Source organism: Parambassis ranga, chromosome 9, assembly GCF_900634625.1.
Source record: "Parambassis ranga chromosome 9, fParRan2.1, whole genome shotgun sequence".
Classification (NCBI taxonomy): domain Eukaryota; kingdom Metazoa; phylum Chordata; class Actinopteri; family Ambassidae; genus Parambassis; species Parambassis ranga.
The window spans coordinates 10,543,180-10,672,785 of record NC_041030.1 but is presented as its reverse complement, the minus strand read 5'-3'; the positions used below and the strand labels follow the sequence as shown (position 1 = coordinate 10,672,785).

Below are 129,606 nucleotides of genomic sequence, written 5' to 3'. Positions count from 1 at the left end.
GCTTTGACGAGCATGACCAAATTCAGGATTTTCTTGAGTGTATCTAGAATGTTTTGGCAAACTTAGGACTGTGTCTAATTGTTGATTTAGACAGATTTTCTCAACTTTATCTTTTAATTATAACAGCATAAACACAGAAATTCCAGACAATGTGATCAAATTATGCTAAGTACTGCCTGCAACAAGCTTGAATTACATGATTTCTCTGAAACTGCTATGAGAAGTGTTAATTCCAGAACATAGTGTCTGACTTTATGTCAGCCACAAAATTTGAACAATTTATCAAGTATAAACAAGTGCTGGCATGTATTGTGTAAGAAAAGGATGTATTTCTATTGTGGGTTTGTTATGATATAATGAAAGAAAGAAAGGGCTGGATCAAAACAATCCCACACATGTTTCCCCTTTCCTGATTAGACTAAAGGAGGACACTTGTTGACACACTCACCTTTGATACTCTGGTCACTGATGAGTGTCCAGATCCAAACACCCACCCACACACACACTCTCCCTGACAGGAAGCATAGATCCCTTATTGGTGTGCATCCGTTTAGGCAGGTTTAGATAAGGCATCAAGCGAAGTCTGCCGGTAAACTTGTCATTATCAGGCAGTGACGCAGATACAGAAGACACAGAGGAGCAGGAAGCTCTCAGTCATCTGCTTCTATTATGGGGAGCAGAGATACTGGCGGGCTGGAGGAACATCTCAGAGTCTATGAACCAAGCTAATGTCTTAGGTGATGATGAAGGGAAAACGATATGGAAGACCTAATGTCTCTCTCTTGAACTGGTGATAGCAGCTACTATTATTGACTCAATTACATTTAGGAAAGACTGAAAGATTTTAAGAAAACATTTGACAAACTAAACTAGTGTTTGGCCACTGAGGACCGTAGAGTAATTCTGGGATGAAAGTCAAACCAAACAAGCATCAGTTTAAAATGATTGTTCTTAATGTCCCATAAACTGTGGATGCAGCTGCTATACAATGACCATGAAGAACATCTGGCAGAAACCAGATGTTTGAATGCCTAAAGCAACTTGAAGTAGTTATGTACATGTTCTGATTTCTTTGTTTGAATTGGCTCGTCAAAATTTACAATAGAGGAGGCCAAAATGCTAAAGACACAAGAAAAGAGGCCTGTTGAGCATCATTAGTTTCTTTCTCAACTCCACCTCCAACGCTAGCAGCTCTACTGCCTAAAGTGACTAAACGAAATGAGAAGTGAGCTAAAACCTCACATCTTCAAAAACATCTCTCAGCCATGCTGCACGGCCTGAAATTACCTCCAAAGATCTGATATATTTTGATTAAATATGTGTTCATGTCGACTTCACTGTAGTACAAAAAATGATATTCCTCTCAAATGTGTGTGCAGCTGTATAAAATAATAACTGTCTTTATGTATTATACATCACTAAAGATCCAGCAGAAAAGTATTCAAAGCTAATTTCCTCGTCTGGTTCAACCTTTGATCACGTTGGAGAACTTTTTGCAGTCATTTTGAGGAACTTCAAAGGCAATCGTCCTAGGAAAGCCTCTGCCACCTCCCGCTGAGTGAGCTGGAAGTGTCCAAACAGACCTTGACCCTTAAAATTGTCAGTGGAGCCTGTTTGAATCACTGCACCCGCTCTGCTGTTAAGGGGAATTAAAGATGAATGGAGAGCAAGACAACTGCCTCAAGAGTGAGAATAGCAATGAAGATAATGACAGGGAGAAAGCAGCAAGTGAAGGGAAGTGGATTAGTCTTTATTATAATGCCAGCTTATCTCTGTGATCAACCTCCGTTTGACCCCATATTTTCCTGCTTGATTATGATTTATTTAAAATCTTGAGGCTTCTTGGCTTGCTTATGGTTTCAGACTTGCAGGATCAGAAAGCACTATGAAAGATTAAAAATGCTTGACATCATATTCATACTGTAAAGCCTTTGTTCTGTCCTCACTTCCTTATTAGACATGTGAAAACTTTGTTTGCTGCCCTCACTGGAAGAAATGACAAGAATAATGTTGCTGGCTGAAAGACACCAATATCCTCCCTATAGGGCAAGTCTGGGTCAATGGCCAGCCTGATGAGAACGTGTGTGAATGATGCTGTAGTCAGTTTAATGTACCTTATACATTATGTTATGCGGTGTCATTGTGAGCCCCAGGCCTTCTCGGCCACTCTAACTCCTTCCACATGTAATCTTTCACTAGAAATTTTATGGTAACAAGAGAAAATTTTAAACTTACTCCCGTCAGACAGCTCCCTGTGGCCACAGTAACTGGGGCACTGCATGTCTCCTTTGAAGGTGGCATTCACAGTTTGTTCATAGGACATCTCAGTTCTGCTCATTAACCTGAGGCTAGAGAAGTGTCTGTATAACAAGGCAGTTCCACAAAGCTGCAAAGATAAAGGTGTGTGCAGTTACTGTCGCTACAAAATGACTAAAGTAAAAGTGTAGACATCGAAATCTGACAGTGTGAGGTTAATGATTTCTAGACCTGATCTGATAATGTGTGAAAGATGCCACATTAGGAGGTATGCAGGCTCATCTGTGTTGGTTTACCAACCTAGAGGAAAAAGTCAGGTTATTTGCAGCTTATCAGAAACCAATTTTGGAGAGTCAGTGAGCATCCCACACCACAGGCACTAGCTGGACTTCATATTACACCTTGAGGAGCAGTTCAATACAAAGCAGTGCAGAGAAGCAAAGCCGAATGAATTTAAGCAATTAATGATGAGGTCAAGAGGATACACACACCTCCATTGAACACCCCAATGCACAAATACTACAAGATACAGTTAAAAAATATTTACTGTTGTATCTGTGTGGTGGATGTGCTGATTCACAGTTTATTGTTAATTGTTTCATTCATTTGGCACATATGCATGTGTGTGTGGTAATCTTTACTCATTACTTTCCTATAAACTGATGATACATGTAATTTTCCAATGAAGTTGCATCACAAAAACAGGCTTGTTGTTTGTCTGTGCACGTCTCAATCGAACTTCTAGAGCCATCAATTAGAGATTGTGTTCACAGGCGTTCGGGCATCAGTTTTAACGTTGATTATCTTATTCAAAATCGCTGCAGCGATTTGGTTGTGGTAGCCAGTTGTTTTATTTTTACCAGGTATCTCAACTATAACAAATAGCAAGCAAATATATTAATATAACATTAACTTCCAGAGATGAACTGGAACTTGAGCTCTGTGACTTCATCTCTTACAGCTTCCACAGGAACCTCATATTTAATAGAACAAGCGAACAACTGCTTGGAATATCAGACATCAGTTCAGCTGATTCAGTGGCAAAAATATGAAAGAGATTTTACTTCTTGTTGTTTTGACATCGTCAAGTCGTCGTCATGATCACGATCTAGGGTCACAATCATATCTTTCATTCATAAAATACAGTTTAACAATAGAAGCTGGTCAGCTGATCTTAAGGCCCTCATCTGGGACTTGTATTATGATAATTTAATAATCATAATTTTCAAGACAATAAATCCTGGTCTAATTCCCTCAATCATCACTGAATCACATTCACTAAACACTGAAAAAAAGCTTGCACAGGCAGCTGAATATCAATACACAGTACAATTTTCCTTGTTCCACAAGAAGACTCTCTGTAAACATCTTTGATTTATCATGACTCTCCCACCATAACCATAACTCACTTTATTGGTCTATCATCCTCTCTGCAGGGACATTCCCCTCTCTCATCAGTTGCTCTCTCTTGAAATAACTGGTGGTGTTTTATCTGTTTTATTGGTTTTCTTTAAAAACACTCGGTGTTAGACTGTTGTCCGACATAATAATGTTGCAGCAATACTTAGCTTACTAACAGTCATTGAATGACAGCAGTGCGACTCACAGCTGTGGTGTCACACATCTGGCCAAAGTAAATATGCCTACTAGCTTGTATTTATTAGTTTTAAAATTATGTCAGATGCCCATCTTTGAGTCACACTGTTGGGTGTAACCTCAAATTGAGAAATAATGACTTGAATAACCTCCAGCTGTATCAGAGACAGCACCCAGTGCAGCACGTCTGCTGAGACCCCAACAAAACAGATGAAACTTTAACACAAAAAAGGTGCTTCTAATTAGTCTACAAGCATATCATTCATTTCGTTTATTGCCTTGCCATTATTTTTGATGCACAACTTGAATTTACAGTAAATGGGACTGGGAGATTGAGCAGGAAACACACCATTTTCACACTCAGCTGACCACAGGATTAGGGTGTTGTTCATTGTTGTTCAGGCTGACAAAGTTTGGTAAATTATAATGCATGGTAGAGTGTGTGACCTTTGTACATTAAAATGTTATATATCACAGCTTTAATTACTCTTTTAGCAGCACCGGGAGATGAGCATGATGTTTTTGTTGTGCGATTCAACCATTGTTGAACATTATAGTGTAGTGTATATTTCAGTGGGTGTGTAACACAATACATTACAATTCTAGTGTTGGGAATCCCTCATGTTTTATTTCCTCAAACTGTTTATTTATGAAGAAAAGAAAATCCACACACGTTTGTGTGTCGGGTCACACAAGCACGAGGCTAAGAAATCATCCAAAGTGTAAACCGAGTTTCCTTTCTGTCTATTTCTTTTCTTAACATGATCATCTCGCACATACAGTGCAGGGTGACCTCACCTCACTCCCCAAACAAACTCAGCGGCGACTAGAGAGCTTAGGCAAGTATCACATCAATCACACACTAAGGGGGTCATAGCATGGATTGTTAAATAGTTGAAGCCAAATGTGTCAACACAGCTCACTCCATCCTCTATTAAGGTTGTGAACATTGTTGTGAAGTCAGCTTAAAGCTTTAAGTAACACCAGGACAGAAATTTGTGAAATTAACACTTAAAACTGGTCTGAATTTATGAAGATGCTGCACTTTTTATTACTTAATTTGTTGTTTATTCCATAAAATTCCATTTTATTGAGTCTCCTGTAATCAGCATTCTTTGTTTTTTTGGCCACGGGTGTGACTGGTATGTGATGACAAAAAAAAAAGGTTCAGATGGCTGAGCGAGGGTGAAAATCCACAGTCGATCACAATAAGCAGTCTTTAAGATACATGTGGTCCATTTGCATATTCACAGGCTATTTTTCTTAAACAGGTTGTCACATGACATGAATCTTTCTACCCAGATAAGACAGGTTTTTCTTCTCTTCTTATGGGAACTGAAAAAGAGCTACAAAGGCTCCTCTGTGCCCTCCTGCTCTCTCAGACATGACTCAAGCTGAGAGAGGGTGATGATGTCTTGCAGTAACAGGCCTCCCTGTTCTTGGCTATGATGCCACAACAAGAACAGTAAGGAAACATATGTGTCTTTATTAAAAACATATATATTATTTCTTATTTCTTTGTCTAACAAATGTATATATCCTGTAAGTATTACTTGACAGCTGTGGTTTAAACCCTTGGCCTGAAGATAAGTGGTGAAAATAATCACCTACAATTTATAGAAAACTCTGGAAATAGTTTGTGTTCAACCCAAATACTCACAGAGGGGTGAAAGTTCCACTCACTTTGAAATATTTTTCTTTTCCTTTTTTTGTTTGCTGAAGTCTTGAGAATGTTTAGGTTCAGATTCCCAAGTCTGTTCATTAGTTATTTCCTTTTCCTTCCATCTTAAGGCCCTCATCTTCAAAGATCGACTATAAACTCTTTTCATTAAAGTTCGGTATCTTCACAGTCCAGTCCAGTCCAGTCACAGTCATCTTATCTTTCTTTTTATTTGAACATTATAGCATTTGTGGTCAAACTAGGGAGTGAGGCCATACCAATTACACTGGTAACTAAGAAATATGACTTCAGAGGATTGGTTGTAGTTGCACATCAGGATTACATGTGACTGTCCTACTCTCTCTCTCTCACACACACACACACACACACACACACACACTCCATGGCCGCCCTCATTCTGTGACCTGAGAGGTGCATCAAGGGATGGTAACAAGGTCCATATGTGATCACTTCCTCCCTCAACTGCCCTAATGTGAGGAGCTTGTATTAACAAGACCACAGAATCCATTGATGAACTCTCTGGAGGAAGAAGAAAGGCACAAAGTCAGCACAGAAAAAGACTTAAAAGCTTCCTTGTGCAGTCACTTTCTTTGACAGAAGGATGTGAATGAGGCTAAAGACCTGAAAGCTTTTTGCTTTTCATTGTAGATCATGTAAGTGACTGCAGGTGAGGCCAAAGTCTGTAAAAATAAGCAAACACAGTAGTAACTAAGATGTTTTAAGAGAACCACACAATAACAGTCTATGGAGGCTGACTCATGTTAGGGGCCAGCCTCAAACTGGCCACTTCAGGAATTGCAGTTTTGTGCAGACACTTCAGCTTCAGCCCACAGTCCTGAAGGTTGTTGGTTGGTTTTTACCTCTACCTGTCAGGTAAATCTGAACACCACAAATCTAATACAAATGGATGGTTTTGAGTCTTATCCTGCTATGGAATCATGGTAGCATAATCAGGTTTCTGACCCAAATAAGGTGTTTACAGTGAGAAAAACTCCCACTGACTAGAACAGCTCACAAAGGATGAATGCTGTCTTTTTAACTGCACAATGTGGCACATATGCCCAGTGAGAAATGTCTTCAGCCAAGTGTGTGAAGTATTAAGGGACTCAAGTGACAAGCAATCTGAATTTGTATCTGGATTTACAGTATTTTGTATAATGCTTGTGGATCACCATGTCCCTAACAGCACAGTGTTCCACATTTTCCTTGATACCAAAGGCTTAATATGAAATGAGATATGAGATATGAAAGTAAGGCTTATTGCACCACTTATATGAGTATGCTACAACTCAAGCTCATTGGAAATACTTTTTTCCCTCAGAGATTGTAATCACTAGATTTGATAGATTGCTCACCATCTGTACAAAATGTACCTACAGATAAATGATAATAGGATAAGTGAGTTGCTGAAATCCAGACGGATGAGGTTCTCAAATGTCTGACATGAATACATTGTTTGCTACTAACAGGATTGATAAATAAGTCTGCACCCACAATTGCATTTGTTTATATTTTCATCTAGGGCATTTGGATCTAATTAAAGGCGACATGAAAACAGTTTTTGTAACATCGGGAAGACTCCGACACAAACAGATGATTTACTGCTTATAATAAAATCACAGCAGAGTATAAAACTAGGGCGTGGATGGGGGTGGGATGTGGCCATAGAGAATAATTGCATTGCAGACCAATAGCAATGCAATTTCCCATGAATTCATAGAAAAGGTGGCATTAATTATTGACATAGGTTAGTGGATTAGTGGCAGATTTTTTCAAAACAATTGTTATGTTTGTTTATTGCCGTGTGAAAAATTTTCCGGTCATTCTCTGCATGTAGCAGACAAAAGACTTTTGCACAATCCCCAGATGTGCCATACTTTGTGGACTCTGGTGCGTCATTGTGGCTATGCGCTTCTTGGTGTTGTGTCACATGATAACAATATAAAAACACCCATATGCGGAGGGGAAATTGGGATTCCCTGAAAACCGCAAGTTTTTTTTTGTGTGTGACCCTTTTGCAGGCAGTGGCCTGCCTGCAAAAGGGTCACACACATTACATTACCTGGACCTGCTACAGGAGAAAATGTAAAAGTAATGCTCTTCCTCCCGGCCTTAATTGGCTGCCACCCAGGAACATGGATAGGAAGCTGTCTTATACACTCCAGTGGTCCACGTTATTACACTGTTGTGGATCACTTCCTGGACCTCAACAATGAAGGGGTCCACAGGAGTGCTGGACTGTGCTTGTAACCCTAGGAGGGGAGTATATTAAAGAATATATGACCAAAGACCAATAACTTCATATATAAATAATTAAGTATTTACACCAACCATATGCTATTATCATTATTATTATCATAAAGCAGTCTGATGATACTAAACAGTCAACATGCAAGGTCATCTAGTCAACAACGAGATGATGCTTCAAAGTGTGACCAACAGCAAGGCCTCAATGATCAGGCCTGTCAGTCCTGCTCTAGCTCAACAGGCATGATAAGGGAGACGTGGACTGACAACCCAGGATCTGAGCCAGATATCAGTCAGCGAGTGAGACACAGAGACACTTTTAGTCCACTTCTCTGCTAACATGTCCCTTTACAGGAGGCATGGCTGTGAGTATAATCAAGATTCTCCTGTGTTCTGTCTTCTTCCTCCATCTAGTGGTCAGAAGTAAATAAAGTTCCTCAGCACTTTCATTTGATGCAGGATTACCTGTAGACAAAGTATTTCTTTGTCTCTAACATAGAATGTAGTTATCATGTTTGCTTTTATAGCCATATTACACACACAAACACATACTAAAACATAATGCTATACATCAAATAAAAAGAATTTATATTTTTCATAATTTCATAATGTGCTATAACTATCAGAGTCATTCCATTTATTTGGATATGGATATTTTTCATGTGACACTGACAAAGAAGGAGACTCATAAGCATATTGCAGGCCTCTTATATTTACTCTAACTTTGCCAAAGTGCTGAGTAGATACTTCTCTACAACCACCACATGAGGGCAGTGTGTCCCTGCTGCCTAAAGGGAGGGGGCAATCAGGTGAGTGTTTCTCAAGGTCAACATTACACATCACATTGATTGTTTGGGCTGGTAATAGCTCTCTAATATACTACAGTGTAAGAGCATGAGGAGAAAGGGAAATACTGCTGATGTCCTAATAAAGGCATGTTTTAATATACCTACAAAAAAAATCAGAATTTCTAATGACTGTAAATAATACCTCAATAAAACATCCACCACACAGTAGTAATGTGATTTACTTAATTCTGATCACATCAGCTAAGAATGAGGGTGCTGCTGGCAGTGGAAGGAGACATCATTATTAATAAGGCCCTCGCTGACTACACTCATACTGTACGAACAGTAGACTCTGTGTCAGAGAACGACAGCAAGAAGAGTTGGACTGTCTTTAGCAGGGGTTGCAGTGGCTGCACCATTTGCTCACACACTGGCAGATGCGCTCTCACACACACACACGAACCATCTCTGAACTCACCCACGAGAAAAGGATCTGAGCTGTGGAGGAGCTGACTTAGCCGCACAGACACACAGCCGCACACAGAGATACACACACACACACACTGAACGTCTGAGCCCCCATTGGTCGGCGTCTCTCCACCCCACCGCGGGAGTCTCTGAGGGGTCTGCTGCAGTACTCTGCTCCAGGGGCCTGGAAACACTGGAGTGAGCCATTTTTTTTTCTCTCTCTCTCTCTCCTACTTCTATTTTTGGGGCTGATATCTAAGGTCCACAGCCTCCCTCGTTTTCCACTGTTTTTCAACATACTGGTTCCCAGTGTGCACCCACTGTGCTTGCACAGCCTCAATGCCTGCTCTGCAGATAGAAACAGCAGTAAGGCCCGTAGCTCACAGAGGCAATATGATACCACTGAGACAACAAGAATCTGTGCAATAAGCTAGTGAGGAAGGACGCATAAATCGTGCCTCCGCTGCAGGGCCCAGGGGCAGCAACCCAGTGCTCAGCCAGCCATGTAGACTCAGGCCACAGCTCAAAGAATTTGGAAAGGACCCTTCCTGCAGCCCTTCCCCCCATACAGAGAGACGTGATTTAAGTAGTCTCCTCTCAAATCCAAAACCAGAACTAGAGGTCTTATTTGACTTTTATCTCCCCTATATTGTAGTGAACCGGTGAATCAATCAACACCTACAGTCAATACAATGCAGTATTTAAATAACACACAGTGTAGTGGAATCATGCCAAAAGCACCCAGACTCAACTAAAACCTGCTTCATATTGCATGTCACTTAGACCAGACTTCAATCATTAGAGGGAGAAAACTTCAAAATAAAAGCACAAAATATTAGGTAGCTTGTTTACTCTGCCATCTGTTGGAAATAAACACAACCGACTGTTATAAAAGTGCTCAGACATGTCATGTTGCAAATACTGATAGATAAAAATCACACTTAAATAAGGCTGTAATCTGACAGAAAAAATAGCCTTCATAATGTGAAACAGTAGCCCCAACCTACAGGGGATCAACCATTCTCATCAAGGGAAACTCTTCAGCCTCTGTCCTGGAGTAAAACACAAGAGTATCTGCCCACATTCATAAAATAGAGGGAGGTCCCTAATTCCACAATAGCCTATAGGGCTTCAGATTCATGTAGGAACCTGTCAGAGGGAAGAAGCATGTTTATGAATGAACAAACTGCTTCTCTGCCCGGGTTCAGTGTGCACTCTGTTTAGTAAAGGGATGCTTAGGAGTCCTGCACGGCGTGGGACCATCCAACACTGCGTTATAATCATCCTGTGTGCGTTTTTACGCATTTACCCATCATGGATACACATATTAACGCTTTATTAAAAGTTTAAAAGATCAGAAATGTGTGTTTTTTTTACAGTTTGTGTACAGTTGCTGCAAGTTTTCACACCTCCAGCTGTTAGGTCTGACACTTGATTGACAGTTTATGATTTGGATGTTTGGTTTTTAAGCAGTGTTTTTTCTGTATCTCCGCGGCCTCAGAAATTGGTATCCGGCTTATTGATGGTGGTGAATGCCAGCGGGCATTAGAACAGCAAGCGGCCATCTGCCAGCCTAGCGAACTAGCAACCCCACCAGCTGCAGTCGCAAAACGCCCTACAAAGCAGGACATGCATGCAGCTTCTGACGTCTGCGGCCACACTGCGCTACAAAGACCAGAAAACCAGGAGCGGAAACAATGAGAATCAAGCTTATACACGCCGCATAGGTCCACGACCAGCAAGTTTTTGAGAAGAGGCTGCCGTTAAGTGCACATCAGTTCATTTCGGATGAGCGGTTTGTTCGATTATTTTTCCACGGTGAAAAAATATACATAAAAAGACTCATGCAGGGGCACTTTAATACCCCGACATGGCGACGGCAAGAAAAGCGAGAGAGCTTTTTACTATTTTGGAAACTAGCGCGGACACTGAAAGTACCACGGTGTGCGACAGTCAAGACTCCCCGCTTAATCTTTCAGCCGATGTGAAGTGGTTTGAAATTCCTTACAGAAAGCCAGACTCGGACGAGGAAGACGAAGTGCGGGAGGAGGAGGAGGACGGCGAGGGGGAGAATGGATTCACGAGCACAGCAGTCGCGGCGGAGACTGCAGACGCGGCCAGCTTCATCGCAGGAGGAGGCTGCAACATAATTTTGGTCACTGGCAGCAATGGGATCAATCACGACGAGGAGGAGTACGCAGAGGACTGTTATTATTCTACCTCCACTAACTGCTCTGACACCACCTCAAACGATTCGGATATTGATTTCTCCGATGTGGAGGAGGAGGAGCGCAGGAGTTTTTTCAGCTTTGAAGATGACTTGGACGAGGACTGCACTTCTCCAGACTTCTGGGGTGAACCTGACCAGGTAATTTCAATCGAACCGTTCTCCGCTGTCAGTGGCCCTCAGCACTCGCTGGGGGACGATGCTGACACCCGTGACTATTTCCGGATACTCTTCCCAGATTCTCTTTTTGAACACATGGTAGAACAAACAAACAATTACGCCCTCTATCGGCAAAGGAGGAGTGGAAAATCAGACCCCCACTGGCACCCCACTGATGTTAGAGAGATGAGAGCTTATGTAGGTCTGAATATTCTTATGGGCATCAATCAGCTTCCAGACACTGGTATGTACTGGGCCAGTGACATTTTCATAGGCAATGCAGGCTTTAAAAAAACAATGACAGCCAGGCGCTTTGAAAAGCTCACCCAGTACCTGCAGCTGTGTGACCGTGAGTCTGAGCCTGTGCGTGGAGAGCGTGGATACGACGGCCTCTTCAAAATCAGGCCTCTCCTTGATGTGGTGGAGAACACTATGTGGGATGCTTACACGCCAAATCGCTGTTTGACCATAGACAAGTGTGCCATTGTCACGAAGGGACGTTTCTCCCCCACCCAGTACATGTCATCCAAGCCCCTGAGGAAGGGGCTGACGGTGTGGATGCTGTGTGACTCCCGTTCAGGATACTGCCACCGGACCAAGATCTATGTAGGCAAACCCACAGAAGACGAGGCTGTGGCCTCCCTCAGCTACAGGGTGGTGACCTCTTTGGTGCGCGGCCTGGAGGGTCAGTACCACCATATCTTCATGGACAGCTTCTTCACCTCAGTGCCCCTCCTCCAGAGGCTGCTAAGGGATGGACTGTACGCCTGCGGGCCCACTCAGCCAGGGCGCAAAGGTTACCCAGAGGTCCTCCGCCCCCGTAATGTAGGCAAGCTGTCACAGGGTGAGTTCTACCAGTGCCAGCGTGGCAACCTGGTTGCTACAGTGGCACGGGATGTCAGGGTGGTTAGCTGCCTCTCCACCAACTCCGCTCCAGGAATTGTGGGTATCAGTCCTGGCCGGCAGCAGCGTGAGACAGACGGGGAGGGTGAGAGTGATAGCATGGACGGCTCAGGTTTATCATTTGGTGTACCTCGACCTCTGCCCTTGCTGCTGTACCAGGAGAACATGAGGGGCGTGGACCTGTGTGACCAGCTGAGGGAATGCTACCAGGTTGGCAGGCCCTGTAAGAAGTGGTGGCGCTACTTTCTGTGGTTCTACGTCAATCTGTGCATCGTCAACGCCTACATAATAATGAGGGAGAGCCGAGGGGGCACGCCACCCGCCGGCTTTAACGGGAAGCAGTTCACCCAGCGCCACTTCCGGGTCCGCCTGGCACAGCAGCTGATCGGGGACTACCAAGGGGCGAGGGGCATGGAGAGGGCAGCACGTAAGAGACACGCAGATTCACCCATAGAGTATGGACATCGTCTGGAGCGCATGTCCGAGCGCTCTCGACGCTGCAGGAACTGCACCAACAAGGGACTGAGACATGAAAGTGTGTTCGGCTGCAAGATATGCAATGTCCACCTATGCAGGGGAGGGTGCTTCTCTGAGTTTCATAAATAAAAGTCAAACTGCTTTTTGTTTTGTTTTTATATCCTTTATGTAATCACACAAGTTGTGTCAAGGGATTTTTTTAAAGACAGTCCAACAGTTTGTAATTCCAAAGGTTACCACTACAAGTGCACAATATAGTCACACACTTTATGTAGAATAGTTTTAGGATAGAAGTATTATTGCACGTACAATAGAAGAAGTAATCAGAGAAACTGTAGATTATTTGAATTAGTATAGAATGTTTTGGCATCTTGCCTTCTGTAACACTGACAGAATTGCCTTGTGTCACTTTTTTATACATTTAAAGTATGTTAAGGATTTTATATGAAAAGATAAAATCAAACTTTTCTGCACTTAAAATAGATCAGAAAATGTTTACTATGGGAAGTTTATCTCTCTCCTTTTTCCAAAATAAAAACTTCATTATAATGAACCTAACTTAACCGCCTCTGTCTTTTTAAAGCAACATGTTCAAATGGAAAAACAATGTTAATGACATCTTAGCTTTAAAAGATTGACTTTACACTGTGTTTGAATAGGTTTAGCTGCGGTGGCCTCCTGTTTCTTCGCAAATGAAAATCTGTGTGTCTCTGGGCCTTCAAGGGGACACAGCTTGGAGCAATTAGAGAGTAGAAAAAGCCCCTCAGTGCTCTCCAGCCAATGGACCTAGTGATGCCATTTCTTTCTCCAACCGCACTACAGACACAGAGCCATCTGTGGCCCTATTACACAGAGTCCAAACCCAGAAAGTGGTACTTGTCACAGACACGATTGGGAAATGGAATAAAAATGGCAGAAATGCACTTTTTGTACAGGAAGATTCTTTAACTGATGGGTCAGGATGAGCAGTCAGGAAGAGAACCTTCATTTTGATCATGTAAAACTGAACACAAATCAGGATGGAGCTGTTTGTGGCTTAAACATGATGTGTGCTTTTACCAGCTTTTCTCTGCACTCTGCAGGCTGTACGTAGGCACAGATAGGCTGCTTCAGCAGATCAGACTACGCGTCTCCTGTGTCTCCTTCTGAGGTCTCTCTCCTTCCCCTCTCTTCCTCTTTAGCACTCTCTCTCTCTCTCTCTCTCCTCAGGCGCTGCTGTGCCATCCTACACACTCACACACACCCTCCCTTTCCCTTCACTCCGCTCTCCTGCACTCCCTCAGCCGTTCCCCAGCTGGGAGAGGGTTAGTCAACTGGACGCCCATCCCGCTGATCTGCGGGAGCCCCGTGGGGAGTTGCTATGGCAACCGCGGCCGGTGAAGACAGGGAGTCGCCAGCAGGCCCACATGGTTGTCATGGTACTCGCTCTGGCTACGGAGGTGGGAGGTGCCAGAGGCCACACCTCCCTACCCCTTCTCCAAAACCAGGGAAGGCTGTGGTATATGTGTGTGTGTGCATGAGTGTGTGAAAGTGTATGTGTGTGCGTGCGTAGGGAGCTGGCTGGCTGACAGCCTGCGCACTGTACACAGAGCCAGGCTGGTTACCAGGCAGGCTCCACTACAACAGAGCCAAGACTAACGAATGCTGCCAAACTGAACCAAACTGCTGCTGAAGGGACGTCTTCATGCAGGTGTTCTAGGAATTAGAGGAATTTTTCACACTGTGTTCTGCATTACTCCCACCACAATCAAAGTTTTTATTTAATTTTACTGAAGAACACAGACATCTTAATGCAGACAGAGGAGGAAGAATTAGATATAAATGTGTGTGTTACCATGCTGCAAATTCTTCTTCTGTTCAAATGTAAAGCATTTAGACCCTCTTTATCCTGATAAATGTCAGTTGCTGCCAGTCTTCCTCTAATGTAGTCATTATACTGTCAAGTTATTGGAGTAACTCACAATAATTGATGCATTAAAAACCATTTTTACACATGGTTTGAATTCATGTGTTGGCAGTCAAACATTTTCCTAATATCTGACACAAGATGTTAAAATGTTTAAATAGTTCAAAAATAGCAATGCAGGGGACACGTACACCTGAGCCACTTGTATGTGTTTGTATTATTAACATTGAGTGTAGAACATCTTTCTTTTCTGTCTAAAGGTAAAATCTACAGCACTTGTGCTGAGTCAGACACCAGACACTGCTCTCTCCTCTCTGGGTAGGTGGGTGTGCTGTACGTGGTGTCACAATAACCAGATCTAATGTTTCCAGGATGGATCCTGAACATAAAACACTCAGCTTTCAACATGTTTCTTCCTCCTGGCCAGGGATCTCGGAGTCTCTGTTGAGAACATGGGCCTGGTTTCACTTAAGAACCACTGGTTGAGCAACACATGCACTGTTAGAATCATGAATGTGCCTTTGTTAAATACTTTACTCTGTTGCAAAATGAGTGCGTGGACGAGCGTGAGAAACCTCTAACATCAAATTCTCAGCTGTGTCTGATTCATTGTGTCTCTGTGTGAATGTTGTGGACTGGCAGGACTGAGAGACAATGAATGGGCGTTAAAATGTTCATAATTTATTTGACATGTTTGCTCTATTATTAGGACTACTTCACACATTGATTTTGATTTTTTTTTACTCTAAAAATGTGAATTTTCCGAGAGCTTTTGGGAATCAAAAGAAGCCGTTGTTGCCTAATCTAATCTTTCCAAGTCAAAGATCTAACAGCATTTCCTTTTATCTGCCTATAGGTATAGAATACTGCATCAGTATTATCAGTCTAATAATTACAGTGGTCATTTTTCAAAAATGATTTAAACGTGTGATCTTTTGCTTAACTCTGATTTAAGAAGCTTTTATTGTATTTTTTTATATTTAACACCACTGGTCCAATGACAAAGAAAATACTAATGAAGGTAAAATTGTTTTCATTTATTGGAAGCACTGTAAATGACACATTTAACTTGAACATACTGGAACAGAGGTTCTGTTACCGATGTGACCTACATCTCCACCTAGTGGACATCAGAAGAGGTGCAAAGACACCTGAGGTAGTTTGAACTCAAATAAATACAGCTACACTGAACAGATACCGTCACATGTGTTATTTTGAATCCTCTCCAAGCTTTCTGAACCAGATGGACCTCTTTGGCTTTTTTTGATGTGGTTTTGGTGAACCCAGCAGGATGACCAGAGGGAGTTTGATTTCTGGGTCTCTTACGAGAGGGACATCCAGAGTGACCTATAACCAATAAAATACATTGATGAGTTTTAGACCCTTTAATTTGCACTGTATGTCAATTTCAGTGTTTACTGAAAGCACAGGCATAGATCTTTCTGAGCTGATGGCAGGGTAGAACAGGTTGGACTGTAATATGAGACTCTTTTCTGCATGTACCCTCATCAGGGTGTGAGTGTATGTGTGTGAGTGTGTGTGTGTGTGTGTGTATGTCTGTGTGGACAGGCCATGAGGAATCTCCCCTTTAACCCCTCCTCCCTCTGTGTATTTCCAGCTCTCCCGACCAGACAGCCACTGTGGGGTGCTGTTGTCTTTAGTTTATGAATCAGGCTGTACATGTAGGTACCTTGAGCCTGTACTCGAGCTTCATCATGCAGCAGTTGAAGAAAGTAGGAGGCAGCTGAGGTGGGATACTCAGAATTTCGGTCATAGTACGGCTGGTCTCAGCTGGAACAGAGTCTCCTGCCCCGAACGACACCTCATTTGTATGAACTATCCTCTTTGATGGAGCCACAAACGTCTGCTTCTCACACAGATAGAATTTGGGTGTTACTCTGCGTGCTGACTCATTGAGGACTTCTACAGAGATTCCCATCGCCTCACCTGTTTCAGAGAAATATATCATTTAGTTTCAGATAAGAAAGGATACTAAATGATAGAATCTGTTTACCTTGCTTTAGTCCCATTTTTTCTGAAGTAACATTCATGGTGACTTTTCCGGAGCCTAAAAATGAAATCCTTGTGGCATGTTGTTGCTCCTACAATGTCACATAAAGACAGGGACCACTATCAGGAAATCTCAAAATTCATGCTACATATACTACATTGACACTTCATACCTTCAGCCCAATGATTATCATCTCAGCTTTGGAGGCAAAGGGAAACTCAGACTTGGTCAGAAAAGGGAACTCAGTCTTTGCTTTGTACACGAGCCATATTGACTGAGTGAGCTGTGTCCTTACACTATATGTGATGTTGCCCCATTTGCCCTTATAAGATGAAGGCATGTCTCTGTAAACAGAGAACACAAAGACAAGTTATTTCACCGAACCAGAAGTGTTTATGTTATATATAAATTCTTTACACTCACTTGTTAGGAATCACAAAGCTGAATGGATACACATTTCTTCCAGCACTGATGATTTCTGAACCTTATGAAAAGAAACATGAATCAGTTTGTTTACACAGTATGAAATATTTACCAATTTATAGGCTCATGAAGATGATGCAGTACTAACCATCTCCTTTTTTTCTATCCTGAAGAATAATGTGTTCAAAATGGAAGTATTTCTTCTTGTTGCTGTGGAGCACCTTGTTTTGTCCTTCTTGTTCATACCACGTTACTTTAGCTTTTCCTTTAGCTTTGACCCAGAAACACTGCACTTTGGTTTCCTTACTAGTCACCACTGTCACTTTACCAGAGAGGATGTCCCCAGGAGAGAAGATTCCTCGCTCATTCACCTTGTCGTACTCCACTGAGAGATGCTTCACGGTCATGATGAGATGACATCAAATGTGGTACAATCACATGCATTTACTTTACTCAGGTCTGAACTGATCCACAGTGCTGCTGAGATGGAGCCCTTCTCTGACAAACGTGGATGCTGGTGAGGCCTGCTTATGTAGCGTAGCAGCTAAGTCCTACAGAACCTGTATCTGTGTCACACATGGATCATGTGACCAAGCCTGCAGGTGTCACTTTCACATAGGTAACTCAAGCCAGCAGCCTTGTAGTCTAAAAAAGGCTGAATGAGTGAACACTATTGATGACAATGTCAAAGCTACAATAAAGGGCTACACAATTCACTACATCATATGAATATACTATTATGTATATGAGTTGTTTTGAAGTAAATATTACTTCTGACAGGATTTCATGTTTATGTAAATGAATGAAGAACCTTCATAATGTGTGCATATTGCATTTATTCCCCTCTAGTAGCCTGTAAATGCTTCAGGAGGTGTATAAATCAGATCAATCATCCTTATTGCTCTTTCAGTCAGTCACTCTCACTATTGTTTCTATTTCTCAACATTTATGGACTGATGACAAACAGTTATTAAAAAATATATTTGTGTAGAACCCTTTATCATAAATATAAATATAAATATTTATATTTTATCTGGACATAATTACTGTATGTTTCATTAAAGTTATATACAGTGCATACATTTTTGATTATTTTCAATCTTAACCACATACGATACAGTTAATTACTTTTGTTCATTAAATATGCATATGTGGGTAGTATTTTAGTTTTTTCTTTCAATTGTCCATCATGAGTCTGGTGGTGCTTTTTTCTAAACAAGTATTCACAGAAGAGGCTTATATTTTCCAAAATCAGAGGTAGGGTACAATGCATATGCTCTATAGGGAGGTGGGGGTTCTGCTTGGGATAGGGTGGTGCTCCCTGTTGGTTGGTTCGGGTTTCCAAATGCTTCAAATCCAAAAGCAGCAGCAGCAGGTTGCCCTTTCATATCTGGCTCCTCAGGCAGGATGACAATAGGAAGTTTGATCACTGGGTCTGAAGCAAATTTGATATCCAGGTAGACCTGTAAAAGAAAAAATATATTGATGATTAGTTTTGTACCTTTAAAAATAATTGGGAATGAAGTCAGTGCAAATGAGAGAGGCTTCTGTTTTCGTTTGGTCACTAGATGTCTCCAGTGGAAAGGTTTTCTGTGTTAAGTTTGACTAGGTGCCTTTTTGTAAGCTTGTGTATTTTTTAAGTAGCATTGTTCATTGCATTTGATACTGTAAACAGAATGAGGAAGCATAAATACCTCTGTTTAACAAAAAGAAGATTTTCCCTAGATTTTTTTGTTAATGTCTGCATTTCACACGTCATCAGTAACACAAACAGGATCTCACTTATAAATACAATTATGACCATTTAAATAACAAGAACAGAATTCTCATTTGCTTATCATCAGTATTGAAAAAAACAATGTCTTACTTTGAGCCTGTACTCTAGCTTGATGATGGAGCAGTTCAGGATGGAGGGAGGTAGTTCTCTGGGGATTGTGATCACCTTGGTCACAGTTTTTCTTCCAGAGGACGCATCAACACCTTCGGCCTTCTCCTTCAAAATTGTATGTGTGCAAACATTCCTGTGGCCCTGAGCAAAGAAGCTCTGCTTCTCATACAGGATAAATTTGGGCTTCACTGAACGGCTGGACTGATTGTTCAGGTCAATCGTGACTGTAAGAGGCTCACCTGATCAATGGAGAAAACCAGTTAGCCACTTTGACATGAATCAAAACTCTCCATGACTGAGTCACCTTGTTTGTATCCCATCTTCCTGGTATGGACATCCATAGAAACTTTTCCAGAGGCAAACACTTTGAGAGATTTATCCTTGCAGCCATATTGAGGTTCCTATGAAGCAGCCCACTATTTGAAATCATTGTTAACTACATGATTATAGTCCTTTTTCTTCAAAATTAAAGACTTCTTACCATGAGTCCAGGCATCTCCATGTTTACCTTCGACACAAATGCAAAGTGTGTTTTTGCTGTCTTTGTGAACTTCATGGATTGTTTAAGCTCTGCCTTCAACTTGTGCACAATTCTGCCAATTTGTGACTTAAAAGATGATGGGATTTTTCTGTGAAGTACAAAAACAAACAGTTTAAGTAATCTAAAAAGAAGTAAAAAAAAATAATAAATAAGAATAGTTACTTGTCAGGAATCTTGAAGGTAAAAGGGAACACATGTCTTCCTTTCCCAATCACTTCAGTGCCTAAAAAAACATACTTGTTGGTGAAAAACACTGAATAATGCACCATTTATCATGTATGAATAAAATTATATTTACCATCTTGTCTTGCTTCCCTTAAGATATGCTGTTTAATGCTATAATATTTCTCATCAGCCCAGTAAACGTGATGGTGGTCTTCCCCGTAATGTTCATCCCAGCGGACCCGAGCTTTTCCTTTGGCTATAAACACAAGAGCCTGGATTTTAGTTTCTTTAGAAACCTCCACGACTATTCTTCCATTAATAGAATCCCCATTTGTAAAAGTGTTCTTGCTGTTGATGGCATCATATTCAATTGAAAAGTGTTTGATGGTCATTTCTAACAGAGAAATGTAGTACAAAAACTAAATCTCCGGTAAAAACAAACCGAGCAACTCAAGCCAGGTAAACACTATGGCTGCGCAGTCACTGTCTATATCTGATCTCAAACATGCCAAACCTGCTGAACGTGTATCTGTCATCATTCATGCATTAAGAGGTGTGGCGCCCACAGACCTGAAATGCATGTTCAAAAGGCAACCCCCTCAGGCAGGGCATACCTTTTTTTTCCTAGACCAATGACATGTCACATGCTGTTTTCTCAGTGTGTCACATGACAATCAGTCGCTTTCCATTTGCTGATTATTCCACGTGACACATTTTAGTTCAGAGTGAACAGGTGAATTAGATGGAGCGAGCAGCTCTTCTGGGTGTGGAAGTTTATCTTGTCAGTGACAATGGAAGAACAATGTCACAGTCAATCCACTTAATCCAACTCTTCAATGTGTGTAGTATTCATTTAAAAAAGCTAATTAGGCATTAAAACGTCAATTAACAGATGTCCTAAGGAGCTTAGAACACAGAGGATTATTTTCATTTTACATTGTTTAATAAAATCCAGAGAACATAAAAAACAATATTTCATTTGTTTCTATGAGAGCAATATGCAGTGAAACATAGCCTCTGTTAATCAGTTCATTTATGTATTTGTATAATAATAAATATGATCTACTTTTGAGTTATGTAGTGTAAAATAAATGCATTTTCATTTTATATTTCATTTCTTTATCATATCCAAGTATGTTCGCAGTCCTGTCACTGGTATTTTTGACCAAAATCATTCAATGGAGGGTACATTCCATACACTGCATACGGAGGAGGAGGATCCAAATTCTGGGGTCCTAGTGGTGGTGGTGGTTGTGGTGCCTGTGGTGGTGCAAAGTCCCAGGCTGGAGGGTTTGGGTTCCCAAAAGATTCATAACTAAAGCCGGCGGCAGCAGCAGGTGGTGGCACCACAGCAGGGAACTGAGAGCCCGGCAGGATGACAATGTCAAATTTAATCTCTGGGTCCGAAGCATATTTGACGTCAAGGTAGATCTGTGAAAACATCATTGTTTATATGTTATGACATATATAATAAATATCTGCATATTTGAAACATCTTGCTTCTGCATCATGTTTAAAACCAAGTTAACATAATCCATGTTTTGGTCTCTTTGTGGTTCAAATTTTTCTTCTTTGTTATGCTAAGTATGAAGAAAGTTGCAGCTACTGGCTGAGAAATTATGCTTTTGTCCATATTATGTACAGCTTGGTATGAGGCTGTAGTACTATAGAGTCATGGTATTGTTAAAATGACAGGGACACAGCTGTAACTACACTGCTGCTACAACAGCCCAGTACACATGCTTAGCATTATTATTATTAGTAGTATTATATACTTTTTCTGATGTGTTTGGATGATCATTTATCACCAGAAACATTTCGACTGATCAGTTAAGAGATCTGCCCTTTTTTTGGTAGATGTTATTATTCTCTGTGTTAAAGGTAAATTGAAGATTTGGAGCCCTTAAGAGAATACATTTGATTTTGAACATTTATTAGAATTGTTCCACATATGTACATCTCTAGGTGCTTACCCTGAGTCTGTGCTCTGCTTTGATGATTTTGCAGTTGAGGATTGATGGCTCCACATCAGGAGGAATGGTGATGACCCTTGTCAGGTTTTCCTTAGAATTCGGAGGGATCGGGTCTCCAACCTCTTTAAAGAGGTCTTTAGTGTCTAATTTTCTCTTCCCTTTTGCAAAGAAGCTGTGCTTTCTGTACACACAGTACTTAGGCTTGATCTCACGAGATGAGTTGTTCTGAATGGAGGCAAAAACCTTTAAACCTTCTCCTGCAACACAGAGCATTTATATCAAAACAAACCCCTGTTTTGGACCAGTTAAATGTCACTTTGATGGCACTCACCTTGGTAAAACCCTGTTTTTTCAATCTTCACATCCATAGCTACAGTTCCTGTGGTAAGAACTTTCATTTTTTTATCCTTAGAGTCATGCTTTGGTGCCTGAAAAAAAGAGGTTCTTGAATGAAACACAGATACGATACGAAATTTAAAAAAAGAGGCCTATGGCTGAAAGCACAAACAAGGTTATAGCAAACAACACAATTCAGTGGGTATGTTGGCAAAATACACAGTCAGATCATGTCAAGCATATCACTTCCAACACATGGCCAAAGAGTTTTGTCAGCTTAGAGATTTTAAACCATTGATTTATACCTGTAGAGTTTGCTTGATGCAAATAAACACACTGTCATTTACATGTAATGTAACGGTTAAAGTCTGTGCATACCATTAGCCAGGAGACATTGCTCGGGTCTGTCTTTGACACAAAGTTGATCTTCGTCGAACCTTTCTTGTCAATCCTCATTGATCTGCTCAGCGTGGCTTCCAGCGAGTACACAATTTTACCGACAGAACCATTAAAGGAGGAAGGCATTTCCCTAACACACAGACACAGAGGACAGAGGAGCAGACAGGTTTATTATTGCAGCTTTTCACCTTCTTTTAAAAAATGATTTACCTGTTCTAAGAAAATCAACTGGGAGCAAAGACTTTTAAAGTTCTATGAGCCATGGAAGGAATTGCTTCTTACTGAAAAGGGATCTGAAAGGTGAATGGGTAGACATGGCATCCAGGGGCAACCACGCTGCTGTCTAAAAAAAAGATGGAAAAGAAAGAAAACATTTGAGCCATGTATTTCATTTAAAGTGCCGTCTGGCCCGCTGAGTGTCAGTGAGTGCCTCATAAACATTAGGTAACAAACAAGAGACACAGGCTGGAAATATACTCACTTCTCTCTCCTGCTCTAAGGAAATTTTCATCAAAGAACACCACAAGCTGAAAGGACATGCTTGCAGCACTCCGCTAATGTCTTCTGAGACTGTTTATGGGCTTTAACTGAACATCAGAGCGGTCAACAAGCACTCAGAGGCTCCTATTTCACCGAACCCTGCTATAATGTAATAACTATCATCCGTCCAATTAGACAAGTAATCTGACAAACCAGGCTATCACTGAAATTGTAGATAGAAAAAAAATCTCCCTCAGACACACACACTCAGCTGTCCACACCCAGATGGCAATCCTGCTCCTTCCCTCCACCCTGACACACTGATGTATTCATTTCATGAGGACAAAAGTCTGAACAGCAAGCAGTCACATCACCAGGCAGGAATGTAAAGTCCAGACTTTTCAGCACAGTGTTGGTGCACAAGCGAATGCCAACACTTTGACAGATGGATGCGGATAACAATGCCCTGTTTTATGCCTGAAAGGGCCGTTAGTAAACCCACACCACATGCTGTGAGCTCTGGAACACTTACATGTGTCTGCTGCAGTCTGGTTTATCAGTCTTTGCTGGTCCTCTGGAGAAAAAACAGCACAGTCAATTAACACCAAGCCAAATGTGATAATATACTTGCTGACATTTTAATTGAGATTTATTTATCCACATGTCTCTGTGTAGATGTGTTTAACCCACAGAGCAGCAGCAATAGGAGGAGGAAGAGAAAGAGGAAGAGGAGGGGAGGGCTCGCTGCAGCTGTTTGGCAGCGGTTGTTTTTCCCCACCTGTTACGCAACAACACAAACTTTCATGCACACTCCTGTGAACCGTCTTACCTTCGGAGGAGTCATTGTTCCCGACGAAGTAATGCCTGACGCTGAAGTACTTGTCTTTGGAGCGGTACACCACAGTGGTCTGACCGTGTCTCTCGGACCATGAAACTTCTGCTTTCCCTTTGAACTTGATAAACAGGGAGTTTATCTGGCAGTCTTTGGCCACTTCCACCGTGACCTGCCCGGTGACAAAGTCTCCGTTGGTAAATGTGTTCCTGTCGTTTATCGGATTATAGGTGACTTTCAGGCTTTTCACGGTGGACGACATGATGAAGCACCGACCCTACGTTACTGATGAATTACGCTGACCAGCTATGATTTCCGCGAGGGGCGTGTCTTCATTCTGATACGGAACCAGCTTTATTTCTGCTCCTCCCATCAGTTCTTTATTAATCTGATCATACATGTGTATTACATATCACAACGAAAATAATATACTTTTTTAAGATTATAGTTTTTATCCTACACTATTATCACATTGGGGTAGATCATTATTGTTATTTATTTATCATTATCGTAATTTATTTGTCATCCATTCATTATTCATGTTACAGTAAAGAATATAAAAAACATACTGGTCACGTGTCTCTTATCTGAAAGTACTGCAGCAGAGTACAAGATTGCTGGTGTGATAACATATGGAATGTGCATTGCTCACTTATGTCTGAACTAAAGCCAGCATTCAGTTTTCCATAGGAAAAATACACATTTTAAAAATTTAGATTTAATGACATGGGCTCCATCTTCTCTAGTTTTTACTTTTTACCCATCATCATTATGGTTATTCTAAATCAATATTTTTTATCAGAGTCATTCAACGAGGGGTACAAGCCATATGTTGCATAGGGTGGTGGTGGAGCAGTGGGACCATAGGCTGTTGGGTGTTGTTGTAACATGGTCCCGCCTGGCATGGCAGGGTTTGCAAATGCTTCAAATCCATAAGCAGGATATGCAGCTGGTTGCTCTTCATCTGTCGCCTCTACAGCAGGCAGGATGACTATGGGGAATTTCATCTCTGGGTCTGATGCATATTTGACATCCAGATAGACCTGCGAGACATAGTCCTCATCATGCAGTCTTGTTAATCTACAGAGACATAACAGTACTTTCCAGACAGAAGACAGATACCTACCTTGAGCCTGTACTCCACTTTGATAATGCTGCAGTTTAGGATGGACATACAGGTGGCGGGTGGGATGGTGATGATCCTGGTGACAGTCTGGCTTGCAGAAGGTGGGATGGCTTCACCCACCTCTTTCAAGATTTCCTTAGTTTCGAGCTTCCTCTTTCCTTTTGCAAAGAAACTGTGCTTCTGATACAGAGAGTACTTAGGCTTAATGTCACGTGATGATTTGTTATGAATGTAGGCCACGACCTTTATGCCTTCCCCTGAAAGACAGAGCATCACCTTATTAAGAAAATCTGAGATCACGTTACAAACACAGGATTTAACCTGCAACAGCTGCAGTGGTGGTGAACTGCTTTATTATTAGAATGTTTGATTTCTTTGAAATATAAATTACTCTGCAATTACAAGCCTTTCTCATGTTGACTTATACTGTACCAGGAGATAGACATATGTTAAGAGATAGATATATGTTTCGCATGCATTCTAAAGGGGAACTTAACCCTCGAATGTTCTCATTGTTTTACACTATGTGAATGAATTATGTCATATTGATGTAACTTTGTTCTTATTTCTTCTTCTTATTGCTCTTCTCCGCCAACTTTCTAGAATATGCTAACAGACAGCTTCTTCACAGCATTAAACACAGCCGAGATATTAAATCTTACAAAAATGATTTTCATTGATAAACCTCAGAACCCATCATCTGACCACAATGCCATGGCTTTCTGATTCTTATGTTAAGAACTACCTCTGCTCAAAGCCTAGGACAAATGATAAGGAAGACATAGAAGACAGAAGGGAAATGATTCATTAAATAATATTTCATTCATTTGAAATGTCAAGGTGCCCCTTATAAATGTGTGCAAACGTTTATACAAAAGTGTAATCGTACTACATAATTGAAGGAGGTGAACACATCATGGAGATTGACATCAAATATCTGTTATTGAAAAGAAATGTAAGGCAGCCTTGTTAAGATGACATAACTTTACATGTCTCATTTGTGGTTGTCTTATCTTCCAAGCATAAAAAAAAGATTACATAAGCAAAGGGACTTTGAGCAGCAAAAGATTTAACTGAAGTTTATTGTGGCCTATCGTTAGGATGTCCTGTAAAACGAATGGCAATAACGCTAATACAAAAGTTACCTTGGTGGAAGGCTGTCCGTGTGATATTTACATCCATGGACACTGATCCTGAGGAAAAGACATTCATCTTCTTATCAACAGTGCCATGCTGTGTAGTCTGAAAGGAGAAGCACAAACTGGTCACAGACTTTCTTTTTTTAAAGAAGTGTCAGCTTTTTTAAAAAAGTGTTGTGTATTTATACCATCAGTATTGAATCCTCGCCCAAGCTTTCTTTATGGATGACGGTAAACTTTTCTTTGGCTTTGCTGTCTACCCTCATGGACCTGCTCAGGACAGCCTCCAGTGTGTACAGAATCTTTCCATGAGTGCCCTTGAAAGATGATGGCAGCTCTCTATAAGATGTGACAACACAATGTGTAAAACACAACAGACGTGTGTTCATGCCTAAAGACATTTTTAAAGGGAAAACTTACTGTGCTGGGATCTGGAAGGTGAATGGATAGACATGACAGCCTGGAGCAATGGTGTTATTTCCTGAAAAGAAATAAAACTGTTAGTAAATGAAATGGTAAATGGTCTGTACTTATACAGCGCTTTTAAAAAGCACTGTAAGAAAAAACATTATAGTTTAAGATTAAAGAAACCTTTATGTGTCCCACAATGGGGAAATTGCATGCAGAAAATGCATTACATTGACATAAAATGATAACAGCAGGTAAGTTAACAAAATGGCATAAGCTGCTTACTTACCCAGGCTTTCCTGAATGATACACTGCTTGATACTGAAGTATTTGTTTTTGTTATGGTATGTTACAGCTGTTTTTCCATGATTTTCAGTCCATTGCACTTCAGCTTTTCCCTTCATCTTTATAAAGAGTGACTGTACTTTGCACTCTTGAGACAAGTCTAATGTAATTTGTCCAGTAAGACAATCACCTGCACGAAAAACATTGTTTTTGTTTATAGAATTATATCCCACTGAAAAGTTCCTAACACTTGACATGATATACGCCTATTGTCCAAAGCTGGAAGAAGTGATTAGTGGGATACTGAGCACTGGGATTTTATATGTTATGGGGAGTATCCACACATGCAGATATGAGCTTTGTTAATGATTAAACCACAGGTCACAATTAAGTGTAAGGTATAACAACGCAGAGTAACAACTCTCTTTTACTGCATGTGGGTGTAAAGGATGGACACACCAACAGCCGTTAGCCTGCCTGCTGTGGGTGTTTGAAAGATGACTGTCACAGATCATATCTGTGGAAACAATGAGCATGTTTCCAATACACCTTAATCATATTACTCTGGTGAGCATTTCTGAGTAATTTGATTATTAATAAAGAAAAATCTCTTTTTATTGCAGTATTTTGTGAATGCCCTGTGCTGTAAAAATTGTACACATTTTACATTAAATTGTGTATTTAGCTTATTATTATGCCTGTGCTTTGATGCCATTATTGTGTTTTCTTTTCTTCGAATCACATCAAAGGCTGACTATTATATTGTATTTTAATGACACTCTATATATAAAAAAACACCCCCAGCTTTGTTGGTGACTTCCTGTTTATCAGGAGCCCGTTTCATGAAAGAGGTTCAGAAGAATGACTTCATCGATGGAGCCCCGCTAACACAATTCACCATTGCAACAGTCTGAAACAGAGACCCACCCACTTTCCACTTAAAACACAGTCAGACTGAGTTTGAACCAAAGGTCTGAACATAATTCATAAAAAAAAAAACACACGGAACAATGAATTTATTTTCATGTAATTGCTGCTGAAAGACTGAAAGCAGCTAAAATGAAATATAAACTTATGATTAAATTAGTTAAGCATATTGTTATGGCTTTACCTATTTTATTAACATTTGGCACACTAATAAAGTAAATATCATAGATACAAAGAGGTTTATTTGTCATATGCACAGTATTGACAGAGGGGGCATCTCAGCATGCTTAAATCAGGCAGGCACCTGCAAGGAAATTTAAGTACTAATAAAAACAATTAAACAAAGGGCTTAAATAAATAAATTATCAAAATATTCCACCATAAGAATATTGTGTACAACAGAAGTGACAGAATCTATACACACATGTGCAAATGGTGCTGTTCAATTACTACTATCTCAGTGGTCTAATGGCTGTGGGGAAGAAACTGCTTTTGAGTCTGGTGGTCTGAGGGCGGATGCTCCGGTAGCGCCTACCAGATGGCAGCAGTGAGAGTCCGTGGCTGGGGTGAGTGGGGTCTGATGATTTTCTGAGCTCTCCGCGTGTTGACGCCCCCATAGGCGTATATAGTTAGTTGGGTGGATTACATCAACTATTGGGTCAATATGAACAGAAACACAATGTTGCTTTTGTGCTTGTAGGAAATAAAGACCATATGCAATGTGAACGATCTGTGTTTGACTGCTCCTGGTGGCTTAATATAATTAACTCAAACACAATTTACAGAACCGTTAGCTTCTGGTTTAAGTCTGGGGTAACGGCACAGTAATCTGAAGGCACAGTGGTTGGAAATCGCACCATGCTGCGCCCACATACAGTCAGGACTGAGGGCTGTTACATCAGATTAAAGATGAATGTTAAATATCCAGATTCATGCCATTTTAGGATTCTATGGACTATGCCTTTATAGGCTATTAGCATTAAAGCATCTACCCCACTTCAGTCCAAGACTTATACAGTTATCAGCTTTTTGTCAGTTTGAAGATGTGACTGAGCAAACAACTAACAATTAAAGCTGCAAGCAGCAACGATGGGCCCTTGCCCTCCTTGCGGTCCGTGGGACTTGCAGCCACCGCCTCCACTATCGTCCTCTCTTCCCCCCGGTACTGGCACGAGCTGTGGTCTGCAGGGCAGAAGGGTACACCAAAACACACATATACAAAAGACAGGTCCTCCAGCCAGTAGGTGGCACAGTGACTGTAGCATATCAGAATATCAATGCATGCAGAGTCAGATGTTCAGCATGACCGTAAAGTTTTATTCACAATGGATGAATTATGTGGGAGATACAGCCACAGAAACATCTATTTCCTGTGTGTTGGCGAAGGGTCAAATTCTCTCAGACCATAAAACCTCTGCTTTCCCTTTGAACTTGATAAACAGGGAGTTTATCTGGCAGTCTTTGGCCACTTCCACCGTGACCTGCCCGGTGACAAAGTCTCCGTTGGTAAACGTGTTCATGTTGTTTATCTGATTATAGGGGACTTCCAGGCTTTTCACAGTGGACGACATGATGAAGCACTGACCCTACATTAATGATGAATTTTGCTGACCAGCTATGATTTCTGCGAGGGGCGTGTCTTCATTCTGATACAGAACCAGCTTCATTTCTGCTGTTTTTACTTTTTACCCATCATCATTATGGTTATTCTAAATATCTTGTTCAATATTTTTTATCAGAGTCATTCAAGGGGGGGTACAAGCCATATGTTGCATAGGGTGGTGGTGGAGCAGTGGGACCATAGGCTGTTGGGTGTTGTTGTAACATGGTCCCGCCTGGCATGGCAGAGTTTGCAAATGCTTCAAATCCATAAGCAGGATATGCAGCTGGTTGCTCTTCATCTGTCACCTCTACAGCAGGCAGGATGACTATGGGGAACTTCATCCCTGGGTTTGATCCATATTTGACACCCAGATAGACCTGCGAGACATAGCCCTTGTCATGCAGTCCTGTTAATCTACAGAGACATACAGTCTTGTGCAAAAGTTTAGGCACCCCTTAGGAAAATCACTGCATCAATTTGTCATTTGCTAAACCTTTGAAGCAGTAACTTCATTTTTACACATGTTATCTTATGGAAACAGAAACCTTCAGTTACAGACAGGTGGAATCAAGGGGTTGGATTCTTCAGCAGGACAATGATCCTAAGCACTGTTCAAAATCCACCAAGGAATTCATGCTGAAGCACAAGTACCATGTTCTGGAATGGGCATTCCGGTCCTCAGCCCTTACCATCACTGAAAATGTATGGATTGATTTGAAGCAGGCTGTCAAAGCACAGAAGCCAAAAAAACCTGACTGACCTGGAGCTGTTTTGTATGGAGGAATGGGCCAAAATGCCACCTGCCATACTTCAGGGACTGTCTGTGGCTATAGTAGGCGTCTACAGGCTGTTATTGTAGCAAAAAGAAGCTCTACTAAAATTAATGGAATGATTTCTCTGGGGTGCCCAAATTTATGAACAACCCTGTTTTTGTTTAAATGCACATAAAAATGTTTCTGTTGGGCCAATAAAAATGATTTGCTGCTGAAATGTTTCTGTTTCCATAAGGTATAACATATGTAAAAATAAAGTTGCTGCTTCAAAAGCTCAGCAAGTGACAAACTGATGCACTGATTTTCCTTTCCCTAAACTTTTGCACAAGACTGTAACAGTACTTTCCAGACAGAAGACAGACCTACCTTGAGCCTGTACTCCACTTTGATAATGCTGCAGTTTAGGATGGACATACAGGTGGCGGGTGGGATGGTGATGATTCTGGTGACAGTCTGGCTTGCAGAAGGTGGGATGGCTTCACCCACATCTTTCAAGATTTCCTTAGTTTCAAGCTTCCTCTCTCCTTTTGCAAAGAAACTGTGCTTCTGATACAGAGAGTACTTAGGCTTAATGTCACGTGATGATTTGTTATGAATGTAGGCCACGACCTTAATGCCTTCCCCTGAAAGACAGAGCATCACCTTATTAAGAAAATCTAAGATTACATTACAAAAACAGGATTTAACCTGCAACAGCTGCAGTGGTGGTGAACTGCTTTATTATTAGAATGTTTGATTTCTTTGAAATATAAATTACTCTACAATTACAAGCCTTTCTCATGTTGACTGTACCAGGAGATAGACATATGTTAAGAGATAGATATGTTTCTCATGCATTCTATAGGGGAACTTAACCCTCTAATGTTCTCATTGTTTTACACTATGTGAATGAATTATGTCATATCGATGTAACTTTGTTCTTATTTCTTCTTCTTATTGCTCTTCTCCACCAACTTTCTAGAATATGCTAACAGACAGCTTCTTCACAGCATTTAACACAGCCGAGATATTAAATCTTACAAAAGTGATTTTCATTGGTAAACTTCAGAAGCCATCATCTGACCACAATGCCATGGCTTTCTGATTCTTATGTTAAGAACTACCTCTGCTCAAATCCTAGGACAAATGATGAGGAAGACATAGGAGACAGAAGGGAAATGCCACATATGTGACTTAAGTTAATGAAACTATTATACAAAGGTGTAATCACTCTACATAATTGTGTTATTGAAAAGATGTAATTCTAGAGAAATGTAAGGCAGCCTTGTTAGTATAACTTTACGTGTCTCATTTGTGGTTGTCTTATCTTCCAACCATAAAAAAAGATTACATAAGCAAAGGGACTTTGAGCGGCAAAAGATTTAACTCGAGTTTATATATATCGTTAGGATATCCTGTAAAACGAATGGCAATAACAAACAAACATACAACATATAAAAGTTACCTGGGTGGAAGGCTGTCCGTGTGATATTTACATCCATGGACACTGAACCTGAGGAAAAGATATTCCTCTTCTTATCAACAGTACCATGCTGTTTAGTCTGAAAGGAGAAGCACAAACTGGTCAGACTGTCTCATTACAGTAGCAGCGTTTTTAATATCTGTTGTACCATCAGTATTGAATCCTCGCCCAAGCTTTCTTTATGGAGGACGGTGAACATTTCCTTTGCTTTGCTGTCTACCCTCATGAACCTGCTCAGAACAGCCTCCAGTGTGTACATAATGTTTCCATGAGTGCCCCTGAAGGATGATGGCAGGTCTCTGTAAGATGTGACAACACAATGTGCAAAACACAACAGACACGTGTTCATGCCTAAAGACATTTTAAAAGGGAAAGCAGTGGCTCAGTGGTATAGCTCTTTGCTGGGCTACCTTAAGCAATTTCCCCATTGTGGGACTAATAAAGTTTCAAAACTTACTGTGCTGGGATCTGGAAGGTGAATGGATAGACATGACAGCCCAGAGCAATGATGTTATTTCCTGAAACGAAATGGTAAATGGTCAGTACTTATATAGCGCTATTCTACCTACTTGGGTACTCAAAGCGCTTCACATTCACCCCTTTTGCCTTGCCTAAGGACACATTGGCCTGCAGCCAGGGTGGGGGGTATCCTGGTTGTATAATCTACAAGTGCTATCAGTGAGAATGCTCCTGTTTCACATAAAGCTTTTGTCAGGTTCTCATCTTGTTATATTTAAAGTTTAAATTCCTCACTTTCACTTAAAGGTAGGGTAGGAGATTTTGAAAACTCAGTGAGTCAGCCAGATTTTGAAAGTAAACACACGCCCATTTCTCTCGGAGCTCACCCCGAAGCCACGCCTCCCAACCAGTCTGTGACTTTGGCCATCATGCACGTACCTCTCTGATGCGCGCAGAGAAGGAAGACAGTGACGACTAGCCAACTATACGCGCAGGGGCACCTCGCAGGATTGGCTGATGTTTTAGGCGTTTTATAGCTTCCACAGATGATTAATATTCTTCATTTTAAAGCAAAACTGCCGAACTAATCGGTTGCTATCAGATTGTAAAGAGAAGTTACACTAATTTGACAAAAAGTGCACCAGAATGAAATGTCCTACCCTACCTTTAACTTGAAAAAAACCACTGTAAGAAAAAACATTACAGCACCGTTAGATGAAGAGAATGCATTACATTGACAAAAAAAACAACAGCAGGCAAGTTAACAAAATGGCATAAGCTGCTTACTTACCCAGGCTTTCCTTAATGATACGCTGCTTGATACTGAAGTACTTTTTTTTTTGTGGTATTCTGCAGATTCTCCTTGCGGCCATTGCACTTCAGCTTTTCCCTTCATCTTTATAAAGAGTGATTGTACTTTGCTCTCTTGAGACAATTCTAATGTAATTTGTCCAGTAAGATAATCACCTGCATGAAAAACATTGTTTTTGTTTATAGAATTATATCCCACTGAAAAGTTCCTAACACTTGGCATGATATACGCCTATTGTCCAAAGCTGGAAGAAGTGATTAGTGGGATACTGAGCACTGGGATTTTATATGTTATGGGGAGTATCCACACATGCAGATATGAGCTTTGTTAATGATTAAACCACAGGTCACAATTGAGTGCAGAGTAACAACGCAGAGTAACAACTCTCTTTTACTGCGTGTGGGTATAAAGGATGATGATATAAAGGATAAAGGGTGTTTGAAAGATGACCGTCACAGATCATATCTGTGGAAACAATTTAATTAATTTGATTATTAATAAACAAAAATCTGTTTCTGTTGCAGTATTTTGTGAATGCCCTGTGCCGGAAAATTTGTATTCAGTACATTTTACACTAAATTATACATTTAGTGTGTTTTGCTTATTATGCCTGTGCTTTGATGCCATTATTGTGTCATGTTTCTTTTATCACATCAAAGGCTGTCTATTGTATTTTAATGACACTTTATATAGTACTGCCCTTTACTGGAAAACTGACTGAGTTACACAAATTTAACAACACAACTCAGACTGGTGTCTACCAACAAGATGCTGAACCATTCAAATATAAGCTACTCCTCACTCCTCGGTAAAACGTCTTGTTGAACTTAACATGATCAGTATTGTTGCACAAATTATCATTGTATTTAAGTATTAAGACCATTTAAACTAATTCTTTTACATAATTATTCACTAAAATGTAGAGTAGTTTTAAATTACAACAGACTTGTTTCTTTTTAATATGAACAATTCCTAAAGTCTATGCTGATGTTAAAGGTTTAATGACTGTTAAATGGTATGGACCAGAACAAGTTCCCAAATACTGCCCCCTCCTGGAGGAAAGGGGATGGGGATTTAAATCATAATTCATTAATTCCATCAGTAGATTTTAATCTGACAGCAGCAGCCTCAAGAGTAATACAATAGGAATATCCAAACAAAAAAAACTAAACTACAAAGATTCAGTCACCTCCTCCATGGAGCAGGACTTCCTTAAGCGCTTTCTTAAAATAAAGCAACAGGGTGGACGTAAACCTGAGACTCCTGATCAAAGGTGACTGAGCAAACTACTAACACTAACCACAGGAGAAAGAACGTTCATGTTTGCAAAGTTTAGTAGAACACATGAAGTCTTACAGAGACACTTTACAGACTCTGTTGCCACTGGATGAACAGGGCACCCTATTCATCCAGTGGCAACAGAGTCTGTTCCATGTGGTTCTAAATCTGGCTGTGCCATTATAAAAGGTTTCCTCAAACATCACAGACCAGTATTGATCATTAACATAAGACGCACATCCTTGTGTAGAGTTCAAAGATTATAAACTTCTAATCAGTCATCGTCAACTCTTCATGTTTCAAAAACAATAAAGACTAAACAAGGAACTGACTATTAACCATGAAGTTATACATTTACAAAATATGATTAAAATGATAAGTCAGTGTGAAAGTGTAAGCATAACTAATAAATTAAATCATATGTAAAAGAGGAATATATAAAATAAAGATAACACAGCAGATGAAAAAAGGTGGAAGGCAAAATAGACCAAATGAATTTAATCTAGGCTGTCAACTGCAGCAGCACAAACATGCAAGTGAGGGCAAAAAACCCAATGTAAGCTTGTTCTGGGAAAATTCCCCCCACGACCCCAGATGGGCAATCCAGGTGTTCTGCTTGCAGTTAACAAAAAGGAAAACTAAACAAAAACAAAACTTTATCAGCATGAATTTAAAGAGAAGTAAAATGTTGGGAAACCACTACATCTAACCTACACCTAGGCATCGCCTACTGGATCCCTGATGCTCCTTAAAAGTCAGACCCTCCTCTTTCCTCTTAGCTTCTTCTATGAACAGGGGTACCAATTCATTCAAGTACTCGAGTAGAGTTTTACCAGCTTGGTTTTCAGTGTTACACTCTGACATTCCTTGACTCTGAAGGTGATGCACACATCCAAATCTCAAGTTTCAAACACACACACACACACAGGTGATTAGGTCAACATGCTAAATCACCACCTAGTCCAAGACACATGTTAAGGAGGCAGACCTGATAAAATAAATAGATATAAATTGAATATTAGGAAAACTATCAACACAGAGCACACTTTAATGAAGCCTTCAACAGGACTCCGACTGCCCACAGCGACAGAGCAGGCAGGAGAAAAGACAGTTTAGCAGAACTAATACAACTTTTACAAAGGCATTAACAATTGCAGACATAAGAATGAGCCATCAGCAGGACAAGGGAAGCTCCACTGGCATCAAGAATCCCGGGCCTCCTATTGATTGGTCCAGCAATTGGCAGAGTCGAGCCAAGCACTGAACACCACGCACTGAGCCTGTGACATCAAGTCTGTGAGGGAGAAGAGAACAAAAGGGAGAGAGACAAAAGAGAAGACCAAAAGGGGATAAAAATGGACCCCAACGGCCACAGGCCGTAACATCCATCTTGAACTTGAATAAATCAGAAACCAGACCTAGTACCATGGCTTGTTAATCTTCTGGAAATACACCACAGCATAATTACATTTCCATTTTCCCCAATGCAAAGGCACCTCTTTCACAAAGAGCCCATAGATTCTTGTAACATCTGAATGGCCATATAAATTTCCTGACGCACATGATTAGCACAACTTCATCCACAAAGGCTGGTGGCTGGTTTAAAAAAGGACTCCTGGAAAAAAACAGTTGCATGCACTGCATCCTCCAGAAATCCAAGTTTGGTTCTTCAAACACTTAATCCTTTAGACATCCGAATCCAACATCAGCTGAATTATATGAAAAATGACAGATAAGGCCAAATCGGCAGAGCTAATGTTTGCAGTGACCACCATTTTCTTCTGTGCGAGAACCTCTGGGAGCAGAGAAAACAATTTCCATCCAAAACTGCCCACTTCCAACCCCAATATGAAGTATGAGTTTAAAATGAAATGTTTCGGGTAACCATCGCATGAGGCGTTCTGAGCAGAAAGCAGCCAAACTATCAGGATCCAAAAATATGAATCCGTTAAGCTTTTATAGCATAACGGATTCCGTAGTAAATTTAAAAAAATTCTGCTACACAAAAATTAATGCATAAGCACTAATGCATTAAGCAGCTGCTCTGAAAAAACAGATAAATGCATATGCCTTTTCATTGAAAGCCTAGATTATTTATGTCTAAAACTGCTCTCATAACCCAGCATGAAGCCGTTTAACTTAATGGCAACATGCTTTGTAAGTCTTCCCAGCATCATCCAACAACACATTAACAGAACATTGTAAAGCAGGATTAATTCAAATTCTGACATTTCAATATGTGCAATATATAAAATTAGTGTAAAATCAAAAGTCAGAAGTCCCTCATTTGTACAGTTTATACAACTTCTGCATTATTTACACACATTAAAGTAAACTGGTATGTTTTCACTTGCCCTTTAAGATCATGTTTCACACATTTGTCATTTTTTTCCAAAAGCAGGGACAGGGCATGTGCGACAGGTTAGTTTTGCCTTACTCTTTAACATTGATACCAAAAATAAACATAGCATTGAAACATTGTTATTGGAAATAGACTGGCATTGAAACAAGCATTAGAACTGAAAAGTCATTTAAAAATAAGACACTTGCATTAAAAAAAATAACTATTCTTATAATGCATTATGTCTTTTTCAGTGGCACTTGGGACAGGAGACACGACAAGGCAGGTCGTTAAATTAACTGTATGCAGATTATAAGTGAGGCTGCCTGAAGACCTGCCCCTCTGCGCTAAAACAGTGACTGAAAAGAAGTCACAGCCTAAAACACAAACTGTTTAATATGTGTTTTATTTTTCAATTAATTTTTAATATATATATATATATATATATATATATATAAAATATAATAAAAACACCTGACAACACATTAGCATTATTAGCATTAGTGGCTAACATAGCTTACAATTAGTGCATGACTAACCTTTAGGTGAGAGCTTCCCTTCAGGGTTTGGTCAGTGTCCCAACGTCTCAAACACTGTGGAGCTCCCGCGTCTGATGTCCTCACCTGTGGTAGAGAGAAAAGCCTGGTTAGATGTCTGAAGCTTATGGAAACTAAAACTTCTTCCTAGTAGTTAAATGTAAAGTATCAGGGTCTTAAACTTGGGACACACTACACAATTTTATCCACAATTCCCTGTCAGGCAAAGTCTGCACTAGGTGTGGACAGTCACCACAATCTGTTAGTATGAGGGGAAACCCGACCACAGTTGCACTCAAACTAGGGCTGTCCCGATCCGATATTGATATCGGATATCGGTCCGATATCAGCCAAAAAACAAATATCGAATTTTATCGGAAGGCATCTAAAATCTCCGGTATCAACGCTCTGATAAAAGTAGGTGACGCTTCACACTCCATCACAGTAGTTGGCGGTAGTGCACCCGTTGCTGCCGCCCACTGAAGAAGAAAAGCGCCTGGCTCCAGCATGTAGCGATCACATGATCACACAAGTGTGTGTACGTGTGCGACTGTAGCAAGGAGAAGACATGTCGGCTGTGTGGCAGTGTTTTTCCTTACAATCGGACAAAGACATTGCAGCTACATGCAAAACTTGTCATGCTCACATTTCCCGAGGAGGCATAGAGACAAGGAAGGTTAATACGACCAACCTCATCGCACATTTGAAGCAGCACCACAAACAACAATATGAAGAGTTTCAGAAGATCACCGAGGCGAAAAAACAAATATCCTCTCCCTCCCTCAAACAACCAATGCTGGGCGAAACATTTCAAAAGCGTGACAAACTCCCGCGGGACAGCAAAAGAGCGTTAGCTATAACAGAAAAGATTTTATTCTCGATGACCAGCTCCTGTCTGTGGTGAGTAATGTCAGGTTCAAACGCTTACTTGAGCACCTCGAGCCTCGCTATATTATCCCTAGCCGCCACTCCATTGTCGACAAAACTATGACCCAGATGCATGAAGAAGTTAAGACGTTCATCGCCAGACACGTAGAGAAAGCTAATGCCGTTAGCTTCACCACCGATATCTGGACCTCAAGCCATTCTCCGCTGTCCTTATTGAGTCTGACTGCGCACTGGACAGATGATGAGTTTACATTGCAGAGAGCAGTGTTACATGCACGCGAGTTCAGAGAACCAACAACCAAGCCCTGCAGCACCGCTTGACGCACCACGATGCAGACAGAGAGGGAGTGATAATGTTCTGCTCGGAGAATCATGCAAACGTTAAACAATAGGTTAAAAACAAAAACAAGAATTGCCTGTTGATTTTGTATGATTTACTCTGTTTGGCTGGCGGGCCAAAAATAACACATTTTAAGATAGAAGCCGCGGGCCATAGAAAATCCAACCGCGGGCCGCAGTTGGCCATAGTTTGGGCACCCCTGATTTAGTGTTTAGTGAATATCGGCTCAATGTCGGTATCGGTCGATATTCATGGCTGCAATATCGGTATAATATCGGCAGTGAAAAAGTTGTATCGGGACAGCGCTGTGTTTTGAATTTCTCGGGCCGAGTCTGGATGAAGTCGAGTAGTGTGAACTGATCACCGCCTAACTGCAAATGTGTAGTCAACAACCAATGAAAAGAGAGCACGAGAAGATGACAGGAAGTAGCAGGAATATCAAAACAATGATCTACTCCTCCACTGATCTTAACTTTTTTTCTACCTGATGTGTTCTTCTTCTGCAAGATTGTTGGCAGTTAGCAAACACATTACTGCCACCAGCTGGTGTATTTGTAAACTAAACTATCAGCAGTTTGGCAAATCCTGTAGTCTGTGCTCCCTCATCAAGAGCAGTTCTTAAATCTGTGACCCCCTCATCATAAAAAAAAACACTGCCAGCTCCACTTTGAAAAGCCACTGACAACAAACAGCACAATTAAATGGCTTGAATGAGACTTGTGCACCAACAGAGCAGCCAGCTCCTGTGAGAGGAGCACAGTTTCAACCCCGTAAATATTCAAGGTTTTATCCATTTTAAATTCTCAAAATGGAAAAGGACTTACATTACCCCGTAGCTCTCAATAGTCCCAGATCACGCCGGCGTGATTGTATTACGTGACATTTTCAACACGTCGTAAAAGAAAAACCCCTGCCATCTACAATGCTGTCGATCTTTTCAATCGATCTTTCCATCTTTGGAAAGTGCAGATTTCGAACGTTCACCCAGTTTTTATTTTATGTTGATACACCCAGTAAAACCAGAGATACGATACGTTTTAGTTCGAGTATTTGTCTGAGCATAAAATTGCGATCAGAGCGCAGGCGTTGGATTTCTCTCGCCGTACTCGTCAATTTTGGTCTTTTTACAAGTCGGTCAGATATAAATAGTAGATAAATAGTATTTTTTTCCATTCGGATTTAGTGATTTTTGTTTGTTTTGGGGCCCAATATGTTAATAGAGTAGGTTAAACCTAAAAATAATGATCAGATCTTATAGGTGAGGTTGTGCTGAAAAAAAGGATACCAAACATGGGTATGGTAATATTTTCAATGTGGGATATTAAGACAAAACCAAAAGCATTCATAAATGGCCAGAATAAGCCCAGACTTGTGGATCAGAGTTTAAGTGTTGTGACTTAAATTCCAACTTCTTTAGTTACAAGACATTTATATAAATACAAAAACTAGAATACGGGACTAATAATTGGGCCCTGTGGGCTTCATGAACCTGTACAGCTTCACCCTGTTAAATGCATGTTAAACTGGCCAACTTAAAGCATTGCATTATATCACCGTATAAAAGCCAGGAAAAAGGCCAACATTCATGGCCAAATGGTTAAAATTAGCCTAACAAGCTAACACACCTGACAACAATTAGGCAGGGCTGATTGGCGTTAGCGGCTAACGTAGCTAAGGCATCAACCCAGGTGTCGGTAAGGTTCAGCTCCTCTTCGGAGTTTCGACTGAATCATTGTGCCGTGCTGGTGAAAACCACAAAAACTGGAATATTAAGTGAATATAAACCAGGATGTGGTGAACCAGGATAATACAAAACACTGCAGTATATAAAGGTATAAACATCAGGCATGAACAGGCTTGAACAGGAACACTCATGGCACGCGGTTAAAACTAGCCTTACAAGCTAATACACCTGATAACAATTAAGCCGTGCTGAGCGGCTAACGTAACTCGCAGTGACACCACTAACCTTTAAGTGAGTTCCAGCTTCCAGAGTTTGGACCGAGTCATTAATGCCGTGTCCAAACGTGTCTCATATTCCCACCTGTGGTAGAGAAATTCCACAGAGATGTGTGAAGCTCCTGGAAACCAAACATCAAAGAAACTTAGTATGAACACCAGAGACACTGCCAGCTCCACTTTGAAAAGTTGCTAACGAACGATGAACACGTTTAAAGTCTTGAACTGAAACAGCATCTGGCCACAGCTCCTGTGAGGAAGGGAGCAGCTACTGCTAATAACAATAAGTTTGGTTGCTGGGCATCCAAACTAATTACTTATTAGCATCTGATCGGCACTAACGGGATGACGTCATGCGTTGATAGCGTCCCCTGCGCGCATTCATTAAGTTTGGTTGCCATAGCAAACAAACTTATTGTTATTCTACGTCTATATTATTATTATTATTATTATTATTAAGTTTGGTTGCCCAGTTTAACACCATTCTATTATTATTATTATTCTGTACGTTTTTTGGCTCAGCATATCTTCAGAATGCATGGGCCGATTCAAACCATTCAAACATTTTCCATGTCTTCTGCAAAATGCTACTCCTCCTACAAATTACAGGATAGAGAAACCATTCGAAGCTTAAAATACTTCCAACATCTTGGTCTTCAAAACTTGTATACAGAATTTAGAAATTCAGCTCAGTCTTTAAATGGCCGGGGACTTTTGAGGTCTCCTCTGCTGTTACCATGGTGACAGACTGATGCTACTTTCAGCTCCGTCTTCAAATGGCGGCTCACAGGTTTTTTTGGTAAAAACAAACTTGCTGTGGCAACCAAACTTGCATTTTCTTCAGGAAATAAAATGAAGCACTTTCTCCTTGGTAAAAGGAGTGTACCATTAAAACACTTCTATTTATGTGCGGATCAGTTATCTGATTGAACATCATGAAACAATTTTCAGAGTTTGACAGGCTAAGTTTATTTTTTACCTAATGGTCGCTCACATCAAGCAGCTGTGGTAGACATTTTATAAAATAACAGTGTACGACTTCACAGTTTTGATTTACTCTTGCTGATTTCACCATGTTATGTTGAACCACAGGAGGCGGCTGCTTTCAGAGACTTGGCTCTAAACACGGACATGGCACAGCTTTACTGCCGGATGCGGAGCGGTTTCCTGGGTTTTCACTTCCGCAGCGCAACGTAACTCTCTGTCTTAAAGCTGAGATGCGAGGGTCCGAGCATACATCACTGCAGCTCAGAGCACAACAAGAAAAACACAGGTGTGGCATGTGAAACAGAAAATTGTACATACACATTTCAAATTGTTATGCAGAATAACGTGTGAGTAACAAACTTCTGCATCTGTATTATGTAATTATTGCGAGCTACAGCGCTATATGCAGCGAGTAATCAAACTATATACAACGTTGTTCCTTAGCAACAATAAAGTTCAACTTAACTCACTGTTTTGCTCCTGTTACCTTTTTATTTATGTACTGGTATGTTTTAGCGTAGCATGCGTCTTATAATACGATGTGCCTTGTGTATGTGCTGAGGACAGAAATAGACCCTGTAACTGACACTGTGCCTTATAATGCTGATGGTCGCGAAAATACGGTACTCACGCTGGCTCCATCTGGTGGACCATTTGTATATTACTACAGGTTTCATAGTAGGCCCTTTTCATAGAAATAATATGTAGCTCCCTCTGGTGGACACTATATATATATATATATATATATATATATATATATATATATATATATATATATATATATATATATATATATATACTCACGCTGGCTCTCTCTGGTGGACCATTTGTATATTACTACAGGTTTCATAAGCTGTGTCGCAATTAAGGGTCTGTGCACATTTTAAGGCCGCTTATGTCACAACGCTGCGCGAAGGCTGTCCCAATTCGCCAAAATTCGACGGGTCCTTCAAATGTGTCCTCCTTTTGCCTGAATTTGGAGGATGCATCGCTACCATCCTTCATGGCCTTACATATCCCAACATGCTTTGCGGGCCTATTTTTTTCAACAGTACAATGACGGACCAAGTGAGCGGCACCGGCAGGAGTGCCGAATTCACATTTAAATGTAAGTAAAGGGCAGTAGTTCGAGGGATTTTTAAAATGCTAGTAGTGATAGCAGCATTAAAAAAATTGATTTTATATTTAGAAACATGACGTCCTGTTGATACGAGGCGCTGTAAACTAAACGTTTTGATTGGATGTTGTTTCTTGACTGTTTACTGTAGTATAGTTTAAAGTATAGTTCACTTGAGGAGCAATATTATGGTTATTATATCAAATGGTCATTCTGCCTGTTGTCATTTTGTTGTAGGAGGAGCAGAGAGAAACAGAAGAAACCTGACAATTGATAACGGAGGACATGAGGCTGGAGAGGGAGAGAGAGAGAGAGAGAGAGAGAGAGAGAGAGAAAGAACAGACAGACCTCAGCTCATTGAGTGGATGGTGGACAGCAGTGATTTTTTTGATGTTCTTATTTTAATGGTCATTTATTAAATTGTATATTAAATTGTTCTTGTCTCTGTGTTCTTAAACTCTTCTAACCTTGTTACGTTATGTGTTTCATTACCTATTTATAATTGAAATAAACTTTGGAACAACTTCTCAGTGACAACAGTAAATCATTTATTGTTCTTTTATGTACAATATTTACAAAGACAACATTGAACATTTCTAACTACACTCAACAAAAATATAAACGCAACACTTTTGTTTTTGCTCCCATGTTTCATGAGATGGACTTGAAGATCTAAACTTCATTCCAGATACACAATATTACCATTCCTCTCAAACATTGTTCACAAATCTGTCTAAATGTGTGATAGTGAGCACTTCTGCTTTGCTGAGATAATCCATCCCACCTCACAGGTGTGCCACATCAAGATGCTGATCTGACATCATGATTAGTGCACAGGTGTACCTTAAACTGCCCACAATAAAAGGCCACCCTGAAATGTGCATTTTGTTTCTGCTTTATTGGCGGTCTGGGGACTCAGAACCAGTCAGTATCTGGTGTGACCACCATTTGCCTCATGCAGTGCAACACATCTTCTTCGCATAGAGTTTATCAGATTGTCTATTGTGGCCTGTGGAATGTTGGTCCACTTCTCTTCAATGGCTGTGCGAAGTTGCTGGATATTAGTGGGAACTGGTGCACGCTGTCGTATACGCCGGTCAAGCACATCCCAAACATGTTCAATGGGTGACATGTCCGGTGAGTATGCTGGCCATGCAAGAACTGGGACATTTTCAGCTTCCAAGAATTGTGTACAGATCCTTGCAACATGGGGCCGTGCATTATCTTGCTGAAACATGAGGTGATGTTCATGGATGTATGGCACAACAATGGGCCTCAGGATCTCATCACGGTATCTCTGTGCATTCAAAATGCCATCAATAAAATGCACCTGTGTTCTTCGTCCATAACAGATGCCTGCCCATACCATGACACCACCACCACCATGGGCCACTCGATCCACAACATTGACATCAGCAAAGCGCTCACCCACACGACGCCACACACGCTGTCTGCCATCTGCCCTGAACAATGTAAACCGAGATTCATCCGTGAAGAGAACACCTCTCCAACGTGCTAGACGCCATCGAATGTGAGCATTTGCCCACTCAAGTCTGTTATGGCGACGATCTGGAGTCAGGTTAAGACCCCGATGAGGACGACGAGCATGCAGTTGAGCTTCCCTGAGACGGTTTCTGACAGTTTGTGCAGAAATTGTTTGGTTATGCAAACCAATTGTTTCAGCAGCTGTCAGAGTGGCTGGTCTCAGACGATCTCGGAGGTGAACCTGCTGGATGTGGAGGTCCTGGGCTGGTGTGGTTACTCGTGGTCTGCGGTTGTGAGGCCGGTTGGATGTACTGCCATATTCTCTGAAACGCCTTTGGAGACGGCTTATGGTGGAGAAATGAACATTCAATGCACGAGCAACAGCTCTGGTTGACATTCCTGCTGTCAGCATGCCAATTGCACGCTCCCTCAATGCTTGTGGCATCTGTGGCATTTTGCTGTGAGACAAAACTGCACATTTCAGGGTGGCCTTTTATTGTGGGCAGTTTGAGGTACACCTGTGCACTAATCATGATGTCAGATCAGCATCTTGATGTGGCACACCTGTGAGGTGGGATGGATTATCTCAGCAAAACAGAAGTGCTCACTATCACACATTTAGACAGATTTGTGAACAATGTTTGAGAGGAATGGTAATATTGTGTATCTGGAATGAAGTTTAGATCTTCAAGTCCATCTCATGAAACATGGGAGCAAAAACAAAAGTGTTGCGTTTATATTTTTGTTGAGTGTATTTACCAGTGGGCATTATGAAAATGTACAGTTTATTATTTATAAAAGATCAGCAGAAAATACTATTCACAAAGAACATATATATAAATGTTTGACTGAGCAGGAGTCCTTGGTGCTGCTGGACTGGATGATGCCACGGTGAAGACCTTGGAGTCCTCTGGCTGTGAGTGGGACATCATCTGGGGGAGGGGGGTGCCTGTCTCCTCTGTCCACCACATCGTCCATCAGGGTTTGCAGAGCTGACGATCGGCGGCTGCCATGTTACTAAAGATGTTTTTAAAAGGGGCAAAAATAAAAATACTTCAACAGATCGGCTTCCAACGCAGCTTAAAATATGAAAAGCTATAAAATATGTATCCTCACCCTCCAAAGGTGATGATGGTCAGTACACCTCCTCCAGGACAGACAGCTGGTCCTGCAGGGAGCCCCACTCTCCTCCACCCAGCAGTAATTCTCTGGTGTAGTGACAGACCTGATGCTTAATGACACGTTAAAGCAGTGATTTCAGGGTTATTTGCAGGGTTCTTACACATTTAGCTATTTAATTTAAAGTATTAAAATTACAAACAGACCCTGTATCAAGTCTAACAATTGAATAAAATATAAATTACATTTAATCATATTTGTCTATCTACTGGTTATATGGCCAGTTTTTTTAGTTATTTATTTTTTCCTTGCGCGCATTGAACGCGTCGATTCTGCAACTTCTGGGAAATAAAATCAAATGATAAATAAATCATTACTTATTGATCCCACCATCAGGTGGACTGGGCAGAAAAATAAGAAAGATAAATTATAATTTACAATGTAAACAAAATAATAAAAAAACATGTAATCTGATAAATTAAAACGTAATATTTTACTATTAATTTTAATTTAATATAATGAAATCACATTAAATTAAAAATGAATGTAAGATGAGAACAATATAAACACAATATATAAAATAACATTATATCAAAAATAATACACTATAATATACAGTTACCCAGTGGCAAACAAAACTATGATGTCAAAGGAATTTATAAGTGTAATCGTTTTCAGCAATGCAATTGTACAACATGTGTGTCATATCACAGCATTCATGATTTAATTACAAAAATCTTTTAGATTTTATTATTCAAATCTATATATATACAGAGAGAGAGAGGGAGAGGGATTTGAAACTATGTAGTCTTCTGACTTTGTTTGTTAGTTTGATGTAAAAATACATTTAAAAATGTTACTGTCAAATGTCTAGTGATAGTTGAACTGATTTGACCTTAAACGTGTCTCTACTGTTTCACCACTAGATGGCACTACATATTTTATCATGGTTCTGTCTTCCCCAGTAAAACATGACTGCACAGAACATACTGTCATCATAACGTGTCATTACAAATCCAAATGCCTTATTTAGTGCAGGCATAATACTGGCAGAAATATACTTGGAAAGAACTGCCTGGTAGTAATCTGAACATAAAGTTGTGTTATGGTTTTCATAGCAAGTGTTTGAACTTCATTTTTGACAGGTTTATAGCACACAACACAGACATAAAATTCTAATAATGACCCATTAAATCTGACGGCACCAGGCATCTAAAAACTCCTGGCAACACCAATCTCTTTTTATACCTGCTGGATTGCCTTGTTTGAGAGGTGAATACACCTGTCAGCAGACTCTTCTTGGTTCTTTGGAGTATAGTTATGAGGCACAAAATGATGTGAGATCATGATGGACAAATGTATAAATTAGGGTAAATTACTAATTAATATATATTATTACTAAATGGAAAAAATAAGACACAATTAGGTAACTCAAAAAACGTGCCAAAATTTGAAACTTCTAATATAAAGTTTATAAAATCTCACGGCTTTGTTTTATGGTTTATATGTTAGTTGTTTATATGTGATCTTTTATCAAGTTCAATGTTTGACAAGGCTGTTTGTAATATTTAGATCAGAGTCTGAAAGTAGCGCTGCGACTGCGCTTTAAAACAGGAAAAAGCTGGAAAGCAGAGGTCGCTTTAATCAACATACTTTAATTATGCCTGTTACTCAGTGTTACCAGCTACTCAAAGATTGAACATTCAGCCTTATAAACAGTGGAAAGAATTTATTGTTGCAATGATTCTGGAGACCCAAGTTGTGCAAAGCTGATTTCAATCAAGATCCAGCTGCAGTAAGACAGGAGGAGTTATAACGCTCAGACAAAAATGGTTTCAAGTCAACTGGAAGTCAGAGTCTTTCTCTCAGCAACATCTGCAGATGTGGATCTACATGTTAGACATGACTCTGTGTATGTGTGTGTGTGTGTGTGAAAAGTAAAAGGTTACTTTAGCTGTCTCTGATCAGGTTTAGTTGAGCTCATGGTGACTTGACTTTGCCATCATACCACACATGGTAGCTACACACACACACACACACACACACATCTCCACTCATCTCTTCATCTCTAAGCTATCACATCACATTGTTAAATAGATTGTCCAGACAGCTGTGGCTGGTAGCCAGTTAGTTTCAATCATCTTCAAAGTTTTATTTTAAATATGAGTTTAAACTGAGTGTGATTATAAGTTCCAGTTATATTTCACCTCTTTAATCAGGCCTCGATCTGTGTGTAATGGTTTCTATTTTGACCTGCTGTTTGTTTCTGAGGAATGAAGTAGACATTTCAGTTAGTCTGATCTAAATCCAAAGCGAAGTAAAAGAACCCAGAGGATAAGCCGCGTTATTGATCTGTAGTTTCTACACACCGCCTCTCTCCTCTAGTTAATCCACAGGGTCAGCTCTAATGACATTGAGGAGCTCCTCTGGCAGTCAGCACTGCTGCCATTTGCAATTTAGATGGAAGGGAAAGGAAAAGAAGAGGAGGAGCGTGAAAATGAGGAGAGAAAGTGAAGGAGGTGGGGGGGAACTGAAAGTAGCGACTGGTAGGAAAGCACAGAAGAAGATGGGTGCACTGCAGGAAAAAAAAGATTTGGGGGAGTGCAATAGAAAATAGAGTAGGTGGATTTAGATGACAGAAAGTGAGAATTTTAGGAGATTTTTGGTTGAGTTGGTGCAGTATGTCATAGCTCATGCAGTAATATTATTTTTGAAACTTTTGCCAAATGTCTAATATTAAAAAGACATACTTACATTCTTTTATTTGCTTTAAGATTTAAGATTTACAGCACTCTTATTCTTATTATTTTCTGTGAACATGAAGCTCCACAGCTGTGTGATGTAAAGACAACATTCTCTTTTTAGGATGTTCAAGAGTAAAAATTAAACATACTACACCTAACATAGAGAGAGGAAAGGGTTAACTATGGTTGATTGGTGCATTTATGTGTGCTTTTTTTTTCTTTTCTTGTGCACACGCTAAAAGAATTCCTGCGGCAAAACAGGAAGCCGCAGAGGGAACTGTTGGCAACCCTAATCTTGTAGCAGATCCTGTGATAGCTTTCTTCTTCACAAACAATGCTGGTCAGGACTGAGGAGGCTCCTAAAGGGTGTCGAAAGATCCGACAACCCGGGCAAGAGCCAAAGCTCTTTGTCAGCCTTCTACTGATCAACACTCAGATGTGTTCATTTAGCGGGTTAGCAGGAACAGACGGCGTTAATCACTCACAAAATAGCCGTGCCTCCTAATGGTTCACATCCTCTGTTGTTTTTCTACATGTTTCATTTTTACCAGCAGCATGGAGTTTTTCCCAACCACTGTTTGTCTGTGCATTATCCGTAAACACTGTGATTTTTTTCTCTTTTCTGCATATCATCTGTTTTGTGTATGCATTTGCCTGAATCCATGTCTGGCTGTATTTTAATTTATTAACAGTCTGCCCCCGTCAGTAGCTGATTAAAAGTCAGACAATGAGAGAAGACCTGTTTGGGGTTTCCTGAAAAGTTCACCACATGATGAAGTCAGAGTGAAAGAATCCTTCTTTTGAAAAGAGAATCACAGTTTGCGGTCTCTGGTCAGACTTTAAAAGCTATATGATGTCATTACCACAGGGCCAGTACTACAGCTAATGACACAGAAACTGTACAGTCTGTGAAACACAGTCCAAAAAGTAGTGTCAGTCAGTCTGTGTCTGCCTCCCTCCCTTATACATAATGGGACTGCCAACCCACATGCTATAGTCATGTCTAAATTCACGTCTAATGCAAGGGCTCCATCTCAGAGTATAAGAGTTACCTCCGTAAAACAAAAGAGGTGCTTTGTTCCATCGTCAGGCTAAATCCTCCCTCAGCAATTACCGTTCACCTTCCAAAGACCTCGGCAAGGAACAGAGCAACACTCTTTCTTTTTAAAGCAGTCAGTGGAGCATGAAGACACAGGCGCTCCACAGGCAGAGCCAGATCACTCTTCTTCAGCTGGGTATAACAGACGCTTTGAGCAGATCTGTGCAGGTGAATGTGCAGCTGGCTAAAATTCTTGTATGATATTTTAGCCTGTGTGTTAAATATCATAGCGGTCTCCATGCTAAATCGCATGGAGACCATGAACATAAGATCTGATCTCTGATCTGAATGACAATATTTTGTGCTTATATCCTGTTTTCATCAAGTTTTCAGCAGCTGCTTAAACATTTTCAGTAAATCACTTCACAGTCATCACTGAAATGCTTCTGCAGAATTACAGAGTTGTCTGTCAAAGCTTGTTCAAATATTTGTCTTGAACTGTCTAGCAAATCTTTCAGTCCATAGTTTAGATCCTTGAAATCAAATCCACTTGATCTTCCCTCTAAACTCTACTTTATGACTCTGTGAGGAAAGAAATGTCATCGCACAAATGCTGCTGTCCACACTCATCCTCAGCCTGTTCTCATTTCCTGTTTAAGGGGAACGCAGCTTTATTATATCATGAGACACTATAATATTGTAAAAGACAGCTTGTAATAATATATGAAAACGCCCTCATTTACCAGGAAACTACACGTGATGTGTGCTTCAGAGCAGCTCCCCCCCCCCCCCCCCCCCCAACACACACACACACCCCACCCCCCATCTCTGACTGCTGTTGTTGCAGTTGTTTACATCAGGGCCAATGGGACGCTTCTAGACGCATAGGGTCTGACAGTCTATCAGTAGAAGAGGGTAGTTAATATGGGCACACAACCTCTGTCCTGACCTTGATGCAGGACCATCCATCATCTAGGCTTAGAGAAGGCATGAGGTTGAGAGGTGTATCCACACAGAGGACAACTTAACCCAGGTTAGAGCCTCTGTGTTCTAGCCAGTATACAGCCAGCGTCCTGCTTTTTTGTTAAAGCCCCCATCTTCAGGATTAATTAATAGGCGATGGTGCCCCCGTATGGTGATTCAGAATAATACACTGTGGCAGTCTCATTTTCCTACAAGCTACAGTGACAAAAGGAGAGGCAGCAGACAGGCTGCCTCTTTGAGGCCAAAAAGTTTCACTTGAACACTCTGCAAAAACTAGCACAGCTTTTGTATGAAAAGAAGTGACTTTCCATCCTTTTTTATGCTGTTGTTACTCTGCTAGTAGTGTACAGTATCCTTTTGGAGCTTGTTTACTGAAACTGAAATCTGCCTGCTGTGTGTGAAAATCAGCGAGTGAAGTCAAGAAAGCCACTTAAAACAAAAAAAGAGCACTGGTGGTGCTATGGAAAAAGTTCATGACTTTCTGTGGGTCCCTCACTATAAACATACACTTTTACATATATTATCATTTCATATAAAATATGAATAGTGCTATGTGATTTTTTTAAAAGAGCCAATATCTTGGATGATAAGAGCAAGCAGTGATTTAAGAAAAACAAAAAAAGACAGTAGAAACCAGTACATGTCCATTACCTGTACGCAGTTACGCATGTACAGTGTGTGCTTGTATTACTCATGAGGACATAAATCTGCTTAAAAGACACCATGTGGGAACCGTCCTTATAAGTCTTTAGAATTATGTTTTAAGATGAAGACCTGTTTTAAGGTTGGGATTAAGCACTTATAGGCACTTATGTAATGGTTTAAGCTGGGATACGGGATTTAGAAACTCATAAATGTGTGTGTGTGTGTGTGCTACCTGAAGAATGGCCACAGTACTGCCTGTTCTCTCAATTAAGTGTCTTTTTCTCTCAGCATTTGTGAACAGAAAATGTGCTTTTGGCTGGCGGCACAGGGAATCTATTTCTCTTTCTCTCTCGCTCTCTCTCTTACACACACACAATCCCTCTCCCATTTTGTTTTTTTGGGTCTCACTCATCTGCAGCCTTATTACCCAGAGTCCTTAGCAACAGCCCGACTGGCGCTCCGCTGCTGGAGTGTTCCGTTAGTCACATCAGCACCCAGCGCACGCTCAACCCAGCTCAGATCATCAGGAATTTCAGCGATGGAAAACCTGCTTAGAATTTAGAAAAAGCCCGTGCATACATCTAATTGTGATGGAGTTTTCCACCTTGGCTCAACTGCTCTTTTTCTCTGCTCAATCCCAGAACATTCTTTCATCTCACTCATGTAATTAACTGAAATAATTAAATCTGCAATGACTAGAAAAGAAAAATCAAGATTTTCATGCTCCTTCAATTATATATGATGAAGACTACAATTACCATACAACTGATATTTACATCTGCAACATAACCATCACCACATCTTAGTTTTACATATAGTGGCTATCACTGCATGCAGCTCAGTCATCTGAATAAAGTGAAATCATCTGTACAATTTCTGAACATCTGTTGAGTAGAAATGCCAGAGGCCCTTTTAGTAATAAACCATTTAGCAGCTGCCTAATTGCTGTATGAATCAGCATCATCTGTAAAATGAAGATCCAGTGCATGTTATGCCCTCTTAATTTCTTATGTCTATTACTGCAACTTCAAACCTGCATATGAGCAGCGTTTAAGTTTTTTTTTAATGTTTTAAAAAGTTACAAACCAAAGTGATAGCAAGCTACAGGCACAGATATGGCTTTCATTCAACACTGAAAATGAATTTTCCTCATCGCTATAGACGCTGATATTTTGTATTTTTGCTATTAAATATTTGCAGACTAGTGCACACACCACTGCATCTATAATAAATGCCTTGTAGAATCACAGGTAAACACGCAGTATATTGGCTGCAATGAACCGACTCGGTTATTTTGCAAACAGGCATTAATCTGTTGAGTCAACTAGCATCAGAACAGAAGAGTAGGCACAGCAGGGCCCGTATTTTCAGGACCGCTTCACTTTAGATGTCTGTGAAATCAGTGAGATGTAGAATGGTACCAGGCACGCTTATTAGGATGTTTTCAACTCTTGCTTTCCTGTTGCATCAGCTGTTGAAAGCAAACATTTTCTTCCTTGAATGCTAAGTTTAATCCACAGACTGGTCTGCATGATCTTGAGGCTGCAGTGTTTTGGTGTTGATTCCTATTAGATAAACTTTGTATCCAAACTGCCTCTGTTGCACCGCCAATCAAATAACACCCAGAGGCAAATTGTTTGGCCATATTGGATGTATCACTGTGCTTGTGAAAGCAGTTTTAAGTGAGTTTTTTTTTTAAGTAGATAGGAATTTGTCACTTTTTCCACTATTAACCAACCCATTCGTTGGGATACCCTCATAAGCAGAGAGGAGGAGGAGAAGGAGGAAGGGTGAAGGTTGTTTTGTTTTGGAACAGGCAGTTTCAAGATGCCCCTGGACCAGAGATGACTGCAACCACAGAGTTTTATTTCTTTTCTCCTGTGGTGTTTGTGCTTACATATTTGTAGATTTATCCTTGACTGTGCGCACTGCATGAGCCTGTGATTCATCTTTGTCCCAGTTTTACGCAAGGGAAAGTGTTTTCTGCAACGAAGCAGCCATCTTTCTTTTCACCCTACTGAAGTGGTACATATAGTGAGGTGATGATCTTACACTGGATACTGGCTCTTATTAGGAGTATGCATGTATGAAGGTACTGTCTTCATTTAAATTGAGCATCAAAAGAAAAACAATAGAGGCATTTACTTCACTGTCCACTTCATAAAACCACTGCTGAACAGTGATACCTTCTATTGAGTCCAGCAGTTATTCATCTGAAAACAAAAACAGTGTGACAAATTGTTCATGCTAAATTATTTACCGAGCCACAAGCTTTTATAAACTTCAGCACCAATTAATCTCAAGAACCTCTTTTGTGTGAGAGCTTAATCGTTTGCTAATTAGCGTCCTTGCTAACAGACACTCTCGGTGGAAATATACGATTACATAGCCCATCGACAGGCTCAGCAAACAAAGGCTGTTTGCCAAAGTGCCAGAGCAGTTGTTGTAAAGGTGGGGAGGGTAAATCTGTCGCTTGTGTAAGTGTCTGTAGTCGACTGAATGGAAGCGTGTGTTAATATTTAAGTGACAAAAGAGACAAAAGCAAAGGGAGAAAGAGAAAGAAAGGAAGATAGCTGCAGTTTGTTATTACTCTGTGCCTTACTGTTATGTTTGTTTCTAAGTGACAGCACAGAGAGTCCAGTGGTGAGACTGAATGGACGTCCAAACCGCTCAGACAGCTTCAAGGCCAGAAGATGATTAATATTTTAAGTTTTCACATACAGAAAAAGCAAATATCAGCCACATGAACTGGGGCCACCTGAGCGACTGAACTTGTAAATTTTTCTTGACGATGATTTGTGGCTCCTCCAAGCAGCTTTACAGATCTGCTGTCATGCTTTAGAGCTAGAATCAATGGATAACAAATAATGGACTATTCTCTCCATCTGTGCATATATATATATGTATATATAATGTTTCTCTGTCTCTGCACAAAGTGTGTGGATCGGCTCATTTGCTCTTCTGTTTGTTGTGCGGTTCAGTGGTGTCTGACATGCTGTGGCTCAGTTTTCATTACATTCGGCTACAGCCAATGGGAAAGGAGTGAAAGGAGTGGAGTTGCCTCCCCTATGATGGAGTGTCAAGTTTCAGCCAGTATGTGAGGAACACTGCTGGTCAGTTAATCTGTCAATCAGCTGGTCAACAAGCCAGCCACTGTAAATATTCACCAAGTTTATCAGTGTGTATTTTATCTATGTGATGGCATGAAGTGACCAGTTATCCTTTATCCTCTCCTCTCCTCTCTGTCTCTTTCACTCTATCCTGCTTTCCTCTGTCTCCGCCTTCTTCTGTCTCTCCTCTTTCCTCCTCCTCCTCCTCCTCCTCCTCCATCCTCTGGAACACATGGTTATCGCCTGTGAGTGGTTGTCATGGTGATCGACCCCAAGGGACTCATCCCAAAACCAAAAGTTCTGCTTGTCTGAAATAGAACCTCCATCTCTCTCCAGGGGGAACGGGGTTCATTTGGCACACGAGGGGAGCCAGGCAGAGAGAGAGAGAGAGAGAGAGACAAAGCTTGAGGACAGGGGGGAGAGACTGAGACCGAGACAGAGAGAGAGAGAGAGAGAGAGAGAGAGAGAGAACAGGAGAGAATGAGGCAGCATGCATCCATTCCAACTGGGTCACATCGCGGGAGCATTGCGTAAGCGTAAACACTGCTGCCCCTGTGCTATGCCCTTAGCTCACACACACACACACACACACACCACATATTGTGTCTTTCCAGAGCGCTTACTACTGTCTGGGAACCAGCCGTTTTGTATGGCTGTGTGGTGCTTTTTACGTGCTGAATGGCACCAAGCTGTGGTCTCCATCTTTTTCCTCTTGCATGCTTTCGCTCAGTGGATTTGTGATAAGTACATTGTGACAGTGAATTGAACCCTCTTCTCTGTTAGCTGCCAGGCTGGACAGCAGCATGACATAGCACTTCTTCCCTGCTGCATATCCAGAAACACACACACACACACACACACACACACACACCCACTGTTGTGTATGTGTAGACACGAGTGTAAATGTAACTCCAACAGGTCATCATTTCCACGTGATCATCCTCACTGTCCTTCCACACTGCATCAGTCTGACATTGAAGTATCACCGGATTTCCCAAATGTTTCGTCCTGATGGTGAAGCAGCTGTACTGTAGTACTGTGTGTGTGTGTGTGTGTGTGTGTGTATACACGAAGGCTTCTTGTTCTCAGAGTACAGCCCCCCCCCTGTGCTCGCTGGCTATGTTGTTTACAGGCCCTCGGTAATGCACGCCTGTTCCCAACATGCTCTGCTCTCCACATGTTTGGACATCTGAACACCTATGTAAATAAACACCAATGGAAATGCAGTTCATGTTTGTGAGTTGTTTGCGCAGTGCACTGCGTGTGTGTCGGTAGAGGGTGTGATTGTCTATAAAAGGAACAGCCAAAGCCAGTTGTTTAAAATCCTAGTTAGACGGTTTCAAATCCCCCCACTTGCACTGAGAGAGATAGAGGGAGGGAGTGCAGATGTATGTATGTGTGTTTATGTGTAAATTTGTGTGTGAATGTGTGTGTCAGTCTGTCTACATGTCAGGAGAGCCTTTCCAATCAGGGACAGACAGACTTCAGACAGACAGACTGGGAAAGCAGAAGGAAAGAGTGGAGCAGAGAGAGAGAGAGAGAGAGAGGGAGGGAGAGAGGGAGAGAGGAGGAGAGAGAGGGAGAAGGTGGAGTTACGTGGAAAGGAGGCGTGTCCGTACTGCTGTCACTCACCTGCGGTTTCCATAGCGAGCAGGCGGTCCCGAACAGCGGGGCATCCAATGGGAGACGACGCTGCTTGTGTCACCATGGTGACGGGGCTGTGCCCAGGGAGGTTGTGATGGGTTGACAGGTGCGTGACAATCGGAGCTCTCTGCAAGCATGTACGCCAAAGGCAAGAGTAGCAACGTGCCGTCCGACAGCCAAGCCAGAGAAAAGTAAGTTTTATTTATGGGGGAGGAAACCGCGGCTGTGAGGGAAGTTCATGAGCGGCCGGGGGCAGTCACACACTGAGCTGTATGTGCGGTAGGGGAGGGCGCACGGCGATGCACTCAGGCGGCGTGGGGCTCTCTGCTCAGCGCTCTGCAAAGCTTTGAAAGTTGACCGCTTCATTTACTTGAAGAAAGATAGACATTTTGTCTGTGAGGTTTTAACGATAGGTTGAAGTCGCGGTGTCTGCTTTGAATGCTTTATGGGTGTATTTTTATTTTATTTGTACGGTAACATCTTCCTCTTGTGTGTTTTTTTTTCTTGGTGTTTCTGAGATTGTTGTCTGTTTCATTGAATTTTGAATATTTATTTTTGGAGTCATGTTATATTTGCTGGTGTGTGTTTTGTAAAGTAGACGTTCACGATCGTGTGTTTCGGCAGAGGAAAGGCAGCGCACACGAAGTCCACGCATATCCACTGTCCACGAGCCGCTCTGTCTGTGTGAGGTGTCGCTTTTTAAAGAAGCTGTCTTGGCGTTCAATGCCGTGTTCCATGAGTCCACTCACTCACTCACTCAGTCAGTCAGTCAGACATCGCTACTGTAGGTGGGACTGGTGACAGCAGGCGGGCGTATTGTGCGTATTTGGCGACACAGACTGATTCGACTATTTTGAAAACAGTTGTTCAGATGTCCTGCAATGTGTATGTTCACATTTTAGGAGGGAAACATCAATGGTTCTCATGCCCTGACACAGAAGGAATGATCATATATACAACCTATATATATGTACAGTTAATGGTTGTGCCACATGTCAATGTTCCACTTTTTGCTGAAGTTTTATATGTATGTTACCAAAGTTGATTTTGTGCAGGTTTGATTACTCTCTGGGATCTCATGGGAGATGAGTTTGCTGATCAGCACACACTAGAGTAGTGAAGCATGTATTTAGTAATGATATGTCATCACTGTTCAGACGCAAACAGGGTCTTTTGCCTCTTTGACCAGGTCCGATAGACAGTCAGTGTGACATATAAAGGTGGAGTTTTAGTTTCTGTACCTGTGAGTGTGGTTCAAAGTTAGATTTATCCTGCTAAAAGATTCATCTCACCTCTGCTCCAGCTGCCACTGCCACTCATTTATTGTGTCTTTTGTATCCAGTTCTGTCATGTTTGTCAACAGTGTGATGGAGTGTTCATCTCCATCCCTTGAGCCTCATTCTTTATTGCCAATCGATATGAAAAGAACCAGGGCTCTACCGCTGCTTTATCTTATATAGTGACAGAGGCAGAGATAGAACGTGTCCCTCAGGCCCGGAGGTTGTGAACACATCCATGTTTTTATCTGTGTGTGTACATATCTCATGTTTGTTTTAAGGTTTGATCAGAAGCACATAAATTGTTAATCAGTCATCAATATTTTTGAGATTTATCTTTCAAGATTTAAACATACAGTTCTTGTTTGTTATGTGCATGCTTTGAGACCAGAGGAGAAAATATCTTCTTACTTTTCTATCATAATTTAGACTTCCAAGCTATTGCATGTCATTTCTGTGTTTACATTTTAATGGAGGACTGACTGTTTCTTTGGGCGATTCCGCCAAGGCCAAGGCAAGGAAGAAAGGAACGGTTGACAAGAGAACACTAGATGAAAAGGCAGCAAAAGGCAGAAATCAAGCAAGCCAAAGTTTCATTTGTCTCTTAACAAGCAGCCTTGTTTATCAGTGGTGTGTATCAGAGAAGCAGAGCGGGCCCGGTGCTGCCGAGTCTTCAGTTGTTTCTCATTTCTGCAGCGCAGCGGGGGATCAGAGAGTGGGAGAGACAGAGGGCAACAACAGATTGAGGGAAAGCAGGAGGAGGAGGAGGAGGAGGGGAGAGAGCAGGACTGAGGGAATTTGCTGGATCATTAGTTTACACTGTTGTAGTATTGACCTCAGGATGGACCCCTGCAGACACAGGGCGTAGATGTAGATGTAGAGGAGTTCTAAATGCAGCTGACCTCCATGCAGCCCTGCTCACTGGTCTGTGAGTGTGTGTGCGATAAACATCTGATTTGTGTAGTGTGTCCTTGCTACAGATGCATTTTGGGAATATAGTCCCCCTCCCTCCCTTTCTAGTGTGCAATAAACCGCTGATTTGTAAATATTTATCTGGTGGTTTTACAGTTTAGATACTTGAGATAAAATGTAAACAAATCACAAAAAGAGACACATTTTTACACTCTTGTCTCTTGACTCTTGTTTTTCACTTTTCACTTTAATGCGTATGTCTTCATGGACATGCTAGGACAACTTTGTATTTAATTTGCAAAATTATTAGTAATATTTAGTAAGGACTGTGTATCCTTTTTATATGTGTGCTTAGATGAGTACATTTGAGAAAAAAAACATTTCAGTTGTGAAAAAGGCTAATTTTCTTTATTCAATCTGAGGCAGAAATTACAAAAACATCAATCCACATACTTAGCTGTAACAATGCAGATAGTTCCAGTTGGACGTGCCATGTTTGCCAGATAGCTGCCTCTGAAAATAGTTCAGTAAGCTGACAGAAACGACGTCTATGACCTAGCTTTCAGCTGATGGAACTGTTTAGTTCCAGTGCACATTAAGCAGAGTGACACTCAAGAACACGTCCTTCATATTTTGTCAACATCAGAGTGTTTTAAACTACTGTATATTTATCTTATTTATAGTCCACACCTATGAAGCAGTTTTTCAGTCTCTTAGGTGGAAACACATCTCTCTCTCCCTCTCTCTCTCTCTCTCTGCCTGTACCTGTGTTATGGTCCGCACTTGATTTTGATTCGGAGTGACAGTACACGACCACTGACTGTGTACTGCAGTTGTTCAACGAGTGTAGGTTTCAGTCACTGGCAGTAAGAGGACACATTCCACATAGTTCTGGGATTGTGGTTCTGAGCGAGTTGCATTGCAGCACATAGTACACATTCCTTTTCCCCAGTACTGATCCATGGAGCAAAATGCACACACATGCATGTAATTCTGTTCACTCATCTCAAACTCCTGCATACATGCTGCACATTTCTTTATTTCTGTGAGACTTTTACATTAAAAGTAGAACCTGCATTTGTTCATATTAATCATATTAAAAAAACACAAACTGTCAGAGTTGCATAAAAAGAACAACGATCATAAGTTGTCATCTGTATTTCAGGTGCCAGCCATCAATCCGGTGCAGACTTAAGCATCATAATTCTACACACACACACAGCTACTTCTGAACCGAGGCACCTCAGAATCCTTCCAGGAGGCTGCCAATGCAGCATTGCGCAGACTGAGGCAAAGCAATGCATGCTGGGAGTGTTTATCCGACAGAAGCAATTCAGGCTGCCACTCTGGCTCTGACAGTGAGTCGCATTACAGGAGAACTACAATAAAAATAGAGTAGTATCTCTCTCTCTCTCTCTCTCTCACTCTAACACACACACACATTGTATGCTCACAATACATTGCACCAACTGTTCTGAAGATATGATTTTGTCCTTGCCAGCTGCCACCTGATGAATGTAATTGATACTCTTTCTGTTTGTTTGTTTGCTACATTTGGTTGTCCTTGAGAAATGACTGAGGTGCTCTCATTAGAACAGAGAGAAAAAAAAACATTTGTTATAGTGTGAACAAAAGAATGTAGCCAGAGGATAAACATATGGTGCTGGTCAACTTGGCGGCTAAATTGAGACGCATGAGAGTTACGGAAATGAGCATGAAACCTTATTTTAGATAAAGGTACCATCTGTAAAATTGGAATACCTTTATGTAGAGTGTTGCTGTTCTCTGGGTTTTGTCCAGAGTTTTTCTGAATCTTAGCCCAAATTTTCAAAATTTTCTGTGGCACATGAAAATTGTCCAGCAACTTCCTGGAGTGATGATGTCATAGATCTAGGCGCTTCGTTTTTTTTTAGCTACAGGGACAAAGCTATAGTCTTTGGGTGAGGATGACATGAGCAATATGGAAACTGAAGCCATCACAAGATCTGTGCTAGGCTAAAAACAGACTCTGGTTGGTCAGCTTCTCATTATGTTATGAAGTGGATAAGAAGTGGAATATTAGCATGATCTGGTTGATCGCTAATGTGGTTGTGAATCTCTCAGCAATGTATTTATTTATTTCATTTTATACTAACAAACATACAAATTGCACTTTTAAAGTTAAAAAGACAGAGCTAAACAAAAGAACAATCAGAAAGAGAAGTTTTTTTTCATCCAGGTCAGGCAGGGTCAGGTGATGTTCCTCATGGTCTAATGCTCCAGACCTCTGCACTCTACATGCATCCTTTTCTCTCCGTGGATCACTTACACCGGTAAGTGGCCACACCTGGTTCTGCTGGCTGAAGTCCAGCGCTTCGCCACACACATAAGAAGCATGTGGTGGGCCTCAGTTAAAGCTGCTCCTCCCTGTTTAAGTCAACAAAGAACAATCTGAAAGTGAGTGATAAAGTGCGTATCTGTATCCACTCTTTGCTGCTTTGGGTCAATAGAGACTGCATGTGCACGTCTGTAATCCCATCTGAGCTGTCTGCTCACAGCACTTTCCCCATATGTTTCATCCCTCAAAATCAACCTCCATCTGTCTGTCATGCTGCCTGTGTGAATGTGAACTACAACATCCAGTGATCATTACACATCTAATAGCCTCTCCAGCTCTCATGGGATGCTTGTGAACAACTGCGCGAACACAGAGAACTGTCACTGCGCTCCATTGTTGTCTCTCACCATCAGTCGGCGAGAGACATGAACTTAAAACTGTTGCCAGTGTGTGTAATCCTCATAGCATTTTAGATTAGCATCATTCTGGAATTACAAGAAAACCACAGAAGAAATTGAGGTCTTGAATGTTTTTCTTTTCTTTTTGGGTTTCACAGCGCTGTCTTCAAACGGAAGTGATGATGACAGTTTGACAAGGCTCTGATCGAAAACACTTTTTTAACCTGCTGAACACATACAGGCTGTTAAAAGTCCTCTTTTATCTGCTGGCATCCCTCCTAGTCTCTCTCTTATCCCCCACTGCCACAGATGTAACTTGCCACAGAACTCCTATCAAAGCAGCGGCCTCTTATTGAGCTTTATAGGGAGGCGGGGGGGGAGGGGGGGGGGGGGGGGGCTCTGATCGACGCATGCAAAAGAAAAAAAAAACGGAAAGGGGTGATGTGTCAATCAACAAACAGGACCCTGTAGTAGACACCCTCACGGGACGCCTTGGGGTCCTGGGGAAGGATTGACTTGACAAAAGGCCTCTGTCGGCATCAGATAGCATATGGGGAAGAAGGACAAGAGAGGTAAAGAGGGCACAGCATTCTGGAAGTCTTTTATCACTCCCCTCAAAAGACGGAGGGTACGGATGAGTGAGTTTATCACCTGGTGCTGGTCCCCGAGGACCCCATGGATGTCCCTGAATGCTTCTGTTTTAATTAGAAAAACCATCACATCACACCACATCATATCCTCCTCCTCTCCTCTCCTCTCCTCTCCTCTCCTCTCCTCTCCTCTCCTCTCCTCTCCTCTCCTCTCCTCTCCTGTCTCATTGTTGCAGATGTTTCTTTGGGATTCAGATGCTGACATTTTTTGTGAGTGAAGGATTCAGAACAGTGCGCTGTAAATGAGGATGAGACACGAAGCAGAGGAGGTGAGCATGTTTTGTTGACCATGACCGAAAACTACTATCCATGCTGTCAGGCTTTGTTCATAGTGTTAGTGGTAGCAGTTGTGGTTTTGTCAGGAAGTTTTTTTTTAATCTTCTTGTTGCCCCTGGTGACACCAAACATGTTCAGCTTTGCTCCTAACCACAGAACAGTTAGGGATGCTCTCCTTCAAAGAGCTTCCTGTAACCTGAGAGCTCTAGCCAAAAGTAAATGCTGCTGGTTAAAACAACACTGGCAGGCTCAGCTGAATGGCACATTTCAGATTTGAAGCCTGGTCATTCTTGAGTGTGCATCTTTTTATCACGCTCATATTTGCAACTTCTGTTGGTTGTGGTCATTAGTGTAACTCGCTTTACTGTTTAAAGTGCTAAAGTCTAACTGCAGATGCTGCTGCATCCCCCCCACAGCTTACTGAGTATAGTGGAGGTTGGTTGGAGGCCTCTCTCTGCTGATATTCTTCCATCATTGATATGCAAGCTGCATCGCACAGGCGCTAGCGCAAGGTTAAGCATGCGTGACGGCCAGGCTTAGGAACTGCTTCAGACTCTCTCTCTCTCTCTCTCTCTCTCTTACTCTCCCACACGCAACACACATTTATTTTACTCTGCCTTTTACACACACTGCCCTCAGTTCGTCTCTCAGACTCACTTGTCCCTTGTCTGTTTTGTAAAGTTGAGCCACAGTGTTTAATTCTCCATAAATGCACCGTCCTTCGATGACAGTCCGTCTGCCCACTGATCTCTGTAAAGTCCAAAATGACACTTTCTCCCCTCCGAATCTGTAGCAGTATATCCTCATGCTTAGGATACAAATTGCTGACATTGAGTTCTTGACTTTTTAAGGTCTACTTAATGACATTTCTCAACCTTAGAGAAGCAGGAAAGATAAATGAGCGACACATGGTGCAGAGCGAGGCAGCACTCACCAGGACTGCTCCTGTGCTTGAAGTGAATGAACTTAGTTAAAACAGTGCATGCTTGAGTGTAGTTTGTGTTATATTCCTTTTGAGCATAACACTTACTGCTAATTTTTACAACCTCGTGTTGCTGAACGGACTGTTTCTCTGAATGGTTAGTCATTTTGCTATCCCTCCTTAAGAACCTCCTTGTGGGTCTGTAATAGTTTCACATTCTTTCCCAAATTGCTTCATATTGCCTTCATCTGTATCAGTTTTTTTTTCAATCTCATCTTAAAGCTTTGTTGTTCAAAAAAGAGTAGAGACCCATTAGGGTCTCGTAGGAAGGAATTCTAATCCTATAAGATTAGAGCAGTGCAGTCCTCCCAGTCGTCTCTTTCTCTGTCTGCTGGAGTTTTTGTTGATTGTGGAATGCTGTATTGTGTAAGCTGAACAATGACAGTGTGTTGTTGGATGGTGTGTGCAGAGAGCGTCCCTAGATATTACATTCCAGGTCCTGCATAGTACTGTACAACATACAAAGCTCAGTACAGGGAACGCCAACAAGAAAATACCTCAGCCTCTTTTTGTACGCGCGTGTGTGTGTGTGTGTGTATAGGAGATCTTAAAAGAATGACATTTGTTTGTGGTATGACTGCACAATTTGCTGTTCCTTAAATAGCACTTCACACAGAGAAAACATTTCATTATTAAACCTTAGGTTCAAATGTGTCACCTCCTAGTGTGTATTTAAAAATCTCTTTCATAGCTTTAAAATAAGCCACTTTGAACCATTAAAGAAACCAAACACAGGAGTTTTATTTCTCACCATACATTCACTGCCTTGGTGTTTACAGTTCTATGCTTCCACATTGACAGCACTTAATTAATGTAAACAAAAAAAGGAATGTCCAAATTGACAGCCAGATTTTTTGTTGAGTCCTATTAGTGCTACTGAGACCATTTCTAAATTGTGCTCTGGGAATAATGAAGTAAAGCACACACACTTGTTTTGGTCGTATTTTTAACAGCTCAGATCGGTAGGCATACTCACAATCCAGTTAACTCCATTCTTCCCAAGAAACTCTGAATATGGACTTTAGAATAATACAGTAATTAACCTTGTATGATCAGTAAGTGTTACCATCAAAGTTCTCTCTGTAAACAGCAGTTTAATATTCTGGGCTTTATGGCTGTATTGCATTTGAGATTTACTGTAATAGCTTGTAGAGAAAGTTGAACAAGGAAAACACTCCTAAAAATCATTGGTGTTCTTTCAGCTGTGAAATTAAACAAACTCCCCACGAGAGGTGACTCAATCTAAACAAATCAAAGCCAATGAAATGGAACTCAAATTAAGAAAGTGATGGATTTGCCTCCGCTTTTATTTGATTTATCCATTTTACATGTTCTGCAAACAAATTGCAGTTGTAGAAAAATCTCCCTGGCTGAGACCTATAAGTAAAAGAATACGGTTTCCATGGAAAGGACACAACAGGGAACATTTGCTATGCAGTGCTGGACTGTTGGTAAACACTGAGCTTACCCATCATGCTTTCTTGCCATCTCTCTATGTTTCTCCCTCTCTCTGATAAGCTGGCATTTCCTGTTATCTCAGCCCTGGGCATTGTTGTCTGCTCTGTGAGACAGTAGAGTCTCTACACTGCTGACAGAACAAGAACTGTTTCACTTTGTCTGATTGTGCCTGTTTGAGGCGGGGAGGGGGAGGGGGTGGGGGTGTTCTTGCTTCCTTTTTAATGTATTGTCTGTTCCAGTCTTAATTGCAGCTGCTCTAATTTGCTGTATTCCACATGCAAGCTGGGGGAGTGTATCCTGCCAGAACTGCCACCAATCCTTCAGTACGGTGGATACAAAGGTTTCTGAAGGGTTCTGTTAATAAAAAGAAAAATAAATCCAAAATATGTTGAACCAAAATTATATATATATTTAAAAGGAAACAAAATCATTTACAGCAAAACATACGCACACTGAGCTGAGCAGCCGGCTGTGTTAAAGGGATATGGTTTGGCCAGACACGGCGGGGCTACGTCATACGTCTGATTACAGAACACTGGCATGCGTCTTAAAAGTGCAATTCATTGTGAACAAGCAGACGGCATAAAACAGTGCACCCATAGATGGCCTTAAATAAATCTTGAGTCTCCCCACAAGTTATAACTGAGGATGCCTTTTGTTTTTTTGTTTGTTTTTTTTTTGGGGGGGGGTGTTTTTTACATTCTGTTTGTGTACACAGACGATCATAATCCGCTTTTGGGTGTAACATTTTGAGGATGTGTGTTCTCAAGGGTGGAGAGCATGTGTTGAAAGTATCTTGATAAGTTGACTGTTATCAGCATCTGTCCTGTTCCATTGTAGCTGACAGATGGGTCACTTGGCAGCGCCCCCTGTCATTTTCATTGAACGCCATGTTCATATATACTAACTATAACTCAGTGTTTGTCTTTTAAGTGGATGTATTCTTCACTTTATATTGGACTGTCCCAAGGGTGGAGGGGGAGGTTGAAGGAGGAGGGAGGAGGAGACGATTCTAAAATCTCTAGTTAATGAAAGGTAAACACAAGGTCTACACAGAGGTGAGCCAAAGAATGTGAGACTCTTCCTCTCTGTCAGGATATGAGCTTCATTCTTTGGACTTTCACGCATGACATTTCACCTCTCTACCAACAAATTCTTCTTTCATGTGTGCTACAGTCATATTTACCCCATCTTAGCCAGCCACTGGCTGCTCTTTGCTGAGCCAGTGTTGGAGAATGCTGGCCTGACACCCAGCCAAAAGCTCCATTGAGGGCTTTCCTTCATGTTGTGGAAGTGAGAGGGATAAATGCCATGACAAACATTTGCTTAGCAAAGCAGCATGTAAGACCATCTCAGCGGAGACAAAACAGGGAGCATGAGCAGTTTATTTGACTACAACAAGTGTCTCTCCTCAGGCTGTTGCAGGATTATGACACGTGTTTTGTTAATCTTCAAAGCCATAGTGAACTTTTCACTGCTCCTCCCCAACTCTCAACTACACAAGAAACCTCCAGCCTGTCAGCTTCAGAGGGAATGTACCAATGTCTCTGTTCGAGAGCTCTGTCTTTAGGAGGAGCCATTAGAGAGATCCCAGGGGACACCGTGGAAGGGTAATGGAGAATATAGATTTAACTTGTGACCATCAGCAAAAATGCCAATTAGAAATGCATCAGCGAGCGGCCGACGATAGAGCTACTACACGCGGCCAACTGGGGATTCATTTAAGACATGGATTTGACTGAGACAATGCACAAAGTTAAAGTCTAATGAAAGTCTTTGTGCAGTTTTGTCACAAATGATCCAACTTTATCCACTACAGGCAGGTTTTCAGTTTAATGAAGCGTTTTTTTTGGCTAAATGAAGGTGGGGAAGTATCTCATTCAATAACTTCAGTTTAGTCTCCTTTAGTTACATAGAGTCACATTCCTTCAAAGCTAGTGTTACAGCAGGTGTGTGTTCACAATGTTGTCCTTTTCAGTTTTGCACACAGGCTGCAGCATCACTCCTCTTCTGTTCCATCCTGACCTCCCCTCACAGCTCCTTCCATTAATCATTTACTCTCTCCCTCACAGTCTCTCTTTCTCCTCTTCTCTGCTCTCATCTCTACCTCGTGGATCTCTTGTTGCTGCTAATCTTTTACTCCTTCTTTACATCTTTATCTCTCTGTTTACTGGTAAATTACTCTTCACACTGTATGTATGAGTTTCACCATGTGTATCCCCATGTGTGTGTGTTTCGTTATAACATTAGCTCAAACAAAGCATGAATCGTGTGCAGCTTTCAAACAATTAATGCTCTCACATCTCCAACTCCTCTGCACATATTCATTAAAACCATACTTTGACCTGATGAAAAAAAAACACGGATTAGTCTGCTAGAACCTGATTTTCCATATTAAATCAATTGGCTATGATCCTGTCGTGGTAACCTTCTCAGACAAGGTGTGTGCATAAATAGCCCTGTTTTGAAGCTGCTCCTCAACAAATAAAGGCTCCATAATCCTATTGGTTGTTTGGGCTCTTATTTTTTTTTTCCTTGCTGTTGTTTTCATGAAGCCCTGTGTATAAGATGAATTATTCAGCATTGTAATGGGTCTATATTTGTCGTTGTTTATCTTGCCTCGGTGCCCCCACCACCCTCATCGCTGCCCCACCGCCATCTCTCTCCCGGCTTTCAGTTGTATGTTTGTCTGTCTGTCTATCTGTCGGGCCGCTCTACCCGCAGAGGATGCTCCACTTTAATGAATGAAGTGAAGTCATTTAGCAAGGCTCTTAATGGCACATAAAGCCCCGCTGCTAGGCTTGATTAATCAGGGAAAGTGTTTGGCTGTCACACACAGGGCTGTCCTCAGCAGGGGCAGCAGCTTGATCGCTGTGCTCTCCTTTTTATTTTTTATGGCCGGGGTCCCTCTCTATTCTCGCCAGAGTTGTCAGGAGCCCAAGCTGTCAGCATTTGATTGGAGAATGAGAGATCACTCGACTTCACTGTGGACTAGGCATGATGATGATGATGATGATAATGTTGATGATCCCACCTCTAAGTCAGAGACAGGTGGTTGTGATTTGTGTTGCTCTTATGGCTTGCAGCTCTCTGTGGTGAGGTATGGTATCACTGAGGGCAGCTCAAAAACAAGAGGACAAGCACAGAAGAGACAACCGCCAGACAACAACAGTTCAAACTCACTGCTTCAGATTTCTATTGAAGGTCAGAGGTTTAGAAAGATTGAATAATCCTCTTATAATCACCTGACGTTGAAGTGCAAAACAGTCTAGCTCGGCAATCATTTGTCTCTCCAGCAGTCAACGTCACCATGACAACCACAGCAAATAGGGAAATAAGACACATTAAAATCACATTCATGTAAGGGGAGAGCGCTGTAAATTTCCTACAATAATCATTTACAAATTGTCTATTAATCAATTTAACAACTGATCAATAAAACTTTACTACAATACACTGAGTCAGGACTGTCTTGCTGTTTGGCAGAGATTACATTACATTTGGCAAATAAGCATCCAGGCTTCTGAGATAACATGTTTGCTGATATGTCCATTTATGTTTGCTGACCTTCTGACCCAATTGATCCATAGGTGATTGTTGGTGTAGGAAACTGCACATGTGGACAGAAGCTGCAAACATATGATTCCAACAAATAATTATGTACGTCAGCCACATTAAAATCGACACACTGTAACAGACTAATAACCTGAAGTAAACGTGATATTTCAGTGACAGTGGCATTAAAGGAAACCCTTAAAAACATTTAAAAACATGTGTTATAGATGATATTCATACAAAACATGAATATGGATGGACATAAAGACAACTAACAGAAAATGTGTTCTTATATTGCTTCCTGCTGTCCATACTGTTAAGCTCACATCGGGATTTGTTACAGTATAATGATGACTGCTCTCTAATATGGCAGATGCATGCTGTTGATTATAATCAATCTTGAGGATATGGATATGAATTAATCTCTCTATTGTTAATATCATGTGCGTTTGTGGGGGGTTACTGCTGTCACTGTTGGTATTGCATCAGTCACATGTGTTACGTAACATCTCCAAGTCTGAAAAACCATGACAAACAATCTGCATTAGCACAGAAAACTGCAAAAGGAGATCATCTCTGAGACACTTAATGGAATATTTGATTAACTACATCACACAAACAAGCAGAAAAAAACATTGCTGTAACTGTACATTATGACGAGCTGGAGTTTACTGCAGGTCTGATTTACTGCAAGGTGTTATTGCTGTTTCATCCGCGGGGAACTCGGATGAGTCACATTATTTCTTCTTATTGCTTTATTACTTTGTGTTCGTTTGCTTGAAAGCAAAGTGCTTCAAAGATCCTACAGCTCTCAGTAGATACTGCACAGTGTCACTTTAACTAAAATGATTCTTTACTGTGAACACACACCTTAGAGATGTAAGGTGGTAATTTAGTCTTTTGTGGCAGGTAAGCATATCCAGAAGATAATTATAGTATATAACTTCCTGACTGTGACTTAGTTCAAGCTAGGATTACTTTTCCATTCTTATTATCCCTCACACAGAACTCATTGAAATTCATTTATAAAAATATAATAGAATTCAGTGCATATTCTAAGGCATACAGTACTATGTATCTTTCATGCCGTTCTTTCTCCACATTGTGTTTTGAGCACAGCATGTAGCCGTTTTTCTCTTCCAAAATGGTAGGAATCCTCTCTGGTTTAGCCTGACTGTTTTTGTTGCAGGGTTTTGTGTTAATTTGCAGAAGGAGGTCACAGCAGGGTGCTTAGCTAACTGAGACAGTGCTCAGAGAATCCTGACATTAGAATATGAAAGTTTACAGATCTCATGAGTATTCATCTTTGGGGCTCATCCACTCGCACCCATCACCTCCATCCTCCCCATCTGCCTCTCTAATCCCCCTTTTTCGCTCTCCTCCCATCACCAGAACCTTTCATCTCTCTCTGTTGCTCCTGTCACACCGTCATTCTCCTTTCTCTCAATTTCTCCTGCTGTAATTTTCCTCCATGTTGGACATAGAGGGGGGTGTTGTTATTTTCCTTCCTTCATTGGTCCATGAAGTTATACCTCAGAATTTTGATGAGAATACAATCCTATGCTGTTGTTCATGAACATCTGTGTATATCAGCTACACATACCTGTGTTAAACCCATGAAGACACTGAGGCTCAGTTCCATGCATAAGCTTTGATTTTATAGATATAAGTTGTCAGCTATTAATTTTTTTGTGTTGTTACCTGAACCTTCTTTCTAGCATCAACAGCTTTTCCCAAATGTTGGCTTGTTTGGCTGTCTGCACTCACAGAGCTGACTGTAAACAGGAGAGAGGTCACATGTTGCAAACCCATGTTCAGATGCTTGTTTTAAATTCACTGTATGTGCACAAAAATGCTCGTAAAATCCAACACCTGCATATCCCACTTGTTTTAATTGCAAAATGCAACATTTGGGTAAAAGCCTAATTCGGACAATCCAAACAGATTTAATGACCTCCATCTAATTCAGAATATTGAGGGAACTGCTGCAAAAACTTACTTACTTGTAACTTGATACCTCTGGCACAAGAATTTCCTTCGGGATGAATAAAATTTTATCTTATCTTATCTTATCTTATCTTATCTTATCTTATCTTATCTTATCTTATCTTATCTTATCTTATCTTAAAAAGGGGGGAAGAAAAAGATAAAGTACTTCCTGGGATTCAAAAATGAGCAGTCAGAGAAAAAAGCTGGAAAGGTACAATATGGCACAGTTTGGCAGGGAATGAATAAATACAGTGGGAGCTAATGAGTGAATAGGGAGCTGGTGATTAGGTGAGTATGGGGAATCAGCTCTAGTGGGAATTATGGGAAAAACCGGTGCTACCACAGGGCAGGCTGGAGTACCAGGATAAGAAATAGGAATGTACAAGTTGGAGTAAATGACTAAGTGAGGAGGATTGTCACATCATTCCAACTCCAAACCAAGCTTACAATTAGCCAGAAAATACCTTGAAGCATTAGAGAGCTAAAGATCCAGATGTTTACCTCAGGAGTCCAGGTGTTAATGTGTGCTGCGTTGCTACATATGGCGTTTATAAGGTGAAAATATGCCACATTTACAACTACATAATAATGGGTTTGATACAAAACGCTCCCTACAGTTTACAGTCATTAAATACGTACAGTACCCTGTGCAGAAGACTGTTAGCATCACTTCCTGTGGTGAGAGATGGTATCCTGTCAAAATCACATTTAATTTGCCAAAGAAGACACGTTTACTTATTATGCATGAGATTTTTTTACTTTTTTTACTATTTAAAGAAATAGTAAAAAATATATAAAGAAAATGTTGATTTAAGCATCATTAAAGTAGCTTGTTGATTTACTCGGAGCTTGATTGCTTCTTTTTTAAATGTAACATTTAATTAGATTTTCCTCGTCAAATATGTCATTAGACTGTGTCAGCATAGTACCAAGTCCTGTAAATATGTCACTTAATGTGTCGATTCAGATCCAAAGTATAATCGCTTTATAATTTCCGTTTCATCTTTAACAGGGGTGAAATAATCTGGAGCTAATCTGTAATAGGCAAATCCAATCACTGAAGCCAATGCCTGTTGTGATTTGAAGCTCCGCCAGACTTTGATCACCATGGCAGTAAATTGATTAGCAGTGATCTACTGTTCTCCTGAATGCTGATCTTGGCAAAATAGGTTTGTGCCTTCGCTTTAAGCTGAGGTTGTTGTTGCGCTCGGAGACGTCTCCCCCTCTGCCCGGCCTGGTTCCTCGCTGTACGACAACTCAGTAACAGCATCACCGGCTCAGTAACAAGGCAACGTGGAAAGCTGGTCACTGTTTCAGCCTGCTGCCTTCATTAAGCTAAGCTCAGCCTCTGACTTGTCGAAGCTTTGCTGTAGCTGTCTGGTCTGGTGCAGAATCAGGAGCAGCCTGGATGAGGTTGGCTCAAAATATGAATTTAATTAAATGTGACTCACGGAAGACAAAACCACTTGAATTTGAAGGAGAAATGGGTCAGGTGTGTACATCTTAAAGTTCACCCTCACTCAACAACATTCCCTCACACACACACACACACACACATACATAGCTTGATAATGAAAGGAGGCAAAGTGGGAGGCACCTCGTATTTTTAATTATCCTGGCTGCAAACACAAAAATACAGAATGTAGGTATGTGTAAGGTGAACCGAAACCATTATAAAAGCATTTGCTGCTTTAATTTAAGCTGTTGTCAGCAGAGATTACATGAAGTGACAGTTTATTTAACATGACAACAGAGTCATTGTAATGTTTCCATTTTAACGTGTCACATTTAGAGGATTCTTAACCTTGAACAGTCCCCTCCATCCTCTAATCCTCAAACCTTATCAGTATTTTGACTGTCAGTCAGTCGAGTTCCACATAGTTGCTTCTTTTTTTATCAGTAGGAGGCTCGGTGGTAACTGAACAATGACAGAACAGCATGAAGGGGTTTAGTGTTTTCAAAGCCTGTCACTCCTCTTTGAAAAAAATTAGCAATGTTGAGTTAAAGTTCAAGAGATATTGAATGCTAACAGTGTGTTGGAGGGGCTAGGGGGTGGTTGTTGGGATGGGGTGGAGTGGGGGGAGTCTGATTTATGTGTGGATTTTTGCAAGTCTTAGTGCATCTGAAACCCCTGTGTTTAAGGTCAGAAACAGCAAAAGAATTAGGGCCTTCTTCTTTTATCCTTTTCTTTCATCTTTTTTTTCCCAAAACTCACATTAACCTACTTACCTCTGATCCTCTAATGTTTCTCTTTTCTTACACTGAATCCCCTTTGTCACCACTGCTGCCTGTGTTTCTTTACTTCCTTTGACCCCCATCTCTCCATCAGGGTCAAAGGTCACATCTTAGAGCTCCTGTGAAATCAATCATAGGTTAAACCTTTTAGTCTGCTTCAAAGGCAGCCACCGTGCGAGGCTGTGTTTTTCTGCGCTGTAACAGATAGCTGACTGGATACAGGCCAGTGCATGCTGAGGACAAGCTTTCATTCCTTTATTTATTCCCACTGACACAATGAATTCATTCATGCAGCCCATCAGGTTCAGTCATCATGGCTGTGGAAATGTATTCACTGCAGATACATGAGGATCCTTCGGTCATAATAAATAGTTCTATACTGATGCTGACGCTGGATTTCACATGCAGTGACAAATTTATGCAGGTTGACAGGAAAACGATGGCGAGCAGAGCAACGGAGCGGGGTTGTTCCTGGAAATGTTCAGACTTGTACAGTGCCTTGGAAAAAAAAACATGGGCACATCTTTTATTCATGTTCAGTTGTCGAGGTGTCAAGAGTTTTGTCAAGCCTCTCATTGTTCCGTTAACCTTGTCCCTGTGAAACGTTCTGTCTCTATCTCTTTGGTTAAACATTACTGCCAGGCCATGGGGGGAATTTAGAAAGAAAGGGATGGAGAAAGAAGGGCAGGATGGAGTGATAGAGCGTCTGTAAATCCGTCTACTGTTAACAAACATGTATGAGGATGTGTGTAAGAGTAACGCAGTGTGATGGGGAAAAAAAGAGAGTTGGAAATGGAGGAGAGGGATGGAGGAGACGGAGTACCTGTGTGCAGAGCAGAAAGGTGTGCAGTCCATCATCTTCAGACAGGCAGACAGGGCTGTCTAGGGAGTTTATTTTTACCTCGGTATACGTATAAGAGTCTGGATCAGCTACAGCAAGCTGGTAGCACCTTTCTGTGGGGGTTCTAGGACAGCTGCTGTCCCCCATGTGACCATCCTTCATGCCCATACACACATTTAAGCAGACACACATCTAGCTCCAGGTCAAGCCCTGTAGTTTGTCACGCTTCTCAGATGTGAGGATTTGAAAACACAACGTTTGACTGTAATATAAAACCTAATCACATATAACTGTTGACTTGAATATGGACTTGAATTATTAGTGTCAATGTGAGGACCAAGCTCACATGTGATCATCCTCTTTGTGTTGTTCTGACAAAGAATCAGTGAGATCTGCTGTCGATCCCCCCCGTGGACCAGTTGCTGTGTTGTATTTATAGAACTGTAGATCACTCTCGTCTTCTCTTTTCTAATATTCATTTGCCTCAAGAGCGGAGCAGACACACTGGAGGGAGAATTGATTAACAAATCAAGCCTATAATTAATTCTTACTGTGATCAAAGCAATGGGAGGAAGTCCATGGAGAGCTGAAGGCACAAAGGTGAGGTGTCTCAGCGTGCCGTGGTCGCGCCGACTCTTATCGCTGTTGTTTGTTCTTCATACAGGTGTTTTTCAGATTTGAGTGAATCTTAAATGTCTTTAAAGGTTGCTGTGCCTGTTGTTTGGCATTTGGGAGGTGATTAATGCTCCTAAGGTGGTGTCAGTTTTTTTTGTCTATGATAAGATTTTTAATGAAGTGACGTTTTCGTTCTTTGGTTGATGCTGCTTTCAGGGCCTCAGATATGTATGGATTAATCGGAAATATTAAAAAAAGCAGTATAGTTTTGATAAAACGAAGACAAAAGATTAGTTTGTGTTTGTGTGTGTCCTTCCTCTGCTGCACCACACAGCAGCAGGGTCCCTATGAGCACCTCATAAACTGACCCACATTCTCATTGTGTTCTTCATTTGTGCAGGTTGGCCCTTTATGTGTACGAGTACCTCCTTCATGTAGGAGCACAGAAGTCAGCACAGACCTTCCTCTCAGAGGTAAGTCCCTAAAATACTTGCAGTCTGAAGGATGGTCTGACCCTCATACAATATGTCCAGCAGCAGGCTAATTGAATCGGCCTGGCCTCTCAGTGCTGAGCTCACAGGTTAGTGCAGCAGACGAGCTTTTTAACGTTAGTGTAGCATTTTGTGAGACTGGAGCTGGAGCGCAGGAAGAGTTACGATGCTTCAACTGGAGCTGACGTCTTGGACTGACATCACTGTCTGATCCGCTCAGCAGCTCTGTCTCTGTCAATCTCTCCGAGCGTCATTCTTGTCCTTATTTATTCTTCTCTTTCTCTTTTTCCTTCCTCCATCTTCTTCATCTGTCTCTCCTTTTATCTCCTTGAGATACAGGCCTGTCCTCACTTTAATTCAGCAGAGGTAAGAGAGGTGACGGGGTGAAAATGAGGTCAGATGATTATTGTGCTTCTTTGTAAATGACGGTAAATTACAACCTAGAAGACAGTGGCTAGAGGCTTGTTGTACATCAGCCAGAGGAAGAGGAGAACAATGAGAGGGGGATGGAAAAAGGTTACATCATAAGCTGGCAATGATTCTCATCACTCTGACTTAGTGTGTGTTCGTGCACACACACACACCTCACTGTCTCCCTGACACCCTTTCCTCTCCGCCATATCGCTTGCTCTCTCTTCCGCAGATGTAGGAGATGAAAAGGATAGGCGGTGTCATATTCAAGTGTGGGAACGCATTAGCTAAGAGTGCAACAAGTCTAAACACAGCCGCTTGTGTACAGTTTGTAGGCACACACACACACACAGGGTAAACATTACACCAAAATGTAGCTTTTGCTGGAATAATGGGGTGGAGTAAAGCATGGCTTTAAAGGCCTGTTATCCACTTTTATCATCTACGTCGGTTTACAGTGTATCCTCAGGCTCAGGAAACGAGAGCCCAGAATTGGCGTTTTGCAAATCAGACCCAGATACCTAAATGTAAATACCAAATCACAAACAGACAGGAACAGGCAACAGGAAACCACGCGGCTCTGTCAAACTAAAATGATGGCTCGACCAAATGAAAATGCTCCTTAACGAAATGCATTAGGAGAAAAAAAACTGATCAGGAAAAATATTTTTAAAAAGGGTCACATGTAATTGGTTTATTTGTATAGAAGGAAAGCAATGCGCAGACTACATCTGCCAGTAATCATGCTTAAAGGATCTCACTGTTGCATGGTGAAGGTAAATGAAGGAACCTCCTGGGAGTGCAGACCACAAGAAGACAGGATATGCGGGTATACTATGTGCTTTTTTTTCCCCCTCCCCTATGTTTTCAGATGAAGGCAGAAAGTGTCCTGACCTGAGCTGTCTGTAATCTTGTTTGGACTGAGCTACAGCCAATTATATGTGAGAAATGAGAGGCGTCATGCTCGTTCTGCATTTTTTTTTTGTACCATTAGAGCAACAGCGAGGAAGAAAATCCCTCTTCTGTCATGGTGTATATGGAAATTTCTGGCTGCCTATAATGTTTCAAATTAATGCATTTACTAGAGTTGCTAACTCAGACAGAAAGCATGCGGGGGGAAAACAAATGGAGGCAGTTCCTGACCACCACTGCCCCCTCTCACCCCCCCGAAGGAAAAAAAAATCTTCAAAGCATGGCATTCCTTCTAAAAGTCAGTGTGTCTGATCTGCAGCCGAGGTCAGGACGGTCTGATCGAAAGCGCAGTGATTCAGTTTTTCCTGTTATTTTAGCGCTTGTTCACACTGCTCCGAGAGCAGGTGGCACAATGGTCTTATTCATCCATACGAAGCAACACTTCAGCGAAGGAAATTAAAGAGATGTGAGTTTGTTTGTAGAGGAGAGGCAGACTAAACAGTAGTGCCACAGTCTGATAGTCTTGTGTGTCATGTATGTGCTCATCTGTGAACGCTGCATGCACGCATACATAAATCATCTCCACCGTGGGTGATGTCAGCCACCGCTGACCTTGACAAAGGTATTATTGTTTCAGTGCTGAAGTGCTCGTCTGATGGAACCGAGCGCCACTGATAGTTGCTGTCAGCTCCTTTGTCACATATGTGTCGCTTACACAGATTTTACACTCAGAAGTCATGCTAATTTTAGATATAGTTCCTGCTTTTGGTGTGCAATATAAGCTCAGATACAGGGTTTAGTTGGGATGGTAGGCCTAGAAGGTGATGCATATTTAGTATCTCAGAGGCAGGAGTAAAATTTTAATTGATGGTTCAATCTTCTTGTCCTTTAGTGAACATACATTTCAGATGGATCTTGCGAATCTAAAACTACGGTGGAGTTGTTGTACACCCATGTGCCTTCTTTAGTTGTTACTAATACAAAATGACAGTCCTAATAATACCCTTTATACTTAAAGGACTAGTTTGTACAATTTTGGAGGAGATGAACTACAGGTCTACAAGCCTACAGGCTTACATGGCCATGTTCAACCACACACTGGCTGTATTTGAGGTTAGGAGAGGTGAAGGAGGGGGTGTTAGGTCGCAAACCTTAGAAATCTGTTATAATACCAGAATGAAGGAGACCAGCAAAGGAAGCTTTGGTGTAGAAAGGACAATGTTATTGTGAGGAGCAGACTGAAGGTTGCGTGGGTTGTGCAAAGGTTTGATTGGGTCTTTCAGGCTGGTGCATGTCTCTGACCTCATACTTTATACACCTCCTGACTCAAGAAACACACACTCAAGGCCCACTTAAACCACTTATGAAATATATGAGAATCTTAACATAATGATATGTGTATAAGAATACCCCTGCCCTACCCCTTTATGCTGTTTCTGAGGCATCTTTTTCTCTCTCTCCCTCCCTGTCTGTCTCTGAAGATCCGATGGGAGAAGAACATCACATTAGGAGAACCTCCAGGGTTCCTCCACTCATGGTGGTGGTGAGTGTTTTGTGGCTAATGATTTCAGACATATTTCCTCCTCCTGTTTTTATACATCTATATTTCCCTTATTGTCCCCACAAATTTTGACAAACTCTTTTTTTTTACCTGCTAAGATATTTTATTCATATATATATATATATATATATATATATATATATATATATATGTATATATATATATATGTATATATATATATATATGTATATATATATATATATTGTCTTAATTTGCCCTTATGTGTGTGTCATAGTGTTTTCTGGGACCTGTACTGCGCAGCTCCTGAGAGGAGAGACACATGTGAACACTCCAGTGAGGCCAAGGCCTTCCATGACTACGTGAGTAAAAAGTGATGTCGCTCTGTAATTGAAGGCTTGTTGTGCTGTGTTCAAAGTGTGTGAGTGTTGAGAGCGTACTGTACTGCTTTCCTGCTACTTTGGAAACTCAGCACATACACACAGGAAGTGTGGTGGGAACATTGTTTATTCCTGTGCTCTCTCAGTGTGGCTCCACTTCACTGCTAACATTCCAGCACATGGAGGCAGGGTTTGAATTCCATCATGTGCCATGCAGTAACAGGATTAGAGTGAGCAACTTGAAGTCTTAGATGAAATGGTGACTAAGAGAGAGGAAGTGTTTTAAGGTGTGTGTCTGTGTGTATGAGCAAGGGTCCTCTGCTGCTTTTTATGTTGTTGTTTTCCCTCTGTAGCCTGAGTCATCAGATTTGTCTGTAGTGGTTTATTGAGATGTATTGTTGGAAGTGCACAGGTCAGGGGTTTCTGCCTACCCCAGCAGGATCTTCTCTCTGTGGTTCGCTCCCTCTTTCCTTGAAGCCTTTGCAATCCTGTAGAACTGGTGGGGGCCTCTCTCCTCTTTTATCTTTTTGCAGTGTGTGTGTATGTGTGTGTGTGTGTGTGTGCATACGCAGGTGAGGCTGCTGATGTTGGCGATGATGATCAGGGTGATGAATAGGCACTCCGAGGACGAGGCAGCGATGTAATGATGTCATCCTGGCTCCGGGGGAAGGGAGCTGGAGGGCAGCTCGACCTCGGCTTGGAGAGACAAACAGAAAGGAGAGGACAGTAACAGAGGATAGAAACAAGGAAAACAAGGGAAGATTTTATATTAGCAACACGTCTAAACACTAAAAAAATAAAATAAAAAATACTCTCAGTAATTAAATCTAATTGTGCTTGAGATGACAACAGCAGTGTCTTGTTGTTTTGACTTATCTGCTCAGATTCGGCTCCATTCAGAAAACATTCGCAACATATCTTAACGTCATTAACGAAGGCCACCAGCAGCATCTTTTTCTTACATTTCCTGCAGGGATGTAATCAGAGAATTATAATTAGACCAATTGTAATTAGACCAAGGTCACTTTCAATCAACGGCTCCGACGCTGCACTGCCTCTCTGATCCAATCAGAGGTGCTGCTACCCACATATATGCCGCTCAATTAAAACAAAAAATGAAGGAACTACTGTGGTGGACGACGTTGGAAGACATAGCGCGGCATAATTTGATGCTTGTGTCTCTCTTTCAGTTTCCTGACTTTGAGACTGATGGAGATTTTAATCAGACATTTTCATGGTAATTATTTTCAGATAGCTAATTACTCAGCGAAGTCCTAATTAATGCTGTAGATGTAGGAGCTCATTCACATCATCTTTGTGTCGCTCCGCTTTGATAATGGATGGGATTGTGACAAGGCTTTTTGACTTGTGTGTCTGACTTTTTGTTTATGTTTTTTTAAGTTCAGTCTGTTTTTCATGTGGCTGCATAACGCAGATGCAGATCATATAACTGCAGCGCGAGCATGTGAGGATAGTCCTCTTGGACATTAAAACAGTAATCTAATGTTAAAAAGGAAAGAAAGAAAAGACTGATGAACAAAGTGAAGAGAGATGCAATCTTATTGATTTCCATCCACAGACAAGGCTTTTCAGGCATCAGAAAGAGCGTTTACAGTCCTGTTAAGTGCTTTGTAAATTGTGTTCTCAATACTAAATGAGTGGTTTCCATTTGCAAGAGCCCATGGAGTCATAAAAACAAGTTATTTTTAAATTCTTATGCTTGGCCCGGAAATGACCCGATTAGACATAAAAATCTAAATCCTATATGTCCTTTCAAAATAAGACTCAAATTAGTCCCCTCACACATATTCTAAAATAAATGTGTCATACTTCAGATATAAATAAAGATATTTTTGAAGGAGAAATTGAATCCCAGCTAATATGGGCTAATTCAAGCAGAGTGAGAAAGCATGAAGTCATGAGATTGCTTGTAAGACTGATATTGAGCATATTAGCAGACCATTTAAAATGTTTGCTGTACTGAAAAATGTCCCATTTAATTGAAATACAAACGTCTCTGTGTGAATTGCGTTAAGCGCACTCACTGGTGCATGATGGCGTATTTGTGTTTGCAGAATAATTATACTTCTGTACAGTGGGTTACTCTCTCTAGCATTAAACGAGAAAGTCTGGAGGTACAGAGGAGTGCTGGTACAAGAAACGCTTTAGGAGGGTTTTTTGGAGAACTGCACTCTGAACTGTGCTGCATTGAAAAAAAGATGGTGCACTTCTGATTTCAGCAGATTATCAGTGTCTGACAGTTGTACTGGTCGTGCTGTGCAGACTCCAGATAAGAATGTGTTTTAACTGAAGCAAGTCCTTGGCTCCTGGGCGAAAGAGGTTTTTGTTCAAGGTTTTTTTAGGTTTGAAAAGTGATTCTTTGTGAATGAACTGAAATGTTATAAATGGTTGGAAAAGTGAAGAATTGTCATTGATGCTTTTAAATCAAACAGAAAAGGGACCCTGCTAAAATTGTAGACGCAGTTTATCCTGCCTTATTTTTTAGGATAAAATATGCCAGTAGACTACTTTAACCTTTTAACCCTGGGACACCCACTTGTTAAATTGGTAAAGTGCAGTAAAAATAATTATGGATGCACCCCATTGGCTGCAGTGTTACTGTACAGGCAAAGTATGATATCAAGGGGAGCCTGGTATCATTGTGTGGCATCACTGTGGGAGATAGCAGGCACACAGCAGTTAGAGGGGAAGAAGAGATCAAGAGGCAGTGCCAAGAGCAACCCCCTTTGATAAAAACACTCCAACTCACACTGCCAGATCTTACATTCATACGCTCCCTCTCACACATGGAAATGTATTCACCCGGCTCAATTTAACGGCAGCACACGTAGTCTGTCGTCATTGTAAATCTAAAGGATACACAGATTTGTAAATATGTAACAACACTCAGGACTTTATTCATTTACATACTGATGCACTCTTAGAGTTAGATAAACACACAGTGCATACATACTGTACTGTGTGCGTCTGAGAGGCTGAAGGACGACTGGGACCAGCTCACGTCTGCAATGAGAAGCTTAAAGTAAAGACGTGAATATTCACAGTTAACTATAGACACACTTGACTATAGACTTACTTCCAAGAAAGTTATAAGGAAAAAAAGTGGTTATCTAGAAGTGATTAATAATTAATGTTTAATTTCATTGTAGCACTGCAAGAACGGCAATATGAGCTGACCTTTACCGGCTAAAAGTTCTTGTACTCAAGAAATAACAAAAAACAGAAAGGGCAGATTGCCATGAAACTCACTGAGCACAATTTCTCGGACTAGTTTTTTCACTCCTGCCACTCCGTTCAATGATTATCTAATAATCTCAAAATCAGAATAAAAGAATCCACTGACCGTAACTAACTGAAACAATCTGGTTTAGGAGTGTAGTAGAGTAGTTGGAGCTTTTTGGCTGTGGAACTTTGTGCCCCTGAAGTCGTCTTCTCAGGCAAAGATCCTGACTAAAGGTCAGCAAAACTTTCTAAACTATAAAACCTGCACCTACAATTGGCCTGCTGTTTCAAGTATTACCGTGACAAATTATGAACTAAATATTGATTAGCTTCTTTCTTTCCAGTTTTTAAACATAAATGTAAAGGAATACTACAAAGAAATTGTGTTAATTGTTCAGAAAAGCAGCTGCACTTTCATTCATTCTTGACTATAATTACTTGAAAAAAAGCTACAGGCTGTTGTTATATTATCTGATTACACTAAATGAAGGGTGGAGGGGTTGACTCAGCTGAAGAAAATGCAAATCTGAATTCTTAAAGGAACCTGAGTTTGTTTATGTATTCAAACAGAGACAGGAACAAAAAACTGAGTGGACAACCTAGAAACAGAGACTCTGCTGGCTCCAAGTATTGTGGGTAACAAGCTGATTCCAACCAGTTGAGAAGCAATAGGGGTTGCAGAGACCCCCAGTCTGTTTCCAGGGAAACGGAGCTCTTTCTCCTCCTCTCCCCTACAACCATCTCTCTCTCTCTCTCTCTCTCTCTCTCCTATGTTCCATCTTGGCGGTGGTGAGGAGGAGGGAGATGTGGAGGTGACTCACTGTAACATCATTGCCATGGCAATAAAGAGCGAGCCAAGTGAAGAGGGAGAGAGGAGAGAGGAAAAGAACGGGAATTTCCATAGGTTGAGCAGAGATGGAAACAGTTGTCACGATCTCGAACAAATTTTAGTTTTTTAAAAAGGAAAATTTTAGCCTTGAACACTTGTATGTCTTTAAAAATTGGCTTTGTTTTCCTTATTCTCCCTCACTAGTAAATTTAAAATTCCGTTGTTAATGTCGTTGTACATGTGGCAATGACAATAGAAGCCTGTTCTATTCTAGTTTGTCCCTTCTGCACTGCTCCTCTTTCACATCAGCACATATACATTTTCCTCCACTTCATTCTGTCTCTCACCCCCAGTACCTTGTCTCTGTCTCATACATATCTAGCTCTTTTTTGCTGGCTAGTTGCACATAAAAGGTCTCCTAGGAGTGTGTTTTCCTCTGGCGCATTATGCTGAGTCATGTCACATGCGTGTTTAGACATGCCAGAATCAAGTGTTTATGCAATGTTGACATATGCACGCCTTGCTGCCTCTGCAGTGGGCAGGGGCAAAGATAAGGCTGTGGTGCAGAGTGGAGGGGAGAGGTTAAACGAGGGCAGGGAAAGACAAGACGGCTGTGACAGGGCTGCAGGATACAGAAGAGCCATTTCTAGTTTGACAGTTATTATTATTGATTATGAAAATAAGTCACATCCATGTGCACTTTAACTAATAATTTGTACTATAATTGAAAGTCAGCACTGGCAGACAGTTCACAGTGGTAATGGCTGTCATTCAGGAATGCAGATTTGTATGGGATACTGTTTCTTCCTCTGGATGAAGAAAAGAGTTCGGTTGTTGGCATTTAGACATTATTGATGGCTGCCGTTAAACACTTTCTGCACTTCTGCAAAGTAGGGATCCATCTATATGCAGTCACTAAAACTTTATTTATACAGCACCTTTAAACACTAGGTCAACAGGTAAGCAACAGACCAGCCATGCAGCGAATGAACTAAAGAGCAGCGCAAAAAAAACAAAAGTTTAACATCACTAAAAAGGATTAAAAGCAGTCATAAATAGTTTTTAAAGTAAAATAAAATAGTTTTTTGTGTCTTATCCATCTTTTGATTATATTCAGGATAACCATGATTAAAGCTTCAGGTTTCTAATCGTCTCTATACATCTGCACTGTGATGAGTTTGGAGACAAGGCAAATATTGCCTTGACTGCAGTATGCAGATTTACTACTTTGACCACTGTGTGCTTTAACATACACTTTTCCCTGACCTGACAGAAGTGCTGCAGAAGTTTACCCAGCAGCAACCTGACATTACGGTTGTGTGTGTGTGTGTGTGTGTAAAAAGGATTATGGGAGTGATTCAGAGATTGAGCTGTAGAAGTGGCGGCAGAACTACGCAGTGAGAGGGCAAAGTGAGAATGCTGACACCATCAGACTGGCATGTTATCTCTTTGACCCCAACTAACCCTGTTGATTTTTTTTTACTGTTGTAGACGCCCATATTCTTATCTCATGCTGTCTGGTCTTCTACCACTGGAAGGACTCACTCTGGTTGTGTTAGTGTCAACTAATCTCTGTGATTGTAATATTCTAAGGTAACTTAGTGTCCCTGGGTTCCTGTGAATCAATAATTTGAGAGAAAAGACTATCATATAGTCCTCCACAGCCATTTAAATGTGTGTCTGTGTCCTCCTCCCCTCTCCTCTGGGTTCAGTCCATCTCTCTTATCTCCCATTGTGTCGTTGAACCAAGTAAGATAGTGGTTAGAGAAGTGTGACACCCCATCACCAAAGTGACTATCATTTTCAACTCTGTGTGTGTATCTGACAGTGCATCAGCCCGTGGCTCCCCCTCACATATTATACAGCTCCTCGCAGCCTTAGAGATGTTTGTAAGGGTCGATAATGACATCAGTGATAAGGGAACACGGCCAATGGCCCCCCTCTAGTGCAGCTGATATCACCCACCTGTAATCGCCCAGTGAGACCAAGTAGATTAGTGCTGTGCTGCCCTTTTACTAGGTAATCACCTGTAATGTTGCACTAGAGAGTGTCAGGAATGCTTGCGGGGTTTCTGTTGTGCATGATAATGCGCTGCCGAATGTGATAAAGATTGCAAAGATTGAGAATGGAGAACAGTGAGAGTCAGGCGTGTTGTGCCGGGATGAAATGAAGGAAATTCAGATGAGAGAAATTTGCTTTTCATTATAAAATTATTTACACACAAAGCTCATTTCCTCACTTCATATCCGCCATGTCGTCTTTTTTTTCTTCGCCGCAGTCGTGAGAATGCTCCAGCCATTCGTTTCTAGTTAATAAAAAAAATAACTTTTTATATTCATCAAACACTCACAGTTTTTATCAGCATGTTTTCAGACTGTAAGTTTTAGACTGCAAACAAACATATGTTTAGTAATGTTTTTCATAGACTTTAAGTAAATTAGCCAACAAATGTCCAGTGTCTATTTAACCCCTTTCACACTGGACAAAAACCCACTATCGTCTGGCTTTTGTCCTCAGTGGGAAAGGGCACACAAGTCATTTAGTCTCAGATATTTAGCTTCTGAATGGCAGTTTCCACTGACAGAGGCGGGCTGATTCAACACCATCTGTAAACACACTAAAAAGCTGATTGGCTCAGTATCCATCACAAAGCTGACTCAACACTATGTGGCTGTAAAGACAGACACATAGACAACACACCGTCACACAGGTGTGCACATCCACATAGGTGTCAGGGTCCTATTGTCGCCAAAGGTGATGGGGTCCATAAATACCCATGACTACCATGACCAACAGACTTGAGACGTGAGGTGAACACATTAATGTTAACGTCCTCTCACTGCTTTGTTTCACCGGCATATGGCATGTTTTGGTTATGAGAATGAGCTCTAAATGTCAGTAGGTGATTTTCACTTCTATCTGCCTTTAAACTGAAAAAGTGAGTTCGGCTCAGGATTCAGCTGTGGAGTGTGTTGATCTGCCTTGCCACAGGAGAGTGTGAATAATACATGGTTAAAAAAGCAGAGCACACCCAGTCTCATCTCTGCACTGCTAACATGCTTCTCTCTGTCTGTCTTAGTTCTATGCAGCATGATAGGTTAAAAACCTTCACTTATAGATCCTGTGTTTGTGCTTCTGACAGTGACAACAACAATCTACAAAGTTACATTCTGAGCATATAATGAAAAAATCAATCTTCTTATTTTGTTTCCGCTCTCACGCTTTAATGTGCACATGTGAATGTGTGTCTGCTGTGTGTGTGTGTCATGTAGAATGGTTGCATCTCTTCTTTCCATCCCCTCCCCTCCCCTCCCTTGTTCAGGAAGTGGACTAATGGCATTTGAGAGGATGGAGGGAGCGGGAAAGAGGGAGAGGGAGGAGGGACGGAGTTCCTTCCTGTGTAGTGTGTCGTTTGTAGATCCTGATGTTCTGCGAGTGGCCTTGACACTCATTGGTAACCCCTCCACACCCCTCCCCAACACTACCTCTCACCCAAAGGCTGATGTCTATGGCAGACTGCATATAGAATGAAGAATTAGAGAATCTGTCCTTCAAGCTTTGCCTCGCTGTAATTTTTACTTGTCTGCTTCTGTCATCTTTTGCTTAAAAAATCCATCCATCCATCCTCTTAACTCACTTTATCCTGTACAGGGTCACAAGGGGGCTGAACACCTATCCCAGCTGTCAATGGCAGGGCACGCCCTGGACAGGTTATTAGTCTGTTACAGGGCTACCACAGGGAGGCACACAACAAATAAACAAAGGCCCCAGACAACTGGTTCAAACCTAGGACCTTCTTGCAGTAATGTGACAGTGCCAACCACTGTCTGTGCGTATCACTTTTTTTAATTTAATCACTTAAATATCCAAAACTGATAATGCATTAGTGTGTCTCTAAGCACCGACTTATCCCATCTGCAGCATTTAACTCCGACCATGTATAAATATAAACAACTACTTATGTTATTATAAATGACTTGGAATGAATCAGATAAAAAAACAACCAATTACCTTTGATTATTTACTGTGTTGAAGTACCATTAATATTCCCGGTTTAGAAGGAAACTTGGAATAATGAATACTTTGTTAAAATGACAAAATCAGCAATGTAAAATACATATTTAAATGCTATATTTTTTGAGCTAACCTATTTCATTCAAATAAAACCATCACCTTTATTTACTTTAAAGTGATAACAAACACCAGGCCTACATGATGAAGAGCCATCTCTACTTCAGAAACATCAAGTAAAGTCTAGACAGAGGAGGGTCAGGTGTGGCTTCTTTGTGTGTACTGTACTGGACAACAGTGAGCCTTTTGCTACAGTGCAGCAGTTTATTGACACTAAGAAAACGTCAGCAATATCTGTTTCAGCTGTGTGGTAGAAACGTATTGTTGTGGAGAAGTATATAAGTACAGAAAGATGCAACAGAGATGATTTGTGTGACTGTGAGAGACAGAGAGGTGGAGAACAGTGAACGATGCAGGTTAAGACAGAGAGAAAGAGAGAGAGAGAGAGGATATAGACACAGACAGTCTTTTGAGATTCCACTCACGCATCTCTGAGTGTCTCTACAGTCTCTGCAGTATCGAATGAAAATGACTCCCCACCTTCACACACACGCACACACACATTGGTGAGCAACATAATTTGCAAACATATAGGGATAAAAGAGTCATATTAGTAATAATTAGTGAGAACATAATTTGTAGTGATAGTTACTAGTTTGTAGTTTGTGTGAACATAGTTTGTAGAAAGTCTGATGAAGTTGTGAAGTGGTGTGCTGTAGTGTAATCCCATCATTTAAATGTATACAGTTCTTTCGATGAATGTGTATATGTGTGGCAAGTTAAAAGAAATTATGCTTGTTAAAGGGACAGTTCACCCTAAAGTCACATATTCAGGTTAATACTCAAACATAGGTTGTTATGGACAGTTTAAGAGACTATTGTCATGTTTTCCAGGAAGTGGCTAAGCTGTTGTTTTTTAAGGTGTGTTTTAGGCACCACACGCAGAGTGCCATCAGGTTCCATTTTGTCAGATTGAAGGCAGATATATCTACAACCAATATGATAAAAACTCAAAGCGAAATATTTTAGATAAATAAATCACACTTTGATTTTGTGTGGAACTATCCTTTTGGCAGAAAGTGGTACAGAAGAACATCAACTCCGATCGAAACATAAATACACATACATTATACAGGCTCTGTCTGATGGTGATAAACTTTGGTTGTTGACACCTTTTGTTATGTGTTGTTTTATTATATGTTTTGTGTTGTTTCCTTGTCTTTATAACAGACACATTAGCTGCTGCTGCTGCTGCTGTTGTTGTTGTTGTTGTGCACCTTACTGTATGTCAGGTACGCTGTTGTCTTCTCCTGGAGGGAGGTGTTATGAATAATTTATGCAACAAATGAGTTTGCCAGGAGATGCAGGTGTTCATCTGAGGACATGCGGGGGCTTTTCCACTGCCTCAGGTTTCATCACAAACACCTTGTGGTTAGTGTGCCTGTGGCCACAGTGTACAACAGAACACTGGAACAATTTGATGACTCATGAAATCAAAAGCATTAATGTAATGGGTTTGCTGAATGGAGAGAGGATGAATTGATTGTCTTGTTTTTAAACTGTCAATGTTCAATCCGGTATTTAACTAAAAGAAGGAGAGAGGAGAAGACTGATGAACAGAGGAGAGTTCAGGTGGTATTAAAGAGGTCAGTGAAGAGACATGGATTAAAGTAATAACGGTACAGGGAGGTGAAATTAGTCATACAACTGATGTCAGGGTGCAAAACCATCAGCTTTACACGTAGCAGTATGGTAGCAGTCCGCCTTTACAAAGCATCCTCCCTTTGTTGGCCTGCAGTTGATTGTGCCAACTTGGTGAAAAATGTCACTGACTGAAGAAATATCATCCAATATTTTTGGAAACGCAAGACAGTAGACGATTAAAATTAAAGAGCGACACTATTGGTGTAGGAAAAAAGTAATCGGCTACTTTAGAGCAGCCCTACCTGTTTTTTCATTCTTTGATTTTGACCTTAAATTACCTATGGTCTGTTTGACCTTCCTCTGTGTGGCCAGTCTCACTCACCCGATCCACTGCACCAGTGTGTTGACAGTTACACTAACACAATAATGTACAGTATGGTGTCTCAATATCTCATTTGTTCCTCTCACTTGGCCTTGTCAGAGGAGTGTAAACACTGATGTGTGAGAGCTGTAAAATGATGATGAGACTCATTAAGAGTGTGTAACAGTCTGTGGATGCCTCTCATTGTTCACAGAGATCAAGTGCTGGAATATCTCGAGGTCAACTGTGAATATTTGTTCAAACAGAAGGAATTTACAGAGTCGAATTATCAGAGCAGAAGTAAACATCGCTGCATTGTTGTATAACATGAGGTGACTGCACCGCATCAGTGCGGCGGTCACATTACACCACAATCTCACTGTCAACCCAATTATCACTAGACATGAGTGACTGCATGAATGAATGGTAAAAGCATGAAGTGTCATCAGCTGCCTGGAGTAATGCTCTGTTATTACTGGTCTAACACAAACATTACATTTACACCTGTGGACAGCTGATAAACTGTTACTGACAATTCATTATGGTATCAAAGTAAACACACCAGCACACACGTCGCTTCAACTGAGCCTGATCAGAAAACTGCTCCAGGGCTACCTGATGGTGGTGTGGATTTTGTGTATGACGATTGCGTCAGCGAAGATTTAAAGAAACAGGTTTTGTATAAAAGTTAAGTATAAAGTTAAGTATAAAATGTCTGATAAATTGGCCTAACATATCCAATTCTAGCTTGGCCATGTAAATGCTGTGACACATCACCCAAACAAATGACTCATTTTCCAGTTTTACCTCTGACAGATCTCTTTCTCTTGCTGCCATTGTATTTACTGCACAAATATCAAAGTGGTAATAATATTCTCATTAAACTCATGTTAGAAAGCAAATGTTTCCAGTCACCAGTCACAGTTGTACCCATGTGATTTCCCTGACATAGTGGCGTCTTAACAAAAGAACTCATCTGCTTTCTTCCAAAGAGATTTTCTCAATCCATCTCAGTGTGATTCATTCAGATTTTAATGTCATTTGACTAAATCTGATTTGTCATAATTGAGACAGATCAGCTCTCAACCAGTTTGTGTTGCTGTTTTTTTTTATTTTTTTCCGTAGATGGAAGGTGGTGCTTGGTTTTGGGGCCGGGAGATATCCTGGCATGTTGTTTTTATTTATTTATTTTTTGTCGTTGCTGTATTTGGAAAATGCTGCTTTGTCAGCAGGTCAGGTAGAATTTTTTTTTCCTTCCCCAGTTCTTCTTTTTTCCTGTGCAAACACAAAGTGAACTCACACACTCACTGCCACATGCGCACACACACACACACACCCATAATCTCTGCTTTGTCCTCTTTTCTCTCTCTCCCTCTGTCTGTGTGTGTGTGTGAAGGCAAACTCAGCACACCTCCAGGCTGCCAACGAGCAAAGGCATTCTGGGTAATCCAGGGTGCGAGAAGCAAAAAAAAAATAAGGGGAAAGAAAACCCACAGAGCACACTTGATGTTGTGCATGATGTCAGACAAACACAGTTTCACACATACAAACATCCAGTCTCTCACCATTGAACCATGGAGGTACAATATCCATCTGTGTCCATCTGTACGTTCGTCTGCTGAGACAAACACAATGTTTGCAGCAGAAGTGAAAAAAACTGCCCTGCATCCTGTTCCCTGTTATTGAACATTAACGATCGGAGGGTATGAAGGAGAGAATTAGGGAGGCTGAGGGAATAGTGGGGAGGTGGTGGGGTGGAGTGGAGGAGAATACAGGAGTGTCGTCAGTCTGCTTTTATCTCAGCTCTGATTAAACCTTGTTCCTCTCTGACCTAAAAAGTCAGCTGCTGGAAACTTCAGAGAGTGTGGGTGAATTTTACTGGAGCTCTTTACACCCAGCCGATGCCTTCAGAGAGAGAGAGAGAGAGAGAGGGAGAGAGAGAGAGAAACAAAGATCAGAAAAATAGAACAGAGAGTGGGCAGACAGACAGAGATTCAGACATGTTTGCCTCATGTGTGTGTCTCTTTCTTTATACCATAGGTATGTATGTGCGCTCTCCTACGCTTGCAATGTTGTCTGCTCTGTATTCCTAATGAGGATGAGGAAGAGGGCCGGTGCTGGGTGGTAACTCCGGGTTAGTTGTACAATACCACAGGAAGCAGACAGAGGCAGCGCTGAAATGATCCAGCGCCACCCGTCTGGGAAAAGCACAACAAAAAACACAGCGATAAAAATAAACCTGGGCCAGCATGGCAGGGCATCAGCAGAAACAGGAAACATCCCACTGAGGGGCCGACACACAAGGGAGTTGGGGGAAGACCCCAAGATAGCTCATTTTATATATATTTACATTGTTTTATGACTACTGTGTTGTACCACTAGTGGCAAAAGAAGAGGTTATGTAGGAAGTGGAGTAAGGGTTAAAATATTCAATTTTGATTTCTTTCAATTAGACTAAATAGACTAAAGTAACTCTAAAGTATAAAGCTACTCATGCACAGAAAAGCCTCTGTGATGCAGCAGGTATTAATATGTCTATGGCTCATGCTTACTGTATAAACCCATAGAAGGTAAACATTACTTAACCTCCTTTAATATGACATTTTCTTATTGTGTAAGTAAGTTAATTTTAAATTACATGTATGATGTTTGTAAGAATGCCGAGGTTTCATATAATCCTTACCATTACATCTTATTTTACAAGCCACTCGCCGGTTTTGTTTTTAGAATCTTAATTTAAGCTGTCAGAGGAAGACGGAGTAAAACATTAACTCTAATGGATTCAGTGAAATTATAAAGCAACATGAACAGAAATAAAGTACTTCAAGTTTGTACTTGACTGCAGCACATGACAATTTTCCAGCACTGATGGTTGAGGTTGTGAAATTGCAGACAAGTTTGAGCTGTATATTTAAAGTCTATTGTATGTGTGTGTGTGTGTTTGCCTCTTTCAGAGTGCTGCAGCAGCTCCGAGTCCCGTCCTTGGGAACCTTCCCCCAGGAGAGGGCATGCCAGTGGGACCCGTGCCTCCAGGATTCTTTCAGGTATACAATACACACACACACACACACACAGAGAGAGGGAGAGTTGTTTTCCATCACTGCCGAGGACGTTACATTGAATTACATATACTTTTTCTTCACATAAGTGTACATTTATGTGTAACTTGTTAACCCAAATGAGAGAAAAGTGTCTAACGGGAGAACTAAATCTCTGGTAGATAAAAACAAACTCAGCATCTTCCCAGATCATCTCTGACCAACTCTGCCTGTACATTGATTAACTGTCATTATCAGTCAAATTCAGACACTCGCGTCTGACACACAGATCGATAGCCTTCCTTGGCCTGTTGTAGTTCTGCCTTCAAAAAACTCACATGAGTCAGAACAACCTCTTCCATCTTTTCCTGAAGACCTCTGTAGACAGGCTACTGTCAAGATCATTTTATCACAACGCACGACTGACAAAATAAATGCAGATTCTGCTTGTTTATCACTGATTCTATTAAAGCGACTGGCTGACTCATTCCCACCTACTTTGTTCAGATGTTTGCATTTATATTTTACTCTGAAAGCAATATTTGAAGTCATTGCTGTAGCTCGATTGTTTTGATGAATGGTGCAGGTGAGACTGAGAGCTCTGATCGAACTCAGAGGACCATTGCCCTCTAGTGGCACATTATAGCACTGCTTCTCCAACACTGCAGGCTGGCTTTATTCTGACCACATGGAATTGGTTCAGCAGACATAGCGACAGCATTGCTACTGTCTGTGGCGAGGACAAGTGAAAACCCACTCACAGCTGCAAAAAGAGGGCTTCTCACACACACACTGCCAAATTCCACACAGTTAACACGCTGACATCATTACTGACAGACCTCATCCTTTAGTCCTTCGTTCTTTTTCCATAAATTCAATCCAATGAAAATGCGGTCAGCTCCTCCACTGTGCTGTCGTTAAAAAGCAGTCTGAAAAGAATCCAACATACAGAGTGGTTAGAGGTTTTTATAATGCCCCCTTCTTTAACCTATTTTTCAGCCATTTATGTCGCCTCGATACCCCGGAGGACCCAGACCGCCCCTCAGATTACCTAATCAGGTAAAATCCACACCGACTGACACCTGCAGGATGCAGACATGCACTGCACTGACTCTGTGTGACAGAATATGATGCAGCTGATACATTCTGTTTCCTCTGTAGGGACTTGGAGGAGTTCCAGGTAGTCAGCCTATGTTACCCAGTGGAATGGATCCCGTAAGACAGCAAGGTACACACACACACCGTCATTATTTCACAAGGACTCCTCAGGGGAGCATGACACCCAGATTTCACAACAATCTGTCAAATAATTCTCGAGATCTTTTAGTCAAATCTGGATCTTGCTCTTTCTCCATCTTCACTGCTATTGGCTAAAAAACAATTAAATAGCCACACTGTTGTATTGGCTGACATCACAATGAACTTTATTTAACATCTGTATTTCTTATTTAGTCACAGTGGGCTCTGCACAAAAAAGTTTTGCTGTCAAACTGTTGCTATTTCTTGAAGATATGTAATAAAGACACACTGGCTTTGTGCATCATAACTAAGGAATTTGTCAGCCAGTATTACAGTGTGGCATGTTTATGTGTTTTTAATGGTCTTTAGATGGCACTGCAGAGGCAGAGCTACTCACATAGTAATACTTGTTAGCAAGATGAATCCATACGTGTTGATAATAAAAAAAACAGACTTCTTATCATCAAAATGTACATAAACTACCCACTTCTGCAGACAATATAAATTATGCATAAAGACATACAGCACTGACTAATGTCAGCTGTTTCTCAGCCTACATTAGTATGAGAAAAATCAACCAGACGTTTTACAGTATGATCATTTGGGCTTATTGGCTCAGATATTGAGGTTCTCCTGTGGTTTTAAAAATATTAAAGTGCTTGTTTGGAGAGACTGCTCGGTCATTACATTATACCATCAAACAAATGACTTACAGCTTAAAGACAGCAGCTCATCAATGGAAAATGTTCCACTCAAGAACAGAAACAAACAAAGTGACTGATTCAAATGTGACCATTTTTTGGTTTTCTTTCAGGACATCCAAACATGGGAGGACCAATGCAGAGGATGACTCCACCCAGAGGGATGGTACCGCTGGGGCCACAGGTATGTGCCCAGATCTCTACAAAGCTTTGCTTCTCTCTCATATAACTTAGTGTAAGTTTATGTCTTATTTTAGAACTATGGAGGAGGCATGAGGCCACCGCTGAATGCACTGGTTGGTCCTGGGATGCCGGGTATGAGCATGTAAGTGCTTTATGTATTATATAATAATCTACCAACGCACACATACAGACAGGGAGAGAGGGGCTACTCGAGTGCACAAGTTTGAAGACAAGAAAAGAAACCTGATGTAATGTACTAACCACATTTTTCTCAGTTTAAAGGACAGCAGCCCTCGTTGTAGTCAGCTATTTCCTTTATGTAGCTTTACCACAACTTTAGTATGTATGTTCTGGGAACTGGAGGAGGAACTGAGGGGGTGCTTTTCCTTTGTTTTGTCTTCTTTTGTTGTTCTATTTACTTGTTGTTCCTTTCACCTTTACTTTCTGGCAGCAGGAGAACTTGTTGTTGCCAACTCTGACCAAATGAAACAAATGAAACAAAGGCTCCGGCCAAAAGCTGAAAAATAAAATGTGTGTGTGTGTGTCTGTGTGTGTGTTCTAGGGGTCCTGGTGGTGGTAGACCTTGGCCAAACCCTCCAAACTCCAATTCTGTAAGTGCTCGGACAAAGACACTGAATACAAAGTTTGTGTGTTTCTTTGCTCTCATGGTTCTCTTCTGTATTCTTATAGACTCCATACTCTTCTGCATCTCCAGGAAGTTATGTGGTGCGTATGTTTGTTGAGTCCTTCACACACTTAACAGGCTGTAAGTAATTTGATCATGAATGAATCTTATTGAAAATCTAATGTCAGGGACCTCCGGGAGGAGGTGGACCACCAGGAACCCCGATAATGCCCAGTCCAGCAGGTAAGTCCAGTGTGTGTTTGTTTTCATACATATGAATTTTTCATTTTTTCATTCATTTTTTTCTATTTTGTGCTGTCAGATTCAACCAACTCTGGAGACAACATGTACACAATGATAAATGCAGTCCCTCCAGGAGGAAGCCGACCAAATGTGAGACTGTTGTTTTGCAGTGTTTGTGTGGAAACGTGTTGGAAATGTGAGTCTGTGTTTACATTTCGTTTACATTCTATGTGCCTCAGTTCCCTATGGGTGCAGGTAGCGATGGGCCATTAGGAGGAATGGCTGGAATGGAACCCCATCACATGAATGGATCTTTAGGTACGTAGCTGCATCAGCATCTCATCACTGCTTATATTTGTCTCTAAACTGCTAGCCTGGCCTGCACTACACAGTCACCGTTCACAGCCAGTTCCGCTCAATAGAATCCCTGTCACTTCTTTTGTTCTTAGGGTCAGGTGACATGGACAGTCTCCCCAAGGTAAGAGCAGCTCTGTGCCTACTCTGCATTTGTGCTTTAATTGTAATGATTACTAATGGGCTGTGTCTTAATTACATTTAAATGAAGAACTCTCCTGGTAACCTAAGTATGAGTAACCAACCGGGGACCCCCAGAGAGGATGGAGAGATGGGAGGAAACTTCCTCAACCCTTTTCAGAATGAAAGTGTAAGTCAGTCATCACCTGCTGAATGAAAGATTCCCATAAAATGTAAGCCCAACTTCCTGCAGGTTTGTTGGTTACATAGTGAGCTCACTGTGTGTCAACAGTTCTTCAGGAGGTCGCTTAGAGTCACATAAACATGATAGAATGTGTTAATTAGTGAGCTTTAGAAGAGGCAAAGGCCAACTGCCACTATAGCTTCATGACTGCTGGAAATAACTGACTTCATAGCAGCTCAGAAACCCACAGTCACAGTTATCTGCCTGTCCCCTGCAGTATTCTCCAAACATGACGATGAGTGTGTGAAGGCTCTGGAAGCAGATTTGGCCGGTCGCTCAGTACCTTGGTGTGGATCAAGCAGAGAGACAGGATGCGGTATCATCTAGGCCAGTGACTCTTTGTCGTCCTCCACCACCACCACCACAATCTGCCCAATCGGGACAGTCGATTGCCCCAGGCGCAATCCTTCTAACTCCCCGCCCCTCCGTGGTTTCTGTCCTGTTTCTTCTCCTGTTTTAAATGGTGACTCTGCTACATTCATCAGTTCTTCCTCTGCAACTATGAGACTGTACAAAGGAACCAAATTGAATCAAGCCAGAGAAGAACTCTTTGTATATTTGCATACGGTGTGTATGAGGCACACTCCAGTTACAGACAGATGTGTCAGCCTTTTGCATCATATCACAGTACCCAGAATCCTGAAGTTGTCAATAATACTGTGTTTAATCAGCGAATTACATTAAACATTATTACACACAAGAGGAGAGAGAGACATCACGGTCATACTGGAGCTTTTACATGACGCTTGTGCAGATATTTGTGGTTGCTGAAATTCTAATGGTGTTTTATGTTTTACACTGTACGTGACATTTTCTGATTTCCATCCACAAACAACTGCAAATCTTTCACCTCTTAACCAGTAATTCATAGAGCGGCACAACACATTCTCCAATACATATATTTACATTTTAATTTTGAAGAGGAAATTGCTTAAGGCTTAAAGTGAGACTGAATCTTCTGATGAACATTGCACCACGGTGTCTAATGTGGATTATGTAAAGCAATATCTTTTTAAAGTTTGTCACTGACATTTAGCAACATCAAACCGAGTAGTCTCACCTTAAGCCACATGAGCTCAGTCGCTATGCTAGTTGTAATTTAATTGGACCCGGGAAGGTTTGCACAAAGGTTAATACCCAACATTACTGTACAGACTGAAAGTTTGGCCCCTTTTTTATGTATGTATTCAAATGAAAAAATATCATGACTCCTATATGACATCTAATGCAAAATTTGATTTTTGTAATTGAGTTCAGTTACAGTGAAGCGTCTCTTATCTCTTCCTCTGGATCCACATGATTCATTCGTTTACATATACCGGAGGTCCATATTCTCTAAACTCTAAATAAAGCATAAACAGATCATAAATAATAAACCACAAGTCATTTTGGTCACACACTTAATTGTCATCCGGTTAAACTGTGATTTTGGTATGATATGAGCAGGTGGTTGGTACAGAAAGAAAAAGAAGAAAAAAAGGCTTGTTTTTAATCAAATGTTTCAAACTTTTTCACTGCCCAAGATGAATTCTCATCATGTACAAAGGGTCAATATTCCTGTGAACATTCTCCCTTTCCCTCCTCCTTACTGCAAAGTGTACAGCTCACAAATGTAGCTCCTCTGTCTTGTATGTGTATTTGATATTATTATTATTTAATGATAAATCCGGAGAGAATTGTTACTAAAGGGAGCCGTCACAGCTGAGCAGAGATGTTTTATTTTGTTTTCAAGTTAGATTGAAGCCATAAGTGGGAGTAACAAATGATTGTAAATTGGATCATGTTTTTTTTTCTGTTTTGTGGCAGTACATGGGACTCCATTTGTGATGTGTTCATTTTCTCTTTTTTATTCTTGTATTATGTTTTTGTAAATACACAGAGAAGTTTCATGGGTTTTGAATATGCTGGTATAAAGCTTCTCTTCCCTTACTCAGAGTGTCAGCTGTTTTATTTGTGTTATGCTGCGGCTCAGTCAGCCTGTTGTTGCACAGCAGTATCTCAAATGTCACAACAGAACAAAGAATTATAAATTATTTATTATTTACCTGTGGAAGCCATATTTTGCAGCTGTACTTTGTTTCTATTGTAGAAATATTCTTAAGCTCTGCCTTTTTACTTAACCTTCTGCTCCACATACCCAAATTATAACATATGTGCTGCTTAAAAGTTTGTGAACCCTTTTAGAAGTTTCTATATTTCTTCATAAATGTGACCAAAAACATCAGCCGACTTTCACAGAAGTCCTGAAAAACAGAACTACAAACAACTGAAACAGAAAGAGAAAGAAAGACACTGCTTTCCAGTATATGAAGCTATCCCCCTATATCTCTGTTATACATGGTGGTGGTAGAATTATGGTTTGGGCCGGTTTTGCTGCATCTAAACCAGGATGACTTGTTGCCGTTCTTACAAAAGAATGGTGAGAGAAGAACAAAGTTCTGACCCTATTCTAACTAAAATGTTGTGGAAGTACCTGAAACAAGCAGGTGACGTGAGGAATCCCCCAAATATCTCAGACTGTGTCTGTTCTGTACTGAAGAATGACCTTTAGTTGTTGTTATTGCTGCACAAGGAGGTCAGAGATAATACTGAAAGCAAAGGTTCATATATTTTGTGTGTAATATTGGATCATTTTTTTTGAATAAATAAGTGACAGTGAAATATTTCTTGCATTTTTGTAGGTGATATTTATGCAGAAATACAGAAAATTCTCTAATGTTCACAAACTATCAAGCAGCACTGGATGTTGAGAGTGAAATAGTTTTCAGAATAGATAATGTTACAGCATAAAACCATCGCACTGACTGTATTTTCTTATTGGCATCTTGCTGGAGGGGCCCCTTGAAGGACCGAGTTTTTCTCACATGGCCAAGAAAGAGTGCAGACTTTTTAGAGCTGATTTCTGTTCTCTCTGGTTTGTGCTACTTCACCACTTTTCTGTTATTCTCTATGGAGCGATACATTTTTTTCAATTATTATTATAAAAAAATAGAACAGAAAAAAACAGAACTCTTATGTAAGACTACATCTGCTCTCAAGAAAACAAAATCAGATGTCACAGACAAAAATGTCCAGTGTGTTAACTGTGGAGGCGCCACTGAGAGTTAGTGCTTGAGGATGCTGATGTTAGAGGAGGTCGAATGCAGTTAGCTGAATCTGCCTTTCTGTACATGACTTATAATCTAGATGAACTGGATATTTTGGATGAACGCTCATGTTACTATTATTCCACGCTGTTAAACCAAATGTGAATGTTTGTACATTTGAGTTTGTTTCTGTTTTTATGTGCGTCTTACTTTTCTTCCTTTGTGTGTGTGTGTGTGAGAGCGAGGGAGGCTCTGTGGAAGGGGGTGTTCACATTTTGAAAAATGCAGGGGTCTTGCTATTCAGAATCTGCCAGCTGGCTATTATGTAACAAGATAAATAGGACACAAGCCCCAGTTGACTGGATGCAAAAAGTGAAACACTTCTTCCCCATTGGAAAGAGAGAGAAAAAGTGTGTGTGTGTTGTGTGTGTGTGGCCCGGCCCACTGTTACAGAACATTCTCCCCCAGTTTTGCTTTGAGGAGGCTGTAGCTGGCAGGATCCCTGACATTAGTGTTGCTCTCTGGCTGCCTGCTGTCTCAAGCCATGGCTGCACAGCTGGTTGTAGCTCTGCTGGCTCTCACCTCCCTGGGTGCTGCATCTGAACTGGACTGTAAAGAGCTGGTTAAGCCTCTGGTCCTGGACAGTCATAGCCCCGTGAGTATCATTTATTGCACATGTGTGAGGAGGCACAATGACGTGTGTTCATAGCTCGATTAGCTCGATTGTACTTCAATTAAAGTTGAACACCTCTACCATTAGTGCATATTTTATCTATATCTGTAGTTACTTTATATATTAAATGAGTAAAACCTTACACATCCTGTATGTATGTGCTGTACTTTGAGTGCCCTCACAGCAGCTGCTGTGTACTTCTATCCAGAAACAAAAACCAAAAAACATTGGACTCTTTTCTTGGTCTCAGACTTTTTCACTATTTTTTGTGGGTTAGCAAACATTCCAGTCATGACAGTGTCACTCATGGATCCTTTGCTTCTGTGTGGGTAACAGATCTATGGGAAGTGGGTGCTCCATGTTGGTGCGTGGGATCAGCCGGGACTGAAGACAGACCTCACCACAGTAAACAGCTCATGGGTGGAACTGTCAGCTTCCTCAGAAAGCGGAGTCATGACAGTCTACTGGGCAGACCGCCTGTGAGGACGCTCTCATGTGCAATAAAGTTGGTAAAGTGTGCACGAAGGTTGATGCTAAGTGTTCTTTGATTTCTTTCCTCACAGAAACGATGACAAATGTCTTCAGGGTGTCACCAACGCCACCATTACAGGAATGACCACCCACATTACCTGTAAGTGTTTCTACACTGACTCATGTCATTCTGTCAAACAACCTCTTATGAAGTTGTTTTTAATCTATAAAATTATTATGTCTTGTTATTATTTAGTTAACATCAATGGTCACACTTCATACCATGATGGGAAGTACTACGCAACCTGCAGCGACTGCCTTCTGTCCGAAGACACCACTCTCCTCCCTGGAGGCAAATCAAAGGGACGATACCTCTTCCTTTTCAGTAAGTCATTTTCATAACTTCAGTCAGTAAAGATATTTTGTGATACAAAATTAAACATCATCCTTCTATTCTTTCAAAGCACGGACTGGCACACTGGAGCCATCTGAGTTGGAGACGTTCAAGAAGCAGGCAGAATGTCTTAAGTTTCTCCCAGAGTACCACTTTGGAAGCACAGGTCAGCCATCTTTTTTTGTGCTCTACATTTACCCAACACAATAATACTATAAACAGCCAGCTGTGATTTTCTGTCTGATTTCAGATCTGTGTCCAGATGACAGGGAAGCTGCTTCCCCTGCTGTCGACAATACAGAGACAGATCAAACTGAGACTCAGACTACTGCAGAGTAGAAATGTTGTAACTCAAATCGCAGCTTAACGTGTACTAAACAGGGTTAGCATCCGATCTGTATCTGCATTGGTAGAATATTACTGTGCTGTGTACCGTAGTCTTTTTAGTTGACTTCAAATGTAGTATGTGTTGTGGTTGTGTGTGGTAAATAAAACAGCTGTCCCTCCCTCTTCTGTTCAGTTCATGTATTCCTGCACATGTTCACAAGGTGGTAGGCTTCGAGCACCAACATTTCAGTTTTTCAAAGACAATAAAGTCAACATGTGAAGAATACATGGTCAACGGGAACTGCTTAGAGTTCCTCTTGAAAGGCTCCACTGTGTCCTAAGACATCGACAAAGACCGTTGCTGGGTAACATCACAGTTAGGGGGACGAACGAAGACATCAGACTTTTAAAGTGTCACCAAATGAGTCAACACTTTAGTTCCACTGATAAAGAGCTGCTTCAGGCTGTTTTCTAAAGTTGTGGCACTTTGCCTGAGCACATTCAGAAGCAGTGACTGTTAAGCTCGACTTTCAATGAAATCTGTTTAGCCATTAAAAAAAACTTCACTGGTGCATTTGAGCATGTAGAAGCCCCCTCCTCCCCCTCCTCCTCCTCCTGTATCAGCACTTGCCCAACAGCCTCCTGAGAGAAAATGAATCAGTGTTAGAAGGTTTCTGTTGCAGGTTCAGTCTGAGCATGGCTCTGTCTGTTGTGCTGCTGCTGGCTCTCACTTCTCTCAGTGCTGCATCTGCACCTGATTGCAAGGACCTGGTCAAACCTTTAATCCCAGAGGACCCTAAACTGGTAAGCCGTGCTTATATGATTATTTTTTTTCCTGTCTGATTTATGCATAACAATATGCATTTAAAAAATCATATGAATGTTTTAAGGTGTTTGGAAAATGGGTGTATGTGATGGGAGCTGGGGACCCAAAGCCATACCACACTGCACTGGAGTCCCTGAAAAGCTCCTGGGTTGAATTGTCTCCCACTTCTAACAGTCAAATTGTGACATTAAGATGGGGAGATCACTGCTTGTGAGTTTGGTCATTTAGTTATTTAAATGTGTTATGCAGATTACACACACACACACAAAGACACACACAAAGCATCTCCGAATGAGATGTTGATTTTTAGGTTTTTGTTCCTTAGTAACAGGTGTATCAATGGAGAAGTCAATGCAACAGTCTCAGGACTCGCCACCACATTTCGCAGTAAGTGAACCATACAGTAAGCTGATGTTATGCAGATATTATGGGACCAATGATTCATAAATCACTCTTTGCTTTTTTGCTGCTTTCTGCCTTTAAAGAAAATCTGTCAGACCACAAGGGACACGTCCTGCAGACATGCTCTGACTGCCTGCTGTGGACGGACACCTTCAGAAACGAGGATGTCACTGGAAGATACATCATGCAGTTCAGTAAGTCCTATCCTACTTTATTTCAGTAGTGTGCACACATCTTTTAATTCTCTTTTTTTGTCTGTCAGCAAGGACAGGAAAAATAGACCCCAAAGATGTGGAAATTTTCAAGAAACAAATTGAGTGTCTGAACTTCCCAGAGAACTTCCACAGCTACGATGGAAAAACAGGTCAGCAGCCATGAAATAGCTGCTCATAATGAGAACTTGAAAAGTATAAACCAACCCTGAAAAGCTGCATGCAACATGGTCACACGGGAGAACACTGATAAACAATGAGAGATGAGCTCAGTGTGATATCTTTGCTGCTGTAGACCACTTTGTTCCACAAAGCAATCAGACCTTGTAGTTATGTGCTTCTGCACTAGTTCACAGATTTATTAATTACTCCACTGCTGCCTAGTACATGAAAACACATGCATATCATAACAAACACAAAAGGAGGCTAAGAGAGCAAAACCGAAGAAGAAACAGTCAACACAGATGTGCTTCCTCTTAAAAGCTAAAGCTTACCCTAACTGCCACAAGGTGGAGATGTGGTATTGTCAATTATTATGGGCTACTTTTAACTCTTCATACACAACCCAGTCTGCAGAATAATATACATATTTTATTTTTTATTTTTAATACATATTTTTTTGATTTAACATGACAATTCATATGCAGGATCAATAAGGTATATCAATGTATACAAACCTGATACAGTGTGCAGAGACCATATTTGGTATGAGAGGAGACTACATAAACATAAATCATGTCATGTTTTCATTTTAAAACACCGCATCATATATAACGTCATGTTTCCAGCGCTGCGTCATATTTTATTTTGCACAAGCACAAGGCAGATAGAACCCCTTCGTTCAGAGTCACAGCAGGATCTCAGAGAGAGGCGAGCGAAAGAGAGAGAGAGCAATAGAATGAGAAATTGATCAATTGGGTGGGTGGTGGGTCTCCTTCTCCCTCTCTCTCTCATGCCTGCATAAAAAACAAGAGAGCAATCGATCGATTAATCGAATAGTCAGTGGTAAGCCTCTCTCTCTCTCTCTCTCATGTGTGCAGAAAGAACAAGCGAGAGCAATTGATCGATTGATTGAGTGGGTGGTTGATCGCTCTCCCTTTCTAATGGCCACTGAGAGAAAGAGAAAGAGCAATTGATCGATCGACTGGGTGGTTTCTGGATCCGTCTCTCTCACGGGCGCAGAAAGAACAACAGAGAGCAATCAGTTGGGAGGGTGGTGGGCCTCTCTTTCCCTCTCATGTCCATAGAAAGAAAAAGAGATCGCAATCGATCACTTGATTGGGTGGGTGGTGGGTCTCTACCTTTCTCATGGCCATCGAGAGGACGAGAGAGCGCAATTGATCGATTGATCAAATTGTTTCTGGGTCTCTCTCTCTCACTCTCATGGTCACACAAAGAATGAGAGCCATCAATCGATCAATTGGGTGGGCGGTGGGCTGTCCTGTTGACATTAATTTGCTAAAATACACATGTAATGTGATGAATCTTTAAAATGGTTCTTACTGTGTGCATTTATTGTATTGGCGTAAAAACACTAAAATGTTGTTGTGATACATATTTTAGCCTCAGAAAATGTTGAGGATGTACGATGTATGAACTTTATATTGTGGAGGCTGGGTTGTCAAACATCAATCATTCATTATTTTTTGGATGAAATGATTTTAATGCAGTGTAGGGAACTCCCATATTTACTGTTTTTTGTTTCTACATTTCAGATCTGTGCCCTGACGACAAAGAAAGCGAGCAGCAACAAACAGAGGAATGAACGTGTACATAAACGTACTAAGACAATATACATACTGAATGATCTGTATTTTACACACATACATTTGTGATTAAAAATAGGCTTACTTAATATATTTACTACCCCTGTAGAAAATGACTGCATTATGGAAATCACAGTATAGAAAGCAGCTTTACATTGATGCAGTTATTGCTATATCACAGGTATTGTTAATTCCTATAATCAAACACAAGGCTGTTGGCTGAAAATGTTTTGCAATACCAGCTGGTTCAACACTGTATTTTATAAAAATGTGTTTTTTATGATACATACAATGCGATAGTTTCAGTACAAATAAATGGAGCATTGCAGGCTTTTCTGCACCAAAGTTTTGAAATTTGCTGCCTGAAAATGTCTTTTGCCTGAGCAGAAGTATTGAACAGTCTTTCAGACACTGTCTGCTTAAACCACCAACCTGCTGTACTGGCTCCCCATGCCTGTCTGAATACTCTCCATTTTGCACGACCTGCTGCTGTCTGACCTCCCACTGGTTCTTGTACTGTGTGTTTCTGTGCTGCTGTCTGCTCGTGCCAGTCGCCCACATCTGAACAGTGCTGCCACCTGCTTCTGGCACTGAGAGGAGCCGAAGTAATAGAGGACTGGATCCAGACAGCAGCTGATGCTGCCTATACACATGGAGAGCAGGTACGCCTGGTAGGAAGTGTCACTGGACTCATGGGCCAGCTGAACATAGTGAACCATCAGGATGATGTTGGTGGGGGTGAAGCAGACCACAAATACCACCAGCACCACCACAGCCATCACTACAGCCCTGGTTTTTTTGGAGCGGTTTTCCACATTGGCTTCTGCCAGTGCCTGAACGATTCGGACATAACAGACAACAGTGAAGATGAGAGGGATGAAGAAGAAGACAGAGGAGTAGATGGGGAAGAAGTAAAGATAATAGGCCTGCAGATTTTCTATGTCCTGTACATCATGGCAGGTGGTGATCCCAAGGTCTGGTAAATGGACAGTCTGTCCCGAGAGCAGCAGAGGGAACACTCCTCCCAGTGATAACACCCACATGGTAACACACACAGCTGTAGCTGTCTGAGGGCTGCGCCACGTTAACGAGTTCATGGGATAAACCACAGCCAGGAAACGGTCGATGCTGATACACATGATGAGCAGGACGGAGCAGTACATGTTGCAGTGGAAGGCTGCTGTGACCAGTCTGCACATGAAGGAGCCATAGATCCAGTTGTTGCCATGGTAATGGTAGGCAATCTTGAAGGGAAGGAGTAGGCCAAACAGCAGGTCAGCACAAGCTAAGTTCAGCATATAGATCACCGCCGGCTTCCTAGGGCGGATGTGACGCACAAACATTACCATGGCAACAAGATTCAGAGGCACACTGATGATAAAGACCACGGTATACACAGTTGGGACAAAACTTGTTGCCAGGTGACCCTGGAGAAATCCTTTGGCTTCCTCAGATACCAAATAACGCTTCTGGGAGCCGTGGTGTCCTTGTCTTTTTACCGGCTCCCGCTCCGAACCTGTACCAGAACCCCCATCATCCTTCAAAACATCCATGACAGACAGGTCAATATAGTCCAGAGGCTCATCTGTGACCAATACAAAGTGACCTGCAAATGTCCGTGGAAAGGGTGTAGAATCTTTAAAAGAAGACACAAAGAAACAAAGCAGAATTATAATTAAATAGGCAGACACATGTTTAAACAGTCAGGCAATTAATTATTGATTACACTTAAAGGTAGAGCTTTACATAATATGTAGCCTACTCTGCCACTGGAGACAAATGTTGTACTTATATCACAAAAACAATATTACAGCAATACAAAATATCAACTGTCAATATCAGTGATTGAAATAGTTGAAATATCTACTTTAAATAAAGAAGTTTTTTAGAATGGCCTCTTATTTATTAGCAAGATATGGTCCTACAGTGTTAACCAGAATTGTACTACAGCCTATGTCAAGACTCCCAACAGTCTTGGCCACATACAGTAATATTACTACTGCCTTGTTAACATTCAGGTGACAAAGTTATTACTGTAAAACAGGATTTACTCCACAGAACATGAAAACGCTCCTTACCATTTTGTGAGGGGAGTGCTGAACTCTGCAGAGAAAACAAAGCAAAAAAGCCTAATAACAGGTGAAACATAGTTTTCTGTATATCCTCCAAATGTTCGAACACGTCAGTTAAAATGATCTGTTTGCCAGAGACGTTCCTGAAGTCTTCTGGTTACAGACCAGTGAGGATACTCCACCTCCTCTTGACTACACATCTCCTCCCCTTTCAGAGAAATATGCAGAAAAATATTTTTCAAAGAACTGAAATGTTGGCAAACAAATCAATTATAGTAGTGATTAAAAACAAAGATGTAGTTTTTAAAATGTTTAAATGTTTTATTCATTAAAAGACGTATCTTTACAGGCTTTAATTAAAAGGCACTGGCAAACTACAGCATTTCATACAGCCATGCAGGCCGGCTGGAACAGTGATCCATTTCTTTTAGACAGTACAGCTTCATGTCAAGGTTCCATCAAACCCCTTTTTTAAACACACAGGGTTACAATGACAATGTGTTTCCTTGCGTCTTTTACATACAAAACATGAATACCATTACAATTTAATTCTTAAAAATACATTACATTTACAATCACCACATGGAAAAATACACAAGAGACATTTCATTTGGGAGAGATCCATTATTCTGAGATGACACAAATGCAGTACTGTCCGAAGGCACGGCTTCTGTCTCCCTGTTTTCTGTGCTTGTTTATTTTCCATAGAATTTCTTGTTCAGGAGGAAGATGAGTAAATTGACATTCACTTTTGCTTTGTCAAACATCTTCATGACAGCCACGCCTTCATACTGCAGCTGAAGTAGGTCCTGCACAAAAAACAGATAGATAAATGCTACGAGCAAAACAGTTGTGATAAGTTTGATAATGTTGTCAGGTTTATAAGTGTTGCTAAATTGGAAGATAACAGCTTTATTACTGTGTGCCAGTGATGATAAAACAGGAACTCTAACCATTTGTTACCAAGGTGTTGATAAGTGAGCCACGTTTGTTTCAGACACACTCGGGAAACGCTTACCTGGAAATGAAGCTGGACCTTTTCCATCTCAACCCCCATAAACTTGGCCTTTACCTCAAAATCTCCAACTTCCTCAGCGGGTGAAATGTCAAACATGACATTTTTAAACCTGAGAAGGGAGAAAGACAATAATAAAAAAAAAAAGAAATCATAACAGGATACTTGGGACAGCGGCCTAATCTGTGCCAAAACAGCTGATACAGAGAATTTAAACAGCACTTCGGAAAAACTCCAGACATGCTTTAAAAGGGATGCAGTCTGACCAAGGTGAGACAGGGCACAAAGACAAACGTCATCTTATTGAACAATACCTCTAATTATATTTTTGTTTCCACAAAGACATAAAACAGCTGACAAGGCATGTCCTAATATTTAAAGGGAAGTTCCAGGGAAAACAGAAAAAAAGAATCACATTCAAAAGAGAGCTAACTAACTGGCTAAAAGAGAGAGAACTAACTGGTGAAGTATTGCTGTTCTTCATAAGTGATTGAAGTCAACTCACTGGTTTGTCTGAAGACCTTCAATCTCCAGAATGACTCCCTTCTCATGCAGCCGTGCTGCTGTGTACTTCAGAGACTGGGGCTTCCACTTCTTACTGCCCTTATCGTCCCCTTTGCTGTCCAGTTTTATAGATCGCCGTGAATTCCTGGACACACAGAATGGTCAAACAGGATTAATGTAAAGACTCTCACTACATGCTACCACACAGACAGACCACAAGAAAGCTGTATAAAAAGTGAAAATATTCTGAGATGCAAGAAACAAAAGTACAACTCACTTCCGGTTGAGATTATCCAAGCAAGTCTTGATGTAGGTGTCATAGTAGTTCATTTGGTCCTGGTAGAAGGCAGTCTTTGAATTGAGTGCAGTCAGTGTCTGCTGCAGCTTCACAAGCTCGGCCTTCCTCCTCTGTCTATGGCGCCTTTGGTAGCGAATGTCCTGTCAAATACATGTTTGAGCTGCACTTTAGAAACAGTTGCTAAACAACCACACTGGAACTTAAAAGTAAACGCATGCATCTCTAGATAAGATAAGAAAGCTGTTAATGAACCTTTGCTATATCGTTGATAAGATCCTGGTATTTGTTGCTGGCAGTGACGAGGCCAGCCTGCTCCAGGTTGCGAAGGTTCCTCAGAATCTTCCTCTTCTTCTGCTCCAGAGGCAGCTGGCTGTCCTCCAACACTGCAGGGCTGCTCTTCAGACCCTCTGGTGTGTGAGCATCCTGGACTGCCCTGCGCTCTACAATCTTAGTATGCTCCGACTCCTACAGGTATTAGTTTATATAAGAACAAGTTACATTATGTTGCAACAAAATATCAAACATATGATTGATTGTCTATTAGCACCTCGAGGAGAACAGTCACAAAGAGCAACAAACGTATACAGGTGGTGAGTTTTCTGCTGGGTGGATGCCAAGTTATTGTTAGATTTTAAAAGTACCTCCCTAAAAATAAATGATAAATGTTCTTTGACAGTTTTAAAGTAGCTCTCAGGCATACGAGTCAAAACTGCACTGATAAAATGACTTCACCTGTGGTGCAGTTGCTGGGGTCTCTAGAATTTCAGGCAATGTTTCTCCAGGTTGAATCCGAACCACATCCACTATTAGCTTTTTTGTCCTAAAACAGACAGCCAAAAACCATCAATGAGATCCAAACTATCCTCTTTGCTTTATTTAAACTATTGCTAATCATTCTAATAATTTTCACACATTTAATCACATCTGGCAGTACTTTCTTCAGATGTAACACAAACATATGATAAAACTCTGAACAACTCTGCATTCACAATTATTTCACTGCATTTGGTAGAAAATAACAACTGATGCAACTTCAGTGCAGCTGGTTTGGAGAGAGTGATTCAGATGAATACATGTTTATTGTGAAGATAACCCTGACCACAAAAACTCCTTCCTTTTTGGACAGGATATGATAGTAGAGCAGGAAAGACAACAAAGATATGCTGCTGAGTGATAGCTATAAAGAAACACACAGTGTCAAGAAGGGTGAAGAGCATGACACAGCATTCCTAACCATTCTGAGCTCTATAATAAACATGCTTAAACACACATAAATATACATTCTCACATGGAAGGAATTCAGATGATTGCTAAATTGAATGATGAGGCTGTCCTGCATCATCTAACAACAAACTTACTTTGTAACAAGAGTCTTCAAGTCTTTGTCGTCTCCTTCCAGCAGCTCAAACTTGCTGGTCAGAGTGAGGGAAATCTCTGTCTTTGCCAGCTGGCTCAAAGCACTCTCTCTGTTTGGGTCATTTGGGTCCACAACTCCTTCACCTAAAATATAAAATAGCACCGTGCTTAAAATCATAAATATCCAATATCAAATCTTGTGATTCACATAAATAATAATTTGCTTGACAGTACCAAGCAATGCCTCTACATCAGGAACGTCTCCCAGGTCCTGCAGCAGCTCATGCAGCAAGTCATTGGGGTCTGGGGAGATGGCCTCCAGATGTTCCAAAAGCAGCTGAGCAAACACAGACATGATTAGTCACTGAGGATATTGTGAGAATGTTAGACTGTAGATTCAGAGATACAACAAGACATGCTAACATTTTTAATAATTACACTTGAGATTACTAGCACCCATTACCTGGACCTCTGCAGGATTTGGTCATTCACCTTAAAGGGGTGAATATTTATGCAGTTACTTATTTACATTAAATACGTTTAACCAAATGGTCATTCTTTTGTAAAATGTCTGCACTTTGATATTAAAGAGTTGCAAGGCAATAGAACATCTAAGAGGATAAATATTTTTTTTTACTTTTCTGAAGTGTGACAGGAAATGACAAAAAAAATCTTAATGCGCAGATTGAAAGTTCAGGTAACATCTGTCCAAGCCAGCATAAACATTATCTCTATTGTCTGTCCCTGTGTGGAGTGAAGCCGTTGACAGAAGGACACAGCTGGCTTTAACCCACTCATGTCTGACACCACTACCCACTTTAAAAAGGAAGTGCTGGGGGAGTATAAAGAAAGGAAACAGGATGATGTAGACTAAAAGGCTGTGTGGGAAATGTGCTAAAAGGGACAAAGGGCAGGAGATGATGACGACGTATTGTAACATCAGAGAGAACATTATGGCAAAATTGAGAGTATCATTGTATTTTGACTTTAATGGTGATTTCAGACATTGCCTGTATGAAGATAGACAGCATGACAGCTATCAAAAAGTGAGGCCAAAACATTATAGTGCCACCTGGTGGCAAGTACTTGTCAATTTTTTTTCCCCAGCGATTGTTATTGTATTGATTGTTACCTAGTTCAATCTGTATTTAGGTGTAAATCTAATTAGCGGGCTAATTAAAGTGTAAAAATGGAGGAAATATTGCCACAGTCAATAGAGAAAATGAGATATTTACAGTAGTAGCATGGACAGAGACTTTTTTTTCCTACAGTGATATAGGAACGGGCATCAATATACCTTGAGTCATTAAACACCATTCAAAGGGAAAATTGGGTCATGTTTGCAGGGGGTTTACCGAGTGAGTGTTGATGATCTCTTCTATTGAGATGTAGATGATAGGTTTACTCAGGGTCACCATGTCTGAGTATTCATCAATGTTAAACTTCTCCTCGGGTTCAGGGACATCGCATGCTGACTGGAAAAATACCCTGGAACAAAACAATACCAGTAATTAGGGCAAATACTGACACAATTTGTCCTAAATCCTGAAAGGAATCTAATGTGACTGATTGTATTAACTTGCTTCCGGAAAATGGACTGAGGTCAGTGTGGATTTCCCGTAAGAACGATTCATTCAGGCAGGCAGATAGCAGCACACGTACGCACATCATTTGTGAGTTTGTACAAGTCTGTTCATGACACTTCTGTGGAAACAAATCTCCTAAGTGCTGATACAGCACATATTTTCTTAGCAGAATTATTTCCACATCCATCAAATCAGCTTAACCTGGCTCTCCAGGCACAACAGACTCCTGACTTTGTTATTGGAAGAACATTTCTTCTTTCTCCACCTGGTTTTTGAGCATGGACCAAGTTTCCAAAACATGTGTGCACCATTTTTATTTTAATATCAATTCCATCTTTCTTACCTAAACTTCTCATATGTCTGAGATATGTAGTTGTTCATTGGTGTCATGTGTGCATTCTCGCCCTCAAACAGCTTATTGGCAGCAGCATGCTGGAGCATCTTTGCCACAGATCCCAGGTTACGACGCTGGTCGAGGTGAAGCTGCCCTCCTGCTGACATGTCGATGATGTCAAAGCCATCAGGGGCCACGATGGCTGGGTTCATGTAGCGGTAGTACAGCAGGTTTCCTACAATCTGACGTGAAAGAAAAAAGAACACTTTAAAATACTATGTAGGAAAAAAAAGTGCTTTCACAGACTGTTCTCAATAATGAACTACACACAGAGAGGAAAGTACACTGTAACCCTTTTGTGAATAAAAAAACAAATATACACTTGACTTCTACCTTCATCAGCTCATCTTCTGAGGCATCTGGAAACTTTTCATGGAGGCTGTTCTTCAGAACCTTTGCTATATATCTCATGCCATAACTACATGCAAAACAAAAAGCATTCATGGGACATTAAAACACAAACAACATGCAGCCACACACTATGTGTGGCAAATGATATGGTAAGCTCATAAACACATAATGAGGATGATTTTAATGACTCATTAACTGAAAAATGTCACTGTCAATGCCTTGTATGTATTTTTTGAGACAGAAAACACCACCATCTAGTGGCAAATACATATATGCTAAGGGAAATTTAAAATCTATTGTTTTAATGATTAACAGAAATAAAAAAAAAAAAGATAGGTGAAGCTCATGTCACACAAAGCACCATAGCAACAATTGTCTGTTATAACTGTGGCACAGCACGAAGCTGAACCTTTAGCTACCACATGTCCTATAGACCTATATAGTCACATTCATCCAAAAACAAGAAACAAAGACTTAATCTAGGACTACAAAACTACAGTAAACCAGAGAATGAAAAGGTTATTTAAACAATTCAAAGCACATAAGAAACATGCTGAAATAATGTTATTATTAAGCACATACAACAGAGGCAACCCTAAAAAAAGGACAATGACACTTAACAGATCCTCAAACTTACGGGATATTATCCAGCGTGGACACAATGGAGTTCAAGACCTTATCTGTAGCAGAACGCAGGGCTTGACTGGAGGTCTCCAGTCTGTGGCGTACTTCCGCATGTGACATGGCCTGCTCCGGAGTCACTTCATAGGGCAGTTTGCTGATAGCAAAATAAAGTAAACATTTATACTCGTGTAAGTTTTTAGTTTTTTGGGTTTCTTTAATGTGGGTAGCTTGAGATACTAAAAAAGCAGCTGCAATAACACACTCAGGACACCTAACGATCACAATCATGAACACTTAACTATGTTGGTGGTACTTTCACTGTCTATAACAATACCTGGCCTCTCCAGTAGCTGTCTCCAGCTGGTTGACCCAGGCTTTGTACACATCCACAGGGTTGGTGTTGATGCCTAAACTCTTGTTCTCAATGATGTCTTTAACAACTGGAGCCAACAACTGCCTGAGGGTGTTGTGGCCCCGTGCACCTCTGTTGAAGCTCACAACCATCTTGATAACTGTCGGATTGCCCGTGACAATGTCCTGGATCTGGTCCACCTTAGAACTAAGAGACAGATCAGTGGTTTTTAGCTGTCCACGTAGTTCACTGTGATCATTGTATTACTCAATAGTTACTAGGACTGGACTATGTTCTCACTTTATTTCTTCTTCCAGAGCAGTCTTGAAGAGCTTAAGCAGCAGGTATTCTTCTCTTTGGTTAGAGGCGTAGTTGTATAAGGTGAAGATGACAGTGTCCATGAACTTAGTGGACTTGTTTTGAGGCATTTGGAAGATCAGCTTAGCCAGATAGAATGGATTAGTCTAAACGAGAGCAAGGAGAGAGACAGAGAGAACAGAGTACTTCAGAGTTCTTCTGCAACTAAACTGAACTTGGAGATGGAAAAGGTAGATTTGAGTAGGAGTAGTTTTGAAGTACCTGCAGCAGGTAAAAGAGATGCTGGTAGGCCTCCAGTTTCCTTCGTTTGCCTTTACTTAGGCCTTTGATACCCAGTCTGTCTCCTGCAGACTGGCTGTCTTTACTCGTCTTAGTTTTCTTGTTCATTTTCTTATTATGGGACACGACATCCTTTAAAATAAATAATAAACCCTTTAGTACAACTAATACAACTGATATATAATAATAAACAGTTCACAGTGTAGTTATTTATCATTTACATCATAAACTTTAAAAAGTTTAAAAATTGGAAAGATGGAAAGCCCCAAGATTATGGCAGATAAAACAGGATTGCCAACCTGCAGAGTGATCCTGTTCTTCACCAATAGTCCAATCTTGATGTCCATCAGGTTCAAGTCTTTCTCCATTTGCTGATTGGAGCGAATCTTGGTAACTACTTCCTCCCTGAGTCGTGTCACTTCCTGTTCTTCCTGTAGATCCAGGGCACTCTGCTCCAACAAGTGGACAAACTTGCGCACGACTGACAGAGGAGGATCATTGGCCCCAGCTGAGATTTGGCACATAAATAAGTCAGCAACATCATTGATATTATACAGTATATATTTTTAAAAAATGCCTTTTGGACTCACTTAGGGTTCTGTAGTCATCTCTGGCTTTGTTAGCCTTTAGAAAAGCCTGGATTTTCACAATTTCTTCCTCCTTTACACAGAGATACCAGCAAATCTTAATCAGCATACCAGACACAAATCCAAAGGATGATACCGATGTGGATAAAAGTGTTACTCACATGATCTTTAAAGAACTGCAGCCTCTGATTGTATTTACTTTTTGCCTTCCACATTTTCATGAGAGACTGGATCTAAAAAAAAAAAAAAAACAAGAGTTTGATGTTTACAAAAGCTAATTTGCCTGGTTATTTTTGTACATGTCTGGCAATTACATAAAGATTGTATTTTCAACTGCCTATTATCAATTTTCTGTTCTTGAAACGGTTCATCACCTTGACAACAGAAGCAACATTTTTTTGTAACAAATTCATCCTGTCTTTGTACATTTTCCTCTGTTTGAAACCCTTCCAGCATGCCTGCACACACAAAAAGAAAAACATATCAAAAAGCAATGACAAAAACAGATGAGCAATCAATGACAATCAATCAGTGTTGACACTCCCCAGTGTTGCTATACGCTACCTGTAGTTTAACAACATGTGGTTCTTGTTGACGCAGATACTCAATTCTCTGGGCATATTTCTTCCTGACCAGGTAACCTCTAACCCTCGCTTGCAGCTGGGTCACATAGGATTCATTGGCCAGCCATAGCTGTTCTCTGTTATATTCTGCAGTCACATAGCTGACAACATTCTAAAGGAAGAAGTCATGTCAGTACCACGGTTGCCTGCTTATTGTTTGGTAAAAAATAAATCACAGAATTCATTGTCGAATCAAAAATGAAGTAGTACCTGGATTTCCTCTTTACTGAGATGGCCTTCATTGTGTTCAAATCCTTCTGGCTCCTCCCAGCAGCCCTGTCTGGTCTCAAGGTTATAGTAGTAGTCATATCTGTCCTTGATGCAGTGTTTCACCCACACGCTATCAGTGTTACCTGTTGAAAAGCAAAAGGTTTCCTTAAGAGAGAAAAAAACAAAAACGCTCTCACTGCATATAAACAAAAAGCAGCACAGTTTTCTCTACAATTACCTTGAGATGAACTTGTTTGTCTCTGTGCAAGTTCAACCTGGTAGGTGTCAGCACATTCAGGGAGCACTGCTCTCAGTCCGGCACCAGGAACCTGCAAAGCCTGCAAGGTATTCTGAGAGTCTCCTTCAGCCACTGTCTTGTTTATATCTGCTACTGCTCCAGCCACTAGCAACAAAAAAGTCAAATATGAATACAGTATAGTAACAGCACAGTTAAAATACTGTAGCTAGTGCAAATATTGTATAAATACTTAGAGTACAGTAGGTGTACCCAAAAAAAGAGTTTATTTAAGAGCAGAGGACTCCATATGCATGTCTAAGTAATAGAACACAACAAAAAAAATGACTGTACTAAATATGAAATATTCTATGTGCCAAACAACTCTGGGAAACATACATGTGAGAGCCTCGACCTCATCCTGGTTGGCTGTCAGTATGGCCTCTTGGATTTGGTCCAGCCACAGCACTGCAGACTCATCGCCAGAGCTCTACAATTACAAAGCACAAGCCATGGTCATTACTTAACATTTCAGAAGGGAAGAGGCCTAACTACAAATGAGGCACATACACCATCATTCATCCAGAGCCACACAACACCAACCGGATTTTAATTAATAAAATCTTTTTAGGAATTTGAGCCAAAATATTTAATGATAGGGAATTCTGTAGCAAGAAATGCATTAAGTTAGAACTGCAGAGATGTTTGTGTGAAGGAGTGGTCTATAGCAGTAGCACTTCACAGCAACATTGACTACACTACACAGTGTCCACTGTACCATTTCCCCTCTGTCCAGAGGTAGGATCTAAAGAAAGGGAAAAAACATCAAGAAGAATTGTTGACAACAGATGTAATATACGTATGGTACAAAAACATATCAACACCCCAACACTTAAATCAACCACTAAAAACAAACTGTGTAACATCCTTACAAGCACAACGAATATTTATTCAGCTTGACCATGGTACTTTCTCAGGCTAATTTTAGAAACTCTGGTGGGGTCCAGGATGCTTCCTTGACCACAGGGGGCTCAGGAAGTGAGTCACTGCAGCAGCAGTCTAAAGTAATCTTTGTTTATATCTATAATAACACACTTAGTTTTGAAGGTCAGCACAAGGTCAGTCCTGAGTAAAGGGACTTAATTTAAGGTACATAAGCCACACATGCATTAATATACTTGTGCAGGAATAAAATGTAATGCTAGGAATTAATTTTCAAAAAGAAAGAAGTAATCATCATGCTGTTTCCGTAATACACTAATAGTCCAGCTGCTATGTAATGCAGTAATGAGAGTTAAAAATCAACATCCCAAAACATTCACTTAATTTCATGACCAGTCTAAAACCTATTATATAGTAAAACAGCAAATAACATTAACAAGTTATTTATAAAAGGCAATTTGTTTATGAATTACAGCTGCATGAATGACCAGTGTCCCTCTCCCCACCAGAGTGAGTCAGAGGTCAGTTACTGACGCAGGCAGAAGGGAATTCGGTTTTCAAGCCTAAACAGGAAACACACTCACTGTATTGTGTGCTCAGACAAGCGTCCCACATACGGATGGGAAGCTTGCCTTAAGCACACAGCATTATCAGTTCAACTGTCACTGCACTGCAAAGATGCCAAACGACAATTTTTATCAGTGGAGAACTGCTAAAAAGAAGCAACAGAAAGACTGTTGAAGACAAGAAAACTTTCACAAGTGTGGGATATAACATAAGGGGACATGGTGGACCTTGTGTCAGGACTACTCCTTTGTCTGATGGCAGTGCAGATCAGTCAGCAGGATGGTAAGTTGGTTCAGGAAGATGAATATTTATGCTTAGTTTTTTTTTAAAAAAACATTTTAGTACACAAATATTACAGAAGAGGTTTGAGCATGCATGTCTGTATTTGCTTTGTAAAAGACGTCAGCAGAACACAAGACAACATAAGTTTAGGATATTTTACTGTAGTTCCATGTCCTACTATTACAGTGAGTTTGATGTGTATTCTAAAATTTAGTTTTCGTTTTTTTAACCCATTACAGGAAACAGAACCAGAAATGACACAAACAGTCCCTCTGTTGTAAATCCTAAGACCTTTGCAGGGTCAAAAGACAAAACAAATTACTCAAATAAGCTGGCGGCCCCGTTCCATCCCAACTCAGATGACATCCTGTATGTGAAACCAGAAGACCCAGTGACAGCCTATTCTTCAGGGATCCTCAGCACCCGGGTCATCCCTTCATCATATATTGTAGCCATGCTGGTGGGCATCCCTTCCAATGCTTACATTCTGGTCTTCCTCAGAGTCAGACTGAGTACTAAGTCCTTGTCTACAGTGCTTCTTTACCTTAACCTGGCCTTGTCTGACCTGATGCTCCTGCTTTCTCTTGCACTGCGTGTTCACTACCACTTCAATGGAAACAACTGGATATTTGGGGAAACCTCCTGCAGGTTTATCACGGCTTTGTTTTACGGCAATGTTTACTGTTCAGCTCAGACTATCGCATGCATCAGTGTGAAGCGCTACCTGGCTGTGGTCAAACCATTTTTTTACCGCAGGCTGGCTAAAACTAAGCTGACAGTGTGGACGTGCCTGGTTGTGTGGTTACTGTTCGGAGCTGCTATCACACCTGAACTGCTGGTGAGGCAAACCTACCAGGTTTCCCAGCTGGGGATCACTACCTGCCATGATGTACTTCCACTGGAGGAAAAATCACACTCCTCATTGGTGCCATACAGATTGATGCTCATTTGCCTGGGATTTATAATTCCCTTTCTGATTTGCATCTATGCACATATGGCCATCATTTACCACCTTGGGCAAAGTGCTTGTGACTGGAGACCATTTATAAGGGTCAGCACTCTGGTTTTTACTATCTTCGTGGCGTGTTTCCTCCCCAGTGGCATTCTGCATATCACCCACTACATCCGCCTGTTTTCTAGTGGAGACGACAGACTGTATGGATATTACAGAGTAGCAGTTTGCCTCTGTTGTTTACACAGTTGTCTGGATCCCTTCCTGTGCATGCTTGTTTCCAAGACAGCAGCCTCAGAACTACAATTCATCTCCCTCCGTGGTAACTCAGAGACCAGCAGTTCTACGTGAGACTAGGAAAAAAAGCTGCCCATTGTTGGGACACGACAAACAAGAAACAAAGGTGAAATTCAGGGCTGGAAACTGTGAAGTTTAAAGGGTAATAGCAGACTTATGTTAAAAACAACAAGAACAGAAAGTGATGTTTGTACTGTAATGGGGAAAAAGGCTATGCAATCTGTGTTGACTACACAAGCCTCATAGTTACTCCAGACCTTGAAAAAATAAGAAGTTGTTAACCTGGTGGTGACAGTAACACTATGAGTTATCAGCTTTGTTTCACTTTGTTAGAAGATAAAGGAATCTAAAAATATACAATTAAGTATATTTCTATTATCTTCTTTTCATGTAAAGATGTAAAAAAATAATAATATAAAAAGTATGTATGTATGAATATGTTACATGTCAGGAAACACTAATAAAACTTTTAATATTTGATCGTGTGTTATGAATGGTTAAATTACCTGGCAGAGGAGTTTTTTGGTGTATTGTAGAACATCATGGTACTGTTTGGCTGTGGCTGGGTTTACACCTGTCAACTTGGCTGTAGGGAGGAGCAGGGCTGCAAGTGTCTGCTGGTGATCCCCTGAGTTAAGTGCTTCATTGATCTCTGCTATAGCTATGATGCCTGAAAACAGAGGGGGGGCACTTTCAGTCCTATCAAGATGTTAACACTGAAAATACACCTTTAACTGTTAATGCGACAAACAAGAAGCTTAATATGTCAGATTGTCTTACGTTCATGCTCTTCATGGACCTGAACATTGACAGTGTCAATGCACTTCTGAACATCGTTCCAGGTGAGAAACTCTTGGCCATCGGCAAGAGCCTCAGCTCGCCGTTTGATAAGCATGTCAGCATACCTGAGAAAGAGAGTGTTTCATGACTTTCAAGCACAACGAAACTTACAGTAGAGGACATGCAAAGAAATCCTTAACTTTATATCTTAAATCATTTAACTCCTTATTAAAAAACAAATGATAAGGATTTAAAACTGAGATAGGGAATTGATTTCACAAGTAATAGTAGGACATGTCAACAGCCATTTTACCTGTTAAGGTTGTCTTGGTCTATGTTGGTGAAGCCGAGGGGGGAGTCTGTTAGTTGCTCAATCACAGCCTGTGGGTCTTTGGTGTCCAGAACCTCGTTCAGCACTGCTACAGCCGACAGCATCTCCACAGCCACACTCAGTTCCTCATGGCTTAGTCCAGACTAATAAACAAAAAGCACAGGTTCAAAACCATGGAGTGACAGGATATATATAACCATGTAAGTGTGTATTTTAACATATGTATAAAAGTAGAAGCATGATAGCTCACCCGTGCCCCTTGTAGCTGCAAACTGAAAAGTTCAGCCTGGTAAAGGTTGGCAGCAGTTTGATAGACAATTGGCAGTTGTGCCTCAGGGTTCAGCAGCTCCTCGACTGTCTCTGCAGCATTGCCAAGACGAATGGCTCTGTTGATGGCTACAACAGCTTCATGTTCTGGTAAAGAAAATAATATACATACTCATACTTTGCAGATGGTCTGAACTCAATTTGCCCAACATGCTCTCAGTATGAAGCAGATTTTTTCACCTTACAAATGATCTTTCTAATGCATTTAAAAAACTCACATTAAATATTCATCATTCATTAATAATAATTCTGACAGATTCATATAACTTGTTAAAAGTAATTAGAGGGTACATATGTGACTTTTTAATTGATCTAAGTAGTGTTCATTCATGGTATGATGTTACAAAAAAGCTTCTTACTTCGTTTCTCTGCCTCAGCAAAGTCATTGCAAGAGCTGACAACTCGCTGAATCTCTTCTTTGTCCAGCACTGCAGCCCTCCCACTTTCCTGCAGCACAAAGAATGGTACATTTGACTGTTACCACCAAGATCCCATGATTACTAAGTTTTAATGCAGGGACATCAAGAATAAACTAGATGGAAGGTTTTACTTCAATACACACACACAGACACACACACAGACACACACACGCTGCTGCAGCCTTGATTTATAACAATGAAAGAATCAAACTCTACCTTGGATTTATGTTGGCAGTAGGTGGTAAAGTGTTCCAGGTACCACCGACTGTTTGAGTCCTGAACACCCAGCAAGGCCAGAGCTTCAAGTCTAAGTGCAGCCAGCAGAGCAGCTTCATCCTGGCTCAACACAGCTTGATTCACCTGCCTTACTGCTGCCTGGACTGGAGACAAGGAAAACCCAGACAAGTTTACTGATCCAGCTGTTATATGCACCTACAGTACAGGGATTTTGTTTTCACACAACAAAAGCTATGCGTCTGTTTTATGACAATGTATAGGGAAACCTACGTAAGGTAGTAACAGTCCTTACTGTTAACAGTGTCAAGGCAGTTCTGGATTTCTTGTTGTGTCAGCAGCTCCTCATAAACATCTCTTTCTTCAGTAGCAATTGAGGACCGCTAGTGGAAAGAAAGAGACAAATATATTCGATCATACTTTGTTGTAATTGATTATATTAACTTTTTTCCGCCCAATTCCCCTCAATAAGGGTGCATATTTCACATGTCACATCTCAGTCACTGGATGAAACTGGATGGCTCCTGTTTGTACAGTATTTGTAAGAGAATGGGGAGGAGAGATGCCAGATGCAGTGGAGGGTTAGTTTTTGATAAATACAGCTGACACTGCAGCCACAGGAATGTGCTGGCAAGGCCTGTGGACTGAGTCAGGGCAGGCTGCCCCTTTCACAACTCAGTGCAGAGTCCTCTACAATTATCAGCCCTAGACAGTGCAGTCATAATACACCTGCTCAAGTCTAAGTTTACAGTTCTCCCATTCTATTAGTTTGGCAAAAATATTCATTGGAAATCATTTAGTTCATTATTACATTATGCAGTTTCAGTGCATTGAACACTAAATGCATGTTGATTTTGTGACACAGCAATGACATATAATTTAGTTCACAGTTGCATTAAAAAAACAACAGTTCCAGAACATCAAGTTTTTGTTAGACTTCTCACCCTTCCTGAGGCCTGATCCTGCTTACGAGCCTTGGTCTGTCTCAATGTGTCCTGGTAGTCTTGAGCCAGAGCTTCCTGGATGTTCTTTAGCATTGCATTAGGGTTGTTTAAGGCTCCCATTGTCACAGACGCCTGTCCTCTATCAACAGCTTCATTGATGGCAATGACAGCAGCATGCACTACAGTAAATGAGTTTAAAGACATTTTAGGATTGGACAAAACTGCAACTTCAGCAGAAATTGAGTCGAAAAAGAATAACTCACATGCAGCTTCATCCACTGAGAGTTCATTAGCCAGGATACCTCCAATTTTACTGAAAGCTGGCATCTGAATGCCATATTTGTCCAGTTCACTCCTCATGTTACTGATCTCTTCCTCTGGAAAGAAGGGATGGATTAATGTGATGGCAAAGTATGACCTTATATTTTCTTTTTGCCTTTACAGTTGCTCTAGCACAATTTAATAAAAAAAATTATTATCATAACTTATATAACTCAGATGTGTTCATCAATCATCAATCACTGACTGACATCAACTCAATATTTCATACACTGTAGTGTACCTTTTTAAAGGTGCAAATTACCACCGACATGAACACCGTTAAGTATAAAAACACAATTGGCATCAGGTATTTTCCCCAAGGTTCAATTAACATTAATTAAAGCTGTGAAACAAAGAACTACTCATGAGTGATGGAAAACACTGTTGTGAGGCCCGAGGCTTAAGCAGAACAGGTCAATGTCACCTTTTTAAGATTGGTAGTTGGTGTGTCCCATTCAGTTTCACTTCAATGGACCCACAGGGTAATGTGAAATGTAATTTAATCATCTAAATTACAGACAAGATGTTTAAACAAATCCTCTTAAAACTTAATATGCTTGAAAGCACACAATATCCTTCTTCTATGTTTTTCAATTAAACCCCAGCATGACTAGTGCATGTAATTACCTCCCAAAGAGGATTCTCATTAAGTGAGTGCATGCACACCTGGGTGTGTACACAAGTGTTTTAAAATGCCCAAAGGCAGTGTTTATCCTTGAGGCAATTAGTAATAATTCAAATGGTTTTTTTGTTGTTTCTTATAGTTAAAGTTTTCTTTATTTTTTAACTTTTTGTGCCACATTTTCAGGATTTCCATAGTTGTTACCTGTAAAGGCCACTTTGCCCAGTAGGTCTTGTATCTGGGGTGCAATTCCAAGTTTGTACAAGTACAAGCTGAAATGAATAAAAACAAAGCACAGAAGAACAAATCATCACCACCAACAACATTAATTATATTTACAATCAATAGTCTGTTATGAGAAAAACAAAACTCAGTTCTCTTATGATTGTGATTGCTCCTTTTAGCTATCCCTGTCTTTGGTATCACAGAAACACCACAGGGGGGTAGTGTTGACTCAAATTACAACAACCTGCAGTCCACCACAAACTGTAGCAATGAATTCAACAAGCAGGTGGCTGGAAACTTCATAAAACTTTCATCCTCCCACAGGCACCTGATGAGTGGTAATGAATTATAGATATTTAAGGCTGCTCTGGCATGAGCACAGCCCTGAATGCAGAGCTAGAGTAGGTGGTGGTGGTGGTTCTGCCCTTTGGTCACTTTGTGTGTGTAAACATGAAGATGCACTCTGTCCTTGGGACATAGGGGCTTTAAACAACCATTGAAAATCTGACAGGGTGTAATGTTTTAACATGCAGGCAGCTGAGATGCAAAACACAGGAACAGCTGACTGGGGGTAATAGAGGCGGCTGATTACAAGCCACAGGGGTTACAGACAATCAGCTGACAAGCTTGGAGCAACTAACTCTGCAGACCCTCAGTGTTTCCCTCTTCCTTGTACAGAACAACCTGGACTCTCTCAATCTTAAACTCATGAATTGGTGTTTTCACATTTCTTTCCTGTTACGTTATGCTCCTTTTTCAAAACAGTGAATGTAGAGAAGCATCCACTGCTTAGCCTCTATGTCTTTGTACCCATTCACAGGGACCTTGTGGGACTTGAACTGGGCTCGCAGGAAGGAAGAGCACATGTGTGCACAAGGAGGGAAGGAAACCAATTCTCTTAGGACCCGACCAAAACACTACAACAGAGAAAACAATCCAGGCAGCTCACATAACCACTCCCTAAAATATGTGTGTGGCTGACTGGAAGGGTGAGAGAGATAACATTTACCCTTCAGTTCATTCAAAGTCATCTTGATTGAATGAGCAATGGTCTAAACATTACAGTAAGGGCACCAACTTTGTAGTGCTAAAAGTAAAGAGCACTGATGTGTTTTACTACATAAGTGGAGACAAATTTATTACCATCACTATTTATTACCAAGCACTCGCTTTATGCAGTTTTCAACAAGTTTGAGGCACCTCGCCTGAGCAATCCTAGCAAATTCTTTTTTGGTGAATCTCAAGCTCCTTCAGATTTGATCTCCTGGCATAGACCCTGGCCTTTAGTAATTTTAATTATATTCCACTCGTGGCTTCACTTTGGACTCCTAGAGGTAGTTCTTCACTAGAAGAGACGCATGCTTAATACCATTGTGGTGGAAAAAACAATGATAACCGAAACCCAGTTGTGCACTTGACTGCTTTAAGTTTTCTGTCAAGATAGTCTGAAATTTTTCTCTCTTTTTGCTTCCTACCTCTGCCAGTCTTGCTGTACAACATTTAACTCTCTTTGCACTTCTTGATAATTGTCTGTTCTTAAAACTTGGAAGTGCTTTAATTCATAATGCATTAAATGCAAATGTATATCCTTAACCTGCTTTGTAGAAATTATCAAAGCTTTCTCTTAAGCCTAAATTTATTGTTTTCACTTTTGCCATGATGCTATCACTAGTGTTAGGCTAATTGTTACTTGTTATACTGTGTGTGTGTACTGCAAGATAGCAATCTTCATGCTTAAGTCCAAATCAAATGTTTACGGTGTCACTCGGTCAAAGCATAGACCACAGTATCATTGTATAGCAATGGCTTGTACAATGGCTAAATGTGTGTATTATGTGTTAAAAAATCTCCTACTTCCTTCAAATATTAAAATTTAAATAAAATAAAATGACATTTTTATGAGGGAGCAAAATATTTTGTCTCCAACTGTGAATACAATTGGGGTTCTGTATGAAATATAATCATAAAAGGTCTATATTTGACAAAAACTAGTGTCACTGCTTGGACTCTCCTAGTTTCTGTTTCATATTATGTACTGAGTACTAGTTCTGCTTTTGACAAAGAAAATGCAGGGCAATTCTTGTAATCATGCTACATGGATGGCAAATTAACCAACTGTGTATCAAAGTTTGATATTGTCTGCCATAAGCAGTGAGTGAAAATATATGTAAATGTCAGTGACAAAATATGAGGAGAGCACTGCAGCACAGAGGAATAGGTCAACATTTTCAAAAAGATGTAATGCAGCATCTAATCAGTAGCCTGCAGTTTAATGCTGTTTGGTGGATATCAGTACTCAGCCTTCAGGTTATCTAACAATAGCAGTTAAGACAGCTGGTTTATTTTTTCTTCTAACCAGTGAAATCACCCTCAAGTTTCAGGTGTGGCACCTTCAGGTAAAAGCAGCAGGGAACGGTGCCATCAAGCAAACAAAAGATGATGCAGATGAGTGAGCAATTTTGTTGTCAGAAGTGAGAAATACACGAAGACGGCATAGTGAAAAATGTGTTTTTTAGACCCCTTTCAGGCTTACCTCAGTGCGTGTATGCAGTATACCACCTTGGGCATGTTCTTGCGATCGTACACATCTGTCGTTTCAGGATAGAATATCTGAAAGTAGAGAGCACAAAAGGTATCAGTCACTGTTCTTTTATCAGTGTCTTCACTCTCTTTATTCTACTGCAGAATAAGAGGAGCACCCCATCCATCACAATGCTGTTTTACTGTAAATACAGGGTAAGTTGTAAGAGGAGGGAAATAAATGTTACCTACAAAGCTTAAACTTTGGCAATCTTTATGTATTCTACAGGTAAAAGTTATGAGTGTTATAAGCATCATAGAAGAATTTACAATAATTCACAATGCAATGCATTATATTTAACAGGTGCCTGAATAGTGATAAAAGGGAAAGAACAACAGCATAAGTATTTGGTTTGTCCTAAAGTTAAGAACCGTTGGCTAAATTTTACTAACACATTTTTTAATTTTAATTATGTCACACCTGAATGATGTTCTTGGCATCCTGATGTTGTTTAAAACATGGTAATGTGTAACATAATAAGCTACAGGTAAGGTTATGTGATCAGAATGACAATGCCTAAAATTACTATTCATAAACCTGCCACTGAATTACAATAAAAAGCTATCCTGAAGTGGGTATCAATTTTTACCTCGTTTTCATTTCCAGGATACGCCTCAGTGAGGTCTTTTGTGTTATCTCATAAATGATGTAATGAGGTTAACACTGTTGAGTTAGAAATGCTACACCCTCAGTTCAATCTCATGTATAAAATGTGTTTATAGAAGAATATATGCATGGTTTGTTAATAATATAAATATGTATAAACCAATGTACATGGTAAAACCTCCAGGATAATAGAATATGCTGCTACCTATAATAAAGCCTGCAATACATTGAGACCTGATTACTGTGAATGCAGACTGAATACACTGCCATGTTTGTATACATGTCTGTTAAACAGGTAGCAGGTGCCTGTGTCACTGATGGCTGTAAAAACCTTACCTTGGGGAGACCGACTGACTCCATGGCTCTGAGCCACTGAACTGTGTTGTCAGTGTGTCTGAAGTGTAGCCCTTTACTCTGAAAATAAACACAGAAGCACAGACACAGAAATGTAGATGCATAATTAGAATGAAGTGCAGAAACACTTCATAGCTAAAAATGTCAACGTGACATCTAAAAGTATTTAGAACCAACAAGAAAAGAGCTCTAACATATCTGTCAAGATGCATGCTGAAAAAAAACAGACCTTATAACGGGATTGATCTCTGTCATAGATTCTTTTCTCAGACACCATTTTGGGGGCAAAAAATATGGCGAGTTTGCCAAGGTAGACACCATTTCTGAGTCCTTCCTCCAGTTCTGTGGTAGGGGGCAGATCCTCGTCTAAGCAGGCCTCCATCCATCTAAAGAAAAAAACCAGGACCGGCAGGATGAGGCAGAGGATTTTTATAAGCACATTCATTTTCTAATATGTTATCTCTTGCAGCCAAAACTGACATAATGAGACACCTGACAATTCAGGAACTGATTATAGATTCTAAGTACATCTGTTAATGGCACGAAAAAGAAAAGTGGAAAACATTATCTTAACCAGCAGGGGAGGAAAAAATGAACTCGTCTAGAAACTCGTAAAGAAACTCATTAACAACAGGAAACTATAGCTTGTGTTATTTATTCAATGTATACATTTTCACTAAAACTGCTATAATCAAAACTCACTTAATAATAATATAATAATATATAATTCTCAATAACATTTCCATGGTTACTGGTCTCTTTATCATGTCATCTGATATCTACAGTACGTGGTGCAGTGCAGATATATTAAGTGGCTGAATGCCTGCGTGCAGTGAATATTGCTTTTTCATGCAACCACTGCCCATTCTGAAGTCAATCATAAAAGAAGAATATAAAATCCTGATAAAATCTGTGGCAACAACTTTATTCAGAGACATTAAGTAACCCACGAATGTGTGCATAAGCAAATACTTTCCAGGAAACATAACATCATACTTATAGGAGGGTTTTTGGTTAAACTGAGCAACAAAGTAGTCTGTCTGTGAGGGAGCTAAGCATTGTTACACCCACACTGACTCCAGCATTCTTTACAAAGGGGGCTTTGAGTTTATATGAGGTAAACACTGACCAAGATAATCAGACATTACTTGAAAAATTCAGCAGACAAAGCTGTACACCGGCACAGGTTTGTGTAGCATAAAGTGGCCACGGAGGTAAAATACATATTCATTCTATGCTGAAATCATGTTGACCTCCTTTACAAAATGATGTAATTTCCCCTTGGAAGGTTTAACAGTGACTTCAGGGCTGCACTGTCAGCCAAACTATTCCCAGATTTTAGGGGGAAAAAGCCTTCCAAAGAACTAGTGAATGATTTGTGAAGAGTGAATCATCAGACTCTGAAAGTTACACATTATCTTATTTCCAATGTTTTCTGCTTTGGTTACACCTCTGCCTGGATCAGAAAAAAATGCAGTTTACAATAAATTAACTTGCTTATGTTTCATTCACACCAGTAACTCCTAGCAAAAGCAATAAAGCAATCCCTCCTACATGCAAGCACAGGACAACTTGTTTAGGTTAATTAAGGCCATGTGGGTGCTCAGAGGATCAAAATATGTGTCAGCACATTAAGGGCAAACAAAACACACCATGCACTGTCAACATAAACCCAGTGGAGTGTGTAGGTGGCTCATCAGAGAATATAGCATTCACATAATGTCAACCAATGCTGCAGATGCAATAGGATTCTGCCATATTTAAAATTCTATTGGTCTATATTAGTATTATGGTACAGGAGAGGGTCAATCCCATGAAATTAAGACCAATTCTCCCATGTCTGCAACATATTGAAAGAGAGTGCAAAAAAAAAAAAGTCTGGTACAGGAACACCAACATGGAACATCCTGGACGGGTTACACAGGACTTCTGTGAAACTTCCTGTACTTAAAACAATGAAAGCAGCACTTGTCTCCTGAAGCAGGACACTGTACTCCTGTTTACAGCTGTGCAAAGAAGGCCTTCCTGTCTTTGTCACGTCTGTGACCAGCCATCCTAAACGAAATGATTTCTTCACTCTAGAACATAAGCCTGTTTAACCACAACACGTTATTAATGAATAACCCTCCTTTGCTTTGAGCTACAGTATTTCTGTCACAGAACGTCTTTGGGAAGCTTGCGTCAGTAGCTTAGTCATGTTTGTCATGAGTTTGTGTTTTGTATGTCTATGTCTGCAGGATAAGAGAATTTCCTATGTGTTGTAAGCTAGGGTGTGTCTGAAAATTAGGATAATGTTCACTAAAAACAAACATGATGTCCTGGGGGTGGGCCTGTATCAAAGCAAACTGAAACGTTCACCATCCAAAAAGTTACAAATGTAAACCATCAGATGTTTACTCTCCATTGAGGGTACAAAGTCCTCTTCCAGAGATCACTGTGCCAGTGTGTGGTTAGTAGGAGGGTGTGTCTGTACTGACAACTGTCTGCAGTTCACAGACAGAGGGAAATTAAAGACATTATACAATTAAAGCATGTAAATGAATCTACTTTTTAAAAAATACAGGTCACACAGGTAGCTCAATACTACGTAAACACAGGACCAAGGTGTTCTCAAAGAGCTGCTTACTCATGGCTGCTTTGTTTCAGTGACTGCTGACTCCAGTGACCAGAACTTAATCCCAAGCACTCTGTGGCTTACAGCTTCATTAGAGCTTTGTCTTAATCCTAATCTAACTTGACACCTTTCGCAGAACAGAGGTTCTATTGCACAATTGACAGAAGAGAAGGAAAGGCAGCAACTGTGGGATCAAGTAACAAAAAGTTAGAAAGTGAAAGTGACGGTGTAAACTGTGGTTGTTTTGGGTTTAGAAAGTCTCCCCACCGTTTAGCTTCCTTTACACTAAAGAGGATGAAAGTGTCATAATCTCTGCATAGCTTGTGTATGATGGATTGCTGAATCTGTGCTTAGTTTAGCCAGCCTGCCTTGTAAAACCTTACTATCCTGTGACATAAGCAGATAATGTGGGCTATTCAAACACAGTTTACTGAGTCAAAGTGCAAGTTCAGTTGTCAAACAATAATCTGTGATGTGCTGATTTTAAGGAGACTACCCATATCCATAAAAAGAGCATCCCAAGTAGAAGCTTAACTGTTGAATCACCATTGGGCTGCAGTGTACTGAAATGGACATCAGCATAAATAATTAATCTTGGGAAATAATCTCCTCCTGTGTGACTGGGTGGAGCTGTCATAAAATCAGTGTGTTAAGAGGCATGATCACACTTCCTGTTCAGATGGAAGCCCGCGTGAAGAAGACAGGAAGTGGTTTTAGCTAAGCATGTTACAAATGCACTTTAGTTTATGGTGTCTTTACATCTTTATTTTGAAGTTGATCGTTTCATTTCTCAAAGAGCCTGAGAGCAGAGTGAGCACAGAGTGACTTTTTCCACAAGTTCAGCACCTCCCTTGAATTAATGACACGTGATCTCATGATTGTTTACAGTTCTATGTCATCATCTTATGTGCATGCTGTCATTACACCTTCATGCTACTTCAAACACTGTCGAATCACACAGTGGTTTGCTGCCTTATGCATCTTATTCACTTCACTCACTACACTGCTTAATTCCTGGGCCACTCCCTGCAACAATCTTCATTAAAAGCATAATCAAACATTAAAGAGCTAACACCCAGCATAACAAAGCAAGCAACATACTCTAAGCATGTTTTATCCTCCATCTCATTACCGTTTGGCCTCCTCCAGGTGACACAGGTACTCGTAGGCAATGTTCTGTCGCCTCCTTTCATCCATCTCCTCTGCTGACAGCCGCTCATCATCCTGAATGGCTAGAAAAAGCAAGTGTGAAAATCAATTCACCGTTTTATTTTATTTGACACACAATGCAAGATATCGGACTCTGTTTTTTTGTGTACTTTGTAATTTGTTGTGTACATCCCATTCCCAAAGGGCATTTCAACACATTTTATACCTAAAGGAAGTTATATTAAATATAACAGCCTGTACTGCAGGTTGTTTCTAACAGCAGGATAAGAATCCATGTCAGAAGACCTTCTTTACTACAGAAATGTTTCTTACTGTTTTATCAAACCTGCAATAAAGGTGTAGAATGTGCTGAGCTCCCACAACAAATAAACAAAGTGTGGAAGTTTCATCTAGTGGTAAACTGATACTTTAACGTCACAACAAACACAGTACAATTATAAACTGTATTTTTCACCATTTGGTTTCAATCATTAACTCCACTGTACAATGTCCCAGTGAACCCTGTATGACAGAATGATCATGGTGGGGTGTCCCGCAGACAAGTGACTTCTGCTGAGAGTTGACCTTTACCTGCAGTTTAATGAGATCTCCTCCCACAACAGCCTGTCTTACCCCACTCTAATCCAATCAAATCTCTTTATTTCTGGCTGAGTAAAAAGGATGGCGTCAGCTCTGTTCTTAGGCTAAGGCCCCGAGTCTTTCTCCCACTGGACACACAGGCTGATGTTTAGCTTCATTTTTAAAGCCTCCAGTAACACTAAATAAATTGGTTGCACCTGCTGTTGATTAGCTCACACAATAAAATCCAGACAATCTCTCAGAATCAACACTCTACATTGATCAAAACTGTTTGTAGTAGTTAGGTAAGGGCTAAGGGTGGGGAATCTGAAGATCTCTTAATAAAACATATTTTTACATCGACTGTTTAAACAGATAAGTCCATATTTATTTATTTATTTGTCAGCGATGTGGCTTTTTATGTGGCTAGCCAGAATCCTTTAAACCTCTCAAGCACACTCTGTTAAATTCTGTCCATTCATCAGCCACCTGCAGAGACATCCGTTAAGTCTCGGTAGAGGCTCCACATATAATAGTCACATGTGTGGGACGCGCACACTACTGTCCTACAACTGGGGTTAAAAAGTGGAAACCCTCATGAGCAGCATCCGGCTATACAGGCTGCCCAGCTGAGCACACGACACACATAAAAATGTATGAACAGTCATCTCAGGAGACAGAGCAGCCCCAGTGCAGCCATTATTCTCCACTGACTCACTTGAGCACGCGTGTACACATGTACACATGTACACACACACAGACACACACACACTTCCTGGAAGCGCTTGTCTCCACTTTTGCACAGAGCGTTATATTTAACCGTCAGGATGGATTTCTGTTGCTTTTGTGTGTCACAGGATCACCGGACTTGAGTTATGGTCTCTGTGATTATGACTCATGCTTTTGTGCAGCTCCAGAGGGTTGTTCTCCCTTAACCTCTTGTGGGGGGGACGGGGAGGAGAGAGCTACAAATCAAGACAGACTTTGCTTTTAGGTTTCACAAGGCAATCCATAAACTAAAGTTAGTATGACATTTACTGAAATAAATTTAAAGCAATGACCTTGCTTTGGTTCCATAATGGCACTTGCAAGTTAAAATGCATGCAGGCCAGGGACAACTGATTTTATAACGCACTACTCATTGTTTAAAAAAAGATAAGATAAGATAATCCTTTATTAGTCCCCCACAGGAGAAAGTCACAATTTTCTGTGCACAGTTACTGTGAGAGAATTTATCAATAAACATTTACATGACCCAAGCCAAAGGTATTAAAAAAAGAACAGTGCTGATGACACAATAGATTACTGCACTAAATTGTACTTTGCCCACAAATGTTGGTCATTGATTGGGTATCTACACAAAGGCCGACTTGGATGGATTTTGGAGTGTGTGTTTTAATCATATCAGACACATTCCTGAAGATCTCCTTGCTGTAGATCTGTGAGCAGCAGCAGCAGCAAAAATCAAAAGTTAATGGTTAACCTATGAGAAAATGCCTTATGTGTGCTGATATGCTGGCTTGCCTCTTGAAAAAAAAATGATTAAAAAAACGCCGTGGTGCATTTAAGGACACCTTGAGCTAACACTGAAACTGAAAAAGCCGCTTTATTTTTACAAAGGAGGATGTGCCTCTTTCACTTCAAACCCCTCTCTTAACAAACTATGTGTCCTCTCACTCTCCCATTAACACACTTCATTCCCATTTTTCCCCACACTGCCACACCTACTGAAGCTCTCCTGCTGCTCGGTGCAGCCAGGTGCAGGTGAACCACCTGTGGCTCATCAAACATGCCAGTGAAGGCACCTTCCGTTAGCTTGTTTTCATCCTTTGCCCCTTAAAAAACACACAGACGCTAGCTTAAAAACTGGTCAGAAAACATGTAACTTACTTCCATAGCGTGGTTTCTGTAACGTTGTGGTGTCTTCATGGTACATCCTGCCTCGTTTCCTCTCCTTCGTGAACTCGTCTGAACTGGAAAGAACTTCAGCCTACAAGCTAACGTTGCAGCAAACAAGCCGCGCCTCTCAGGATATATTGATATCAATAAAATAACTGCTCTTACAAACTGGAAGGAAAAGCCGAAGATGAGGCCCAAAAGTTTCCAGAAGTTTCATAAAAGTGCCAACTGTGACTTGTAGCAGACAACCCCCATGTTGTGCACTGCGGTTATTGCCTGCCTCCTGAACAAAGTGCTCTCCTGGTCGGTGTTATGTGGCCCCGCTACGCGCTGAGGTGAAATGATTGACGGGACAGGAGATGGAGATTTACCACCTTGCACCACCTGCTGGTCAGAAGGTGGTTAATGCGGCGTTCAGGGCCAATGGAGGAAAAAAGGGGAAAACACAACTTTCACACCAGTTCTGACCCGTGTTTAAGATTATTTTTGAGTTTCTTTTTAAATCGTACTCTGTTTTTTTAATTTATTTGTATGTGTGTTTT

General features: G+C 40.9%; 11 protein-coding genes across 12 annotated transcripts; 4 read left to right on the top strand and 7 right to left on the bottom strand.

Annotated features, from left to right (window-relative positions):
- The first annotated feature begins 10,906 nt into the window (after window positions 1-10,906).
- LOC114441155 (piggyBac transposable element-derived protein 4-like) lies at window positions 10,907-12,931 on the top strand. Its single transcript, XM_028413942.1, has one exon. It carries the CDS (start codon window positions 10,907-10,909, stop codon window positions 12,929-12,931), a length of 2,025 nt encoding a protein of 674 aa, XP_028269743.1.
- A 2,986-nt stretch (window positions 12,932-15,917) lies between these two features.
- LOC114441154 (arrestin domain-containing protein 3-like) lies at window positions 15,918-17,549 on the bottom strand. The gene is made up of 6 exons (XM_028413941.1): window positions 17,291-17,549; window positions 17,143-17,203; window positions 16,892-17,063; window positions 16,723-16,810; window positions 16,399-16,655; window positions 15,918-16,055 (listed from the first exon to the last, which is right to left on the bottom strand). The coding sequence occupies exons 1-6, from the start codon at window positions 17,547-17,549 to the stop codon at window positions 15,918-15,920; spliced, it is 975 nt and encodes a 324-aa protein (XP_028269742.1).
- Window positions 17,550-17,973: 424 nt separating this feature from the next.
- LOC114441803 (arrestin domain-containing protein 3-like) lies at window positions 17,974-20,250 on the bottom strand. The gene is made up of 6 exons (XM_028414893.1): window positions 19,870-20,250; window positions 19,734-19,794; window positions 19,512-19,659; window positions 19,335-19,431; window positions 19,010-19,269; window positions 17,974-18,605 (listed from the first exon to the last, which is right to left on the bottom strand). Exons 1-6 carry the CDS (start codon window positions 20,126-20,128, stop codon window positions 18,366-18,368), a joined length of 1,065 nt encoding a protein of 354 aa, XP_028270694.1. The 5' UTR covers window positions 20,129-20,250; the 3' UTR covers window positions 17,974-18,365.
- A 407-nt stretch (window positions 20,251-20,657) lies between these two features.
- On the bottom strand, window positions 20,658-24,083 carry LOC114441802 (arrestin domain-containing protein 3-like). The gene is made up of 7 exons (XM_028414892.1): window positions 23,754-24,083; window positions 23,457-23,498; window positions 22,727-22,787; window positions 22,424-22,574; window positions 22,041-22,137; window positions 21,710-21,966; window positions 20,658-21,167 (listed from the first exon to the last, which is right to left on the bottom strand). The coding sequence occupies exons 1-7, from the start codon at window positions 24,016-24,018 to the stop codon at window positions 20,886-20,888; spliced, it is 1,155 nt and encodes a 384-aa protein (XP_028270693.1). The 5' UTR covers window positions 24,019-24,083; the 3' UTR covers window positions 20,658-20,885.
- Window positions 24,084-24,245: 162 nt separating this feature from the next.
- Window positions 24,246-26,971, bottom strand: LOC114441152 (arrestin domain-containing protein 3-like). Its single transcript, XM_028413938.1, has 6 exons — window positions 26,719-26,971; window positions 26,442-26,502; window positions 26,210-26,360; window positions 26,028-26,124; window positions 24,883-25,139; window positions 24,246-24,799 (listed from the first exon to the last, which is right to left on the bottom strand). Exons 1-6 carry the CDS (start codon window positions 26,969-26,971, stop codon window positions 24,542-24,544), a joined length of 1,077 nt encoding a protein of 358 aa, XP_028269739.1. The 3' UTR covers window positions 24,246-24,541.
- A 1,966-nt stretch (window positions 26,972-28,937) lies between these two features.
- Window positions 28,938-32,943, bottom strand: LOC114441804 (arrestin domain-containing protein 3-like). Of its 2 annotated transcripts, none has more exons than XM_028414894.1 (6): window positions 32,729-32,943; window positions 31,937-31,997; window positions 31,628-31,778; window positions 31,462-31,558; window positions 30,384-30,640; window positions 28,938-29,621 (listed from the first exon to the last, which is right to left on the bottom strand). In XM_028414894.1, exons 1-6 carry the CDS (start codon window positions 32,808-32,810, stop codon window positions 29,364-29,366), a joined length of 906 nt encoding a protein of 301 aa, XP_028270695.1. In that variant the 5' UTR covers window positions 32,811-32,943; the 3' UTR covers window positions 28,938-29,363. The 2 variants fall into 2 exon arrangements, with proteins under 2 accessions (XP_028270695.1, XP_028270696.1); XM_028414895.1 differs by having other exon boundaries at window positions 31,628-31,757.
- Window positions 32,944-55,053: 22,110 nt separating this feature from the next.
- ssbp2a (single stranded DNA binding protein 2a) lies at window positions 55,054-94,963 on the top strand. Its single transcript, XM_028414860.1, has 17 exons — window positions 55,054-55,156; window positions 72,871-72,943; window positions 75,766-75,827; window positions 76,081-76,165; window positions 89,286-89,375; window positions 90,369-90,428; window positions 90,531-90,597; window positions 91,423-91,493; window positions 91,567-91,634; window positions 92,055-92,103; window positions 92,183-92,218; window positions 92,306-92,360; window positions 92,440-92,510; window positions 92,600-92,678; window positions 92,810-92,838; window positions 92,926-93,024; window positions 93,296-94,963. Exons 1-17 carry the CDS (start codon window positions 55,101-55,103, stop codon window positions 93,323-93,325), a joined length of 1,080 nt encoding a protein of 359 aa, XP_028270661.1. The 5' UTR covers window positions 55,054-55,100; the 3' UTR covers window positions 93,326-94,963.
- A 1,628-nt stretch (window positions 94,964-96,591) lies between these two features.
- Window positions 96,592-98,210, top strand: LOC114441782 (uncharacterized). The gene is made up of 6 exons (XM_028414863.1): window positions 96,592-96,819; window positions 97,174-97,316; window positions 97,401-97,468; window positions 97,565-97,693; window positions 97,773-97,868; window positions 97,953-98,210. The coding sequence occupies exons 1-6, from the start codon at window positions 96,709-96,711 to the stop codon at window positions 98,039-98,041; spliced, it is 636 nt and encodes a 211-aa protein (XP_028270664.1). The 5' UTR covers window positions 96,592-96,708; the 3' UTR covers window positions 98,042-98,210.
- A 2,898-nt stretch (window positions 98,211-101,108) lies between these two features.
- On the bottom strand, window positions 101,109-103,471 carry f2r (coagulation factor II (thrombin) receptor). The gene is made up of 2 exons (XM_028413169.1): window positions 103,314-103,471; window positions 101,109-102,871 (listed from the first exon to the last, which is right to left on the bottom strand). The coding sequence occupies exons 1-2, from the start codon at window positions 103,381-103,383 to the stop codon at window positions 101,655-101,657; spliced, it is 1,287 nt and encodes a 428-aa protein (XP_028268970.1). The 5' UTR covers window positions 103,384-103,471; the 3' UTR covers window positions 101,109-101,654.
- A 133-nt stretch (window positions 103,472-103,604) lies between these two features.
- Window positions 103,605-129,398, bottom strand: iqgap2 (IQ motif containing GTPase activating protein 2). The gene is made up of 38 exons (XM_028413168.1): window positions 129,056-129,398; window positions 126,570-126,669; window positions 123,053-123,209; window positions 122,806-122,883; window positions 121,816-121,892; window positions 119,262-119,329; window positions 118,378-118,491; window positions 118,115-118,293; window positions 117,466-117,553; window positions 117,153-117,316; window positions 116,877-116,964; window positions 116,441-116,604; window positions 116,173-116,333; window positions 115,860-115,984; window positions 115,586-115,749; window positions 112,439-112,529; window positions 112,043-112,207; window positions 111,805-111,947; window positions 111,536-111,706; window positions 111,346-111,429; window positions 111,133-111,204; window positions 110,975-111,044; window positions 110,684-110,892; window positions 110,367-110,516; window positions 110,088-110,251; window positions 109,770-109,994; window positions 109,449-109,589; window positions 108,794-108,878; window positions 108,410-108,642; window positions 107,836-107,968; window positions 106,715-106,817; window positions 106,483-106,624; window positions 105,857-105,944; window positions 105,377-105,589; window positions 105,104-105,264; window positions 104,828-104,971; window positions 104,326-104,434; window positions 103,605-104,116 (listed from the first exon to the last, which is right to left on the bottom strand). The coding sequence occupies exons 1-38, from the start codon at window positions 129,099-129,101 to the stop codon at window positions 104,003-104,005; spliced, it is 4,983 nt and encodes a 1,660-aa protein (XP_028268969.1). The 5' UTR covers window positions 129,102-129,398; the 3' UTR covers window positions 103,605-104,002.
- On the top strand, window positions 113,578-115,559 carry f2rl2 (coagulation factor II (thrombin) receptor-like 2). Its single transcript, XM_028413170.1, has 2 exons — window positions 113,578-113,830; window positions 114,070-115,559. The coding sequence occupies exons 1-2, from the start codon at window positions 113,767-113,769 to the stop codon at window positions 115,131-115,133; spliced, it is 1,128 nt and encodes a 375-aa protein (XP_028268971.1). The 5' UTR covers window positions 113,578-113,766; the 3' UTR covers window positions 115,134-115,559.
- Window positions 129,399-129,606: the final 208 nt, after the last annotated feature.

Coding starts and splice junctions, on each gene's coding strand:
- LOC114441155 (XM_028413942.1), top strand. CDS start 10,907: ATGGCGACGGCAAGAAAAGCGAGAGAGCTTTTTACTATTTTGGAAACT.
- LOC114441154 (XM_028413941.1), bottom strand. CDS start 17,549: ATGACCGTGAAGCATCTCTCAGTGGAGTACGACAAGGTGAATGAGCGA. Junction 17,204..17,290: donor GGATAGAAAAAAAGGAGATG/GTTAGTACTGCA, acceptor TCTTTTCATAAG/GTTCAGAAATCATCAGTGCT. Junction 16,056..16,398: donor AGCTCGAGTACAGGCTCAAG/GTACCTACATGT, acceptor TATTGGTTATAG/GTCACTCTGGATGTCCCTCT.
- LOC114441803 (XM_028414893.1), bottom strand. CDS start 20,128: ATGACCATCAAACACTTTTCAATTGAATATGATGCCATCAACAGCAAG. Junction 19,660..19,733: donor ACCTTCAAGATTCCTGACAA/GTAACTATTCTT, acceptor TGTACTTCACAG/AAAAATCCCATCATCTTTTA. Junction 18,606..19,009: donor AGCTAGAGTACAGGCTCAAA/GTAAGACATTGT, acceptor TTTCTTTTACAG/GTCTACCTGGATATCAAATT.
- LOC114441802 (XM_028414892.1), bottom strand. CDS start 24,018: ATGTCGTCCACCGTGAAAAGCCTGAAAGTCACCTATAATCCGATAAAC. Junction 22,575..22,726: donor ACCTTTCAGATCCCTTTTCA/GTAAGAAGCAAT, acceptor TCTGTGTGTTAG/GGAAATGCCTTCCTCCTTTA. Junction 21,168..21,709: donor AAGCAGAGCACAGACTCAGG/GTAAGCACCTAG, acceptor ATGTTTTCACAG/ATCTACCTTGACGTCAAATA.
- LOC114441152 (XM_028413938.1), bottom strand. CDS start 26,971: ATGTCAAGTGTTAGGAACTTTTCAGTGGGATATAATTCTATAAACAAA. Junction 26,361..26,441: donor ACCTTCCAGATCCCAGCACA/GTAAGTTTTCCC, acceptor CACATCTTATAG/AGAGCTGCCATCATCTTTCA. Junction 26,125..26,209: donor GCGAGGATTCAATACTGATG/GTATAAATACAC, acceptor TTCTCCTTTCAG/ACTACACAGCATGGCACTGT.
- LOC114441804 (XM_028414894.1), bottom strand. CDS start 32,810: ATGGCCGCAAGGAGAATCTGCAGAATACCACAAAAAAAAAAGTACTTC. Junction 31,779..31,936: donor ACCTTCCAGATCCCAGCACA/GTAAGTTTTGAA, acceptor CACATCTTACAG/AGACCTGCCATCATCCTTCA. Junction 31,559..31,627: donor GCGAGGATTCAATACTGATG/GTACAACAGATA, acceptor TTCTCCTTTCAG/ACTAAACAGCATGGTACTGT.
- ssbp2a (XM_028414860.1), top strand. CDS start 55,101: ATGTACGCCAAAGGCAAGAGTAGCAACGTGCCGTCCGACAGCCAAGCC. Junction 55,157..72,870: donor GACAGCCAAGCCAGAGAAAA/GTAAGTTTTATT, acceptor TCATTTGTGCAG/GTTGGCCCTTTATGTGTACG. Junction 90,429..90,530: donor CCCTCAGATTACCTAATCAG/GTAAAATCCACA, acceptor TTTCCTCTGTAG/GGACTTGGAGGAGTTCCAGG.
- LOC114441782 (XM_028414863.1), top strand. CDS start 96,709: ATGGCTGCACAGCTGGTTGTAGCTCTGCTGGCTCTCACCTCCCTGGGT. Junction 97,317..97,400: donor GTCTACTGGGCAGACCGCCT/GTGAGGACGCTC, acceptor CTTTCCTCACAG/AAACGATGACAAATGTCTTC. Junction 97,869..97,952: donor GTACCACTTTGGAAGCACAG/GTCAGCCATCTT, acceptor GTCTGATTTCAG/ATCTGTGTCCAGATGACAGG.
- f2r (XM_028413169.1), bottom strand. CDS start 103,383: ATGTTTCACCTGTTATTAGGCTTTTTTGCTTTGTTTTCTCTGCAGAGT. Junction 102,872..103,313: donor AGCACTCCCCTCACAAAATG/GTAAGGAGCGTT, acceptor CTTCTTTTAAAG/ATTCTACACCCTTTCCACGG.
- f2rl2 (XM_028413170.1), top strand. CDS start 113,767: ATGGTGGACCTTGTGTCAGGACTACTCCTTTGTCTGATGGCAGTGCAG. Junction 113,831..114,069: donor GCAGATCAGTCAGCAGGATG/GTAAGTTGGTTC, acceptor AACCCATTACAG/GAAACAGAACCAGAAATGAC.
- iqgap2 (XM_028413168.1), bottom strand. CDS start 129,101: ATGTACCATGAAGACACCACAACGTTACAGAAACCACGCTATGGAA. Junction 109,995..110,087: donor GCTCTGGAAGAAGAAATAAA/GTGAGAACATAG, acceptor TCTGTCTCTTAG/TTCTAAGGTGGACCAGATCC. Junction 105,945..106,482: donor TTGAAGACTCTTGTTACAAA/GTAAGTTTGTTG, acceptor TGTCTGTTTTAG/GACAAAAAAGCTAATAGTGG.